This window comes from Wyeomyia smithii, chromosome 3 (genome assembly GCF_029784165.1).
Source record: "Wyeomyia smithii strain HCP4-BCI-WySm-NY-G18 chromosome 3, ASM2978416v1, whole genome shotgun sequence".
Lineage (NCBI taxonomy): Eukaryota > Metazoa > Arthropoda > Insecta > Diptera > Culicidae > Wyeomyia > Wyeomyia smithii.
The window spans coordinates 252,523,147-252,645,042 of NC_073696.1; the positions used below are offsets into that span (position 1 = coordinate 252,523,147).

At 39.6% G+C, this 121,896-nt stretch overlaps 6 protein-coding genes and 1 long non-coding RNA gene across 10 annotated transcripts; 4 read left to right on the forward strand and 3 right to left on the reverse strand.

Annotated features, from left to right (window-relative positions):
- The first annotated feature begins 4,127 nt into the window (after nucleotides 1-4,127).
- LOC129731759 (asparagine--tRNA ligase, cytoplasmic) lies at nucleotides 4,128-6,458 on the forward strand. Its single transcript, XM_055692005.1, has 3 exons — nucleotides 4,128-4,361; nucleotides 4,633-5,500; nucleotides 5,564-6,458. The coding sequence occupies exons 1-3, from the start codon at nucleotides 4,343-4,345 to the stop codon at nucleotides 6,336-6,338; spliced, it is 1,662 nt and encodes a 553-aa protein (XP_055547980.1). The 5' UTR covers nucleotides 4,128-4,342; the 3' UTR covers nucleotides 6,339-6,458.
- Nucleotides 6,459-6,789: 331 nt separating this feature from the next.
- LOC129731760 (serine/threonine-protein kinase pelle-like) lies at nucleotides 6,790-10,155 on the forward strand. The gene is made up of 5 exons (XM_055692006.1): nucleotides 6,790-7,098; nucleotides 7,154-7,263; nucleotides 7,320-7,882; nucleotides 7,942-8,071; nucleotides 9,235-10,155. The coding sequence occupies exons 1-5, from the start codon at nucleotides 6,892-6,894 to the stop codon at nucleotides 9,749-9,751; spliced, it is 1,527 nt and encodes a 508-aa protein (XP_055547981.1). The 5' UTR covers nucleotides 6,790-6,891; the 3' UTR covers nucleotides 9,752-10,155.
- Nucleotides 7,873-8,687, reverse strand: LOC129731765 (uncharacterized). Its single transcript, XM_055692014.1, has 2 exons — nucleotides 8,344-8,687; nucleotides 7,873-8,287 (listed from the first exon to the last, which is right to left on the reverse strand). Exons 1-2 carry the CDS (start codon nucleotides 8,623-8,625, stop codon nucleotides 8,081-8,083), a joined length of 489 nt encoding a protein of 162 aa, XP_055547989.1. The 5' UTR covers nucleotides 8,626-8,687; the 3' UTR covers nucleotides 7,873-8,080.
- A 15,085-nt stretch (nucleotides 10,156-25,240) lies between the features above and the next one.
- LOC129731762 (thiamin pyrophosphokinase 1-like) lies at nucleotides 25,241-29,775 on the forward strand. The gene is made up of 4 exons (XM_055692011.1): nucleotides 25,241-25,482; nucleotides 25,724-25,856; nucleotides 25,921-26,084; nucleotides 26,494-29,775. Exons 1-4 carry the CDS (start codon nucleotides 25,366-25,368, stop codon nucleotides 26,962-26,964), a joined length of 885 nt encoding a protein of 294 aa, XP_055547986.1. The 5' UTR covers nucleotides 25,241-25,365; the 3' UTR covers nucleotides 26,965-29,775.
- Nucleotides 29,776-29,878: 103 nt separating this feature from the next.
- On the reverse strand, nucleotides 29,879-35,167 carry LOC129731768 (uncharacterized). The gene is made up of 2 exons (XR_008729084.1): nucleotides 34,683-35,167; nucleotides 29,879-30,512 (listed from the first exon to the last, which is right to left on the reverse strand). It is a non-coding gene; the product is annotated as an uncharacterized LOC129731768 (long non-coding RNA).
- Nucleotides 35,168-35,484: 317 nt separating this feature from the next.
- On the forward strand, nucleotides 35,485-38,286 carry LOC129731763 (thiamin pyrophosphokinase 1-like). Its single transcript, XM_055692012.1, has 4 exons — nucleotides 35,485-35,725; nucleotides 35,964-36,096; nucleotides 36,161-36,324; nucleotides 36,734-38,286. The coding sequence occupies exons 1-4, from the start codon at nucleotides 35,705-35,707 to the stop codon at nucleotides 37,202-37,204; spliced, it is 789 nt and encodes a 262-aa protein (XP_055547987.1). The 5' UTR covers nucleotides 35,485-35,704; the 3' UTR covers nucleotides 37,205-38,286.
- Nucleotides 37,456-118,992, reverse strand: LOC129731757 (serine-rich adhesin for platelets-like). 4 transcript variants are annotated; one of them, XM_055692004.1, is made up of 12 exons: nucleotides 118,421-118,992; nucleotides 92,772-93,351; nucleotides 55,569-56,130; nucleotides 55,143-55,299; nucleotides 54,601-54,799; nucleotides 53,303-53,412; nucleotides 52,873-53,224; nucleotides 52,362-52,816; nucleotides 52,182-52,305; nucleotides 51,635-52,117; nucleotides 39,163-39,353; nucleotides 37,456-38,849 (listed from the first exon to the last, which is right to left on the reverse strand). In XM_055692004.1, exons 2-12 carry the CDS (start codon nucleotides 93,328-93,330, stop codon nucleotides 38,598-38,600), a joined length of 3,444 nt encoding a protein of 1,147 aa, XP_055547979.1. In that variant the 5' UTR covers nucleotides 93,331-93,351; nucleotides 118,421-118,992; the 3' UTR covers nucleotides 37,456-38,597. The 4 variants fall into 4 exon arrangements, with proteins under 4 accessions (XP_055547979.1, XP_055547978.1, XP_055547976.1 ...); XM_055692003.1 differs by lacking the exon at nucleotides 118,421-118,992 and adding an exon at nucleotides 95,218-95,338; XM_055692001.1 differs by lacking the exons at nucleotides 92,772-93,351; nucleotides 118,421-118,992 and adding an exon at nucleotides 79,986-81,482.
- Nucleotides 118,993-121,896: the final 2,904 nt, after the last annotated feature.

Genomic DNA, 121,896 nt, shown 5'->3' on the forward strand with positions numbered 1-121,896 from the left:
ACTTGCTCACACTTCTTTTGTTTTATATTCTATCGGAGCGATCACCAAACACGTCCGATACTAATGCGTGTTCGGCACAGAATGACACTAGTTATGTTCAAATAAGTCATGTAATCTTTGAGATAATAGACTTTCGTTGTTTAATAACAATTTAATACATAATGGTTGCTTAAGTTCGATTATAATCAAATGAAATGGGAACATGTAGGGCTGCCAAAATTTGAAACCACGTGTTCAATCATAATTCATCAGTTAACCCTTAACTAGCCCGCTCATCAGATAATGATAATCGAATCGGTTGTGTAGTTTCTGAGATAATGAAGTTTCGTGATTTTCACAAGTCGGCACGTTACAAATGAAGTTACAGTTCGATTACAGTAAAATTCAATAGGGTCTTCTGAGGCAGCTAGATCATTCATTTGACACCAATTTTGTAGAAATCGGGTCAGCCATCTCTGAGAAAAGTGAGTGAGTCCAAGTAGTCTTCGGAATATGTTCCTTTGCATAGCTGGATTTCACATTTTTAAACATAACAGGCAAAGTAATAGTCCGATTGCAAAACAAATCAATAGGGTCTCATGGGGCAACAAGACCTTCCGTTTGACATTGATTTTATGAACATCGGTTCAGCCATCTCTGAGAAACATGAGTGAGATTAAACAGTCTTCAGAACACGTTTCTCTTCATAACTTTTGAACCACAAGTTTAATCATTATGAAATTCAAAACTTAAGGGTTTTCTAGGTAGCCCGTTCTTTTGAGACCAATTTTGTTCAAATCGGTTGTGTAGTTTCTGAGATATTGATGTTTCATGATTTTCACATTTTTAAACATAACCTCTGAACTAAGAATCCGATTACAATAAAATTCAATAGGGTCTTATGAGGCAACTAGACCTTTCATTTGCAATTAATTTCATGAAAATCGGTCCAGCCATCTCTGAGAAAAGTGAGTGAGAATAAAAATCTGCACATACACACACACACATACACACACACATACAGAAAATGCTCAGCTCGTCGAGCTGAGTCGAGTGATATATGCCATGCGGCCCTTTGGAGCACTTTTATACTTTCGGTTTTGCAAGTGATTGCTATACCTTTCTAGGAGAAAGGCAATAAGGACTTAAGCATGGGTTTATTCTCAGGCTCCCCACCAGTTACCCTTCCTTTACGCTGAAATCTACAATACCTTTGCGTGACTTCCTCTTAACAAAAAAATAAGTCCCTCTTATCAATAAAACTGGCCAGAAGGACGCACGACGAAACTTCTCCAGGGAATTATAATTTGGCAAGAGGAACGAGTATCGGTATAGTAGAACAGTAAGCGTGTAAGGAAGAGTATCACATTACACACAAGCACTGATGAACAATAATAATAAGCATGCCTGGTATTGCTATTAACAGAAGTGCGGGATACAGCAGACACCCGTGCATATCTCACAATAGATCTACGATTCTGGTCGCAGTGAGGAAGTCCATACAGGAAAAAAAACAAAAAATGAAACAATTTTGCTGAAGACATTTAATATAAAATCAATTTTTCACAGACAAATATAAAACGACTACAATTTTCGAAATCTCGGTTAAATTATGTCAGCGTTCCGAGTTTCGGTATTTTAGTTTACTGAACTTGTTTTGCGGATTTTTTCGGTATACAAATTTACAGTATTCCGGTAAACACGTTCGGTTTCCGGTTACTCAGTATTTTTTTTACGAAACAACGGTAAACTAAAAAAATTTCAAGTAGTTCGGTATTTTACTTTACCGAGCAATCATTGTGCAGTTAAGTGTGTAAACCGTCAAATAGTGTACCGTAAACTGGGGTGACTTTGATCACTTTTTTTTGTATCTTAAATATTTTCAGAATATACTGAAAACAATATTGTTTGATATTTTTAAAATATGGCAAATATGGCATGCATTGAGAAAATTTAGTCACTAGCTCAAAAGTTTAGCAACAATTTTGCTGTTTTTATATATGCTCTAAAAATTTTACACCAATCATCATTCCGGGGTGACTTTGATCACTTCATTGTTTTGATGAATTTTGAGTAACACTTTGCTACTTTCACTAAATTGAACAGCCTAAAACGACTTAAACGAGTTTATAAATATGGAAAGCAATTTGGGGGCCATTCACATTTTACGTGAACAGTTTATGTTGGCGAATGTCCAAGATTCATACAAAATTTTTAGAATACATATGAATGATTATCTACTGAGAGGAAAGGTGGTCTAAAATCATCAAAAACTAGCCCACTGAGATTATGACTTATGAAATTGTCCAAAGTTGGATGTTACTTCACGTCTTGGGTTTTTTTTAATAAGAATATGTAATAATATGTAATACGCTGTGGAGAATATTGAGACCCAACATTGCCTTCGGGGAAAAACTTGCAAAACTAACAATAAAATGTATTGTTATAAAATTTGTTCATCTTCAGAACTAATCTGGGAACAAAATAAAAAAACTTTATATATTGCAGCTTGTTGTTTTGAATCTGCTTAAACCGATTGTTTGTATGCAACAAAAATCGCCAAAAATACACTTTATTTTCATTTATTATTTTAGCATGAAAAACACTTTTTAAATAGCAGGAAATGCATGAATAGTACACACTCAATCAGATAATAAATGTTCGGTAATTATTATTACAATTTCGATCGGTAAGTTTGAGAAAATACAGAGTAGTTTGTAAAATTGATATAACTCTACATATTTTCTGTATTCAGCAAATGATTTTACTGAATACTGCAATATTTTCTACTGAACTGTTCGGTAAAATAAACTTTTACCGAATATTGGTAAAAAACTACTGGACCAACTATAGTGCTGTCAATTTTTTTCTATTCGTTGTTCTCGTTCTGGTTGTCAAGTCACATTCTCGGTTCCGTTTGAAGACTAAGTTCCTACGAAAAAATGGAGGACTTTCTTCAACAACTTCGTAAGTATATAATAACAAAATTTGTAAATATTTTAGGCATCAAACCATCACATAATTTGCCCCTACTTCCAAGCATCTGTTGCATGCTATGTAAATAGTTTACACCGCCTTGTTAATGGACACACCCGGAAGATCTTCGGCGGCTTTGAGCACAACTGGCATGAAGGTTAATTGATTTTCACCTTGACAAATTCGGTGCGGCGAGCGTCGATTTTTGATTTTTTTTACATCATATTTCTGGTTCACTTAAAATAAAGTGAGCAAATAACAATTATCACAGATCTTTCGGTATTGTCTTACACAACTTACAGATTTGATCGGTGGTTTTGGCAACTAATTGCATTTGCAGTTTTCACAATTTAAGTCGGTAATAATGACAGAAAGCAACAAAAATTTGATTACTGATCGATCGGTAGTGGTTTATATTACCGAACGTTTTACCGAGCGCTCAGCTGTTGAAAAGTCGGTGAAAAAAAGGCGAATTCGGTGATTTAATATAAGTGTGTAGCAATGCAGACATATATCCACACAATCAGTGAAGATTACGACAAATCCCAAGCACTACGAGCGCTTTTTTACCACATTTTCAAAAAAGAGGTACAGTGATCAAAGTCACCCCGGTGATCAAAGTCACCCCAGTTTACGGTACTGATTTAAAACAGTCTACCACCGGCTTAGAATTTTTATATTTCACCAAAGAATTTTATGTTAAATATTTTATAAGTTTAATAAGTTTGTCAAATAATTATCTTTGTCCGAAATTTGTCAAAATTTATCTGTCTAAAAGTGACAAACATTTGACGATTGGTTAAAAAGTGTACTACAACCTTTAAATCATGACTTGTTAACATATTACAAATGGACTCTTTTCACATGTTTGGCGAGATAAGACATAATTTTAAATTCTGTTCAGCCAGATTAAGATCGCGATTCAGTATAATTGACCTTATTATCGTTTCAGTGTATACAGTTTACACAAAACATCATTGGCAACCCTGGCGACCACATCAATATTATAAAAATTGGCCCTGGCGACTCTGTTGATATTGGTTTGGTTTTTACTTGCGAAAGTGAAGGAAGGAAATATTTTTGCTTTTGTTTTCACACATAAATTGACAATTGCATATGAAAATTCGCGTATGTGCGAACAGCCTTAAAAATCTCTTTTACTTGTGTCAGGGCCAATTGCTGGTTCTCTTTCCTTTCGTCATTCGCCGGAGCACAAGTTTCGCATTGTGGCAAAAGTTTTTCATTCACCAGAATTGCTGCAAAAATAAATAGTTTTTTGGTCCGAAAACTAGAGTAATTGGTACTTAAAAGTGCTTCGTTCCTTAGAAATTAGTACAGAGACAGTAAAAATAACGCAAAGTGTGGAACCGTCCTGAAAACAAAAAACATGGAAAACCTAACCATTAGTGAGTATTATTCATCCTTTTAAGTAACTTTGGTTTTTTTAAACAAGGCGGCCCTCTAGATTTGTAATAAAGTAAACTCACAGTTGTGCGTAACTTTATCATATTACCGTACAACATAATTTCTCTTTTATATTTTCTGCTACGCTGCGAAATTCCATAAATGGATTGCGTCAGCCTAGCTATCACTGTTTATTGATCGAGGGACAATCACAATGAAACTATTCATTCTTAACATAAACACTCTTCAATACTTTCGTTTTATCTATGCCAGAGGAACTGTACACCTCGGAGAAGCGCGGCAACGACGAGAGCGGCGATGGAACCGCTGAGAAACCATTCAAAACGATCCTGCGAGCGATGAAGCACGCCGGTAAGGAACCCTTTCCAACGATCTACGTAGATGCAAAGGACGTCAAGGCGGAATCACCGTACGATGTGGCGGCAAAGTCACAGCTGAAAAAAATCCAGAAACAATGGGTCCGGGATGGATTCAAGAGCGCCGATAAGGAGAAGCGTGAGGAGGAAGATGCGAAAAAACGCGAGTCAAATCTTGAGGAAGCGAAGAAAGTTATCATCCAGGAGGATCCCAGCTGGCCAGCTGCGAAGGCAATTAAAATTATTCACGGACAAGAAAACCGAGGAGTTCGGGTGAAGATCTACGGTTGGGTTCATCGCTTGCGTCGGCAGGGAAAAGGTTTGATGTTTATCACGCTACGTGACGGAACTGGTTTTCTGCAGACCGTTCTGAGTGACGTTCTGTGTCAGACTTACAATGCACTGGTTCTTTCGACCGAATCGTCGGTTAGACTTTTCGGTGTGCTTAAAGAGGTTCCTAAGGGAAAAACAGCTCCTGGGGGACATGAGCTACATGTTGATTATTGGGAGCTGATAGGACTGGCCCCACCCGGCGGTGCGGATTCGATCTTGAACGAAGAGGCTCATCCGGATGTCCAGCTGGATAACAGACATATTATGATTCGAGGAGAAAACACTTCCAAAATTTTGAAGATGAGGGATGTCATTATGATGGCATTCCGTGCGCATTATCATGATAGGGGATACACTGAGGTGACACCGCCAACAATGGTGCAAACGCAGGTTGAGGGAGGTTCAACACTGTTCAAAATGGATTACTTTGGGTGAGTAGAAAAAGTGATTAGTTGTGATCATATGAGGTTTTATTCTAAAATATTTTTTTTTAGCCAGGAAGCATTTTTGACTCAAAGCTCTCAGCTTTACTTGGAAACTTGTATACCATCGCTGGGTGATGTTTATTGTATTGCGCAAAGTTATCGGGCTGAGCAAAGCCGAACCCGTCGTCATCTCGCAGAGTACAGCCACGTAGAGGCTGAATGTCCATTCATTACGTTTGACGAATTGCTGGACCGCTTGGAGGATCTAGTGGTGGATGTTGTCGATCGAGTCTTGAAATCACCGTGGGGTTACTTGGTAAAGGAACTCAACCCGAACTTCGTTCCTCCAAAGCGACCATTCCGTCGTATGAACTATGCTGATGCAATTGTTTGGTTGAAGGAAAACAACGTCACCAAGGACGACGGAAGTTTCTACGAGTTTGGAGAAGATATTCCGGAAGCGCCGGAGCGTAAAATGACGGACACTATTAATGAGCCAATAATGCTGTGTCGGTTCCCAGCGGAGATCAAATCATTCTACATGGCGAAATGCCCGGAGGATCGTCGGTTGACCGAAAGTGTTGACGTTTTGTTACCAAACGTGGGCGAAATTGTCGGCGGTTCGATGAGGTCCTGGGATCATGAAGAGCTGATGGAAGGCTACAAACGTGAGGGAATCGATCCGAAACCTTACTACTGGTACATCGATCAACGGGTGTATGGTTCCCAGCCTCACGGTGGATACGGTTTGGGGTTGGAACGGTTCATGTGCTGGCTGCTCAACCGTTATCATATTCGTGAAGTATGTCTCTATCCCAGATTCTTGGATAGATGCACCCCCTAAACACTCGTATTGTGTTGTTGGTATTTTAATCTCGTCAGCGTACAGAATTATTACATTTATCTATCGTAAATCGCATTTAAAGCATAATAAAGCTTCGCGCTATGCATAATAATGTAAAAAGGAGTATTATTTAAAATAGCGTTTATCTCTCACAGTTGCGATGTTTTTCCTATTTCAACTAATACATGAAAATCGACTGCTATGGGCCATTGCAAATTTGATTGAATAGTGCGAATTCAATGCAACTCCAAACAGATGTTTTTATAGCGTAACACACTAATCAATTTGAAGAATTGATTAAAATGTCCGCTTCAATTCTATTTCATTCAGAAACTGATCGAATTTCTGTTCAAATTTTAATCGAACATGTGCTTTTAGAAGGCGGGAGAATATCGATAATGTCAAAAATCGATATAATATAAACAACCCTAGTTCCATTTGTTTACCTCTGTTTACAGTCTGTTGCGAAAGAAAGTTGAACGCCGTGATATTTATTTATACATGATTTTTAAGTGTTTCCGCCCCGAAAGTTACAACAACGGTCTCTAAATCAATGGCAGCTTCGGGGAGTGATCCTGCAGGGAGAAATGTCGTGCGGGCGCCAAAACCCACTCCAACGATGGCCTTCAGTAGCAGTTTTGTGTTCATCTACGATATTCCATGGACGGAAAAGAAGCGACTTTCGCACCTATTGGACAAGGATGGAAAGTGGGTTGGATTAGCCCTAAGGCAAATGGGTTACGAAGCGCAAAACGTAGAGGTTAGTAAAGAAACGTACGGAACCATGAAGTTATGACTAATGCGCAAAATCCCAGGACATCAGACGATGCACGTCTCGTTCGGGGAAATCACCTTCCGAGCAGCTGCTTACTAAATGGGGCAACATGAATCACACGATTACGGAACTGTTCGTTGTGCTTGCGAGGTTGTTATTAAGTAAGATTTTTTTTCACAAACAAATCTAGAAATCTTTATTTCCAGGGAAAATCATTTCGCAGCAATGGAAACTATCAAACGATTCGTAGATCCAAAATATCACTTTTTAATTAAAAAAGTAGATGAAGATGATCTGCAAAAGCCAGTAAATGGTCCGCCAATTCAACAGAGTATACCGGCAGAGTACACGACCGACAGAAACGCAGAAAGTGCCCAACAGAGGGGTGGGTTTGCTCAACAACCAATCGTTACGCCTGAGCAACTTCCGCCGGTTGAACCGGTAGCAGCGCCCATTCCGCCGGTTGCTTTACCCGTTCGTTCACCCTCCGATAATCTAGCTGCTATCGTCGGAGGATTACCGCAGTTCAGCTATGAGGAACTTCGGGATGCTACCAGCAACTGGAGTCCGGCAAACGAGCTCGGCAAAGGAGGATTTGGAATTGTGTACAAGGGATACTTCAAGCACACGTTTGTGGCGATTAAGAAGATCAAAGGAATCAACACGGAATCTGCCCGGACGGAGTTACGACAAAGCTTTAACGAGCTGAAATATTTAAATTCATGCCGACATGAGAACGTGGTGCCATTGTTTGGGTGTAGTTTTGAGTGTAAAGTTTCGCATCAAATATATTTGGGATAGTTTAAATTAATAATCATAATTTTGCAGTTGGAGAGCCGTGCCTTGTGTATCAATACATGCCAGGGGGTTCCTTAGATAATCGGCTGTTCCCAAAGAGTAGCAGCATTAAACCTCTTTCTATATTGGACCGAGTGAAAATCGCTAAAGGAACCGCCAGGTAAGCCGATCAGTTCGTGGGAGGTTTACTAACTATGGCCAGATAGCAAAATGCTCCGCAGCGTGGTACCGGTTGCGATACCAGAAACGCTCCTCCATCCGGCGAGCGCTGGAATAGCTCGGCCCGTCTGCTTGCGCCTCCGGAGGGAGATCCCGTGAGGTTTTCATAAATCGGCTTGGCGGTTGCTTCTGCCGTCATCTCCGTTCCAAAGTGTGCCTGAGAAAGTTAGACTCTGAAGTGGTTGTTGGTTTTTAGTGAGGTGTGGTCATTACCATCAAATGGGAGGCATTCAAGACGTACCCGTCCTCTGGTCTTTGATCGAACGGTGGCAACAGCGTTCCGTCTTCGCAGTTTCGTGCGAGATAGAACAGAAAATCATTTCTTAGCCGGACTTCTTCGAGCGATTGGTTTGTTCGGTGCAGCTTATGGATCCAAGCTTCCACGATACGACGCTGCTCTGCAGAAAACTTGCGCATGGCAGTACGAGTTTCGTGCAGCTGATAATTGAAGTCATAGTTTAATTCTTTCAGTAATTCGTCCAACGATCCGGTCATTTTGCTAACTGTGATTGAAATCGACGTAACCTAAGGTTGCAGCGTTTACTTCGATCGTTGCAACTATTGTGGGGGTGAGCTTATGTAATTTACAAGTTTTCGGAGAAGTATTTTGAAATGTTCTTTGGCATATTTGAGTACCTATATTTGGTAAAATTATGTTTGAGAGTATCAAAGTAAGACTAACAACATTGATTCACAAGACAGCAAGCTCATGCCTTTGATAAATCATCAATATAAAGTACCACGCAGGGCAGGGAACTGTGATACCGTGTTTAAATTATTGAGAACAAGCGAAGGTTCAGGATCAGAAATTAAACTCCTCGGACTGAGTTATGCTCAGTCCTATTTATTATTCATTTTTTCAATATGTGTGCGTGTTACGAAAGTGTGTAATACAAACAGGTAATATTATTTGAGGGGGAGTTCGAAAGAGGTGTTGACTTTTGCTAAGCCTTTTTGATAGATATAACAATCAAGACTCCAACAATGGTCACCAAAATTCACAAAAATGGTTAAAAATCTATAATCTTTCAATTTTTCCACTTTTGAGCTCTAGGGAAAATCCTGTGTTTAGCAGTGTAATCAATTCGTCATTAAATGTTACAGAGGCCTTCAGTATCTGCACACATTCACCCAAAAACCGATCATTCACGGTGACATTAAACCAGGCAACATTCTGCTAGACAACGCAAACGAACCGAAGATCGGAGACTTCGGTCTAACGCGGGAGTTGGCCGTGAGTGATTCCAGCATGAAGGTGTCCCGCGTTTACGGCACACGACCGTACATTCCGCGCGAGTTCATCACCCAGCGGCAGCTCAGCACCAAGGTAGACAGCTTCAGCTACGGGTTGGTGCTGTACGAAATCATCACCGGACAGCGGGTGTACGATGACAAGCGGCCTCCGCCTAAGCATCTGAAGGATATCGTTCTGCAGGCGGCACAGTCTGGACAGGACATCCGTCAGCTGCTGGATCGATCCCTTTCGGTGGATGACGTGTTCACGCTAAAATGCTGCACCGTGTTGCTGAAGGCAGGCTTCTCCTGTACCGCCGATGATCCTGACAAACGGTTCGAGATGGTTGTAGTGTATAAGTATCTGGTGGAGCATCTGAGTGAATGAGCCGTGCAATCTACTTCGCCATTTCGATATTCTTAATGCTTAGGAAAGATATAAAACTCAGGGTAGGGTTTATTGACGTTTTTATCACATGTGTTAATGTTAGTCATAGTTTATATTGTTACCTGCTGAAAAATTTTGATATGTACAACGCTTTAGTAAATCGATTTATATAAGTTAACGTGATCAGAAAAAAAGTTTCAAATGTTCGGAAAAAACTGCCCGAAATCCTGAGCAGGAGCATTATTAGCCTTCATAGCAACTGATTTGTACTCAAAGATGGATTAGAACAAATTGAAGGATGCTGTTCTCGAACGAATGAACTAAATAAAGGTACATTCGATCATTCGTATTGACTCATAAGAAAATGGGAATGCTACTGCAATTCGTGTGAATATTTATAAGAAAAAGAGCTATTGATATCAGAGTAATTTTTCAAAACTGCACATTTAGAAATGACACCGAGTAGGGAACAAGGATAGTAGAAGAGAGTGAGAGAGATAAAGATAGACTACAAAAGAGAGAGCGAAGGAAAAGCAATAAAAGTCAACCATATGATAAATATTCAGTGAGAAGGGCGTTTGATAATGGTGGGCGAAAATCCAGAAAATGGATGAACAAGACACTATACCACGTGATGATTTTTTCGTTCAGAAAAATAACGGTTATTTTGAAAAATTTGTTTAGTATCCTGAACAGCTCCCGTAAAGGCTTCGTGCCGCAAGCCGATATGTGCAGGAGCTTGGACGGCAACCTCCTCACTGACGAGTGTGAGGTGATCGAAAGGTGGAGGCAGCACTTCGACGAGCATCTAAACGGCGATGCAGTAGAGCGCGAGGGCGGTATGGCAGAAGACATCAGAATTCCAGCCCCCGATCTTCTGGAGGTGGAGGAGGAGATTGGTCGGCTGAAAAACAAGAAAGCTGCTGGAGTGGACCAACTTCCCAGCGAGCTATTGAAATACGGTGGAGAAACACTGGCTAGAGCCGTGCACTGGGTCATTGTCAAGGTTTGGGAGGAAAAACGAGTACCGGAGGAGTGGATGGAGGGTATTGTGTGTCCCATCTACAAATAGGGCGACAAACTGGAGTGCTGCAATTATCGGGCAATCACTCTGTTGAACGCCGCCTACAAGGTACTCTTCCAAATACTTTGCCGTCGACTATCGCCATTTGCGAAGCAGTTCGTGGGGCATTACCAGGCGGGATTTATGGGTGCCCGCGCCACCACGGATCAGATATTCGCGGTTCGGCAGGTTATGCAGAAATGCCGCGAATGTAACGTGCCCACACATCATTTATTCATCGATTTCAAATCGGCGTACGACACAATCGATCGGGACAAGCTATGGAAAATTATGCACGACTACGGTTTTCCGGACAAACTGACGCGGTTGGTCAAAGCGACGATGGATCGAGTGATGTGTGTAGTTCGTGTTTCGGGGGCACTCTCGAGCCCCCTCGAAACCCGAAGAGGGCTGAGGCAAGGTGATGGTCTCTCGTGCCTACTGTTCAACATTGCCCTGGAAGGTGTCATTAGAAGAGCGGGGATTAACACGAGTGGTACGATTATCCAAAAGTCGGTCAACTGTTTGGTTTCGCCGACGATATCGACATTGTGGCTCGGACCTTTGTGAAGATGGCGGATACGTACTTCGGATTAAAGGCTGAAGCCAAAAAGATTGGACTGGTCATCAATGCATCGAAGACGAAGTACATGAAAGGAAGGGGTTCACGAGAAGACAGTAACAGTATCAGTAACCTCCCACCTCGAGTTCAAATTGGTGGTGATGAAATCGAGGTGGTCGATGAGTTCGTGTACCTGGGCTCACTGGTAACTGCCGACAACGATACCAGCAGAGAAATTCAACGGCGCATTATGGCAGGAAATCGTGCATACTTTGGTCTCCGGAGGACGCTTCGATCGAGTAGAATTCGCCGCCGCACCAAGTTAACCATCCACAAGACGCTGATCAGACCGGTAGTCCTCTACGGGCATGAGACATGGACTATGCTTGTGGAGGACCAACGCGCGCTTGCGGTGTTCGAGCGGAAGGTGCTGCGTACCATTTTCGGTGGACTGCAGATGGAAAACGGAGTGTGGAGAAGGCGAATGAACCACGAATTGCAGGAGCTGCTTGGGGAGCCATCTATCGTCCACACCGCTAAGATAGGCAGGCTGCGGTGGGCTGGGCATGTTGTAAGGATGTCAGACGACAGCCCGGTAGAGATGGTTCTTGAAACCAATCCGTCAGAGACGACACGGAGAGGTGCCCAGCGGGCAAGGTGGATCGATCAGGTGGAAGACGACCTGTGGACCCTACGCAGACTGCAGAGCTGGCGAACTGCAGCCATGGACCGAGTGAAATGGAGACGACTCTTACGTACAGCAAAGGCCACACCACGGCTTGGGACTGTTTGGTAAGGTAAGTTGTTTAGTATCCAGTAATGCCACTGATGTCGCTAAAACAAAGCCAAAAACAGTTTCTACGAAAATTATAACGAATTTCTTCATTCCAGCAGATCACCTCGTTTTGACCTAGATCCAACTGCTGTCAAAACCCTTCTTCATTCGCTTGATGTTGACCCAGTTTGACCTGGCGTGCTTCCCGAAGCGCGCCGTAAAATTTGTTATTTTCAATCCACCACCTCAGTGTCACAGAGAACAGACGTTTGGATCAAAACATTATCAACAAAAACACACAATGAAAGAAAAAAAAGGCTTCGAATGGTGAGGTTGACAACCTGAAAGGAGCGTAAAACATAGTTCCGGCCCTCACAAGTTTCTATCTCACACCTCCTCCAGTCATATGTTTACACTAGACTGCCGGTTCAAACATGGACACAACTGGTTGGTGTTGTCATCCGACAATAGCTGAGTAAGAAGGTGCGACGCGATTATTGGCGCGTAAACCATACTCCGGCGGTAGAGGAAATGCTTCGCCAACCCGAGTGTCTGTTTACCAAGTGGTGCGACTCAAAACAGCTCACGATCTCCATGTTAGGAGCGGCTGATCAACGTCCTGGTGTTAGCGTGGGACTCTAAAACGTGCACTGTGCAGATGAAGAAAGACCCTATGACGAGAAGGAAGTGTTCATGGTAGTCCGAAGTACCCTTTTTCCCCGCAAAGATATTCACGAATCCATCTGAAGATAACCCGAGCAACAAACAGAGAATCAAATCAACCATGTTCTAATAGACGGCAGGTTCTTTTCCGACATCAGCTGCATTCGCACTTACCGCAGTCTGAAAATAGATTCGGACTACTACCTAGTAGCTGTGTGCATGCGCTCAAAACTATCGACGGTGTATAACACCCGCCGAAGTCGAACGCCGCGACCAAACATTGAGCAACTGCGGGACGCCGAGGCTGCACAGGAACACGCGCAGCAGCTGGAGGCAGAGCTACCCACATAAGAGCAGCTTGGCGCAGCTACTCTTGAAGATGGCTGGGGGAGCATCCGATCAGCCATAGGTAGCACTGCTTTAGCGCTACTAGATACAAGGACTCCAAATCATAGAAATGACGCGAAAACAGTAATTTGAGGGGAAGAACGCAGCCAAATTTCAGTCCTTCGAAGGAAGAAGCGCCAGCAAGAAGACGGAAATGGCGTAGCAATGGAAGAGCTGTACCAAGCTAACGACACTCGAAAGTTCTACGGGAAGCTGAACTGCTCCCATAAAGGCTACGTGCCGCAAGCCGATATGTACAGGAGCTTGGACGGCTTGAATCCAAAGGTGGAAGCAGCATTCGGATGAGCATCTGAACGACGATGCAGTAGAGCGCGAGGACGATATGGCAACTGATCTTGGTGCACGAGCAGAAGACAAAAGGATACCAGCCCCCGATTTCCTGGAGGTGGAGGAGGAGATTGGCCGGCTGAAAAACGATAAAGCTGCTGGAGTTGACCAATTTCCTAGCGAGCTGTTAAAACACGGTGGAGAAACAGTGGCTACAGCCGTGCACTGGATCATTGTCAGGATTTGGGAGGAAAAACGAGTACCAGAGAAGTGGATGGAGGACAGTGTGCCCCATCTACAAAAAAAGTGCGACAAGTTGAATTGCTGCAACTACCGTGCAATCACTCTGCTGAGCGCCGCCTACAAGGTACTCTTTCAAATTCTGTGCCGTCGACTATCATCGTTTGCGAGGGAGTTCGTGGGACAATACCAAGCAGTATTTATGGGTGCCCGCGCCACCACGGACCAAATATTCGCGGTGCGGCCGGTCCTACAGAAGTGCCGTGAATATAATGTGCCCACACATCATTCGTTTATCGATTCTACGGCGACACAATCGATCGAGATCAGCTATGGCAGATAATGCATGATTACGGTTTCCCGAATAAACTGACACGGTTGGGTAAGTCGACGATGAATCGGGTGATGTGCGTAGTTCGAGTTTCGGGGACATAGCTCGTGGAGGACCAACGCGACCTTGGGGTTTTCGAACGGAAAGTGCTGCGTACCATCTGTGGTGGAGTGCAGATGGACTCATCGTTCATACGGCGATGATCGGGAGACTACGGTGGGCTGGGCATGTCGTAAGAATGTCGGACGAAAACCCGGTGAAAATGGTTCTTGAGAACGACACGACTGGAACGACGGGGCGCGCAGCGAGCAAGGTGGCACGATCAAGTAGAAGATGACCTGCGGGGCCTCTCCGTAAACGACTAGGCTGGCAAACTGCAGCCATGGACCGAATTGAATGAAGACGACTTTTTCGAACTGCAAGGGCAACTTCGGCCTGGAGCTGACTGGTACGTATGGGTCGTATTGAAACGTGTATGTCTTCTTAGATTGAGCTTAATTCTAATTAAAAGATTTAAATTCTTCACTTTTAACCGGGCTCAAGGGAGCACTGATTGATTCAGTTCCATTCTGTTCGGTTCGCAGTAACTTCTGTGGAACACAGGTGTCAAGTTTCATATTGACTTGGTTTGCAAGCAAATCTAGTTTCGCATTGACTTGAGAAAGAAGTGCAATAGATCTGTTACCAACAAGTTTACATTCTTCAATCTTATTACAGTTCCTTTCTTTGCATAGATCCGGCGTCATAGAAGATTCATCGTTAACTGGAGGCTGATTCAATAATAATGTATGTGGCAGACCAGAAAAATCATTTTCACTCATATTCGACTCCAACAGCGAAGAACTATTGTATCGCATATCAATCTTATGGTTAGGTTGCGCAAAATCTGGAGGCTCTGCGACTTCTGCGTATTTGTTCCAAGATTTGAGTTCCGGAGATGGTACAGGCTTTGTTTGCTGGATCTGGTTGAAAAGTTCAGTAGCTGTTAAAACTTTTCTCAGACTTTTCATGTTTGCATATTCGTCGGTATCCGAATTCGCCTCCATTATCATTAATTCCCGGAACACCCAAAGCAATTACAAATTGTATGTAGTAAGTGTGACACTTTTGAACTGATGTTTGCTTACCTCAAAATAGTTTTCATATTTTGTCCTCTATATTTTGCACCTAAAAGCACGCAGCACCTTTGTATCCGGTTTTATACTGGGATTTTTCTTGGTTTTCTCAAGTAGGTGATAACCCGCAACGCCTTGCGGCCAGTAATACAAATCATCACCATCAGTATTATGTGATTCCTTTTTTTCATTGGATTTCCATCCGTTTTTAACAATCCATAGAGAGATAACACAGATAAAAGAGTGTGTCATTTTCGGTCGTTTGAATAATGCAGTAGTTGTTCATTTTTTCTGTAACATATAAACGTAGAGACTATTGTAAGCGATATGATTACCTGCATCTGTACCTTTTTTTTCGATCGAATAAATTATCTGCCAAGAAACAAAACAAGCAACATCAACCGATCGACAACACAAACTAGAGGGGATTCAAAGAAAAAATGTCAACACTGTGTGCGGTGCGGAATAACGATCGATATCGAATAACCATCGATAACATTCAATGTTCTACAATGAAAGTCCGGAAAACGTATTGTGATGAAATCGTCGTAAAGAATATGAATACGATAAAACTGATTTATATTTTTCAAAGCTGCTTTTACATGGTGTTACTAAGAAGTTGAAACATACCCAGCAAACAATTTTATGGAATAACAGCTTATTAAGCTTTCTTTCAACCGAAATTAGTCTAATAGCAGCTTAACAAGCAATTAATCAACAAAATTGTTTGTTGGGATATGATACATGATTCTTTAAACACGGGTATTCTCATCTCATTCTCGTATTTCAGCAGCGGTTGAAATGGCAAAGGCGCAAGAAAAACAAATGTGAAACAAGGTGCTGCAGGCCCGGGCTCGAATTTTATTGAAGGTAATCTTCATCGTATAACATTAAGTTTTCACTGAGAGCAACATTTCGCTAATGTGAAAAACAAACAAACCTGTTGAATTCCAAACGATGTTGAGAAAGAACACTGGCACAAAATAAACCATATGTATTACTTATGAACATTTTTGCATTCGTTCCAGACACCAAATAATTCTAGGTTCTAATTTTTTTGAAGTAGAATACTTCTCTCAGGAAGTTCGGCTACATAGGGATGTAAAATGAAAATCTAAAACCGAAAAAAGTGAAAAAAATGTCCAATTTCAAATGCCAATAAATCGGTTAGCATCCGATGGATTTCCTTCGTTCTTGTAGCAATAGATTGGAAAACCTTCTAAGATTCTTCCCAAAAAAAGATAATTGTAGTTTTATTATTCGCACTATTGTACTATTGATAATAGTCAAGCCTTGTCAAAACGAAAAATTCAACCTCTGATTGGTCGTTATATGATTGCTTCCCAAGCACGGTCGACAGAATCATATACCTTGCAATTGAAAACATGATATTTGGCTTATATAAGAACCTGTTTCAGCCGAAGCCGCTCATAATAGCTCTAGACAGCGACAACAGCAGTCGTCCTTTCTTAGCAGCAGCACTAGCCCTGTGGTTGGTCACCACGTCTCAGGAGCTGCGCGGTTCTTTTCAGCGTGTGTCGCCAGACTGCCATTATTCCCCCCGTGTTGAGGCAGCATGAAGATTGCCATCAGAAAATCCAATTTTGAAAATCAAAATGCCTTTTTCATAGCATAGCATAGCATAGCATATTTGATCGCCCGTGTGTTGCCCGCGATTGACCAGAACCAGCTCAAATTGCACAAAGAACCGTCAAAATGGTGCCTAGGAGTAGCAAGCCATTTTCAGTGTACAATTCCTGGTGATTTTTCTTTTCACTGGTCAATAACGTAGCTGGCCACGCCCAATGCAGATCAATAGAGGAAGGGATATCGGGAGTGTTAGTTTAATACTTGTTGCTACTAGAGACCGAGGAATCCTCTGCATCATCCACAAGTATCAAAGGAAGGAATTAGTGTTAGTGGAAAGGAATTGATCTGGATCCATCGAGGTTGATGGTGCGATCTTTTCTACACAAATTCGCGCCCGATATGGATATTTCTCGGTCTCTGCGCAACCGGCCATCAGAAGACGATATAAATAGAACCGCATCACGATCGCTGTATCGGCATATAGGAGAATCGAAGTTTCTAGGTATCATCGGCAACCAATCGTTAACAGTCTGTATCACACCAAACTTCGCGTTTCATCCCGTGAACTATTAAAATTTACCTCGAAACGAATGAATTTCGTAGAACGCACCGCACGCCGAACGCAAACTACTGGTACCAGCTCAAAGAACCGTTAGAGCGAGTAAAAAAAAAACCCACAAGGCACACCCGAGCATTATACGATGTAATGGTCATTGAGCTCCGAAACCGCTGTATTAAGATAGTTACACTGAGCGCTGTCAAAATAACGTGCGCGAAACTGAGCTGACCCCCCCGAAGTAAACAATAGCGTGCCCACTGCACTCCGGAAACCCCTAGATAAACAAAACTCACCCGGGCCGATGATGCGTTTCACCGGGGCATTTTGGACGACCGCTCCATTTTCTCCTACCGACGCATACGCGACACGACGTTTCGCACAAAAGACACCTACTGAATATAAAAACTGACAAAGTTCCATGCATTCATAGCCCAAAAACTTAAAAAAATGCAAATAAGCATATTAAACAAAACAGAGTTCCAAGTTTATTATTAAAATGCCAAAATAATTGCAATCAAAGTTCAGTTGTCGTGAACTATTTTCACGCCCAAAACGATTTCAACATTATTAAATAAAAGTTACTTATGTATATCAACATTTGTCCAAAAGCTAGGAAAATCATAAAACAAGAACATAGAACTGAATAAAATGTCAACGCCCTGCCAGGACTCACAATTGTAGACGATGCATCAATCGCATGCCGCATTGTCATGCTCGAATGATAAATTTTGAAACTATATTGTAAAACTGCCAATTTTGACCTGTGAGAGTGCACCGTACAATCTGGTTTGTAAATATAAAAAAAAAACTCCACCCGCAACCGAAAAGCAACCACACTTTGTGCACCCAACAGATGACACATTTACACTTCTGGCAAAGTCCTAAACCCGCTAAAAACCACTACACACAGAGCCTATGCATTCTTAAAATGTTTGATACAAAAACTTATACTCATCTGTTTTATTTTGGTTATGCCTATGCCAGCGAAACAAACGCCGACAAGCACAGCGCAACACTAATCTCTTCGCTCTCTCGCCAGATATTATTGTTCTCTTCGCTCACACCGCCATGCATTCCATTTTCGCATGTTAATAACGAACCGCTAGTTAGCGCGACGCACAAAGTAGGCACTCACACTCACGCAACTTAGCTGGCCTTACAATTTTCAATTGCAATTCGAGGAAAAAATACTATTTTCACGCAAAGAACACTGTGTTTTTCAAAAAAACCTTCACTTTTCTCACTTAGACAAAGCATCACAGATCACAACTTGACACTTTTTAACAAGTTTGGCCACTTAATTATCTTATAAATTAATAACTTAAACGGATAGCTTTCGGGGCACGTATTATTAGTTGGCCGTGATGCCAGCCTCCTCGAAAATCAAAATGCCTTTTTCAAGGCAAAAAAACAAGTCATTGAAAGTTAATAATTTTTTGACAACGCAAGCAAGCATTCTGTGTTGGATCCTAGCAATTTAAATCTGTCGCGCCCGTCTAATTCACTGAATGTGGAATAGCTTCCACAGTGCATGTTGTCCGTGTATCTCAATTCCCCCACTGTTAGGGCAGCTCGAAGGTTGCGATCAGCAACCGATTTTGAACCGCAAAATGCCTTTTTCAAGGCAAATAAACAAATAATTGAAGGTTAATAATTTTCTGGCATCAGCACAAGCAGACATTCTGTGCGGGATGGAATCAAATTTTGTTGTAGTTGTCTAAATTTACTTTATTTAGTAAACCCCCCACGGCAGGGGCAGCGCAAAGGCTGCGATCAGCATTACCGACTTTGAACAATAAACTACCCTGTTAGGACGCTTTCACAAAAGCGGTTAGTTCGACTATGCAGAGCTAATATGAAGTCGATTCAATCAATCAGCATGAACAGAATTTCGTCGTCTCCCAGCTGCCAAGTTGCAACATGATGCAACACGCAACAGCGAGCAAACGAAATCGCTTGATGTTACAAACCGCAATAAGATACGGGTTAAAACCGTTGCGTGTGTGAGAGCACCATCGGTGTTTATTCGCTGGATACAAAAATCATATGCGAATTGTCGAATAATTTTTCTGAAGAACATTAGGGAATGGAACAACTGAACTGAAAGGTGTGGCCTATTTCGTAGTGCCCTTCGGCCATGAAAGAGTGTTTCTGGGAAAACTAGCTACATTCATTAGTCGGAAGGTAAGCTGGATGGACCGTCCGGGTTGTGCCTGTGCCTGCCTTCAAATTAAACAAATCACTTGCCCTGTGGTTGGTCACCACGTCTCAGGCCTCTGCCTGAGAACGAACGCCAACGCGAGCGATCGGGAGAGATTTTTGCCGTACATCAGCCGGCACTTCCTCTAATGGAAAAGTTGGATCATTTTGTTCAGAAGAATATTACTCTCGGTAATATTACAAAGATGCGATTGCATTTTATCCGATATGGGATTGAACAATTGTTCTTTTGAGAACAAATAAACCACTTAATTTGAAGAGTTAATCGTTTTGGGTACCAGTAGCAGTATGGTAACAGCCTCAGCGGTAGGTGCAGTCGGTACTTCCATGAGGCGGATGTTATAAGGAAGCAAATGGAAGCGGTACGGCAGCGGCACGGGAAACAGTTCGGGTGTGCTCAGACGAGCGTCATTTTTCGTTGTTGATATTATTCCCCACATGAAACGAAGCGCTTTCGTACGATAGCGGCGGTATTAGCGGTAGATGCATTTGCCAACACTTACTCCAGTAAAGCCGTGTCTAATTTTCAATGTGAAAACACCTTTCTATTGTGTTGGCCGTGCGCATTAGGCCTCTGCCGGGCTAAACGCGAAAAGCGGCGTGTACCGATTCGCCCGGCCGTAGGTTAATGTACAGCCGTAAGTAGAGCTGTGTAAAAGTATTCTACTTCAACCTTGCGGTCGTAGCTTTGCACACAACCCTCCTGTGATTTTTTTTCGTTTGTTTTCTTAACTCACATGTCAGAAAAGAGAAATCTCATGGCTGCTCCAAATCAGCATTAGTGATGCATATCAATGGTTGCCAACCTGCAGCACTTTATCAGCCCGCTATTTCGCCTTTTTAACATTATATCAGATATATACAAGCAATTAGGTCAGCATAAGTTCTTACCCAGAATTCTGTAATCGAATATAGTATTGTCGTAGGACAATGATTTAGTGCTTACTGGTTACTTGGATAGCTGCTTAGATATTTCGTGGTGTTTTTCTTAGGTACAGTAGCTGTTCGCTAACTGGGACGATTTCCAGTTGAAAAGACAACAAACGTCAATGATCAAAACGATCGGGGGGTACGGGATTGGGGAACATTAAAGGGTTATGCTTCTCCTTGTTGGTTTCGCGGTTATCTATCTAGTTTGGGATCTAATAGCAATATAAACAGTAACAACACGAATAGAACTTTCTGCCTGGCGATCGACTTGAAATTTTAAATCTTTTATGAAATTGTCGCGAAGCAGCACTAGCCTGCTGTTCATCGAAACTCCCCTCGTTGTTTACGTTTGAAATGACATCCCAGTTAGCGAGCCGATTTCGATAACTGGGAAGTATTCTTCGCTCAGTTAGCGAACAGTTATAGGGATGGGAAATATCGACTAAAATCGCTATCGATAGTTATCGATAATTTCACAATTCTATCGATAACTATCGATAATTATCGATAGGTTGACAGCTAGAAGCAGATGCAGAAAACAACAAAACGTTGCTTCCGTTGTGGACAGGAACAATATTTGATAGTTTATTCGCACACATCGTTCACACTTATGCAAAATTTCGCCGTTGTCCGTATGAGTTAAAGTGGGCGAAAATGATTATCTTTCAATTTTCTAACAATTTTAAAGAGGATTTCGTGTGAGAGCGAACAAGCATCAAAGTGTCTTTCAACACTAGCAAGGTCAATTTATTGTTTTCAGTTCTGGCATCATTGTGGAGTATGCATGCCACCGCGAGAGAATTATCAATAACTATCGATAACGCTGAAAGCTTAACGATTCTATCGATAGCCGGCAACTATCGATATTATCGATAATTATCGATAGGTTTCCCATCCCTAAACAGTTACTGTACTAGCACATTCGTACGTGAATAGGTCTACTGCCGTATCGATATTTCATCGATATCAGTGCTTAGTTTTTCAGTGATGTGAACACCACATAGCGAAAGCCTTACCACCTACGTTAATAATGACGGTTTCAAGTTTTTATACATCCTTTGAAAATAAGATGAACAGCTGTTCTCTGTGATTCTAGTCTGATGTTCTACAATAGAGTGTGCTCCCATAAGAAAAGAAATTACTGTACAATGCCTTGCTCTAACCGTTTCTATAGCTGTTATACCGGTAATCCCAATTCGACGTCTTTCGACAGTAATACTACCGCTTTCCTTTTACTTTCATTTATTTTCAAGTTCAACTTGCTGCTTGATGGTGAGAATCCATCCATCAATTGCCTCTTGCTCTTTCTTTTTCGCCTCCTTTAGATTTCTTCCTCGAATAATCTTTACAAAATCATCTGCAAATTGTAGTGTTACAGTGTCGTTTGTATCCGTGGTGTGAAGCTCCTTTGTGTAGATGTTGAACAAGGTCTAGGTTTTAATATTTGAATGCAGTTCGATACATTCAGAAACTCTGTAATGATATCGTCGGCTCATATTCCCGCCAAAACCGCAACATCAATTTTTCGTTCATGTAGTTCATGGTTCAATTCAGTTTTGTTTTTTCTTAAGCTTTGTACATTCTTTTGTAATAATTGAAAACTATCCCTGATTAGGTTTGAAATGATTGATCGAAACGTTCTGCATTGAAACCTAGCGATTGTCCAAGATAGTTGAGAATATCCTTTAGAGGTTTTCCCCATTTTGCGAGGAGATAGTCAAGTACAGTTTGTTATACGACACGTTAATTTTACTCTTCAGTTCTTCACGTTTTACTGCCAATTCTTTCATCTTGGCATCTCAATGGTTACGCTGCTCCGAATGCTTCTGCATCGAGATTTTTTCTCCTTCGTTGTTGTTAAAGGTTCTAACTAGATTTTAACGAAGAACAACTTCCGAAACTATATTCTCAGCCGGTAATAAATAAAACGCAGTCTCCGGTCATAAGCGAATATAATTTACTTAAAATATGTATCATGATGACAAATAATAATACTGTTAGATTTAGCTTAATATAGGTTAACTTTTAGATTTTTTCATTACTCACGTTTTGTGTTTTTTATATAAATTCTACGTGAATATTTGCCTCAATGATTACTATATAATAAGTGACTGTAAAGTATGGTAATTCAACTCATAAACGCTGAAGTAGAAAAGTAGAAAGCTGGATCGATGCGATGTTAACCTTGTTTTAACAATTATTATTAGAGATTATAACATTAAGTTTTCATTTAGATTTTAGCTTACTTATTTATTCAACTTTTAATTCTGGTACTCAAAAACAATTCTTCTTAACACTTCACTTAGCATTAGATGGTAATAATTTTAATAATATTTTAATACGAAATCAGCACTGTCATACGTCGCTCTGCTGTCAGGTCCAGCAGCATACTATAACCTATGTTCTTCATAGGAGGTGCGCACAGGCCGTCGTGGCCAACAGTTGTCCTTTTTTCTTTTCTCGTTTCGGACTAACTCTTACTTCCTCTCACATATAGCTTTTCTACTTCATCCTCTTTTATGTGACCTCGTTGCACATAACGACTCATGTTGACAAAACAGATTTTGACGTACTGATGTAGCTTATTACTACGGAAAACGACATCATCGAAACTTCTTACCATCTTTCGTTGTTTGCATCATACGAAAAACCTCGTCCACTTCTAGGTTTGTCTCCATTCCGTTGATCGTTTCTTCTACCTCGATGTCCAACGTAATATTGGAAATAACTCCCTTCACTGTTATGAAGCTTCTCTGGATAAATGCCACCTATCACTAAAATTTTTGGATTTTGAGTTTCAAATAGTTTGCTTCCTGCCACTCAGGTATGTATACCAATACTCTGGCACCGCCAACTTTCTTGATGTCGAGAACATATTTGGCGAATCCATTCTGTTTCAGTACTACTTCAATTGATATTTCGTTGATGCCCAGTTTCTCGTTATCTTCCACCATTTTCTCCACCATGACCTTGAAAGGTCCTCTATCGCTTTGATAATTTGCATATTCTAAACTCCTTCGTTTGCACATCAAGTCTGCGTGGCAAACTTGTTTTCATCAGCGTTCCACCATTTGGTGTTTCCATCGTTACGCCCAATGCAGTAGGACACCGTTAACCACACTCATATCCGCTCATCAACTGATTGATTTCGCGTTTTTTCGCCAACCAGGTAAAATTTTTCCAACTAGACACTGTTATTCTTCATCTGTTATTCTAATTTTCCACTCCAAAACAAAATATTTTATTTTCCACGTTCGTTACCAACTCGACGAAGAATGTGTTACGGCTTTGAGTGTCGAACACATCGATATTTTTTATGAACGTCAACCCTGATTCAACGAAACAAGCATTTTATCAAGTGTTGCCATTGCCACATTCGCTAGTACCATTCTAGAGAATCTTTTGCAGCGCAAGCACAAGCACAAATGGTTTAGATTTTCCGAATAGGCTGTAAGTTGTGCTACCACGATTTGTGCATGTGACAAATCAACCAATTAAATTTGTCGTTTTATTAAAGGAACGAGTTAAAAAAGTTCTACCTTCAAGTTTTATTGCAACTTATATAAAGGTATGGCAACACTAGCATAGCATCGATATGATCGATATTTAGAGCAGAGAGAAAGTCGAGGGAGAGTGAAATTTCATGGAAGGCTTTTAGCATGGTTCAAATTTTCCTATTAGATTCTTGTATGGATATAATAAGATACTCTAAACGGTATTATTTTTATGTACATTATTAACCAGATATATTATAAAATTTAAAGAGGCTGCTTGTTTCATTCAAGCCAAATTTTTATGATGCTGTATGTTTGTTGAATTCGTATGGTTTCTGTTTTCTGCTTGCTTGTAGCGCAATTTATGTCTCCTCAGTGGTTAAAGCTCACGCATTTCCTCTCTTTCTGTACTTGTTTTTTGAAGTAGAATACTTCTCTCAGGAAGTTCGGCTATATAGGGATGTGAAATGAAAATCTAAAACAGAAAAAAGTGAGAAATATGTCCAATTTCAAATGCTAATAAATCGGTTAATTTTCGATGGATTTCCTTCGTTTTTGCAGCAATCGATTAGAAAATCTTCTAAGATTCCTACCAAATGCATGGAATTGCAATTTTATTATTCGAACTATTGTACTATTGAAAATTCTTAAGCCTTGTCAAAACACAAATTTCGACCTCTGATTGGTCGTTATACGATTGCTTTACCAAGCACGGTCGGCAGAGTTATGGACCTAGTAAATTGGGAATGCATCATTTGGCCTATATAAGTGCTTCATCAGATAATAAACAGACATTTCATCGAATATTAAATTGAACTACTGAAATTTGAAGAACACAAATAAATATTTGAAGAGTTAATATTTTCTCGTTTTGCGCTATAATCCAAAGTTAATTATCTTCATCCACATGCATACTCTGACTATTATTACGTGTTTGCGACGCGTTTGCGTGTTTGCATCGCGCTGTTATTCGTGTTCTGCATAACCGTAGCCTTTGTTCCGTTTCTGTATTAAATGTACATATTACAATTCGGCAGCACTTCAACTTCTCATTTGCACAAAATTTGAAAATATTCAATGAACTTCATTCAAAATATCAAACAAAAAGAAATTACAATACTGCCAATGAACGGTCAACGTTTATTTACTAGAAAAAATGACTGACACGCAAGCAGCGGGGTTATCTTTCTTGTAAAAGTATTCTACTTCAACCTTGCGGTCGTGGCTTTGCATACAACCTTCCTGTGATTTTTTTCTCTCGATTTCTCACTCAAACTGTCATCCAGTTGCTGCTGTACTGTCTGTCGAGTATTATTTTCTTTTCACATTTCCACACTTTAGTGTCTCCTGCGGAAAGTACGTTTAGCTATTAGCTAAAGAATATTTGCAATAAACAAATGAACTCAAGGAAACGTATAATCAAATTCGTCCACACAATCCACCAAATCCAAAGTAGTAGTACACGTGTGCAGATTAGTCGGCGCAAAACCGCAATGATTTTTAATAACGATGACGTAAGTACGATAACAGTTTTACAATATCAGACCCCCTGCCACCGCCGGTGGGGTGTTTTTTTTTTGTTTGTTTGGCGTGTAGTTTCAAGGTTATCGGACGCGCCCTCCCCCGTTCTAATGCAATGCATTTCAATGACGCAAGAGATTTGCGTAAACAAAGTTAACCGAGTGCGAAAACGTCATCGTGTGCATCATGAATGGAATGGGAAGAATATTTATACGGCACTTCTGTACTTTTCAGCTACGCGCAGCTACCACGTGGTGTCCCGGCGATTTGATTGACGCAACCCTTGGCGACAATGGATTGGCGGTTATTTTACTAAATCGACCGATTCTGCTCCACAAGGATTACTTTCGATCAATTTGGAACAACGGTTGGCAAGCATTAGTAGTGCTTTTTTTGATTTTCGTTTAAAATATATGTTTTTATGATTTTAGCAAAGGTGCGCATCACCGTTGATGGTGGAACGAACCGCTGGGTGGACTTTGTTCGGCAAAATTTCCACGCAGACGAAGAACTCAAACCGCCCGATTTGGTAACGGGAGATTTTGATTCGCGCACCGATGAAGCGATGTCGTACGTCACGCGGTTGAACTGCAGGGTAAGTGTTATAATTAATATGTATTGCGGTCAATGTTGAGGGTCTCGATCATAGTTGAACCGGTACGAATCTGTGCAGCGCTGAAAATAGAAGGGCTGCACTATAATAGAGATTTTAGGTAAACCAGGCTAAAATCCTAATATCACCAAAGCAAAAATCAAAATTAATTTTTCATCGAAAAATGTTCATTCATTGAGCTCATTGATTTTAATGAAATAATTAAAACCAAAGGTATTCCAGCTATGAGACCAACACGCTCATAAACCGTGTAAATATAACAAAATTTTGAAATTTTATTCTACTTTCCAGTAGGTACAAAGATGTCACGCGAAATATAGTCATCTTATAATATCTGATTGGGTAAAATTTTTAAATAAATATTTAAATAAAATTTACCTGTTTTCCGCAGATCATCAAAACTCCAGACCAGAACGCCACAGATTTCACGAAATCGCTCCATGTACTGCAGAGCACTGGTTACGCTAGCGAGATCAGTCGGGTCCTGGTGCTATGCGAGAATTCCGGTAGACTTGATCAAATCATGGCCAACATCAACACACTGTTCCTAGCCCGTACCATCCTGCCCGACACGCCAGTGTTTCTACGCTCCAGTAATTCGCTAAGTTGGCTCTTGCCAGTGGGAAACCACCAAATCAAGATACCTTCCCGGCTGGTGAACGGACGCATCTGGTGCTCGCTGATTCCGATCGGGCAACGGGCCATCTGCAGTACCAGTGGGCTGCACTGGAACCTCGACAACCGAGTGTCGGAGTTCGGCACCATGGTAAGCACCTCCAACACCTATTCCGCCGAGGAGGTTCTCATTCGTACCGATAGTGCCGTTCTTTGGTCCATGGGGACAACCCCGAAAGATATGTGATAGTTGGCCGCTGCCCGGTTCGAAACCGATCAAGAGTATTGCCTGAGCTAGATGACTAAAACCAGTTTTTGCTTTATACGGGACTGCAGGGTGCGGTGCCAAGCAGTTCCTTTATCTCTATTATGTGTTAAATGTGTTTTTTTTGAAGTAGAATACTTCTCTCAGGAAGTTCGGTTGCATAGGGATGTAAAATGAAAATCTAAAACCGAAAAAAGTGAAAAATATGTCCAATTTCAAATGCTAATAAATCGGTTAGTATTCGATGGATTTCCTTCGTTCTTGCAGCAATAGATTGAAAAATCTTCTAAGATTCTTCCCAAATGCAGATATTTGTAACTTTATTATTCAAACTATCGTACTATTGAAAATAGTCAAGCCTTGTCAAAACTAAAAATTCGGCCTCTGACTGGTCGTTATATGATTGCTTCCCGAGCATGGTCGACAGAATCATAGACCTTGCCATTTGAAATGTGCAATTTGGCCTATAAAAGAGCTTGTTTCACTCGAAGCCGCTCATTATAATTCTAGACTGCAACAGAAGCAGCCCTCCCTTAGCAGCAACAGTGGATACAGCAGCAGTAGTAGTGCACCAGATAACGGGCGGAGCGCGTCTCAGCATCGATAGCAGGACCAGGGGATGCAGGGCAGCGGATACCAATGGCAATGGAAGCGTTCACTACTGTGGCAACGGGGATAGCGCAGCGGTTGACGTTGGTCTCAGCATCTATATAAGCAGGGCCAGCTGATGCAGTGTGGCTTTTTAGTGAAATGCTGTCTCTGAGCGATAGCAGGCACACTAGCAAATGCATCCAACGAAAAGAACGTTCTGGAAAGCTTTTCAGTGTTTATTTTCCCCCAAGGAATACTTTATTTGCACTGCCAGTGATAACGCAGAAATGTGATCGGCATCTTATCAGACATTGAATTAAACAACAAATTGTCCTTTTCAGGATGAAATAAAAACCTAATTGAAGAGTTAAAATTTTCTTTTAAATCAATTTACACTTTCAAGAAATTTGGAACAGATATATATTTAGTTTCATCTCGTGTCATGAGCACAACATCGAAAAGCTTTCATTATCAGCATAAACAATAATTTTTCGCATAATTAAAATTCAAAAATTACAAGTCCAAATCATGACAAGCAACTATATTATTGCGAATGGTCAATCCTTGTTGAAGCGCAAAATTCGACTGATCTGATAAGTCGTTAATATGATTGCTTCCCAAGCACGGTCGACAGAATCATATACCTTGCAATTTTAAACATGCTATTTGGCCTATATAAGAGCCTTTTTCACCCGAAACCGCTCATAATAGTTCTAGACAGCGACAACAGTAGTCTTCCCTTAGCAGCAGCAGTAGCAGTGCAGTGGATACCAGGCGGATAGCGGCCACAGCTGTGGCATGGCAATGGCATGGCAAAGCAGCTGGGCCAGCTGATGCAGGGACAGCGGATACCAATAGCAGCGTATAGCGGTCAAAACATTAGCATGGCTACGGATAGCGTAGCAGTTGCAGCGGGTTTAGCATCGATAGCAGCTGATGCATTGAAGCACTTTAGTGAAATGCAGTCTCTGTGCGATAGCGGGCACTAGTAAATGCATTCAATGAAAAGTTGACACATTTTGACAACACATGAGCCGTCTAGTTTTGAGTGTTAAATCAGCTTTTCACTGTTTATTTTATCACAAGGAATACTTTATTCGCACTGTCAGTGGTAACGCCAAATGTGATCGGTATCTTATCCGATATTGAATTGAACTACAAATTTAAAAATGACTGACACGCAAGCAGCCGGGTTTTCTTGTAAAAGTATTCTACTTAATCTTTGCGGTCGTGGCTTTGCATACAACCCTCCTGTGATTTTTTTTTAAATAAAATTTGAATGTTGCAAAGGGATTTATGATGAAATGTGTTGAATTGATTGTGAAAAATGTCTTTTTCGAAGCTAGTGAATACTCTGAGCCTAATCGAGCTGTGTGTTTTCTTCTCAAATAGGTACATTTTTATTTTTGTTCTCTTGTGATATCGAACATTTCCATTTATAAGTTATTTCTAGTGCTCACCATGCTTGCACACACTTCCTCCTTCTGTCTGCACAAGTGCGCAGTACACTTATGCATATCGATTTTTTTTTTGTTTTTTGACCTCTTATTTCTCGCGCATGCGCGCTGCATTTTTACTGTCTCCTCATTCACCTCGATTAATTTGTACCATGCACAAATGAGTAAACCGTATGTTTGTTTATTTTAGCTTTTTGTTTAGCTGTTTGTTTGTTTTTTGGTGTCGCCCATCAGCCGCAGCTTCGAGCCACAATTCGTATGCTGTGTTCCGTTAACAAATATTTTCTTTTTTCTTGTTTTCATCTGCTTCTTTTCATTATCAATTAAATACTGTACTTTATGTTTTACCATACGAAGAAGAGAACTTCAATACACCTTAACGCTTGTTTAAGCGTTTGCTTGTTCGTGTGTGTGTGTATGTATGTGTGCTCCTGTTTTTCGCGGCTTGGCTGTCTTAAATATTTACAATAAAATGTTAGGTTGGGTTTCGTTTCTACTTAGTTTCTGTGTTGCCTGCTTAATTTTATTATGTTTGTAAACTTGTGTGTTTGAGTGTCTTAAATTGATTTCGCGGTAGTTTTACAAACTATCGCCTTACTTCGGTACTTGCTAAGTGTGGTCTACACATCTCTACATACATTCTTCTCTTCTCTTCGTGGTTCCTCTTTTGATTTGTATCGTTTGCAGGATTTTAAAAAATTGGAATAAAAAATAAAATTGAGCTACAGTTAATTTTAGAAAAAAACAAATTATAAATTACACATGTTTGCTTGTTGCTCTTCTACGTGGTACTTGCAATCTGGGGTAATGATATCATATAGTACTAGTTTACAATGTTTTTTTGAATTTTTGTTTTTTTTCTTTTATTTCGCAAGAGGACTTTGTCCAGAAAGTCGGACGAATAGATTAATTGAATTCGTGGGTTCCTTTCACACCTCTGGAAGCGCACTGTATTCTTGATTCTTTTTCTCTCCTGCTGCTGCCGGACGCTGATACGCTTGTTCGCTGCCTGGCTCGAAACCGGTTGAGTGGCCTTCTCCTATCCCGCCGCTGGCACTAGTTGGCGTTTGCGGTGACCTCTGTGGTGGTTAACATCGCAATCGGCGGTGGTGGCGGAGTCGGCGGCGTTGCTGATAATAGCGATTGACCCTTATTGCTGTTCAGTAGAATGAGGTTGGCTGTGGTCGCTTCGCTATTGCCGGTGGTGGTGCTCGTGGACGGTTTGAGAACCGTATTCAGATACTGGGCATTCGGGGTGGCCGCAATCAGGGGCAGGCCACTTGCTGACTGTCCAACGGTTTTTACCACCTGAGCCCATTGGCATAGGACAGAGGTAGAGAAAACAGACAAACGGGAAAGAGAGCACTTCAGATTAGTCTTTGCACGATGTTGTACCACAAAAAAGCGTTGTAAAATAATTGATTCAAACTGCGTATCTGTTTGTGTTCGTGTTGGTATGTTTGGATGCGTGCTTACTATTCACTAGTAGAAAATGGGGTTTGTTGTTGTTGTTGTTGTTATTGGTGTGGATAGCATTGGGCGATACGACGGAGAGTATCGATACTTCAGTATCGATACCCGAAGAACCAAAAGTATCGAGATACTCAAAATATCGGTCAAAAAGTATCGATACCAGAAGTATCGATACTATAGTTGAGATCATTTTTTGAATTTACTCAGGGTGGCCACTCTACCGGGAAAAAGCCGGGAATTTCAAATCACCGGAAAAAAAAATACGGGAAAACCGGGAAATTAGGCTTCACGCCGGGAAAATCATCCTTCTTCATGTCTGCCGCTTTATTCGTTCAACAGTTTCTGAGGAAATGTCAACATGAGACCCTGTTTTTTTTTTCATGTTTACCTAACTGGCATGATTCTGCCGGCTAGGGGAAAGCTGGTTGTTGGTTTCAGTTAAAGTCGACAGCGGCTTCGCAGCAAGATCTGCGTCAAATAAAATCAGGCTTGATCAGGTGGATAAATTTACTGTTCCGTAACATATATTGTCAGATTTTAAAGAAGTCAAAAAGTTATCAGCGTCGCGGGAGGCGTATTGAAACTTCTTGTGAATAGTGTTCGACATCGCATCGGGGAGAATCCGGTCAAAAGTCAAATAGGACCGGAAACTTCGAGTCTCGATTTTATTTCGAACCGGACCGGAACGGAGCTACCCGGTTTGTACTTCCCGATTTTTGGTATGATTTTAACCACAAGCAGCAAAAAGCAGCAAAAAAAATTTTTTCATTCTGTGTTGGACCTTTTGACTACTTGATTTTGTTGGGGAAAGACGCCACCTTTAAGAGCTGTTTGTTAAAGATTTCTCAGTTTTTTTTTCTATATCATAAACAAACAGTAGCTAAATAATTTTTTTTTTCAAATTGTTTATTCAGAGTGTCAGTTGAATTTATTTTACGGACCATGAGAAAATTTCTTATACAATACATTGACCCCAGCTCGAAAATTTTAAAATCCCAGGATCGAAGTTTTTCGAAAAAAAAATTGTTTTGAAATAACAGATCGTGATTTTGCAAAATGCATCTTGACAGTTCATGTGCATTTTTTTCATTGGTCACTCTGAGGCTCTTCTTCCCAAAGTCCGCTTGAAGTTTTGCCTGAGGACATTTTTCTAGAAGACAAAAACTCTATGCCCCAACTCTTGAATTTATCCCACGCATTTCATTGGCACCCTGATACAGAAGCACTGCAAGCTCGAGAGAAGGTTGACAGAGAAAGATGCAGAAGGAAGCAAAAAAGCGCGAGAAGGCAAAGATTGTCAACGATTTGGAGATAAAGAGGGCGAAAATTGTGCAGCAGATCACCATGAAGGTACTTGCTAAAGTCGACAAACAGCTAAACACGATGAAGGAGGAATGTTTTTCATAGTTTTGTAACACTATTTTTGCAAGGCACAAATAAGCATGTGAAAATTGATTTTTTTCTCATATGTTTTAAAAATAAAACACCGGGAAATTTCACTAAATATCATCGGGAAAACCGGGAAAAACCGGGAAATTGAAAATTTATATTGAGTGGCCACCCTGAATTTACTGAAAACCAGTAATTGATTCAGTGATTCGCGAAAATACAGCAAAACTATTTGCTGAACAGAAAACAGTAAATGAATGTTTGCAGGAATCCAGCAAAAGAATTGATATGTCAAAAAATTTACGTCAAGCCGTCATTAGTAAAACACGCCAAATCGCTGTGCAGCTGGTACGGGATCATCGCTAAGCTCCTGATAGCGAATATGGGACCATAGCTAAGTCCTTGTTGGGCTAGATGAACTTAAAAGTTGAAATGATAATCATACATCTCTAGTTCAACAGTAATTTGCCTATGATCCGATTGGCGGATGGAATCTGGTGCCTGGCGGAAACATTGAATAAACGGGTAACCAGCAAATTGATTTATGCTTTGCTGAACGAACAGCAAATTTTCATAGCTGACAACCAGCAAGTTGTATTTTGTTTTACCGAACATACAGCAAACGACTTGTCACTTTTATGCAATTGAGCACTACTGAATAATCAGAAAATTTCATTTTGCTGAACAGATTGCTGGAAGCACAGCACACCAAAAATCAGCAAAATTTTGCTGGTTTCCAGCAATGAAAATTTGATGTGTCGACTTTTTGTTGTTTTTCTGGTATCTATCCGCATTCTCTAGAGCAGCATGAATCAAAAGACTTCACAAACAAATACATACAGGCAATGCAGAAATTCTGAGCTTTGGCAAACAAATGAATTAAACAACTTATATATTCAAGATTTGTATTCACTGGCCCAATGGGCTGTGAAGCTCCCGTTTTATTTGTATAAATTATTGACACTTCCATATTAATTTAAGAGGAAATTGATGACATAAAAAAGTTAGATATGTCAGCGAAAATAAGATAGTGAAGTCTACCGCTGAATTTTTCTAACTAATAAATATTGCAATTTTTTTTTCACTTGTACTCTAACTTGTGTTGACGGAAAGCATTCGCGTTGACGGTGTTGCTGATATTTGTTTGGTTTTTGCATGCGGAAAAGAAGGAAGGAAATATTTTTGCTTTTGTCATCACGCACATTTTGACAATTGCATATGAGAGTTCACGTAGGTGCGAACAGCCTTCGAAATCTCTTTCAACGCGAATAACCCGAGTGAGTTAGTTTCCGCTTGCAAATATTCGATCTGAACAGTGTAACCAGAAAACTTATATTTGTTTTTAAAATACAGTCAAGTTTCGTTCGTTGGGCTATGTTTAGTTGGGCTACGTTTAAGTTGGGCTCCCGCTCGTTGGGTTATGGCCCAACTAAATCGAAACCAAACATCATTTCTGATAACGTTGAATTTCGTTTGAGGGGTTTGTGGATGCATTTCAACGCAGAAATAGAGAAGTAGAATTAATTGAAATAAAAACAAATGAAGCTGAGTATAAATGTAAACAAACAATATTTTAATCAATTGTCAGAGAAACAATATAAGTTTTGTGGCTTAATAATGCAACGTAGAGCTATGCCTATTTTTGAAAGTATTTGAGAACACGTTATTATTGAGCACTCCTTTTTGGCTTTAAATGTGTGGCTTAAGTAAAACAAATTTCGAATTTGGCCCTATGCTGCGTTTGGCTCAGATTTTGACAGTTCGTTTGGCTCACAACATTCTCTCTATCTATTTCTCCATCTAAAGCCTGTAGTACACTCTTTGTCTAATGGTCAAATTTTTGACCTTCTGACATAATGGTCAAATTTATTTGACAACATGGTTGTTGTTTGCCCGTGTTTGCCTCATGTTAAAATTGGAGAGTGACAAATAATTATCTTCGACCAAATTTTTATCTGTCAAAAAGTGCCAAATATTAGACGCTTGGTCAAAGAGTGTTATACAGGCTTAAGTTTTGCTAGTGCAAATAGACTTGTGCAATACTTATACTGACAGTGGCAGCTTTTCAGTGGTTCCAGCTCGTATCAACTAGCTGGCATCTCTATCCGATTTGCTTTGCTTTATCGCAGCCAACATCGCAGCGGTTCTACGATGTGTGGGCTCCATTGACACTGACAGACAGCATAACATAGCGTATGAAAAGTGGCGGTGATCTCGTGTACACATTGAGATGTTAGCCCTTGTAACATGTCAGCTAGCTGGTCCGTATGCATAAAAGAATATCGATACAAATATCGCGGTTTTCAGTATCGATACGGTCGAGTATCGGACGCTTGTGTATCGATCCAAAAAATCGAAATATCGTCTCAAAAGTATCGATATTTTCGATACCGATACAATATCGCCCATTGCTAGGTGTGGATAGTCAGTTTGCTTCCTGCCACTCAGGTGTGTATACCAATACTCTGGCACCGCCAACTTTCTTGATGTCGAGAACATATTTGGCGAATCCATTCTGTTTCAGTACTACTTCAATTGATATTTTGTTGATGCCCAGTTTCTCGTTATCTTCCACCATTTTCTCCACCATGACCTCGAAAGGTCCTCTATCGCTTTGATAATTTGCATATTCTAAACTCCTTCGTTTGCACATCAAGTCTGCGTGGCAAACTTGTTTTCATCAGCGTTCCACCATTTGGTGTTTCCATCGTTACGCCCAATGCAGTAGGACACCGTTAACCACACTCATATCCGCTAATCAACTGATTGATTTCGCGTTTTTTCGCCAACCAGGTAAAATTTTTCCAACTAGACACTGTTATTCTTCATCTGCACACTTCACAACAGGATGTTCGTAATTTTCCACTCCAAAACAAAATATTTTATTTTCCTCGCAATTAAATAGACCACGTTCGTTACCAACTCGACGAAGAATGTGTTACGGCTTTGAGTGTCGAACACATCGATATTTTTATGAACGTCAACCCTGATTCAACGAAACAAGCATTTTATCAAGTGTTGCCATTGCCACATTCGCTAGTACCATTCTAGAGAATCTTTTGCAGCGCAAGCACAAGCACAAATGGTTTAGATTTTCCGAATAGGCTGTAAGTTGTGCTACCACGATTTGTGCATGCGACAAATCAACCAATTAAATTTGTCGTTTTATTAAAGGAACGAGTTAAAAAAGTTCTACCTTCAAGTTTTATTGCAACTTATATAAAGGTATGGGAACACTAGCATAGCATCGATATGATCGATATTTAGAGCAGAGAGAAAGTCGAGGGAGAGTGAAATTTCATGGAAGGCTTTTAGCATGGTTCAAATTTTCCTATTAGATTCTTGTATGGATATAATAAGATACTCTAAACGGTATTATTTTTATGTACATTATTAACCAGATATATTATAAAATTTAAAGAGGCTGCTTGTTTCATTCAAGCCAAATTTTTATGATGCTGTATGTTTGTTGAATTCGTATGGTTTCTGTTTTCTGCTTGCTTGTAGCGCAATTTATGTCTCCTCAGTGGTTAAAGCTCACGCATTTCCTCTCTTTCTGTACTTGTTTTTTTTTCTCTCGATTTCTCACTCAAACTGTCATCCAGTTGCTGCTGTACTGTCTGTCGAGTATTATTTTCGTTTCACATTTCCACACTTTAGTGTCTCCTGCGGAAAGTACGTTTAGCTATTAGCTAAAGAATATTTGCAATAAACAAATTAACTCAAGGAAACGTATAATCAAATTCGTCCACACAATCCACCAAATCCAAAGTAGTAGTACACGTGTGCAGATTAGTCGGCGCAAAACCGCAATGATTTTTAATAACGATGACGTAAGTACGATAACAGTTTTACAATATCAGACCCCCTGCCACCGCCGGTGGGGTGTTTTTTTGTTTGTTTGGCGTGTAGTTTCAAGGTTATCGGACGCGCCCTCCCCCGTTCTAATGCAATGCATTTCAATGACGCAAGAGATTTGCGTAAACAAAGTTAACCGAGTGCGAAAACGTCATCGTGTGCATCATGAATGGAATGGGAAGAATATTTATACGGCACTTCTGTACTTTTCAGCTACGCGCAGCTACCACGTGGTGTTCCGGCGATTTGATTGACGCAACCCTTGGCGACAATGGATTGGCGGTTATTTTACTAAATCGACCGATTCTGCTCCACAAGGATTACTTTCGATCAATTTGGAACAACGGTTGGCAAGCATTAGTAGTGCTTTTTTTGATTTTCGTTTAAAATATATGTTTTTATGATTTTAGCAAAGGTGCGCATCACCGTTGATGGTGGAACGAACCGCTGGGTGGACTTTGTTCGGCAAAATTTCCACGCAGACGAAGAACTCAAACCGCCCGATTTGGTAACGGGAGATTTTGATTCGTGCACCGATGAAGCGATGTCGTACGTCACGCGGTTGAACTGCAGGGTAAGTGTTATAATTAATATGTATTGCGGTCAATGTTGAGGGTCTCGATCATAGTTGAACCGGTACGAATCTGTGCAGCGCTGAAAATAGAAGGGCTGCACTATAATAGAGATTTTAGGTAAACCAGGCTAAAATCCTAATATCACCAAAGCAAAAATCAAAATTAATTTTTCATCGAAAAATGTTCATTCATTGAGCTCATTGATTTTAATGAAATAATTAAAACCAAAGGTATTCCAGCTATGAGACCAACACGCTCAAAAACCGTGTAAATATAACAAAATTTTGAAATTTTATTCTACTTTCCAGTAGGTACAAAGATGTCACGCGAAATTGAGTCATCTTATAATATCTGATTGGGTAAAATTTTTAAATAAATATTTAAATAAAATTTACCTGTTTTCCGCAGATCATCAAAACTCCAGACCAGAACGCCACAGATTTCACGAAATCGCTCCATGTACTGCAGAGCACTGGTTACGCTAGCGAGATCAGTCGGGTCCTGGTGCTATGCGAGAATTCCGGTAGACTTGATCAAATCATGGCCAACATCAACACACTGTTCCTAGCCCGTACCATCCTGCCCGACACGCCAGTGTTTCTACGCTCCAGTAATTCGCTAAGTTGGCTCTTGCCAGTGGGAAACCACCAAATCAAGATACCTTCCCGGCTGGTGAACGGACGCATCTGGTGCTCGCTGATTCCGATCGGGCAACGGGCCATCTGCAGTACCAGTGGGCTGCACTGGAACCTCGACAACCGAGTGTCGGAGTTCGGCACCATGGTAAGCACCTCCAACACCTATTCCGCCGAGGAGGTTCTCATTCGTACCGATAGTGCCGTTCTTTGGTCCATGGGGACAACCCCGAAAGATATGTGATAGTTGGCCGCTGCCCGGTTCGAAACCGATCAAGAGTATTGCCTGAGCTAGATGACTAAAACCAGTTTTTGCTTTATACGGGACTGCAGGGTGCGGTGCCAAGCAGTTCCTTTATCTCTATTATGTGTTAAATGTGTTTTTTTTTTTAAATAAAATTTGAATGTTGCAAAGGGATTTATGATGAAATGTGTTGAATTGATTGTGAAAAATGTCTTTTTCGAAGCTAGTGAATACTCTGAGCCTAATCGAGCTGTGTGTTTTCTTCTCAAATAGGTACATTTTTATTTTTGTTCTCTTGTGATATCGAACATTTCCATTTATAAGTTATTTCTAGTGCTCACCATGCTTGCACACACTTCCTCCTTCTGTCTCCACAAGTGCGCAGTACACTTATGCATATCGATTTTTTTTTGTTTTTTGACCTCTTATTTCTCGCGCATGCGCGCTGCATTTTTACTGTCTCCTCATTCACCTCGATTAATTTGTACCATGCACAAATGAGTAAACCGTATGTTTGTTTATTTTAGCTTTTTGTTTAGCTGTTTGTTTGTTTTTTGGTGTCGCCCATCAGCCGCAGCTTCGAGCCACAATTCGTATGCTGTGTTCCGTTAACAAATATTTTCTTTTTTCTTGTTTTCATCTGCTTCTTTTCATTATCAATTAAATACTGTACTTTATGTTTTACCATACAAAGAAGAGAACTTCAATACACCTTAACGCTTGTTTAAGCGTTTGCTTGTTCGTGTGTGTGTGTATGTATGTGTGCTCCTGTTTTTCGCGGCTTGGCTGTCTTAAATATTTACAATAAAATGTTAGGTTGGGTTTCGTTTCTACTTAGTTTCTGTGTTGCCTGCTTAATTTTATTATGTTTGTAAACTTGTGTGTTTGAGTGTCTTAAATTGATTTCGCGGTAGTTTTACAAACTATCGCCTTACTTCGGTACTTGCTAAGTGTGGTCTACACATCTCTACATACATTCTTCTCTTCTCTTCGTGGTTCCTCTTTTGATTTGTATCGTTTGCAGGATTTTAAAAAATTGGAATAAAAAATAAAATTGAGCTACAGTTAATTTTAGAAAAAAACAAATTATAAATTACACATGTTTGCTTGTTGCTCTTCTACGTGGTACTTGCAATCTGGGGTAATGATATCATATAGTACTAGTTTACAATGTTTTTTTGAATTTTTGTTTTTTTTCTTTTATTTCGCAAGAGGACTTTGTCCAGAAAGTCGGACGAATAGATTAATTGAATTCGTGGGTTCCTTTCACACCTCTGGAAGCGCACTGTATTCTTGATTCTTTTTCTCTCCTGCTGCTGCCGGACGCTGATACGCTTGTTCGCTGCCTGGCTCGAAACCGGTTGAGTGGCCTTCTCCTATCCCGCCGCTGGCACTAGTTGGCGTTTGCGGTGACCTCTGTGGTGGTTAACATCGCAATCGGCGGTGGTGGCGGAGTCGGCGGCGTTGCTGATAATAGCGATTGACCCTTATTGCTGTTCAGTAGAATGAGGTTGGCTGTGGTCGCTTCGCTATTGCCGGTGGTGGTGCTCGTGGACGGTTTGAGAACCGTATTCAGATACTGGGCATTCGGGGTGGCCGCAATCAGGGGCAGGCCACTTGCTGACTGTCCGACGGTTTTTACCACCTGAGCCCATTGGCATAGGACAGAGGTAGAGAAAACAGACAAACGGGAAAGAGAGCACTCCAGATTAGTCTTTGCACGATGTTGTACCACAAAAAAGCGTTGTAAAATAATTGATTCAAACTGCGTATCTGTTTGTGTTCGTGTTGGTATGTTTGGATGCGTGCTTACTATTCACTAGTAGAAAATGGGGTTTGTTGTTGCTGTTGTTGTTGTTGTTGTTGTTATTGGTGTGGAGGGTTGGGGCGCAAAGCGGTGGTATTCACGTATACTAAACAAGGAGAGTTCAGTTTCGGGAAAGCAGTGCCGAACCCACCTTGCCCAACTGAGTGGTTGCTTGCGGCCCGGTGGCAGTCGTGGTGAATAAAGCAGGCAGACTGCTGTCCGGATCGTAGCGGGAAACCATGACCGGTGTCAAGCCCGATAAATGACCGGCACTGGTCTGAATAGGTGTGACCACGTGTACAGCCGTTCGGTTACCGTTGCTGGATACTGTGGAATCGGTACCTGAAAATGAAAACATTATTAATTTTTTGCCACTGTTTTTTTATTATATGTATCTATTTTCTAACTATAGGTGTATATGAAAGCAAAGTTCTGTCTAATCCTTATAGACTTAGAAAAAACTGAATCAACCGGCATGAAAATTCGCATGTGGGAGTTTTTGGGGCCGATCAAGATTTTAGTAATGATTCTAGACCCCTCTCCCTTCTTAAGGCCTCCCATACAGATAAAACAAAAATATCTGCATAACTCGAGAACTAATCAAGCAAATAGGTAGGTATCAGAGGAAATTTTTCAATGGTGATTTAACATACCTCACTTATCTGAAAGGGTGAAGTTTGTGTTTGGTTTGTATGGTAGGGAAAAATAGGTAACGCAGAATATCACTAGTAATATTTCAGGGTTTAAAGCGTATTGTCGTATACCAACTCTTTTGTACGGGACCGTAAACCATTAACAAAACAAATTTCGATTCAAACCACTGACCCGCGCAAGTAAATTCCGTTACTTACTGAAAGCCTTATGCCTAAGCGTTACAGCACACTCGCTACCAGGCCTTGTAGCGAGTGTACCGCAACGTTTGGTGCCTGATTCATACAGCACGCAAAATGCAGCGTTGCAATTTTAATGCTCGACTCTCCAGCTGTTTCCAGCAGGGGGCCAAGCTGGCCACACATCTAACACATAGAATTAAATATTTTGGCAATTGAATTTGCCTATAAAAGCGAATGATTTTCAATAAAGCGATAGAATTAATCAATGAGCATTCCGCAGCGACTGGTCTACTCCAGTTCGTCTCACCGGAATAGCTTTAAGCATAAGAGGTTTCATCATTGCGAACGGTTTTGACTTTCGTCAACTCCGTCACCGCTAAGAAAAGAAAACCCTCGTTCCGCCGGATAAGTATTCGATTCAAATATTAAGGAGTTTACCAAAGTATTACAAGTACAAAATAAAGTTTAATGAAAAGAATATCCGGCCTAGTGCCCCTGCTACCTGATACGAAACGTCCTTCATAACAGAAGATTCATTGTCATCTTCGGGCTCGCATCTTTGGTAAGCTTCTCCCTGCTATTCACCAGCACCTTAACTGGTTTGCATCGACTCTTTGTAGGCTTCCTGGTCCAAATTGATGGAATCATTGGCTCTTCCGATTCGGATCCCGAAGCGGTGTTGCGATTGTTCTAGTTCTTTCATCAGGGAGCAGCTGAAGAGATGTTGCTGTAGTTTGTCCTTCCATGCTGGATCGTTTCAGAAGATCATCAGATCGTCGACGTATATCGCAACAATCATTATATTGCCTCCATTGCTACCGACGTACCCAATGTCACCGCCACAAAACCATTGTTGCTGCCTTCATCATCGCTGCCTTCAAAAATCAAAGGAGTTGCTCGAATCTCTATCAGAGATTGGCTGTGGAAGTGGGATACCAGGAAGGCCAGTGCTGTCAACACGAATGATACTGTACTTGCGTAGAAAAACGTGCACCCATCCGCTGCGCCTCGACACCTTCAACCTAAGTGGTTGTGTAGATTGTCGCGGAGGGAGTACAAGGGCAGTCCAGGTACATGTACTGCATTCGCTATCGCCTCTTGAATCATCTTCTTCATTTGTCTTCTGACTCCAATTCGCAGGGTGTTGCAGTCAGAAGTGCCCACAGTTTCAACCGGATTTTCGATATCCAGTCTAACGTAAGATGGCTCAATACACCTTCGTTTAGGAAAACGACTTCACGATTCTTGATTGTGGTCTTCTTTAGATCGTACAGACCATAGCTCTTAGTGTCTCCATCGAACCACGTGAGTACACTCTTACGTTGCTCTTGCTTTGGTATCTGGACCATGGCTTGGCTGGTCGTGACCACAGTTAGGCAATCGGTTTATAAAATAAATGCCTCGAGAGTTCATTTTCATCGGTCGGATACCTCCGACACACGAAATCCACCTTTCGGGAACGGCACCTTAGATTGCTTACCCATCGGGCAAACACGACAATCCGCAGCCTTGGATTCAGCATTCAGTGAAATTCCAGTGACCAACAAGTTTCTCCAAATTTCTGTTACCAAGAGCCCATCCGTTTGTTTGAGCTTCATGTCGTCAGCATATACAAGCACATGTATTGATTTAAGAAGACAGGAAATGTCATTCACGTATAATATGAAAAGAAGAGGGCCCAGGTGAAAACCTTGAGGAACCCCGGAAGTTACTTCTATTGGGTTTGAAAAGGAATTTTGAAAGCGGACTATTTAGGTTTGTTTTGTTAAGTATGACTGTAGCCATTCCAAAAACTTTGCTTCCAAAAGATTTGTGGTAGTTGATCGGCCTTTATAAAAACCGTGTTGTTGAGTTGTAATTAGGTTTTTTACCTGCTGAAAGATTTTTTCATTATTTATTTATTCAAATAATTTTGGCATGCATGAAATAAAGGCAATTCCACGATAATTACAAATGTCAGATTTAGCGCCAGATTTGAAAATCGGCACTAAATATGAGATTTTCCAAAGTCCTGGAAATATTCCATTCTTCAGAGACACATTAAAGAGGTAGAGTAGAGGTGTATATAGTTCTTCTGCCAAGTTTTTGAGAAAAATTGGAGCTATTCTGTCAGGTCCAGGACCTTCCATAGCGTCTAAATTTTTAAGTGCGTTCTGAATTTCGAATTCAGATATTTGATTGACAGATAAAGAATTCGAATATTCAGGAAAATACGAGAAATTCTCGCGGTCGCGGTCTGTTTCTTTAAATGTGGTGTATATTTCTTGAAAAAAAGCGGCAAAAAGACTACATATTTCATTACTAGTGTGTCCTACATTACTGTCAAGATGCATTCGTAATGGAAAGTTGTTATTGGTCCCAAGCTCGAAAAATCTCTAAGACCTAGAAAGTTGGATTTTTGAAAAAAAAAAATTTGTTTTGAGTTAACACCAAATCTCGACGCTTTATGCACTTCTAGGACATTTGGCATCTAAAAAAAATTTCGATTCCGACAATTTCATGTATCACCTCACCCCTGTGCTTTTTTTCATCGATATTTTTCGTGAAACTTCGACCGCTTGAGGCACGTGTTCCCAATGTCCGATCGAGCTGAAATTTAGCATGGGGACTTTTTTCGAGAAGACGAAACTTTTGAGCCCTGCCGCTAAACGATATTCGAAAAATGAATTTTTATTGGCACTCTAATATTTGTCCATCGAACCGAACCGCACGAATTCAAATCTGTCTTGGTGAGTCTTATGAACGAATCCAAATCTGTCTTGGTGCGTCTTATGAAGCAATCCGATCTACCGGGAGATTTCTTTGTCCTCGAATGCCGTTTCTTATTTGTCCCACGCCGCACGCGCTGACTCCTCGTCTTCGATGTGGGCGTAGATTGTGGGATCAAGGAGCAGGATTTAACGGTTCCGTTTTCTATTATCTTCGGCTTGATGGCTTCCCAGAGACCTTTGCAGCTAAAGAAAAGTTTTCGCAGCAAATTTCAATGACGGCCAGAGAGCACGTCCCCTTAAACAATCCGGAAACTTCATTTGAATTGATACAAAGTTGCCAAATTGTTTGAATGGACCAGAGGTTCTCATTCGGATTCCGGAGTTTCAGAGAACAGGCTAGCAACTCGCGAACTTCGACGTCTTTATCAGTAAACCCCTGTTTCGCGAGTTTTGAGTTGTGAATTGCTGTATCATCTCACTGAAAAACGAAGTCCGGACCCATCAGAACCGCGTTGTTTTCAATTGAACTTATTTCCAGCTTTTTTACATAATCCCCAGCCTTTATTCTTGTTATAATCCACGCCAACGAAAGCTTTCCTTAAGAGGAAAAACCTCCCTAGAACATGACTGTTCCCTCTCCAAAGTTCATGCTCAACTTTAGTATTCACTGGTACGTCGTCGAATAAATCGTGCAGACCACACTACACGGTTGAAGGCCCTCAGGCAAGAGTTAAGTGGATTGTTCTGGCCGTACGCAGTTCTATGTGAAGGAACAGCAAAAAGAAAAGATATTCGCAAGTGTCGGGGTGAAACATAGAGTCGAATTGCCCGGAGTAATTGAGGGCAATCAAAAATGAACATTATTTGGATCCTCTGTCGCTTTGCTCCTAACGTTTCCAAATTGATGAAGAAATGAAAAGGATCATGCCAAGATAAATTGCGTAGTGCAAACCTAATGAACAAATGGGAGCGTATTCCAGAAGGCCACGATCAAGAGTGCAGTACAGTGTCTTCAGAGCGTAGATGTCCGTGAAAGGCCTAATGTATCAAAGTACGATGATGTTTAGTATGTGGTCGTTGAACGCCAGTTTGGAGTCTAGCGTAACCCCTAGATTGGTGATGGAGAAAACACGTTTCAACGGAGTTGATTCCAGCATGTACTGGTGATTAACGGTGGTACAGCGACGAGAGGAGATTATTCTACACTTCTTGGTATCAACTCTCATTTCATTTTCTTTACACACTGTACTAGATAGTCTATGTCAGGTTGAAGAGCCAAACTATCGAGAATAAAAGTGACAATCCCATTAATCTTCAGGTCATCTGCAAACAATTGCTTGATAGATAATATACGAGGACACATATCATTAACGAACAATACGAAGATCAGCGGCTCCAGGAAACTGCTTTGTGGAACACCCGGGATGATTGAAAAAGACTCCGAGCAAGTTGAATGAAACTTCACGAAAGCGCATCGTTTGGTTAAGTAGAAACGGATCCATTCAACCAACCAATTCAACCAGCCAATCAGGTACCGTGTCGAATGCTTTGGAAAACTCAATATAGATGGAGTCAACTTGAATGCGTAGTTCCATCTCTCAAAACAGCATATTTGTGTGGTACATGAAGTTCGCGGCTGTAGTGCGATGTTGGACCAATCCGTGTTGAAATTCCGAGACCAAGGGTCGAACAGTATCATACAGTGCTCCATGAACCAGCGTTCTGAAGGTCTTACTGATGCAGCAAATAAGCGAAATCCCTCGGTAATTCTCGACGTAATTACGATTCTCGGACTTATAGGTGTACTAGATACTGTTTCCCGAAGGCTAAGAAACGCCCTCTCCAACAAAGAACGATTGAATAAACAGAATATCGGAAGCGCAAGTGTACACACGCAGAGTTCTTGACTTCCGGATCATTGCCATCCATCTGGTCCATCGAAGATGAACTTTTTTCATCAGAAAAAATCGGTCCAAGATACGCCTTCTCTACGAATTTGAAGCGATTCTGTTTATGTCGTTCCGTTAACTTAGGTTTCCAAAACCGTGCGACGTGTAGTGACCGAAAGTTCCATTTCTGCACGGATTTGTGACGCAGTTTTGAAGTAGAATACTTCTCTCAGGAAGTTCGGCTACATAGGGATGTGAAATGAAAATCTAAAACCGAAAAAAGTGAAAAATATGTCCAATTTCAAATGCTAATAAACCGATTAGTATTCGATGGATTTCCTTCATTCTTGCAGCAATAGATTGGAAAATCTTCTAAGATTCTTCCCAAAATAAGATAATTGTAATTTTATTATTCACACTATTGTACTATTGAAAATAGTCAAGCCTTGTCAAAACGAAAATTTCGACCCCTGATTGGTCGTTATATGCTTGCTTCCCAAGCACGGTCGACAGAATCATATACCTTGCAATTGAAAACATGCTATTTGGCCTATATAAGAGCCTGTTTCAGCCGGAGCCGCTCATAATAGTTCTGAACAGCGACGACAGCAGTCCTCCCTTAGCAGCAGCGGGAGCGAGCAGTGGGTACCATCGATAGCGGAAAGCGGCCACAACTGTGGCATGGCTGTGGATAGGCGCAGCAGTTCCAGCGGATCTCACCATCGATAGCAGCAGGGCCAGCAGATGCAGTTACAGTGGATACCAATGGCGGCCACAACTGTGGCATGGCTACGGATAGTGTTGCAGTTGCTCAGCAGTTAGGCCAGCGTATAGCGGCCACAACTGTGGCATGGCTATGCGCATAGCGTAGCATCAGACAGCGACAGCAGCAGTCGTCCTTCTTCAGCAGCAGCACTAGCCCTGTGGTTGGTCACCACGTCTCAGGAGCAGCGCGGTTTTTCTCAGCGTGTGTCGCCAGACAGCCATTATTCCCCCCGTGTTGGGGCAGTATGATGTTTGCCATCAGGAAATCCAGTTTCGGAAATCAAAATGCCTTTTTGAAGGCAAATAAACAAGTCATTGAAAGTTAATAATTTTTATCAACGCAAGCAAGCATTCTGTGTTGCATCCTAGCAATTTAAATTTGTCGCACCCGTCTAATTTACTGAATGTGAAATAGCTTCCACAGTGCATGTTGTCCGTGTATCTTATTTCCCCCAATGTTAGGGCAGCTCAAAGGTTGTAATTAGCAACCGATTTTGAACCACACCATGCTTTTTTCAAGGCAAATAAAAAATAATTGAAGGTTAATAATTTTTTGGCATCAACACAAGCAGACATTCTGTGCGGGATGCAATCAAATTCTGTTGTAGTTGTCTAATTTTTACTTTCACTTTATTTAGTAAACCCCCCACTGTAGGGGCAGCGCAAAGGCTGCGATCAGCATAACCGACATTGAATAATAAATTTCCCTGTTAGTACGCATTCACAAAAGCAGTTAGTCCGACTATGCAGAGCTAATATGAAGTCGATTCAATCAATCAGCATAAACAGAATTTCGTCGTCTCCCAGCTGCCAAGTTGCAACATGATGCAACACACAACAGCGAGCAAACGAAATCGCTTGATGTTACAAACCGCAATAAGATACGGGTTAAAACCGTTGCGTGTGTGAGAGCACCATCGGTGTTTATTCGCTGGATACACTATCTACTGTCTACTGAACGCAATAATCTGCTTACATGCGACACGGGGACGGGAACATTTTCTTCAACGAAGCTGCGCAACACGACACAAAACATGTTATTTTGTTGCTTCAATGAGAGTGCTATCGGTCCGGCTCGACAAGAAATCATTTTTGTGCATCCGTGCTACGAAACTGAGGAAAAACTTTAGAAACTGAAAAAAGAGGTGGAGCTTATCAAATGATCGCTATATCATTCCACCACGTACGTGAAATAATTCATTCCTATTTTCATCCCTATATAAGAGCCTGTTTTAGTCCAAGCCGCTCATAATAGTTCTGAACAGCGACGACAGCAGTCCTCCCTTAGCAGCAGCGGGAGCGAGCAGTGGGTACCATCGATAGCGGAAAGCGGCCACAACTGTGGCATGGCTGTGGATAGGCGCAGCAGTTCCAGCGGATCTCACCATCGATAGCAGCAGGGCCAGCAGATGCAGTTACAGTGGATATCAATGGCGGCCACAACTGTGGCATGGCTACGGATAGTGTTGCAGTTGCTCAGCAGTTAGGCCAGCGTATAGCGGCCACAACTGTGGCATAGCGTAGCATCAGACAGCGACAACAGCAGTCGTCCTTCCTTAGCAGCAGCACTAGCCCTGTGGTTGGTCACCACGTCTCAGGAGCAGCGCGGTTTTTCTCAGCGTGTGTCGCCAGACAGCCATTATTCCCCCCGTGTTGGGGCAGCATGATGATTGCCATCAGGAAATCCAGTTTCGGAAATCAAAATGCCTTTTTGAAGGCAAATAAACAAGTCATTGAAAGTTAATAATTTTTGTCAACGCAAGCAAGCATTCTGTGTTGCATCCTAGCAATTTAAATTTGTCGCACCCGTTTAATTTACTGAATGTGAAATAGCTTCCACAGTGCATGTTGTCCGTGTATCTTAATTCCCCCAATGTTAGGGCAGCTCAAAGGTTGTAATTAGCAACCGATTTTGAACCACACCATGCTTTTTTCAAGGCAAATAAAAAATAATTGAAGGTTAATAATTTTCTGGCATCAACACAAGCAGACATTCTGTGCGGGATGCAATCAAATTCTGTTGTAGTTGTCCAATTTTTACTTTATTTAGTAATCCCCCCACTGTAGGGGCAGCGCAAAGGCTGCAATCAGCATGACCAACTTTGAATAACAAACGGTTAACGTTTATTCACTAAAATTTCATCCAATTCAAAACAGGTTTTTGTCTGAGTACAATAATTTGCACAAAAAGACATTAAAAATTTTACCGCATTATTAGACGCGTTTCTCCAGTCATGCCTCGTGAACGAGAAGGTTCCCTATCACAGACATAGATTTCGTGCTCCAGCACATTACAACACGTGGAAATTGTCTTTTTGCTAGTGCAACATTTCTTGGAAGTGTTTTATTATTCTCGGGTAAGAGACTACGAGTGCATTTTTGAAGTAGAATACTTCTCTCAGGAAGTTCGGCTACATAGGGATGTGAAATGAAAATCTAAAACCGAAAAAAGTGAAAAATATGTCCAATTTCAAATGCTAATAAATCGGTTAGTATTCGATGGATTTCCTTCGTTCTTGCAGCAATAGATTGGAAAATCTTTTAAGATTCTTCCCAAAATAAGATAATTGTGATTTTATTATTCACACTATTGTACTATTGAAAATAGTCAAGCATTGTCAAAACGAAAAATTCGACCTCTGGTTGGTCGTTATATGCTTGCTTCCCAAGCACGGTCGACAGGATCATATACCTTGCAATTGAAAACATGCTATTTGGCCTATATAAGAGCCTGTTTCAGCCGGAGCCGCTCATAATAGTTCTAGACAGCGACAACAGCAGTCGTCCTTCCTTAGCAGCAGCACTAGCCCTGTGGTTGGTCACCACGTCTCAGGAGCAGCGCGGTTCTTCTCAGCGGGTGTCGTCAGACTGCCATAATCCCCCCCGTGTTGGGGCAGCATGATGATTGCCATCAGGAAATCCAATTTCGGAAATCAAAATGCCTTTTTCAAGGCAAATAAACAAGTCATTGAAAGTTAATAATTTTTGTCAACGCAAGCAAGCATTCTGTGTTGCATCCTAACAATTTAAATTTGTCGCACTCGTCTAATTTACTGAATGTGAAATAGCTTCCACAGTGCATGTTGTCCGTGTATCTTAGTTCCCCCAATGTTAGGGCAGCTCAAAGGTTGTAATTAGCAACCGATTTTGAACCGCAAAATGCTTTTTGAAGTAGAATACTTCTCTCAGGAAGTTCAGCTACATAGGGATGTGAAATGAAAATCTAAAACCGAAAAATGTGAAAAATATGTCCAATTTCAAATGCTAATAAATCGGTTAGTTTTCGATGGATTTCCTTCGTTCTTGCAGCAATAGATTGGAAAATCTTCTAAGATTCTTTTCAAATGAAGATAATTGTAATTTGATTATTCAAACTATTGTACTATTGACAATAGTAAAGCCTTGTCAAAACGAAGAATTCTACCTCTGATTGCACGGTCGACAGAATCATAGACCTTGCAATTTAAAATATGCTATTTGGCTTATATAAGAGCCTGTTTCAGCCGAAGCTGCTCATAATAGCTCTAGACAGCGACAACAGTAGTCCTCCCTTAGCAGCAGCAGTAGCAGTGCAGTGGATATCAGCGATAGCGGATAGCGGCCACAGCTGTGGCATAGCAATGGGTAGCGCACTAGTTGCAGCGGATCTCAGCATCGATAGCAGCTGGGCCAGCTGATGCAGGGACAGCGGATACCAATGGCAGCGTATAGCGGCCACAACTGTGGCATGGCTACGGATGGTGTAGCAGTTGCAGCGGGTATCAGCATCGATAGCAGCTGATGCAGTGAGACACTTTAGTGAAATGCAGTCTCTGTGCGATAGCGGGCACTAGTAAATCGACTCGTTTTGACAACACATGAGCCGTCTAGTTTTGAGTGTTAAATCAGTTGTTTATTTTATCACAAGGAATACTTTATTCGCACTGTCAGTGATAACGGTGACCGGTATCTTATCCGATATTCCGATATAAATTAATTTTTCGCGTAACCAAAATTTAAAAATTGTCAAGCCCCAATCATGACAAGCAACTTGCTATAATATTGAAAATGATCAATCCTTGTTGAAGCGCAAAATTCGATTGATCTGATTAGTCAACGTTTATTTACTAGAAATAATGACTGACAGGCAAGCAGCCGGGTTATCTTTCTTGTAAAAGTATTCTACTTCAACCTTGCGGTCGTGGCTTTGCACACAACCCTCCTGTGATTTTTTTTTCTGGTGCTCTATATTTCAACGAGTCCTCTGTATTTCATTTTGTAGAAAGCTTGCCTTTTCCATGTTTTTCGATGCGGTTAAATTTGTCAGCAGTTTCAGATGATTTCCAACAACCATGTGTGTTCGAGGAATTTTTCTTGAGGAAGTAGTTGCATTGAATTTCAACTATTTGTAAAAACGGATGTCTGATTCTTATAGACTACCAGCTGGCTCTTTCGCGTGACAGATGTACTTTGAGTGAGAAGAATCACCAGATATCATACATTTGGCTGCCATATGACAGTTACGAGATCTGTGACTATAGCTTGACTAATACACAGAGAATCCTGAGTGAGAATTCTCATGATACCAATAACTCGGTGACTGAATCGTTAGTGGAATTGTTTCTGTAATACGGAAAGAATCTGTTCGAATCTCATATGGAAAACCTTCTCATTGATTCCTCAAGAATCCGAATGCAGAAATCCTTAGGTTTCATTGTGGAAAATCTTTCGGATTCGCACACCCGCATCTGTAAACTACATGGTTTATGATTATTGCGGTTCTATACGTTGCGGGTTTGAAATTTAATCGTGGAACATTGATATTACCAAGTATGAGGCTTATTAAGGATGTCACCTCACGGTGAGAACGAAGTGAAAAAATCTCATGGTGAAAAAAGACGCGTGCAAATCAAATGGGAATCACTTTCATCATGCCTATTACGGTTGTCATCTCACCGTGAAGTGACTCCCGTAATAAGCTCCTTTTATTGGACACGTAATGTTATTATTAACAGGTTGAAACAAACCTTTCGCGTCTCTGCAAACAATTCACTTAAGTGGATTTCAATACATCCTACAATACAAGAAAAAAAAGCAAAGCCTTGGTGCTACATTCCGTATCGGAATTCGACCTTCTGTTTTACTATACACAGACTTCACAACCGACTGTTAAGTGTACAGGACATTTGCGGGGCTAGCTCTACGATCCTACTGACACTAACAGTCTCTCCCGAGCCGGGACTCGAACATACGACGACTGGCTTGTTAGGCCAGCATCTCATCTCGAGACCCGCTGGAAGAGCTGGTTCACAATACAAGAAAATTAACATTAAATTTTGAGTCAGTTGCGATCCCCCAAGACATGCCTGGAATCCGATAACTTTTGTCTGCAGAGCAACTGTATAAAATTCCTCAGTTTCGAAGCATAGGAACAGGATTACTTTTTCGGGATTCCTTATCAAAGACGCCCACGATTGCAGTGTGGAAAGCCGTAGAGAGTTTTATTATTTTCGCATTTGCCTTTCGTTTCGTCAAAATTACTTGGTTGGGGGCAGAACCAAGAAATTCCGTTAAACAATCTTTAATTTCATCAAAGATCTGATCATTCGAAAGCTCTTGCAAAACAAACGGTCTCCCGTGGTTGGCATTATAAGAATAAAATTTGTATATATTTTTAGTCAAATATTGCAATAGATGTTAATGGCCTTCAAAAGATTTTGCTAAAATACGAATTTCGCCTTGGCGGCCAAATTGAACATTAAATACCACATTTACAAGGATTACCACAACAGGTAGAATTTTAGCTTTCTTCATAGGTTTCATTTAGGCATTATGCTCAGAATGACTTGGTTTAATAATTTGTCATCGATGAAAAAGTGAATATATTGCCTATTACTGAAAAAAATTGTATTCAGGGTGGTGGAAAAGTTTTCAACATCAAGTTCCCTGACTTTCCCTGACATTTTTTAGCGGTCGGCACAAAAAAAATGCAACGTAGATGAACGCAAATTTGAAATCCCAGTGAAAAAAGTATTCAATCGGATATGAAATCAAATCGTAGAGGTCCCGAATTTGACTCGTATGCTACAGAAATTACAATTTTTCTGATATTCACTGATTTTTCTGATCGAAAAATTAATTACATGACATTTCCTGATTTTCCAAAATTTTTGCAGGTTTTCAGCAACCCTGGAATTACTTGGAGGAGAATCCTCATGTTTTCTTGAAGCCGCATTAGAACGAGCTTTTTTGTTACGTCCTGAAATTTCAGAAAAAACTTCACTTCACATTTACTTTAAAAAGATTTTCAGAAGTGAAAAATGCCGGTAGTCGAAGACTAAGCCTCGCGAAGAGCTGTTGATAAAATGAGCCGTACTGCAAAACAGTCTTTTCCCCCTTCCTTCAATAACCACGTAGTTCTAACAACGACACCCCTAACAACTTACCTTTCAACGTCAGTCCGGTACCGCCAACGGTGGAGATAGCATTCACGAAGGAAAGCTTTCCCTGTTGGCCCCCGGTGCTCCGATAGAGGGGCAGCGCCGTGGCACCGTTAGTGCCAGCCGGCAATATGTTCAGTTCGGCTCCGCCTGGTAATCGAGCCAGTTCCGGTGTGATGCTAGTCGTGTTCCCGTTGGAATAGGCTGCACTAGTTACGATACCGTTGCCACCATTGGTGAACCCGTTGAGTCCGTTGGTCCCAGTGGAACTTAGCAGAAGTTTGTGCAGCTGGGCACTGGTCATTTGTTGGATTTGATGTTGCGGCTGATGCTGCTGCGATTGGTGGGTTGATGTTTGGCTTGACTGAATAGTAGATGGCTGACTGGATAAATGCAATGAGCTGGTAGTATTAATGTTGTTGGCGGTGGTGCTGTGCATGCTTCCGCTACCACCGGTGGTTCGTTGGGCTGGATTTGACTGTGTTTGCACTGCAGGAGGAAAATAAACTGAGTTCAGAATTCGCAAACAGTATATTGTGATAAGGGACAGTACCATTAGCAGGTGTACTGAGTTCAATGGTGGCCAACCCATTGGGCGCTTGCTGAATAACACGGAGACCTTGGGCAGAGGCCAGCAGTTGAATTGGACTGACCATAAGTCCACCTTGCTGAACAACCTAAAATATGAATGAAATCAGTAATCCAATAAATATAGCAACTCGAAGCAGCTTACCTTATCGACCGCGGTCAACCCCACAATGGTGTTTCCGTTGACCAATTTAATCACCTTCGTGGCTGGTTGGTCAAGTGAGGAACCACCACTCGTGGGGGCTGTGATAATTTCAATTTTGTTGCCATCGGTGCGAAAACCATTCTTCGGGAGCCGGGTGCCATTGATCAGCTCCTTGCCGGTACTGGCACTGATAAGCCCCGCCGGGATTGTGGTACCGTTAGCGGTCTTACCAATGATCTGCAAACTGCTCGGAGTTGAACCGGTGAACCCATTAATACCGGAGGCGGCGGTTGGTGGTGCGGATGACACTACGTGACCGTGCTGGGAGCCCCCGTTGGACATGGTGGATGTTACGTTCAGATTTAACGGAAGCGTCTGGATGGAGGTACCGCCACCTGCTGTCAGAATGGTAGCCGTCACAGGTGTGAACAGCTGAGATTGATTGATGTTGTTTGCTGAAAGGATTTTTATGTTCAGATTTCGGAGTAAAAAAGTAGCTTTAAACACTCACCACCGACAAACAACGGCAGAGTGGTATTTGTACTGGTCCCGTTGAAACTGCCACTATTCGACATGCTGTTGTTACTAGCAGGCATTGCATTCAAGTTGAGTCCGTTCGGTATATTACCGGTTCCGCTGTTGACGGCAAGTTTCAAAGGCGACGGCGAGCCGCTGCCATTGTGCGTATCAGCGGATACGGCTACTGCGACCGGTATCGGACTCCCCTTGGTGGTGAGCGACAGCGGAATGGCGGCCGGGGAGTTGGTGCTTCGATTCACCGACAGCGACGTGGAGGTTGACGGTGGACTTGCACGTGTCGGCGATGAACCGGACATCATCACAGGTGAGATGGTGGTTTGGAGCTGATTAAAATGAAAGCAAAAATCCATATCGATTAGCGACGGCTCTTTAGCTGTGGATTGTAGGAGTGCAGTACTGACCGGTAAGTTGCTCAGGGAGGCCGTCGTTGCAACACTGGACAATGAACTGGATGAACTGTACCGCAGTCCATTGCGGCCTGGTGCAACGCCCGGAGCGTCGTTCAGTAGATCTGTGGATAGAATAGTGAAGAAACATTTGGCATTAAAATTATCTTGGCTGGGTTATAGGTACGCAAAAGAGGGATTACTCGCTCTACTCGGCATCAACCTGGGTTGATCTTCAACAAAAGCCACAATTCATATGAAAATAACCTGCACAGTGCAATGAACGATTACTCAACATCCATTGAAGTTCGTAGTCCTTTGCCAATTTGTTTGCACTTTGTGCGCAATTTTTAGAATAACAACAACTGGAACGGAAACGCAGGAATGAAAGGAAAGAGTTGAATTTTTCTAACTTTGTTTCAAATGGTTTTTGTTTGAAAAACACACACGGCACATAACCAAGCAAAAAGTTTATCCGCCTACTATGACGTTTTCTTAAATCGGTCATAATCTGTCATTAAATATTTCTATGGTTTAAGGTGAAACTCCGTGCTTAAAATTTGCCCGAATTTTACAAGATAATTTTCTCAAAAACCATTAGAACTACGTGTGTGAAACTTTGATAGATTGTTTGCACCGCTGACGCGTGCATAGAGTAACAATTCGAGCGCTTTTAATTTGTAACAATTCGAGCGTTATTTATTGGCTGGAAGCTGAGATTTTTACGATCAAAATCGTTAAGTAAAATGAAACCTAACCTCAAAATTGTATGGAAAAAGCCACCATCCAGTTTCACTTTAATGAATCAAAACTCGATAGTTGTCAATCAAAAGTTAAGTAATAATTTCATCAGTTTGACATCCTGATATTTGCGTCCATTTGAATAATCATACTTTTTAAACTGGAAAAACTGTTAACTAATCAAAAATTCTTTAAAGAAAGATTCGAACTAAACAAGCTGAAATGTACCGAATGTCAACTAAAATTACACGTAATTGGGCTGCTACAATATTTAGTTTCCAGGGCTCTATTCCACAAATGGTCCAGTGCTGAACGCATTTGCAATTTTTATAAGAAACACCAAGTAAGTTTTCACCAAATCAAACATTTCAATCCATATTAAACAAAAACGCCACTTATCATCATGCAAAAGCAGTTATTTTTCTTCTGAATAGATTAATAGCATATCAACACTTTTTCCGGCCCCACTCATTTGTGATTGAATGAGGACTTGTTTTTTACCTCTCTCTCTGATCATGTCTGAATTGTCCCCGACGGATTACACGGATGAATACCGTCCTCTAGACACTTACCTCTGTCTGACAGCACAGTGCCGCCGCTGGCCCCGCTCGGGACCGGCTCGGCGGTGTCCGTTGCGAGTCGGGAAAAGTCCACATCACCCCACTGGGACAGCTCCCGCTTGAGCACCAGTATCCGATTTTGGGCGGCAATTTTCTCCTTCGCCAGCCGTTCCATCTCGTGCTCGTACTCACGCTCCCGGCGTTTCAGCATCTGCGGACGGGATGAGCGGTGTTATTATATCGAGGATTTGACAATGATTTATTAGGTGGAATAGACTGCGGGGAGGCGAATCTGCCACTTTTAGTATCGCTTAGTGGATTATGCTGTGGACTTTAGGGGGAACTACTCTAATCAAAAACGAGTTACAAGCTGTTAAAGGTTCATGTTAGACAACCGCGAAACTTTTCTATTCAAGAAACCTTTTGAAACAGCTTTTGTCATTGCAGAAAGCGTTTTGCATAAAAAAAACTTCTGACTTTATACCGAAGATCTAGGGGCTGTGCTCAGTGACACCTAAGCGCTTTTCGCCGGGTGAAAGAGCTGGGAAACTCACCGTAATATACCGTATTGCGGCGTGCAGTATCGACAGGTTGGAGGTTTTCTTCTCGTCCGGTTGCATCGTGAGCTGCTTCTTCAGCTGCTCGAAGCACTCCTTCAGGTGGGCCCGGCGGTTCTTCTCCAGCTTGTTGTGCACTTCCCGGGTACCGACGCTGTGAACGAATAATGTCAACATTAGTTGCGTGAGATGGAAAAATGTATAAAAGTAAGAAAGAATTCAACATTTCGCTCGGATTGATTAGAGATACTTAATCTTTTATCTCCATTCAGCGATTAAATCAACCTCCAACTTTTTTTAACATGAAAGGTTCTATTTGCTCTGATTTAATGTCACTCCGAGCGTGGAAATAACAATTAAATTCATCCTTGTTTTATGCTCTTTTTGTCGATTGTACCGTCGGGAGCGGAACTTAGTACTCACCCATTGCTGTTGGAACTGGTGGTCCTCCGTCGGCCGCCGGTCGGTATGTGACTGAGTGTTTGGCCAACCAGATGACTAAGTTGCTGTTGTTGTTGCTGTTGCTGCTGTTGTTGTTGCTGCTGTACGATAACGAGATCATGGGGCAGCGAGGGAGAATTGGAACCGTGGACGACAACACCGTTAATGGTCGCACCGGCCAGGGGAAGCGGGGAGGATCCGCTGTTGCTGCCGCTGAGATTCAGCGAGCTGGAACTGTTGGCACTGTTGCTGGTGATGTAGCCACTGGAGCCGCTGCTCAGATTCAGCGACGATTGCGAATCATCCACTGGCGAGATGGTAAGCGTAGAGGATGACGACGAACAGCCGGACGATGGTGGCGTGCTGGACAGATGCGAATGACCGTTGCCGGTGCTGCTCTTGGTAGAGAGATCAATCGTAAGGGAAGAGGCGGGATGGTGTTTCTGGTGGCTGATGATGGTGCTGCTGTTGCTACTGCTGCTACCATTGGTCGATATCACAACGAGCGGTGGTGCTGTGGAATGTCCGTTTACGAGAGGTTCATCTAGAATAGGAAGAGACAAAAGTAGAAGAAGAATGAGAAATAATCACAACCCGATGACAAGTGGCGAGTGTTTCGTAATGTAATTGTATATTGTAACGGACGAAAGAAATCGCCGACAGATTGTTTGTCAGCAAGGTTAGAGGTGATTAAAATCCGTTTCCAATGCCGAGCAATCGTTTGTATAATGCGCTGTGAGCGTTTTTTTTTTGTGTTGCAAAATTGCGCCTGTAACTTCGGGTGTTGGATAACCGATACTTTTGAGCTTGCAGTAACTGATTCAACTGAGGCATAATTTTTTGCGCAATTATTCAGAACCACATGTTCCTGCCCGCTATTCCGGACTCGAAACAATTCAAAAAAGAACAATGAAACGGTTAAAGGGGAGGAAGCCAATCAAGAGGAAAAACTGTCAAAGCTTAAACCGACGCGTGGGCAGATAAACCCACCAGGAAGCCAGCTGTTCTGAAGTAAAAACTGCAAAAGAAGCTTTTATATAATGCCGGCAATTCCTGCTACATGCCCGAGTGAATCGCGGTATGTTTATAACAGCCTGTCGCAAGCCACCCCTGCAAGTGTATCACAGTGTTGCGGTTGTGGAGGGGAAAACCGGCCGGCTGGAGGATGTGAAGTGGGTGCGCAAGTTCAGCCCGGCCGCGTGCTCGGCGAAAACGTGCATTTCGACGCTGTCTATAAAAACACCCGAAACCCTACACCCTTCAGTGCTTTTTCACCCAACAGAGCTGTCAACTTTGTAGTGACGCCGACAAAACATCGAAGTAAGCAGTGGCAGTCTGCTACCACTACCATACACACGAACGAGAATAGCGACGAAAGAGAGAAACAGGCTGGAAGTGAGCGAGAACTTGCACAGAAGAGCAAAAAAAAAATGAGCGCGCGTTTATCACATGATGGAGAGAGAATCGCACAACGTGTTGCTTTTGCAGGCGAATGGGCGGTGGGTGGCAACGTGCTTACAGCCGGCGTACAGACTTGAGCACCCAACCATGCGACTCCTGTGTTATTTTTTGCTATCGTCTTTCACCATCCGCCCCCATACCTCCTTCTACTCACAAACGGTTGGTGTGAGAGCTTTTATGGCACTATGATGGCGCAACAGAGTCCACACAACTAAATGTGTGAAGGAGTGAGTGAGAAGAAAATGGATGGCGAAAGGATGAGCGTGAAAAAGAAACCTGAGGGCAACATGCCCGACCTATTTAATAACGGCAGGGTGTTGCATTATACAAAAGTACGCACACAGATTGGCGAATCACGTGGCGCCGATTTCGATCTGTGGTTTACATTACGAAACCGGACGCTGCGGGAAATCGCATGCCAGCCAGCCTAGATGCCAGGGACACTCCACACCACAGGGGTGCCACCTCTTGGCTGTAGCTTACGCGCGAGCCTTCTCCGGTGCCACCTTAGGACGGTATGGTTTAATTATCATTTTAATGTGCACTAAAAATCAAACGACAAATTAAATTGACTAGATCAGCATTTTCCTTGTTGTGCGAGTGACGTAAATTGCTGATGTTAAAAAAAGTTCAACCCAAGCGCAGCAGCAGCAGTTTATTGTTGGATTGTCAAGTTTACTAAGTTTCTTCACTGTTAAAAGTAACATTTTGACTACCGTGTTTGTTTTAGTTTGGATGTAAACTGGTTCATAGCCGTGTTGGTACTTTTGTATGTGGGAACTTTCGGAACGACGATAAAGGAAAATATACTGTCGCGTGTCAAGCAAAGTGCGAATAGAGTTTATTTCTACTTGTAGTCTAGTAGTCGATTTCTAAGATGTTAACTACAATAAGCATCTACCCTAGATTGTTGCCTTGCGGAACACTCGTTTTGTTGAAGGAATAGAAAACTACAATCTGAATCAATCATTGTAGCATTGAATCTACTTTGGTTTTATTTGTTTATTTATTTTATCTATAATTTGCAATTGAACACTTAACAATTGCATATAATTAAAGTACCAAACTTGTAGCAGCTACACCCACGAATGGGTTTTAATGTATGCCTCATTCTTCATCGGTCTCGTGACACGTACATCTCTTGTCACTCAGCGCACAATTTACGTAAGTTGGAAGTTGTACTCGCTGGAAACGACAGCGAATCAATCTGTATACCAACCCGATTAGTGATGGAATTGAATAATTACATTACGGATCAACGTTGAGCAACCGTGTGCTGGAAACATCGACAGTGCGAACCTTGAAATATGCAGCTAGAAGCCGAAGAACAAGAAGGAGCTGCAGAAGCGCATCGATTTCCATTAACATCGAATCCCACAGCACGTTTAGAGCAAAAGTATAAAACCCAAGAGTGGGTGATGTGCGCGCAGCATCGTGTGCATGCGTGAGTGCGGGCCAAGGTAACATGCAGTAAATCAGTACGGGTGTCGGACCAAGCACATGTCCGTTACCGAGAGTAAAGAGCATGTAAATGGGTTGACACCTACCCACGATCGTTTTGTCCCCAGAGGAATGGGAGTTTTGTTTCGAATTTGAGATATCGATCAATTCCAAAGTATGGAGACGCTTTGTCATCTATCAATTATTCTTCTCCATTCGTCACTGAGTGTAGAAGCAAATAAATTCTTTGCTTAGCATGACATCCTAGGTCAGCATTTTGTCAACAATGTGTAAAAATATCCACAACACCTAGCCTGCTCCTAAGCTCCACCTAATGTAATTAGACACCCCTGCTATTGGCAGGCGTCATGAATTACGTGTCATCTAAATCGATGCAATGCAAACCTCCGAGCTACGTGTACAAAAATAAGAAGAGTCAACTATTAGGAACGCTTGACTTGAAATATAATAAAGGAGCTACATAATATATGCCGACTGCGAGCGGCAGAAAAGCGAGTAGATAAGTTTCCACGCATCATTGAGGAAATGAGCTGGTCTGAACGTGTTTCCTTCGGTAGGTCCAGCAGTCTGTCACGTCCAGCGCTCCCAGCAGAAATGCGACATCGAACGTGACGCGTAGCATGAAGTTGTGATAAGAATAAAACACTTATATAGGGCCAGGCTGCGGTTATGGTTCATTCGCAACGAGGGAAAGCTTAGCGTAGAAAAATACCACTAATTGGGCTATTTTTATTCTGCGAGAACGACCCGAGCAACAAAATAAAAAAATGTAAGGCATTTCAGCGAGAGAGAGGTCCCACTTTAAATGACAATTGTATTATAGCGGCTCAATCTATATGCGGCCATGAGCCGGTAGTAGATTTCGCAATATCCTTCCCTGTTCGGTTAGCTGACTGACGGTTGCTGTTAGCGGTGATGGTCAGATATTTTTTATGAAAATCTCTGGACTGTTTCAGGAACAGTTAATGTATTCTAGCATGATGTCACGTGAAAGTAAAACGTGCTCGAAATTGATATTCAAGCAGTTGAAATCAGTCAAACGTTAGAAATCATTCGCTAAAGGAATCGTCATGAAGATACTGAATCCATAAGGAGTGTGGACAACGTGTTATTCGAGCCTTCTACTGAGAATCGTTGGATGGTGGAAATCTACGTGCCAATTGGACGAAGTGTTTCTATTGGCTATCTAGAGTGCGGTGAGTTATTGTGGTTTTTATTACCTAGTTGTAAAGTGTCACGATAATGACTGATTTCACCACGTTCTGTATACAAACAATACTGTTGGACTATTGGCTTCATATTGCAATTTTTCAGCAAAACAAGTGTTCCACAAGGAAGTAATGTGGGATTAATGTTTATTGTACTTTTCTACAACTTAAGCTGAATTTTTATTCACGCCAAGGATTCAAAACGTGAATTTATACACAGACTTCACAGCCGACTGATAAGTGTACAGGACAATTGCAGGGCTAGCGCTACGATGTCATATTAATTTTGGCGTGAAAAATGATTTTGGGCGATTCGGAGAAACAAGGTAAAAAATCACAAATTTTGCTTAAAATCAAATGAAACATTCCCAAAGGTTAAAAGAATTTGTAATGGATTCGCATTGAATTCCATTGCTCCTAAAAATCAGAGGAAACTGCTTGTAAATGTCGATAAGATTGAGTAGGAAAACAGTTCATAAATCCTCGTCAGAACCGATGGGAAAGCCTCAAAAATTTAATAAGGCCATCAATACATACGATCTTGAATTAATTATAATAATTGCTAAGAAACGACTGTCAAGATAAAAAATCCTGCCAAAAAAGTGATCTGAAATCAAAACTAAAATCGTCGAAAATTCCAAAAAGGAAATGATTCCAAACTGAATTCAATATCACCTAAAACCAACTAATTTCTTATTAAAAGTCTTGAATGGAATAGAATATTGAGAATAGGTTATGTGTCCATTCAATTCTACTACGAAAAACGAATACCTTTTATATCGTCCGCAACCCCAAATCACTTCAAAATCCTCCCCCTAAAACACTTCACCTTAATCACCTCTTGAAGGTATAGGAGAGTTAGAATTCAATTTTCTATTCATTTCATGATTTAAATAAATTTAATTGAATGACAGATAAATTACATATTTCTGTAACTAGAAACATTACCAGATTGTTTTTTAACAGTAGCATGTGCAAGAGTTTTTTGTTTTAATTCATACATCTTCTGAAGTGGTCCATGATTAGAGGAAACAGTATATCAAGTTATGTTGCATCGAGATCACTTTTATCAAGGTACAACTGTAAACTAATTTTGTTTGTTTGTTCCCTGATATTCTCTAATCAACAAATAAATACCCTAACATTTCCTGATTGTCCAGGTTTTTCCAGGTTTTCGCCACTCTCACTTAAAATTGCTTAACTTAATATATCTCTGAACGCAGCTGGGCTTATTTCAATCTTTTTTGGTAAATCAGAAAACTGAAATCAATTGGATAGAGCACGCGCTTTTTTAGCAATGCAATCGTCGAATATCGACCATTTTTGATTTCAATTAAACTTTGCACACGCATGAGCAACTCCACAAAAAAACGGATAACTATTTCATTTAGGGTTTGCAATATTCCCGGGAATTGGCTTTCCGGGAAACGATAATGAAAAACCTCGCTCTCCGGGAGTTCGCAGGACCCGGGAATAGAAAAAAAAATCTTAGCAATAGAAGTCTTAACAAAATATTCATAACTGTTGGTTGCTTAATTCAGAGATAAATTGGTTATAAGCGAATAAAATCAATATGGGACTGGTATGCATTTATTTTTCATATGGGACAGTTCAGGTGTGATACTTTTCGGAAAGTTTCCGAATAAAGTTCATCCGAATTTCAGTTTTCCGGATGAATTAACTTAGAAATAAGCTATTTTTGTACTTAACTCAAAATCGATAAAAATCCATATGGGACAGTTATGCTTTTATGGGCAGTAATGCTCTCTTTAGTGCTGCTATATACTTCGACGTGATCCGAGAATCCCGGTAAAAGGTATTTCCCAGGAAATCGTTCCCGCGACGACCGCAAATCAAATAATTCCAATCGACGATTTTTAATTTGGTTGAAACTTTGCATAGATGGGTCTATGGACAAAAGCTACCATTTTGTGGTATTGGTTAATTTTTTGAATCACAACTAGCTTTTGAGAAGGCATGCGGAAAAAAATATTGATGATTACAAATATTTTTAGAATCAAAACCGGTTTGATTGATGTAACGTCTCTGGCAAAGTTGTAGATAATAATTTTGTTTCTCTGGAAATAGTGTATACACGCAAAAGTTGGACTGTGCGTAACCACATCAATATTGCGTTTTTTAGAGCAATTTCTGTACTGTTTCGGAACAAGTACAACGCAAGTGTGTTGTTCATAACGCATTTGGTGCTCTAGCGAATGTTCAATGTATTGGACGGCTCAAAATCAAAACACTTTTGAAGTATTAACCGGTGCTAGTATAGTATTGCCATGATGATTCGTACTGGTATTTGTAATATTTTGCAGAATGCTGCTATCGTTAAAGCAGTGCAAGCAGTTATCAATACTAATGGTTTTGGTACTTACTAGGTTAACGCAAATATGAACTGATCGATTCACTATCATGAATCCGGCCATTCAAAAACATCATCGAATCAATATTAATTGAAAAGACATTGGATTTGTTCAAAACATTTTGCATTCAACGACGATTCTGGTTTTATTCATATGCATTCGGTTCCACGTTACTGGCACCAGCGTCAATAAATTCTGTTGTAACGAGGCTCGCTGTTGGCTGTTTCGGTTGCTGATGGTGATTAGGGATGCACGAGCTTTTGATACGCACCGACTCACGAAAATAACCAGCGGTTTTTTGAGCGCCCCAAAACTGATCGTTTGCCCAAAACCGAAGTCTACCGAAACACTACGGTTTTGTGTGTATTATACATATTTTGATTTCAATCTTTGTCAATGTATTCATTACGCAATTGTTGCGTTATCCTTCAGACACGTTTGTTGTGTAAAAGCCAGAGCATTTGATGTGCGTTTTGAGAGGACACGTCGGATGATGTAAGCATGAACTTTTCCGTGTACACTCTAAAAAATTGTTTGTTTGGAAAAGTTTAAAAATTGAAAATAATTATCTAAACAAGCCCCTTTTTTAAAAATCTGTTTTTTTTTTCATAAAAACTATAAAAGATTAGCAGAAAACTGATGGCTGTTTGATCATGGAGAAATAAGAAATCATATCTTGTGCATGAAGAATTGTTTGTACGTATTGTAAACAGTAATTCTGCCATATTTTTGAATTATTCAGGAGTACCGCAAGGTAGTAATTTTGGGCCACTGTTATTTTCCATCTTTATTAATAATGCGGCACTGCCACTAAATTCTGGAGGGAAAATATTTTTTGCCGACGACTTAAAAATATTCTTAGTTGTCAGATGCCATAAGGACTTGTTGTTTTTCATCATTAATAAGCACTGGGCGCGGGAATTAATCCCAAAACTTGATGTTTTGGATTTTCTGCTGACATACCGTTTTGATTCAAACTTCGAATAGTTTAAAACTTCGAACACTTCACAATTAAAATCGAATTGTTAGAGTAAGTTTAATAAATAACATGAGTATTATACACCGTTTTGTTCCTTGGAATGTACTTCAATCAGTGATGTATGGTTCTTCACTGTAGGGCCATCAGCAGGCGTTGAAAATAGTTACAGTCAGTATTCAGACGGTTATCTATCTCTTAGCGATTACGTTGAAGTGTTCGGGGTTTGAATCAAAGTCGATTTCTAAATTCTCCTTGATTTCGCGTACAAAATGTGTTTAAATCTGTATAAGTAGCACTTAATTGCAACAACAATAAAATAATCAACATGCTAAACCTTCAAGATCGATGAGAAAGTTCATTTTTATTGATTTTTTAGTGCAAGAAGCTACATCATAGCTTAAGTGTTCGAAATTTGATGCATTACGGTACATCAAATGACGAAACTATTTACTATCATGAATACTTTTACTACATAGCATTTTCACATAGCTTTTCAAAAACGAGTCGTACTTCAAAAAAAAACTTAACAGAAGCACAAAGTGGCGTCTTTCGTCCATAGAAACACCTATGCAAAGTTCCAGCCTAATCAAAAATGACAATTGAAGAAAAAAATTAAAACTGAGTATTTTGCACTGGTGGAAGAACCTTTAGACTCAAAATTATTTTTTTCAGGACGTACGCATTTTAGTACAGATTTTATTCAAAGCATTGCAGCTCAGAAACCTTTGGTTGTACAAGAAAAATGTCTGGAAAGGAATTGTAGAGATCTAATGATGTCTTGTGGAAAAATGTAAGCGTGGAAAACTTTTTTTTTTGACTACGAAAAAGTTGAAATTCTTTTGACCTATTTGTAAAATAGTCAATTTCAACATTGTTGGCAATTTCTATAATCCTTTAATTTTAGACGACTTAAATAGTCTTGTTTAATCAAAAAGGTTATGATAGTTAACTTCTAAGATGCAACCGTTTTCAAGGTATTTTGAATTAAAATTTAGAAAATTGGGAAATAAACACTACATTTTATACTAATAAATAGAAGAGGTAAATATACCCTTAAGATTTACTTTTTATTAACATTTTACATTACATTAAAAGTTTTATTTGGTAAGAAGTTTAAGAGAAATTAAGGGCAAATTTTTACTTGACATTCATGTTAAACTTCGAGGGTTTTTTCAAATTTTACCATTTTTTAAAATAACTGCAATGGTGCAATTTGATTCTATAAATACTCTTAAGGGGTTATACAACTTTTTGCTCGAGAAAAACTAGGGAAGTTTGAATTTATTTTTAAGCGCATAGCACCATTTTCATTTCATCAAAGTGGTATTTTTCTGAAAGTACAGTTTATCAACAACGAAAAAATACGTTTGATTTCAAGATACCAATACCAATTATTACTGGAGTAATGGCCGTTTCCCCGAAACGCAGAGGCTTGCGGTGATCTTGATAGAGACTCAGCGAGTCAACCGAAATAAAAAAAACTCATAATATTTCATTAGCTTAGAAGTGTGCCGTGTCCTTGAGCGATCGCTTTTATGAGTATTTTGTTTTCAGTGCAAACGGGAACATTTTTCCCAAAAAATGCACGTTTTGAGCGCTAAAAATTACATTAAAAATTTTTTTTGCTGCAAAATGTAACTGTATGTTTCAAAAAGCGATCGTTCAAGGATCGGCGAATTTAATAACGAAAATAAAAAAAAAAAAAGAAAGAAAATCGGTTCAGTAGTTTTCCCGCAATCAGGATCACGGCAAAGTCATTTTTCGGAAAAAAACTATTCCGAGATAATCGCGTGTAAAGTTTCAAGTTTAGCTTATGCGGCCGTGGCGATGCGCGCTGCAAATCGCTATAACTTTCTTCCTATTGCTCAGATCTTTTCAAAAATTTGTGAACATGTTCTCCAGATGTTGTATATGAAGATAATGCAATAAAAAACTTTTCGGTTTTTCAGTTTTCGAAAAAGGTATATAACCCCTTAAATCATAATGCTCTTGGCGACTAACTTTCTGAATGCATCCGTGCTTTGGGACGTTTCAAAATTAAGTATAGCGAATAAGTTTTGAAGTAGAATACTTCTCTCAGGAAGTTCGGCTACATAGGGATGTGAAATGAAAATCTAAAACCGAATTAAATGATAAATATGTCCAATTTCAAATGCTAATAAATCGGTCAGTATTCGATGAATTTCCTTCGTTCTAGCAGCAATAGATTGGAAAATCTTCTAAGATTCTTCCCGAATGCAGATAATTGTAATTTTATTATTCCAACTATTGTACTATTGAAAATAGTCAAGCCTTGTCAAAACGAAATATTCGGCCTCTGATTGGTCGTTATATGATTGCTTCCCAAGCGCGGTCGACAGAATTATAGACCTTGCCATTTGAAATGTGCAATTTGGCCTATATAAGAGCCTGTTTCACTCGAAGCCGCTCATTATAACTCTAGACAGCTACAACAGCACTGCCGTAATCTCGCAGACTGACGTAGTTTAGTAAAATGCTGTCTCTGTGCGATAGTGGGCACTAGTAAATGCCTTCAATGAAAAGTTGACTCATTTCGACAACACATGAGCTTTTCAGCTTTTCACTGTTTATTTCATCACAAGGCATATTTTATTTGCACTGTCAGTGGTAACGCCAAGATGTGATCGGTATCTTATTCGATATTGAACAACAAGTAAAAAAATGACTGATACGCAAGGTTATCTTTGTTGTAAAAGTATTCTACTTCATGCTTGCGGTCGTGGCTTTGCACACAACCCTCCTGTTTTTTTATGGAAAAAACGCTTTTTCGTAATTTATTTGTGAGTCCTCAGTAACAAGCATAGGTTCATTGAAATATATGATCAATAAAAACTTCATTGTTATTGCTCTAATCGGGAGCTGCGTAGTAGAGATGGTCGGGTTTGATGTTTTTCAAACCCGTACCCGACCCGAACCCGATTTTTTTTTCGGTCAAAACCCGAACCCGACCCGAACCCGAAACTTTTTTATTCGTTCAAACCCGAACCCGACCCGAACCCGAAAATTTTATTTCATTGAAACCCGAACCCAACCCGAACCCGAAATTGTGAAACCCAAACCCAACCTGAACCCGACATTTTCAAACCCGAACCCGACACGAACCCGAAAATATTTTTTTCACAAAACCCGAACCCGACACTTTTAAAAATTTTCAAACCCGAACCCGACCCGAACCCGTCGGATACGGGTCGGGTTCGGGTTTCGGGTTTGAAAACCCGAAAGCCGACCATCTCTACTGCGTAGTCGCAAGGTTACAGAGTCCGCTTTGTCGAGCGAATGGTCGTAGGTTGGAATCTTAGTAGAATCAGGCCAAAACTGGACTTTAATGGGTTCATTCTCAGGCTCATTACCACTTACCCTTCCTGCTGAAATCTATAACACCTTTACTTGACTTCCTCTTAACAAAACCATAAGTCCCTCTTATGAATATAACTGGCCAAAAGGACGCACGACGAAACTTCTCCAGGGAATTATAATTGGATTTTTGGCAAGAGAAATGAGCATCGGTATAGTAGCACAGACAGCGTGTAAAAGGAAAAGTATCACATTACATACAAGCACTGATAAACAATAATAATAAGCATGCCACTTCTCAATAGCGGTACAGGTCGGACTCGATTATATAGAGACTCGACTATATATTGACTCGATTATATACGATTCGATTATATATAATTTTAGACTCGATTATATATAGTAGCAAAAAAAAATTTTTTTTTTCCATTTTCAAATATGACTTGAATTAAAAAATTTTCAAAATTTAGAAAATTCAATAAAAATTTAAAAATAAAATAAATAATAATACTTATACAAATATAATTTCAAAACTGAAAATATTTAAAAAAAATTATAAAAAATATTTAAAAAAAAATTAGAAAAAATATTACAAAAAAATTTGAAAAAAATAGAATTTTCAAAAATTTGAGAAATGAAATACAAACGAGTTGACAAATCAATATACACTGATCAAAATTTTTCTCTACATTTGCTGCAATTACATCAGGAACAACTACAAAATATATGTTTTTTTTGTAAGAAATATGTTTTCTGACTTTCAGGGGGATGAGTCAAAAACAGAATTTTTCTTATTTATCTGAAAACAACATATCATTTATGTAAAACAGATAAAAAATATTTTTTTTCTTTGATTCGATTATATATAAAATTCGATTATATCTAGCGAAAAAAGGAGACTATATATAATCGAGTCCGACTTGTAATAGAAGTGCGGGATACATCAGACACAGGAGCGTATCTCACAATAGATCTGCGATTCTGGTCGCAGTGAGGAAGTCCATACAAGATAAAAATTGCTCTAGTTTCCGTATAATGTGTAAAAATCTGGCAGCCTGACACGTACGGTTGCTTACGTCTTTGGCAGCAATTTTATTTACCATTCTGTGTACTAAAGAGTTAATTTGCCTTCAATATAAATTGCCTTGATGTTCTGCAAATTTTCGGTACATCGCTTTTAGTCCTTGACACGCAAAGTTTTGGACGGTTTTGGTAGCAATCATATCCTCTACTGTGCTCTACTGAGATTCACAGAGCAAAAGTTAGAAAAAGTTGAAATTCCAAACCAATTTGCTATAGCATTCGTAGTCCTACGACAAGCATCGGTTATTGTCCCCTCAAGTCAAGTTCGTTTATGTGCACTCAGATCCTTCTCCTTTTTCTTCTACGCTATGCGCTATTTCGTAACAAATTCAATTTTCTTGAACAACATCACTTGTTTCGATGGCCTAAACAAGTCCACAGACCATTCAGTACTTTAATTATACATGTTGAGAGTATACTAGGTATTCAAAATGTTAACAATCGAAACAGTGAACAATCGGAATAGTGAACAAAAAACAGAGGCGGACGTTACGGAGGCTTTATCCTGCTATACACAGTAATTCATTCGGAATGCTAAAATTTTACAGCAAAGAGCGTATCGAATAAAAAAACACTGAATATTTATTGCTCATTGATTGACTATATTGATAACGCAGATTCTGATGATCTCTTTACAGTACGCGTCTGTTATTGTGTTTTCGTTCAATGAAAGACGATGTAAAAGTTACAGTTTCTGGATAGTACTGGAATAACGATGACATATTATTACCGTCATATTTGTCGTCATTCTTCGCTGACCACACCTGTTATTCATCGGTGTGATAAGACGCACACCTTAAAAATCGGTCCCGTATTACAACCTTGAGGTACATCAGAAGCACTGACAAAAGATTGGATACCTCCTGAAACGTTCAATTTTCTAAATGTCAAATCTGGTGAAATAGATAGATGACGTAAACCTATCTCCAGGACGAACAATGCCAAGCACTGCAGTTGTTGTATGAGCTACTTCCCACGCTGTATCTCATCATTCGCTTGTGAGCTTATATCATAATCATTCCGGTAGTGGGCAATCTAATAACACCACGCAGTTATAAAACCGTGGAAAACAATCCACTTTGTAGAATAAGAGAAGGAGGGCGGACATCTTTGGGGTGGCAACTTATTACCACCAACTAGCAGCCGCAGCAGGACTTTTTCCCTTTCCATTCGTGAAGTTCTCGGCACTGCACTGCAAATGGGAGAATGCACTTGAGACCTGTTCCGCTCGCTCAACCACACTTCCCTGGGAGGGAGGTTGGCAAAGAAAAGGTCGTAAGGTAAACAAGTACCTTCTTGTACGAAACGTCCCCCCACCGCGTGCGCCCATCAAGCGACAGTTGCAAAGCGAGCACTCGCGTGTTTACTTGACGCACGTGGCAGCCGGAGCGTGATAGTTATCGCGTTATTCTCTGTGCACTTAGTGGCAACCATTTAGACGGTGGAGAAGAGGGAGCTATGAAAACAGTTAAACTTAAGCTTGAGGAAGAAGGGGGTTAGACAGACCGGTTGCAGCAGCAAGCAAACAACTAACCGGGGGATTTTCAGTTTTACAATGTACACCCGATGGAAATGTGCTGCTCTGGTTAGTGTTAGCATTCGTGTTTGTGTGTGTGTTTGTTGTTTTGTCCTTAGAGTACGGAGGAATCAAAACCTTATCGCACAGCAGTCATCGCTGTGGCAGCGCCTCTGACGTCAATTGCTGTATGATTAAGGCGCAATTGAGAAAAATGTCATAAGTAACTTGTTTAATACATGGGGCTAACAATTCAGTTTTGACTAATACAAAAATTTTTTGCAGAGCTCTATTCATGCTTCAGTGATATATAGAATTGAAATATTTTTTTTTGCTCTGTCATGGCAAGTATTCAAATGCCGTACGAACGTACATTCTATCAATTGATTTTGCGATGGTAAGCAACGCCTCCGCGTCTGTCCGATCCGTTCTTCGTACCCCACAAACAGAGCCCCCAGAGTCTTTATATAACACTGTTCAAGTGCACGCAACCAACAGGTGGCTTGTGAAGCTATTCTGCCTGGAATGGAATGCTATTCGATACCTGTGACAGTTTTTGCTATTTTATTTTATTCCAGTGGTTATGTATAGCTGAAACCTTGTTATCGCTTGCCATGTGAGTTGCAGTCACACTGCACGGAATCTTTTTGGAAAGGTATCCAGCTGAGCGCTTTGCGGAAGCATTTCGCACGTACACCTTTCAAACTCGATTCTTGCAACTTTATGGTAGGAGTTCGAAGCTCGCAAAACTATTCTTGCGTGGAGTACAATTAACATCAATAGACAAAAATTATGAAATTACAAATAGTTCTAGAAGTTATCGTTCCACCGGCATATTGCTTCTTTATCAGTTACGAATCAGCTGAGCGTCTCAATAGCCGTAGCCCTCATCGTTATCTATCTAACTGGACATATTAATTGCCGTAACCTGACTCCTGCCGCTGCACCGGCCGCCGGAATATTTGCCAGTCGAGAGGAGATATCACATGTCGGTGCACATGGCGCTCGATGGGACGGAGATGGGAGCGAGCAGCGCACTACTGCTAGTGTATACACAGTTCACTATCACTCCATTCTATTACAAACATCGTTAATTGCATAACTCAGAGCGTGGCTGGAAGTGCATGTTCTAGCGTCGTGACCCGTGCGGTTCAAATCCATACTACCAAGCCAAACCGTTCCCCATTAACACTTAATAGTACATGGGAGCCGTTTTTATTTCATCTGATTTGCATCAGATGTGCCTTGTTGAACCATCCAGACGATCATCTTGAAAGATTTTATTAGAGCAGTGCAAAAGCAAGAGCTCATGGCATTTGTTCACATTTTACTCTTATTAGACTTCTATTTTCTTCCAAAGATGTCGAAGAAAGTTAATCAACTGACAATGCGTTCGATACGAGGCAACAACCAATTAGGTATCTCCTCGTTGATTTATTGGCATACGTAGGTACGGGAATTGTGTCTACAATGGTAACTTTTAATGAATCTAACATGTACAATTGTCCAGTTTATTCCCATGCTTTAGTTTGTGATAATTTTAGTAAGAACATTTTGTCCCTGCATTTTTGCACAGTTCGCATGTTGATAGTAGAGTGTATTAATTTTTCTGCGAGCGACAGAAGCACAGCACAAAGCAGAATAAAGAAGTTTGGTGCAAAAAAATACTACACGCAGCGCTCATACTGAGCTAGAAGTGAGCGCTAAATATTCAATCTACCCTTGACATATCATGGAGAATAACAAGCCTGGTTAACCACATTAAGTGCATTTTCACTAAAATATGTAATCCTATGCTCAATTAGAAAAAAAATCTCATATTTTATGCCGATATTACATCAAGAAAGCTAGAAGTACAAAATCAGCAGAACAAATAGTTTATAGCATGAAAATTTACCGCTCATTTGACGCTCCATAAAAGTTTAAACACCGAATTTAAAGCTTCGCCATTTCTTCGAAAAATGCTCTGTTCTGCTAGCTTAAGAAAAAGGTTAACCGAAAAAATATTGTTCTGCTAGCTTAAGAAAAAAGGTAGCAGAGCCAAGGGAATGACATCATACTATCTCTTTCTAACGTGAGAGTGAAGAGTTATTCCTGCAACCATTTCAAGTTAAACGAAATTTCTGCTGGATTTTTTCCATATCTGTCAGGGGCAGGGTAGGGAAATGTACTGGTACGCTACAGTATTCACACGACAGTAGCAAGATTTTTGTGATTACTTCTGTGGAATAAAACACTACGCGACAGTAGCCGCTACCGAAGTTTCATACAATCTGCTTTATTTCTTGCTTTTTGTCACGAATTCAATATGAACAACAATTCTCTCGCTCACTTATTTTTATATTGTTGTCATTGTATAGACAATCTCTGGCTCGTGTGTTATTGACTGTAGCTGTCTGTGGTATTTAATGCATTTATTACGAATTGAAGTGAATCAATTCACTTAGCGTCAATTTTTATTTGGGCACGAGAACGTTAATTGAATTTATAAGATTCATGCTTTTATTGTTCTGTTTTTGATTTAATATGCTAAATTTGGATTAGACTTTTGCAACAGCGAACTTTTTTCGAATGAAAAAGTTTAGAAGTTGGGATTCAAATTTTCTGGTGTACACAATTGATGATATTTTTCGGCAGTACATACATAGTAATTATTGATTTTCCATCTTATTACTGTACTAAACTGTCGCATGATTGCCAATTATTGTCATTCGCACAATGCGACAGTCGAGATATCGAAGCGGCTAGAGATCGGCACAAAAGAGAATCGTAAACCATCCGTGTTGGCTTTAAGTCACACGATTCTCTCAAATAGAGAAGCGTACAGTTGAACGCTGCTGTCGCGGTCTGCAAGAGAAGCAACAGTATTTTTTGATACGGTGTCATGCAAAAATGTCAACTGTTCGACACACTGGTCAGGGGAACCACGGACCATTGGGATGTTGGGTACGAAGCAAATATATGTGATTTGATAGCGATAGAATAGTCCTGAGCAGAACAAAACTCAACTGGTTGGGAGTACTACCAATAAACTGCTGTATAATCGTCAAAATAATTTAATTGTGCATTAAATTAAAATCAATAGAATGATCATGCATCGGAAAAAAACCTGGTGTGCATGATAATTTTTTTGATTTTTTTTTATTTTCAAAAATATACACAATGAAAATTCTGAATTTCACACGCCACGTACATTATTTTCTCGTTTAAATTTCAGTTGCTTCTGACGGATATGATAACGATCACAAACCTTTCGATACAATTAGATGACAATTGAATGGTTTCATACGCATGTAGTTTTGATGAATTACGTGCATTTTCCATTTTTTTTTTCGAAAATAATGTCCTTTTAACTGAAGAAAGCAAACGGCCTGTTCAAAAAATCTCTCCTGGAGCCAAATTTTTCCTCGGTGGTTTTTTCAGGGTGGCCACTCAATATCAATTTTCGATTTCCCGGTTTTCCCGATGATATTTAATAAAATTTCCCGGTGTTTTATTTTTATAACATGAGAAAAAAATCAATTTTCACATGCTTATTTATGCCTTGCAAAACTAGTGTTACAAAATTATGAAAAACATTTCTCATTCATCGTTTTTAGCTGATCGTCGACGTTAGCAAGTACCTTCATAGTGATCTGCTGCATAATTTCCGCCCTCTTTATCTCCAAATCGTTGACAATCGCCTTCTCGCGGTTTCTTGCTTCCTTCTGATTCTTTCTCTGTCAAGCTACTCTCGAGCTTGCAGTGCTTATGTATTAGGATGCCAATTAAATGCATGGGATAAATTTAAGAGTTGAGGCATTGAGGCTTTGTTTTTCGAAAAATGTCCTTAGGCAAATTTTCAAGCGGACTTCGGGAAGAAGAGCCTTAGAGTGAGCAATGAAAAATGCACATAACACTGTCAAGATGCATTTTGCAAAATGCATGAAACGATGAGATCTGTTCTTTTAAAACAATTTTTTTTTCGAAAAACTTCGATCCTGGGACTTACAAAATTTTCGAGCTGGGGCCAATGGAATGTATAAGAAATTTTATCATGGTCCTTAAAATAAATTCAACTGACACTCTGAATAAACAATTTGATAAAAATATTATTAGCTACTGTTTGTTTTTGATATAGAAAAAATCTTTAACAAATAGCTCCTAAAGGTGACGTCTTTTCCCAACCAAATCCAGTAGTCAAAAGGTCGGACACAGAATAAAAAAACTTTTTTTTTTCTGCCAAACACTTAATGTAGAGAATGTTGAAAATAACAGTCTTGATTCTTTATAATATCACCGAAATTTCAGCAGATATTGACCTAGTTTCCGCAACATGACAGACGAACACAGTTTGTTAAAAATATTTATATACATTCTCTTTTAATTTCAATTATTTAAAAATTTAAAATTTTTTAATTATGTCACTTGCAAATGCAATTAAAATGATCCGCAATATAAATGTGCTGCTTGTGATTAAAATCATATCAAACATCGAGAAGTACAAACCGGGTAGCTCCGTTCAGGTCCGGTTCGAAATAAAATCGTGACTCGAAGTTTCCGGTCCTATCTGACTTTTAACCGAATTCTACCCGAGGCGATGTCGAACACTATTCACAAGAAGTTTCAATGAGCCTCCCGCGACGCTGATTACTTTTTGACTTCTTTAAAAACTGAGCTGGTATTGCAGATTTCTGACTCCCTGTCTTTTGTTTGGATTCACAATTGTTTCGATTTTTTATCATTAGGTAAAAAGATTTTGAGACTTTTTCATGTCTATGAAACATAGAAAAACAGTGTAGGACACGAAAAATTTGTGGTAAAAAAACTTTTTTTCCTTGAGACTACACACTTTGATTTGTTTTTCGTTTTGATAGTTGCTCAAAATTGAAAAATAACTTTTTGTTTTTAAAATGATTTTTTCTTTCAGTGTAAGATCTCAAATTCCATTTTATTTACTACATTAAAGTCGCTTTTTACGCGGGGGATACGTGCCGCGTAAAAAAAACCGCGTAAACTCCGGAATCCGCGCAAAAAAAAATACCGCGTGAATTCCGGAATCCGCGTAAAAAAACGCGTAAAAAGCGACATTAGTGTATTTTTAAATGAAAGCTCAGACACCTGCCTAGAAGTTATCTGTTGACAACTTTGCTCTATCTTTTGTAAATATTTGTATATATCGATTCATATATAATTACACTGAATTCAGAGGGTACTGCCAAAGCCTGATCAAGTTGGCGCAAAATGCGTCGTACGTATTCTGTTTCATTGTTTGACGTAGGACCGTAAGGGGTCCATTTTGACCCTTCTCTCCCGTGTTGTGAAACATTTTATATGTGACATTTCAATCATTTTAGCGATGTAAAAATCGACACATCGCATCTTCATCGCTACCACGTGATTGGTCGCTTCATCAAACTGTTTCCGTGGAAAAGATGGTCTCATTTTCATTCATAAAAGCAGCACATGATTGCGGTTCGCGTTCATTTCCAATCTGGCAATGAAAACGACCAACTTCGTAAACGCAGAAGCGAGAATGACGGAACTTGAAAAAGTTGCATACAGTTAGGTTATTTACACTAAGGATATACGTTCCAAATTTGTAAGGAACGACGTAAAAAGAGACTGAAATGAGTTGAAAAATTAACATAGAAAACCGTCCTAAATCGTTTGAACTTTGACTTAATATGATAGTGGTCATTCTAAAGGCCAAAATACAATGTTATCAATTTTCAGTATTTACACCAAAAGTTGTGTTGTTTTAAACTGATATGATTACTCGAGTTCTTAAATGGAAAACGTAATAGGAATGGGGTCGATATTTTGTACCGTTTTTGTGTTATTAAAAAAGCAACCCGCGTGAAAAAACCTGACTGTAGTTGTATGTGCTTGGTATGCATCCTCTTGGAAGATACTTAAGAACTGCTGCTGGTGCTTTTGCTTTAGAAGCAGAGATGCCAGAACCGTAGATCTGGCAAGCCTGTTCAGAAGCCAGATTAGAAATAAGCGCGCGCCGCATGTCTGTGCTCCTTTTACGCATGAAAACAATCTTGAGACTATGTTTTCCAACCAACATTTGATTTGAGAAAAGAAAAAAGTGAGCGTCAGATTTCAATTGCAATGTTGCTTACAAGCTTGAAGAAAAGTGCTCTAACAAATGGTGGTAATAGCTCGAGTATTGACACACTGACTGTTCTCGAGTCATGAACGATGCCAACATTTCTGTTCGCCGTGAGGGAGTAAGGGGAAGTTATGTTCTGAATATTTCGTTACAATGAGACGGAATAATATTGAAGCGATGAAGAAGTTGAAACCAATGACTTTGGCAAGTAACATTTAAGGACGTGGTTTTCTACCCTCTTGCTCACTGTGCGGTGTGTTATTACGGTGAGATTTTCTTAAATCCCTCCTCCCCCTTCGTAAGAATTCGTAAGAAATTTGGATACCCCTTTCCCTTCTTCCCCTGAGCCCTTACATAATTTGTGAAATGAAATATTGAATGATAGCTCCTCGTTATCCTACGTCAATAATGCGGTTGTGTGTCAGATATAGCATTCCAATTTTTTTGAAGTAGAATTACGTCTCAAGGCAACATTGTGGGATAGGGGTGCAAATTGAAACACCGACACCGGTTCCGGGGTGGTGACTTTAGGTTTCTGGAAAACAGCCTAAAATGGCCGAAAATCAAAGCAAAGCAAAGCCTTGGTGTTAAATACCGATTCGGAAATCAACCTTCTGTTTATTATACACAACAAGTTTCGCAGTCAACTATTTACTGTATAGGAAAATTGCGGGGCTAGCGCTACGATCCTGCTGACACTAACAGTCTCCTCCCGAGCCGAGACTCAAACCTACGACGGCTAGCTTGTTAGGATAACATCGTATCTCGGGACCAGCTAAGATGAATATTAGGGTGGAACAAAAAATAAAAATCGGGTTCGTCACAGAAGGCAGAATCACAAAAGGCAGAAGCACGAAAGGCAGAACCATGAAAGGCAGAACTCTATGACCGTACACACCAGGCAGAATATTTCAAAAGGCAGAATTTCGAAGGGCACGAAAGGCAGAATCACTGGTAGCAAAAGCTGACTCACGATAGTATCAAACCTGCTACTCTACATTTATTATTTAATATTATTTGGTAACCAGACATAATAACTGGTCACAAGCAATGATCAGTTTTGATGGGAGGCGCAAATCAAGCCTAATTATTAGATCCAAAACGCGCAAACTGGTTTGGCTCAGGTCCTCAATAATCTCACAGCATCGCGGAGAGCACTTTCTCGATGTCAGGTATAACTTACACTAGTCTCAGCGGCTTGTTGGTTATAATTAACAAAAAACAATTCATGCGGCGAAGACGCATAATCGAGGGCACGGAACCGAGGCGGCACAAAGCCGCCGTGGTTTTCGCAGTCCGAGCCGGCCGCCGACCCGCCGTCGGAAGCGGCGGCCTCTCGCATACAAACAACTGATCTACTGTTTTCTAGGGTTATTCAAACAGGTTTTCTTTCCCTTATTAAGTGCGAACGAGCGGTAGCGAGTAAGGACAGCATACATTTGGACAATAGAGTCGGCCAAAGGCCGCGAGTGTGTGTTGTTAAAAAGAAAATAGACCATTTTTTGATTCTGCCATTCGTTATTCTGCCTTATGAAATATTTTGCCTTTCGTAATTCTGCTTTTCGTAATTCTGCTTTTCGTGATTCTGCCTTTTGATTTTCTGCCTTTCGTAGGAGACCCTAAAAATCAGCTCCAATGCACTTGCCAAGTTTTCATGGTACATAACAACTACGTGAATTTTCATATCGATAGAATCTGATAGATTCCATAGAATTTGATATGAGAAAACCATTTTTCTGCAAAACCTATCCTTCAGAGATGTCCAGAGTTGGCTCTATAAAATATATTGATAAACAATTTTTGCAGGAAATTTTCCTGGAAAAAAAACTTCTGAAGCCGTAAGGCGCCACGATGCTTGTAGAAAAGTTATTTACCACAAACTGATTGAATATCTGGCGAACGGCTCAGCATTATTTTTTAGCAAGACTAGTGCAGCATGCTGTTGTTGCAAACTAACAATGCAATTTTGATGAGAAGCAATTTTGCGTGAAATTAGGTTCGCTGTTGTTTTTTACTTTCTTATTTTATTTAGTCAGGTTTTCTATACTGTCTTTTTAACGTTATTTTTGTAACGACGCAAACACGAATTCGACATTATATACACTAGGATCTGCTGTTGAACAGATCAAATTCGTGTAATTGTACTCACGAAATCTCAATGCATTAATTTCACGACGATAATTTCAAAAATAACGGTTGCAAGTTGATTTCAAGACTGGTTTCGTCCCACATAGATATTTTTCAAAATGTATAAAAAATCTAGAGTTATAAATATCGTACAGATTTTGAATTGTACTCACTTACACTGCGGAATGATTACCACACTATTCACGATAGGTAAAAAAGCAAACAGAAGACGGCACAAAACGGAGAAAGGCAAACAAACAATAGTCCAGAGCCACTCTTCGCACTATGGAACCGTAGAAAAGGTAGAAAAATGTATATATTATTGCTGTCTGATGCTGTTCTTCATTCTTTCTGTGCCGATTCACAGACGAGCACCGAGTGTATGCTAGATAGGAAGCAAGAGTCACAGTTTGGCTCCCCCCACAGTGCTAGAACGAAGAGATTCGGTCAAAAAATATATCACGGCATACATTTGGTGTCTATAAATGAAGTTTGTGCCAGGCGCGATCGTGCATGATTGGGTCATTGTTCGAGAAAATTCGACCTTGAAACTTTTCATTGATTTGCATTTCTGTGCAATACAGTAACTAACACGTCACAAAATTGCCCAATTTAATCTATGCAACAACACATTGATTATTATAGTCCATCGTGTGGTTATACAGTAATTATTGTTTGAAATTTTTCATTCCGACGTTACACGTCGGTTTTAGTTTCTGCAGAATGTATCACCATATAGTATGGTAAGACGAAGTCCTACGTCAGAAATGTGTAATATGAGCGTATGAGCGTGAGAATTGCCATAAATTCTCGCTCATATGTAACAAAGTAAAGTGCCGAACTGTGCGTATTTTGGGATATACTTTTACCTTTCAGTCTGTCACAACGTCATTTGACTGCAGTGTAACGCTTAGATTCAAAACCTTGCTTCAACGTACCTGAAAATAAAAAAGAAACAAAGAAAAAATTAATAAACAAGAAGTTTTACGGAGCAAATCTAGAAGCAACTTTTTAGCTGCAAATGATCACGTTCTAATCGTACATTCTCGCCAACGAACTGTCTGGAAGAACACGCCAGAACGGTGTTAGCTTTAGTCCCGCCCGTCCGTCTCCGTCTGGATAAACTCACACACGGCTCTCGCCATGTGCACCCGTAATGATAATTACCCCTACTTTGAACAATTACCGTTGGAGTATAGGGGAGAACCGTACAAGACGCACCAGTTGGGTAAGATGGCCCATGCTATTAATTCTCCAAAATACTTACACATGTGGCTTCTTATGACGAAATTCTTCACTTTTCTCATAAAAACCCAGCTTCTCTACAGTTCTCATATAAAAAAGTGTGCCATAATGACTAAAATACTCGAAAAACTGTGCAATTGGCTATGGCTCTGCCCAACATGTAATTATTCATGAATTTTATTTAAGCTTCTATGATTACCTGACTAGTAAATAATACAAAAACTATGGTTCCCCTAACCTTTACACTTTTGAAGTTTATAATACTATGAGTATTTCAAACTATTTCACTAACTTTCGTCAACTTTTACCTAAAAATAATCCAAATTGAAACTGGGGCAGAATGCACTATGAAAAGCTTGCAGGAGATTGCTTGACAACTTAGAGCATGTTCCATTATTTTTGATTTTACTTTCGAGACTTCAAGCGCTTCTCACTTCGCGTGCTGATTTCTGCTAGTGGCATATTAGCCTGCTGCTTTGGAGCATACTGACCTTTGTTGTGGTGCGTTTTGGTCACGGGCTGATTTTTACCAAAAAAGACATTGAAATCGAGTATTTTATAATAAACTTCGTCACAAACATACAATAAATAGATCCTACAATCATCCTACACATTCAATATCGCTTTGAAATGATTTGAAGCGCTGTAAATCGCGAAAATGCTCAACTGGTGCGTTTTGTACAATCCTCCCCTACTGTGAGAACCGGTTGAACCGGCACCGTGAAATAATTACGTCTACAACAGGTTTCCTCTTCCTTCCTTGGTCACAGAATCTTCGAGGCTAAGGGTGAAATGTACCTATCATTATCAAGAGTCGATCCAGCAGCCAACACAATAAATTTTACAGTTGTGAAAACAAACGATTGAAGAATCACGCGAATTCGCTATGGTAATTTGCCTCCACAATATGACCAACCAGATACCATGCGCTTCCATGGCAAAACAAATAAATGAGTCCACACGATGATTTATTGTGATTTCGGTTTTAAAACTTGTTTCATCATTGTTGTAATCAATAGATGCATGCAAATTGATAGAGAGGAAAAGAAAAAAAGACAGCTGCGAGCTAGGATTCCTGCTGATATCGCATTATACATACTTGAATGAATTTACGTCAATCTGGTGTTCCGGTTATGCAACCACCTTTTATTAGCAGGATTAAGTTGCACAGAGCGAAGAACATGTCTCAGCAGGTACCACAACGATGATTCACCATTAACCCTTTGCTCCGACGGGGGCAGGGTGATATAGGGTAGAGTGAGATTTGATTCCTACGCATCGCGGGGCTAGCGCTACGATCCTACTGACACCAACAATCTCTCCCGAGCCGAGACTCGAACCCACGACGACTGGCTTGTTAGGTCAGCATCGTACCTCGAGACCATCTGGGAGATGTGAGCTTGCTAAAGGCATCAAAATTCACAGGAACGATTAAAAAGTTATATTTTTTCAATATCGTGGAGCTCCAGAAGGAACAAACGATTTGATAGAACTCAAAAACGTTAACTTCTCTAATCAATTTCAACACATACCCTTCAAATGCTGCCGTATCCACTTCTTCTTGGGTGCCGCCGTACGTCGGCTGCACTCTTCATCGGCCGGCAGCACGTCGTCCATCGGTTGAGTTGCGTTATTACTGAGCCAGTTTCCGTCGGAGGTTGGTCCCTTGAGGCTAAAATCCTGCGGTTCTTCTTGCTGATCTAGCAGCGTGGATTCACCGTCACTTCCGTCACTCACCGCCGGTTCATCACCACCATCAACTACGTTAATCGGAGGGCTATCCGCCGGAAGTGCGTCACGTGAACCTAGTGAGTCCACCATGGTTTCCATTTCGCCGCTAGCTTTGTTCATGCAGATATCGTAGCAGTGATTGTTTAGGTATGTATGGTGGGCATTTCGATGCGATTCGTCCAGTAGATATTTATTCGGTTCGGCGGTCTGAGAGTCCGTAATCGTATATCCGTAGTAGTTGTTTAACTCATGACCGTAAACTGCTTCCGTTGGATCATCCGTCGACCGACCGGCGTTTGAAGGATACAAATGATTACGATTGTTGTAGATCTTGATAGGAATTTTCGGGTGAGCAAAATAATAAGGACTATAGGAAGCCGCATAGGGAGCGCTTGACGGTGGCGAATGGGAAGAGGAAACATGGTTAGGTGGAGTACGGTTTCGCGGTTTGAACGCTGGGGTTGTCGACCGGTATTTGGCAAGTGCGGAAGCAGCAGCAGAACCATTTGCCGGTGCCCAGACTTCGTTGGCATAGCCTTTCCCGAGGACGGACAGCGACGGATGGCCAAGGTACGGTGGACAGTCACTGTTCAAATTGACGTTGCTCATGCTAAAGCATATGCCCACATCGGTCACCATAGTTTTCGTGTAGAAAGCAGATCCAGGCGAAACCGAATGTGCAAGGCATTCATTGATAAGCGGATTTATGGGAGCCTGCTGGAATGGAGCCATCTGCTGAGACTGTTGTTGTTTTTGCTGCTGTTGCTGTTGTTGCTGCTGATGTCTCCAAAGAATAGAATATGGGAAACATTTGTCCTTATCACCGCTACTTTCAACGTAAACACTGCGCCTCTTATCACTGTACATCGCCGTCCGAAACGCGAATCCTAGATTGGTCGCTTTGAACTAATCTTGCGTGTGATTATCACTTGAAAGAAAAAGTGTTCACGATAAGGCTCCGTCCGTTTTTTTGTTTGGCGCTAACACTATTATATCACAGACGCTCATTGAGCGACATTTTCAGCTTCTAATATCACACTGATTTCACTGCCAGCACTTGTTCTAACTTTCATCTAATAAGCTGACTACAGGAACTAGCATATCACAGTCGTTTTTCCAACGGAATCCAGGAGCTTGAAATGGCGACCGTAGACAAATTTAAGACACACCGAACACAACGATTTATCTTTTAAACTTCTTGAGCAATTTGCTACGAATCCGAACCTCTGTCAGTCCACTGTAAGTGTGCTGGTGGAACAGTGCAGAATAAATCCGACCAAGCGCGACGAAGTACAACAGACGACTGACGATTGGCGAAAGTCCGGAGCTTTTCAGTAAACTTCGCTCGTTTTCACTCGGTGCCGGGGCGTGAAAGAGAACGCACGGTTCGTTCTTTTTCCTGCCTGCCTGAATAGAAGCGTGTAAAAAAATGGGAGACTATGGGAGACAACCGCCTAATACATAGTTGACGTTGCACAGGGAATTGCATATTCATTGCCGTGGGCGCTGCATGGAGCGGGAGAGAGAATAAACGTACTCCTTAAAAATCCCATCAATGTGAATGGAACAGAGAATTTTGCACGTAGTCTGCCACTAGCATTGCTACTATCAGCAACGCAAACCGTTTCTCAAGTGCATAAACTCAAAATTTTAGTACTTGAACAGTCCTCCCAGCTTGCCACGACTGGCAAGGCAACAAATCCAAAATTCAAGTTCATCGCTCATGGCAGGGCAAAAACAAATTGGACATGATGTGGCCCCGATGAACCGATTCGCAATTTAAATCAAAAGTCGCGACTGCTAGACGTCGTCGTTTTGAATGTGAAATACCTACAAAGAAATTGCCTAGGATTTTTGGCTGGCCAGGCGCTGCCTGTTTCGTTCGAAGCTCGGACACAAAAGAGACGAGACTCGAGTCTCGATCGCTCCTGCGCTGCGATGGCTCATGCGTTCGATGTTGACCGGTCAGTTTTCGTTTTTGGAATGATTAAATTCTAGCTGCGCTCTCTCGGTTGTACGCAGCGTTGCCAGGTATCCAGATTTAGCTGGATTATCCAGATTTTTGAACATGTATCCAGGTAGACAGCTTTGATGTCCAATTATCCAGTTTTTTTCATATATGATCCAGATTTTATTTTCTCTGTTCCGCAAAAAGGTCATCACTTTGATTTTAGCGCGAAATTTTGCAATTTTGTCACCTCAAATTTTGCGTACCCCAAGACTTTTATCCGAAAAATTAACCTTTCACCCCACGAAATGACTGCCAGATTTTTTCCAGATTTTCATTTTGCCTTTTCCAGATTTTTGGAAAAATGACCTGGCAATGCTGGTTGTACGTGTTGTTTGGCTTGTGGACTCTAAATCATTTTTTTTTTCAGTCTAAGTGATCTCTATCTAATTTTATTCTGGCGAATCATAATTAATACTAATGTTAAACAAATACTTTACTGGATAACAACAGTTAGAAGTAGTGACAATTGAAAAATCTAAACATCATTGATATTCTGTTATGTTCCAATAAGAAGGTTCTCTTATGAAATTGAACTTTTCAAACGTATCAAAAATAAAACTTGTAATGATGAGGTTTTTATGAGGGTGACAAAAAAATTTTCAATCCCTGATTTTCCCTGAAATATAATATTAATTTCCCTGATATTTTTCATCATTCATCACAAAAAAGTGCAACGTAGATGAACGCAAATTTGAAATCCCAGTGAAAAAGTCTAATTGAATATGAAACCGAACATTAGGTGTCCCGAATTAGTCTTTTGTGCTGGAAAATCAGTTTTTGCGCTGAAACGCGTCTCAGTTAAAAAAATTTCCCAGAATATGTTTCAGATTTCTCTGATATTCCTTGATTACGCTGATCGAGAAAAGGAATTCCCTGACATTCCCTGATTTTCACCACTCTGTTCATTGGCAGACCATTGACCGAATTGTAAGAATTAACATTTTCAATACTGTTTAACGTTTCCAACAATTTTAACTTTTTTTTTACATTTTTACGTTTGTTCAATAATTTTATTTTTTTCAACATTTTTACTTTTTTAAATTTAATTTAACATGTTTTAACATTCTCAACATTTTTCTATATTTTTAACATTTTGAAAATTTAACATTCGTAATATTGAATATTTTTGGTATTTTTATATTTTTTTTTATTTTCAAAATTTTATCGTACTTTTGATAATTTTGTCATTTTTAACATTTTTATTAGCTCTGTAACTTTTTCTTGATTTTATGAGTTTTTGATATTCTGAACAATTTTCTTTCTTTGATTTTGTTACATTGCTTTCATAGTGATTCATTTATATTTGTCATTTCCGATACTTTTGTTGCTTTCAATTTTTTGACATTTTGACAGTGTTGTGATATTTTTTATTTTACAAATTTGTTGACAATCTTAATATTTCAAGCAATAATATTTCAAGTTCAGTCAAAACGTGAGTCTCAAATAAAGACTTTTATATAATAGAGAAAAACTAACAGGTGATTGCAAACTTAGTTGCACTTCGTGATTGATCCGAATCAGTAAAATTGCACAGTGAATCAACTGAATGGGGTTGGGAGAACATTCTCATTGTACAAGTTTTAGTGACTCAATACTTTGAAGGATCAATAACGACGCCGGCCACGTCCTTGCAATCAGATGGGAAAAGGAAAGGAATGTTAGTGTGACCTTTGCTATTTGGAGACCGTGTTAACCTCTGCATCTCCACAAAGGTCACAGGAAGGAGGTTTTTGTTAGTAGGGGAGGGGTCATTGGATCAGAATTCACTTTGATAAGTGATGCGATCATACAAATAACTCCTACCCTTCTCTGTTTAGCTATTTTCGGTTTATTCTATATTCAGCCGGCTGACTAGAGAAGCACAGTTAGCTTATTTAAACCAATAGGTGAGTGCAAACTGTATAAAAACTCGCTAACAAAATATAACAATAAAATATGAGAATCTAGAAGAAACAGTTGGAAGCTAATGTGTGAACGTATCGAAAATACTTCCACTACAACCAGGTTGCAAAAAGTAATGTCTAAAAAACATTCCAACGGTTTGGCTAGGCTGAGAATGAATGACGGTACTGACACCACAGATTTTCGGGAAAATGCGTTTTGGTCTGAATTCCAGGAACTTGGCTGCTCCATATTCTGTAAATCGAAGGTAGAATAAGCAATAGACGCCTTCCAACCATACCATACAAATCTCCGGGAATAGATGGTATCTGTTATGCTTCAGAGAAGCAGAAAACTCTTTATTCCAATTATTATAGAGAGGTGTAAGGGGCTGTTCACATTCCATATGGACACGAAAATCATCATTTTAGACGAGCGTGAGTATTGACCCAATTCCCTCCTCCCCTTTTTTGTCAACGTGGACATGTTTTACAAAGAAAAGTTGGAAAATGTTTAGTTATTAAAGAAATAAAAATGTCAGTAAAAGGATAAAAAAACAGCCTAAAACCACTTAGACCAGTGAAGCCATACATGAAAAGAATCCCATCAAAAATCAGCCTAAGAATGCTCAGAAATGCACCAAATAACCAGAAAAGGGCGAATTCGAACGGGTAAAGCAAACGCCTTAATAATTCGGAATAAACCGAATGAAATATAATCACAAATTATGCTTTGAATGATTTAAAACACTTATAAATGCCAGCAAATAAACAGCACAATAGACGCAAAAATCAACTCTAAAAAGATTTTGATTTCTAAAATAGTCGTAAATGCTCAAAAAAAAAAACAAATAAGTGGCCAAAAACAAAGAGGTTGCAAGCTGAAAAGATAAAATCTTTTATACAAGCTGGAAGCAGGCTTTCGAACACACCGACTCTTCTATCATTTCCCCCTGATAAAATAATATGCCGGAGCGGTCAAGTTAGCTGATGAAAATATCGCAATCGTTCGTTGGGGAATCTTGTTTTGTGCTCAATGTCCTACTGTTAGACATGATCAAATTAGTATCTAATAACTTAAAAAAGCAACTATAAACCAGAAAAAATATCCAAGGAAAAGTTTAAATTGAAATGCATAAAAACTCTAGTATATGTAGCTTGACATCATTTCTTTCAAACTGAATAAAAAGATTACTGAATTCTGTTCAAAATGGTTACTGAACACACATTACTGAAAGCTAGGAAAAAGCTTACAATGGAAATAATGGTTTAAGACGCTTTAATTTAACAGAAAAGATTTGAATAAAATATGATCATAAATATTACATAAATTAGCCGAAAAAGCTGATTTGATTCCAAGTTTAGCTAAAAGTGGACTGATAGATGGATGCGACTGAAGACTAAACTGATTCTTTTCTTTAGTTGAAAGGCTCCAACGAGTTAAATCAAAGTTTATCAAAAATGTTTTTGAAGAAGCTTGAAAAGAACTCGAAAGTACCCCTGCTAACGAAAGAAAATGATTAAAAGAGAAATATATTTAAGAAGCCATATTTATCACAAATAAGGCTGACATCGACTCTAAAACCAGAACGGCTGAAGATTTTTTTACTGCCGACCAAATAATTTTTGTGGCAGATCTAAACTTTTTGGAAAGAATATTGTATTCACGTACCATACCGTGGACTACCGCGGAAAATCCATATAAGCCAAGGAAAATTTCCTGACCGATTTCTCGATATCTAGGAAGCATTGTATAGTGCACCATAGGATGCCCTCAAGGCGGAATTTTATCATCCTTGTTGTGGTCACTAGTCGTCGACGATCTTCTCCGAAGCCTATCATACTGGTCTTTTTAACATACTATTTTAAGAAGAAATTTAGTATAAAAATAGCCTCCAAGAATGGCAACAAGTTTCAATTCGGATCTACATTTGTCGCTTCCAGTATCTTCAATGCCTGATATGCAATCAAAAAAAAAATACTTTTGTACATTTTTTGGCAATAACTCGTGCGTGGCCTTTCCTGCGACAAAATAAAACCATTTGTGCACAAATAGGGCACCGTGAGTGGTATTTCGACCGGGAATTTAGCCAAAAAGAAAGGTGTGAGTGTCAGAGCAGTTCAAACTACATTATGGATGCAATAAAAGAATGGGCTAGACTCGTCTGTAGCAGAAGCAGTTAACAGGTTGAAACTGTGAAACAGAGGGCTAGGAAGCTCTATGACAAACTTCTGACCAAGAAATCGGGATGTGTTGTTATGGATGACAACAACAACAACAATATCGCACGCTTAGCCTTGGGGCTAATAGCGGTCTCGATCAACTAGATTAGTTGAAAGAATTCGTTACCGATATTGTTTTTGGCACATTTTGCATGTGAAGGATAAGTACAACGATACACCGTGCCCCAGTGCTGAGTCGAGAAAATTTCCAGCTCGAAAAGATCCTCGACTCGATCGGGAATCGAACCCGATATCACAACCGTGTGGGAGAGCTAGCCGACCGACATCGCTAACCACAGAGGCACGAAGACAAATCCTACATAAAATTAGACTCTACGACTCTACCAGGAACAAAATTTTATACAACACCGAAAGAAATAGATGTCCCTGAATCAGTGAAAGCCATTAACACCGAAAATTCGGCATGAAGGTTATGGTTTGGCAGTCGATTTGCAAATGTCTCGTCCATTTATTACGACTGACAAAATGAATAGTAAAAAATACGTGGAAAAGTGTTTGCCAAACAGATGGTTACAACAGTTAGGCCCAATTTTACCAATATCAGGTTTCAAAAGAGGATTTGCCCTAGAGCTAAAACTGAAAAAAAAACATTTGTGGCTGTTTAACCATTCCTGTAAAACTAAAAAAAAAAATATTGCTTTTTAAACACTTCTGTGATTTTTTATGCTGCTAGTTAAGTCGCCAAGAGCAAAAGGTGTAACTCCGTGCCGAAATATTGCCCGAAATTTGCATGATAATTTTCTCGAAAATCATAAAGCTTACGTGTGTGAAACTTTGATCGATTATTTGCACCGCTGATGCGTGCATATGATAGCAATTTCTTAGCTGGGAGCTGGAATTTTTACGCACAAAATTGGCTAACCTCAAAACTGTATGGAAAAAAGCCACCGTCCAGTTTCTCCTTAAAGTCCACAGAGACTTTAATAAAGTTTCCCCGTAAGCAAACGTAGCAGCGACGAACCCGACGAGCAATTACTCTGAGATCTTTTGACGCTTCTATATTTGCTAGGCTCACCACAAATCACAGGAATAAACAGCTACAATCCTTCACTTTCTCCAGCTTAAGCCCTAAGAAAAATTTTGGCGCTTTTGTCAACCAGTGTAATCTAATAGAAAACAACAAAAATTGGGAAAATTCCGTACAGACAATAAGTGACAGAACGAGAAAGTTGGGAACAAGGTTGACTCAGCATTCTGGGAGGCTCACTTTCTTTCTACACAGAAGGTTCTAAAATAAAAGATTCTGCGGGAGCGGGATTTATAGGTCCAGGATTTTTTTTTTCATGGGATCTGGTCAAGAGTATTACAGGCAAAAATATACGCGATAATAGAATGCGCGAATACGTTATTGTTATTAATTGTTTCGGTTTCGAATAAATCGTACCTATTCTCAATTCTATTTTTAAAAACATTCATAGAAATAGTATTGTCATAGTAAATACCAACGTCGTTGAAGGCTTCCAGGTAAGAGCGGATTGTTCTGGCCGCACGCAGTTCCATTTAAAGAAACAGCAAAAAGAGGCGATGTTTGTAGTTGTCGGGGTATAACATAGAGTGGTGTTTCCTGAAGTAATTGAAGGCACTCGATGCTTCCGCCGAGTATGTCGAAAATAAACATCATTTGGATCCTTTGTCGCCTTGCTTCTAACGTATCCCAATCGATCAATGCACAGTGATCTGATTTTTTTGGAAGATGAAGAGGATCATGCCAAGGTAAACTGCGTAGTGAAAAACTAATTAACAGCCTCTGTATCCGTTCAATTCTGATGGCGAGCGAAGTATGAAACGAAGCCCAAATGGGAGCAATGTATTCCAGATGGCTATGTGCAGGAGTACAAAACAGAATCTTCAGAGCATAGATATCTGTGAAATACGAGGCACAGCGACTAGAGGAGGAGATTATTCTACATTTCTTGATATTCATTCTCATTCTATTTTCCTTACACCACAGTAGTGGATAGTATATATCAGACTGGAAAACTAAACGATTGAGAATGAAAGTAAGGATCCTGTGAATCTTCAGGTTATCTGCTTGAAAGGTGACATACGAGGACACAAATCATTAACAAATAATACGTAGATCATCGGCCCCAGGACACTACCTTGTGGAACACTAGAGGTGATTGGTACAGTCTCCGAAGAAAGCGTCGATTGGTTAACCAGCCAACCAGGGAGATCCAACGCTCTTAGGTTGTCGGAAGCACGCACGTGTGGTATCGTGTCGAATGCTTTGGCAAAGTCAATGTAGATGGACTCAACCTTAGTACTTAGTTCCACCACTCGAAACATCATATTGGTGTAGCAAATAAAGTTCGTGGTTGTGGAGCGACGTTGGACAAATCCGTGTTTAGTTTCGAGATCAAAGGTCGAACAACATTATACAGTGCTCCATGAACCAGCGTTTCGAAGGTCTTACTGATGCAGCTAAGAAGCGAATTCCCTCGGTAATTCTCGCCGTTATTACAATTGCCGGACTTATGGATAGATGTAATAGACGACATTTTCCAAAGACTAGAAAACGACCTCTCCAACATATCCGATTTTAAATATGCTGGATATCGGAAGCGAGAGTGAGTGCGCACAGTGTTTTAAGAAAAGTGGAGGGATACCATCTGGTCCAGGGCTCTTGGACGCATCGAGACAGGTTAATGCTTTCTGAACGTCATCAGGTGTAGAGGGAAATTCAAGTCGTGTCAGGAGAGAAGGTACCGACACGTAAATATTTGCATTTTCGGCGGTAGTCAGGTAGCACCTGAAGCCCTGAATTCTTTTTTCTGCCTTTCTAAATAAGTGTGGGGTTGCACTTTATCGCTCCGACAGCTGGCTAACGCTAACCAGATTGATTTCTACTCGGTTCCCGGTCACTGTGTCATCGAAGGAAATGAGAAAGCTGACTAACTAGCTAGGCAAGGGTCATTCTTTTAATTTGCTGGTCCAGAATCTTTTTGAGGAGTCTTACCGATCGCTTTAAACCTAAACTTGGTGAATAAAAAAAGCGACGATCAAAGCAAATTGAGATGTTATAAGCGGATTACGACAATCGAAAAGATTCATAGAGCCAAATCGCCAGAATACCTTTACGCTTCTTAAGCACAATAAAAAATACCTGAGACCATTCACAGGCCTACTCACAGGGCGCTGTCCAAGTGAGACCATCTCAAAAAAGAAGTTAAATTTGATTATGACACATGTCGCCCTAGCGGCATCGAAAGCCAAACCTTGGAACACCTACTCTGCCAATGGCGAGTATTCATACAACACAAATTGCGTATCTGCGTTAAGGGACATGTAGCAATTGCTGACATTTTGAGTGAAAGTGCTGTTAATCAACTTCATACGGAATGCGTTGCCTAACTGAAATAAATGTGCAATGTAGCAAGGACATCAACTCGCCGGCTTGTACGTAGTAAGTTGGGGCACAATAGACCACAATAAATCAAATAATGGTCGCAGTGGTTCAGTTTTTTGCTCTCTTATCTTTTTTTGAGATTTTTTAAATGTTTAACATTTTATATCAATTTTAAAATTCAAATTTTCCTCTATTTTTAATATTTATATTGTATTTCACATTGTAGGCTTTGAACATTTTTCAAGGTTGTAATAAAATGTATCACAACAACCACCGAGTTCCCTCCAGAAAACCCCCAGCCTTCAAAGAGCATTGGCAGCTCAAAGCGACACCGACTATATGATGGGCCAATTTGGAAGTCAAATCGGTACAAACAAATCACCCTCAATGGACAGAAAGGAGTAGCTGAATATTTCAATGTTGGCTAAGTTGTGAATAAAGACATGCAGTTGCGCAACTGGCGTAAACTCAATTTGTGCGATGATCAGATTTCCATCGCCGCGCTGGCACGGCGGTAAACTGCGAAAGAACGGATTCTGCGCTTGAGTTCCCTTGGAGGGTCATCTATCTATTCAGAAATATATATACCCATTGTTCTCACGATAAAATGTAAGATTGCACCGCAAGACCAGGAGCAAAAAGCGGATATCTTTTCGGTTTATCGTTCGTCGCGAAAGGCTAGAAAAGCAAGACCCAAACCGTAAGCAGGAGGCACACACTTAATCACATTCTATTACGTTCCAGAACCAATGGTGTCGTTAGTATGCAGTGTTCAATATGTACACTTGAATTAGCGGAGAGTGTTGAATGGAAAAACCGAGTCCCTAACGAAAATTCCGCCTCCTGGCCGACAGTTTTGTAAGCTAAACCGACCCCGTTGTATCCAAAATTACATTGAAATTCAAGAAGCAAAAAATATATATATTTCTCAGATAGATAAACAGCGACGGATGGGAGGTACGTTTTGAGCCTCGTGTTCAAGACGTCCACTGTTGTCTTAGAGAAACTCTGGCGATTGCTGACTGCACGTGACTGTCCTTATTGGAGCGTTCTAGCAAAGAAGAGACGCATACCGTGTCCACGCATTATGACGCACGTATGTGCTTATTTTGGGTCAGCCGGATATCACACATTCGGGAGGGCCACAACGCGACCGAGAGTGCTGAACCAGAATTTAATTTGCACGGAAGCAAGGACACAACACAGGAGCTTTTCGAGAATATAATTTCGAAGTTTTCAAGAGTTATTTCGGTTTGCGGTGATACAACAAATCCACGCAAAAAACTGCACTTCATTCTAGCTTTTCTAAGATAAACATTATTTTGATTTCGGAAATTTGAAATAAAGTTAGGGTTCTTTTTTTTACTGTATGGACTGATCATTTCGACCAGGAACATTGATCTGTTGTGATATCGCCCGGAAGTTAGCTGTATTTCGCACTCCTATTATTTGGAATATCATTTCATGTTGACAGTAAGCGACATCAATTTATAATTCGTGCTCGTGTCGTGCTTTTGTCAAGTGTTATTTGTCGAGGCTTCGTAGAATTCAACGTGTCGGAAGCGTTAGTGGAAGCCTAAGAATAAATCCATGCTTAAGTCCACTAACATCGAGTGACCGATTCAACTAAGTCCAAGTGGACTCTGTATCCTTGGAGTTACGAAGCTACCCAAAGAATCTACATAGCCTGTTATCAGCTCATTAAAGCTGTTCAACTAATAACATTTGAATGTTAATAGAACTATGTAAATTTGGTTCCTTTCTTCACAACACTGTCGAACGGAACCCATTTTATCGAATCAATCAATCACGTAGATCATCAGAGTATCATCAGAAGCGTATGATTCATCCTTCTATTAGCATTGCTCGATTATCTAAAAAAGATAAAAACCACTATAAAACCACCTAAAAGTGAGTTGTATGAGCAAATTTTCGAATTTTTCAGCAGATTGCTGTAACTGATACAAGTTTATTTTTGTGGTGAACGCACAACCTCATCCCAGTGACTAAAATGATCCATCAATTCATATTCACCACACACTCACCCACTCTAGCGTGGTTCCAAGTATAGATAACAGTTCTAAAAGGTATGCTATTCACGTCGATGCATTAGTATTAGTGATCGTTATGAACTTTTTCAAATTTTGTATGAAATTTGAAATGATTTTGCATTTTAAACTAAACTTATAAAACATACTTTCCTGAAAAGTTATAGAAATGATGTTGAACATGTTTTATTTGTGGGGAATACATAAACATACTGCGGTTTAGGTAAAATATGCGGTTTTTCATCAATTTGCCAGTAACCTTTTTGCACTTTTCGTTTTTTTCTTGTACTCTAATAGCGCTTCTAAATAGAGTCGCTTATGTTTCATACAGTAACAAAAGTCATGAGCTATGACAATGACCAAGATTATGCTCCAACTATTAGAAATATAGCATTTTTATATATTTTATTTCGACATATTGTCGCAATTTTTCACACTAAATCTAAATTAATATCAATTTCTAGTGTGTTTCAACTGAAGATTCACTCTCCAACCAAAAAAGTCAAATATAAAACAACATAAAACGAGAAATTTCCAAAAATGTTCCGAGTTCCATACAACACGCGAAATTTTTCATAACGAGATTTGTTTGTGTGCGTGGATTGACAAAAATGTAGCATACCTTGTAGAACTGTCATCATACTTGGAGCGTGGTTCGCTGCGGTTACTACTACACGCTGACTGAACCCTTTTAAATTATGTATAATTAAATAGCAAAGTTTGAATGTATAACCTAACACGTGCCGAAATAAATTGTTTTGGTTTGCTTCCAGGAAGACAGTGGAGAAAAAAAACCGGTGATTTTTTTTCAGAGAGATTTTGTCTGTTTAGTAGAGCGATCTGCTCAACCAACAAAAGAGTAAAAGAGAGTCTCTTTTTTCAAGCACTAACACATTAATACACGCATTTGTTGACCGCAATGTTACCAGTTAAACGGGTTTATCAGTGAGAACAAAATTTTGGACTGGAAATAATTCATTAGGCCGTCTTTAAAAATAGGAAATAGTTATCACATTTCAAAATTTTCAGCATTTTAACGCGAGATGTAAACTTACCTTTGCCGTATCCTCCGGAGCTGCTATGGCTGCTGGCGTTGCTGATGGTGCGCTTGCGTGAGCCGCTCACCAGCGATACGATGGCTGCGGCGCCCGAACCAGGATGGCGCGGCGAAGACAGTGACACCGAATGCTGGGAACTGGCGGTGGTCAGATAGGCGGTCGTACCCTGCGGTACCAGCCCGGTTACGACGGCCGTTGTGGTTCCAGTTCCAGCTGCTGTCGTGCCGCCACCCGCACCGTTAAGGGGTGAAATAAGGCGATCTGACGATACGCCACTGGCCGAGCTTCCATTCTGACCGACACCGGCTGCCGTCAGGATCACCGTACCGTTGCTGATCTTGCCGATCGGCGGCAAAAATCGACTCTCACTTATACTGGTACTGTTGCTCGGAATAAAGCTAATGGAACTATTGCTATTACTAGTATGTACACTACTGTTGCAGCTGTTGGTCGGTATAATCGTGACATCTCTGCTTAATCTGTGTGGAAGCTGGTGTTGTTCCTGCTGCTCTAGAAACTGAGCCGCCTGCAGTAAAGTATCCAAACCGGACAGCATGTTTCACTGGAGTTCACAGTTCTGCAATAAAAAAGAAGTGGAAATTAAAATTTATGAAAAAATAACGGTTTAAGCTTTAAGCTTAAAGTCATCTCAGAGCGACACAAATTCCAATCCCACGCCACACCTGCTTGCTACTCAGTTTTACTACACAGGAGAAAGTAGTTGTTTTTTAAGCTTGGTGGATAAACTGTCTCCCAATATTCGCGAGGGATCACGCATCGATCGCCAACTTTTGTGATGGTATCTATCCGACCTTGTATTGGTTTGATAACTAAAGCGCAAATACTGCCAAAGCGTTCTTCAAAACTTTTTCACGATAGATGTGAGTGAAGACAAGTCAACCGGTGGGAACGGTTTCCACAAATCTGAAGTGGAGGTTACCCTTCGAGCAGGAAACATGCATGATTGTATGTATGTTTATCGAAACACAATCGGCTGCATTGTGTAAGCGCAAGCATCTATCAACTACCCGGGTTGCCAAGAAGCTTAACACGTTGGAACAGTTGGCAGCTGTTCTGCACAATTTTTTTTTATTCAACATAGAAGATATCATTACTTTAATGTTATCTTACGGGGTGAGCTGTGCAAAAATGATTACAATACTCTTGACTTTGTACACATCACACAACCATTGACACTATGAATGTTTGAGTGTAACGTTTTTGGCAGAGAATATTTTCTCTCGCGCGAGAGAGATTTATGCTCTGTAAAGAGCAGAATCCACGCCGCGCACGTGAGAGAGGAAATGTTTACTGTACAACTACAGCCAAAGTTAACACATGACACGGTCGATCTACTTGATGGTTTTATTTTCTTCTCCTTGGGTGTTGTTCATTGACAGTATCTGCATAAAAAACTCGGCATTTAGTGAAAAAAGTATTCATTTTTGGGTGAAACCGTTTTTTTTTTTTTTTCAAACATATGATGAAAAAACCTTTCCATTTTTTCGTACACATCTTCATAGTGGTGACAATTAAAATAAAATAGAAATTGTAATTACCTGCGTAATGAATTTACGAATGTGTATTTTGTCTATGGCATGTAAAGAAAAGGACAAAACTAAACAATTCCTACAGAAACCCAATCAATGCTAACTTATATTATTTATTACTATCTATTCTAATCCATGTGGAAAATACCAACCGTAAAATTCAGTACAGACGCAATAATGTACTCCTACCACTCACACACACGCATGTACGCACATATGTATCGTGAAATGTGCGAGCAGCACGCGTGATGCGAAACGCTCTCTCGCACCGGAACGAATGACCTTATTGTCATCACTTTGCGTGTACGCACGATTCTTTGAGTGATTTTCTTTTTTTTTTGCAAAATTGTTCGAAGCTTATTTCCGAAAACAAAATCCCCAATATTTCCATGATATTTGCAGAAATCTGTACACGTGAAAAAGGTTTTTTCTAGCATTAAACTGTTGTAAGGAATAAACTTAAAATTACAAAGCTATCATCTTCGGGGTTGTGTTAGGGCAAAACATAAGATCAATCAAACATTAAACAGTTCCATTTTTTCTTTATATCTCAAAATTAATATACTCCTGCTGAGCATTTCTTCTGTTATTTTGTGAAATTCAGATCAAAACATTGGAGTTGTGAGAAGAGATCAAACTTTAATTTTTTTCTAAAAAACGTAAAATCCTTGATTTCTTTAAAAAAAAATTGACTCTTCCAGACAATATAAATAAAACGGAACCTCTCGCGAAACCAAATCACGATATTCCATAAACGATGGTCATTCTACCAGGCACATGTCCCCGAACAAGAAAAGTAAAAATTAAACTGGCGACAAAAACGAGGGAAAACCTATTAGTAAACCAAATACTACTGAAGCTTTAAGAACACAAATGTACTGTTTACTACATACTCCATTCAGTCGCTAAAACTTAACAGTAACAACCGTGCGTTGAACAAAGAACAGAAAAGAACTAAACAGTATTAAGCCCAGCGAAATCACAAATAGTGGGGTAGAAGCGAAGTATATTGCACAAGTTATTTTTTCCAGTGACCGCACAATAAAATACACAGGAAAAGTATGAAAACTCATACAATATTGGTCCGTAGACAACACACACACAAACGAGAAAAAAACTTTAGCAGCAAAAGGTGAAAGAAAAACAAACAATGACGCACACACTTCGCAAGCGAGAGATTATCGCGCGCGTCATTTTCACGCTCTGCAGAGAGTCAACCGAATGAGAGAAAGTCATTTGCACCATTCAATACCACACGCACACAAATAAACAACCAATTGTAAATAAAGAATAAGAGAGCGGTCAACGTGAGTAAACGGGCAAGTTTCGAAACTTTTGAATGGCAAGGTCACCGATGGAAAACATATAATACACTGACGCGCGTCACAACACCCGTTGCGGTATACGATTTCCATTTTTCTGCTGTGATTGTGTGAGTGCGGTCGTGATGGTTCACCGCGGCGGCTTATCAGCCTGCCAGAATGCAGCGGATTTCTATTTACTTCTACATGCATAACAATATAATATGAAGCTGGAAGATGGAGCTTTCCACATTCTAACGGGGTCGGGCCTTGCGATAATGGACGCTGCTGAACACTAAACCAGCTGCTGGTACGGAGGAGAATGTTTCCCAAAATATACAAACGAGTTCCCGAGTTTCTATTGCTATTTTTTCGTATATAAATTGAGCTAACGCTAAGCTGAAGAGCAACTAACACATTGTATTGTGCCGTGTCAAATAAATGTTTTGTGAGAAAAAAAACTAACACATTAAATTCAAGTCCGTCGTATATAGCGCAATCAAACACGAAACATTCAAAGGAAATGATCCACAAAATTTACGTGTGTAATTTATTTTGTTATTCAGCAAATCAAAACCAGTTTTGCTTCTCAGTTTTCTTGCTCTCAATGTTGTCTCTTCTTGAACACTGACAGCTAGTGCCTGCTGTGTTCAACTGTATTGTATCGTTGTTCGGTTTCGAAACATGGGTACGTGAGTGAGTGTTCTTTTTCAATTATGGAATCTAAGGCAGACGACGACGTTCGAAACCGTCTGAGTCATACCTGGAAAGCCAATCACATCAGTATTGCACAAACAGAAGACTGTCAATCAAGTTTACCCTGGCTTCTGTGAAGAACATGCCAGGGTCTTGTTGTAACCATATCTATCGTAAACGAACTTCGACTGGCCGCCCCAAAGAACTTGCAAACGGCAGACGACAACGTGTAATTGACGCATGATCGGAAAAGCATTTCTTTGTTCGCCAACTGACACATGCGCGCGTCCTCCGACGACAAAAACCGTCCTCCAGCCGTTCTCACCATAGTGAAAACGCTAACTTTACTTGTTGTTGTTTTCATTCGACGTACGACGATTTCATCTACATTGTAGGCTGCTACAACAGCCCTACACTACTGTCGTGCGTTGCAAGAATGTAAACATTTCTGAGGCTATGCAGTGCAATTGCAGCGTTTGGAAGTGTGCATGAAATCCAGCGATGCGTTGTATGATTGAGGATATCATGCTCAAATTTGTCTTAGGTGACATTAGCTAGATTTACACTGATAAACACCTTCTCTGAAAGCTTTTATGACAGCAAATTTAATGCTGCTAATATTCTCGCCCCTATCCATAAGGCCTGAAACATAGTGAACGCCAACGCGAGCGATCGGGCGAGATTCTTGCCGTAAGGTGACGAATAGTTCTACTTACGGCTGTTCATTACGCGATCATTTCCGAGCTATCGCTGTTTTTTTTTTTTTTTCAAAAAAAATCTGCCTAAGGTAATGTATCATGATCAGAACAGTCTGAAAATGTACCAAAATCGAAACATTGTTTTTATATGCGAAATTTTCTCCACTTTTTAAGAGAAAAATATACCAAACACTCTGCAAAAACATCAGAAAACTTCGGCTGATGCTGTTCAGGAAGTTTCATTAAGATTGTTTAGTATTACTATTAGTAGAAAAGTTTTAAAAAGTATCCATTTTCGAACACAATTTGCCATTACAATAGAATCATATATTCAAAGATTGCAGTATATTTCTTCGTAAAATGCTTCTATTACATTCAAATTTAATGTAAAATCACTTTTTGTACGAAATATTTGCTTTAAAGTGACAATTATAGGTGAAATTCGAAGAACTGTTCTGTATCATGATCGCAATGAATCATAATCGGAACAGCTTACTTCTGAGACTTCACCGCTTCACTTTGCCTGTACTTGATAAATAATTTATTCATTTATCAATTATTGATGGATTTCATGTAGGTAAAACTGATGGGAAAGTTTTTATTAGAAAAACATTTTTCCTTGAGAGTGTCAATTTTGGAATGCTAAAAATAGAAATACCTCTAGCTAGTGTAGAAATGCATCATCTTACGTGAGAGTGTCGCATAGTAATTCCTCGCGGGGTTCGTCACGTCAACGTTATGTTTACGAGAAAACTCATTGAAGTCACTGAAAAAATGTTGGTGGCTAGAAACAGCCATGGTATAAACACTGAACCGTGCTGCACTGGTGCGGTTTTTGCATAGCAACACGATACGACGTGTCTTGCTACCACCACTCAGTGTTAGTGTTAGACAGACGACACCGAAGCCAGTGTCAGTGTAATATGATCGCCACTGGTGCCTTAAGCTGCGGCAAACACCGGCGCCGGTGGATCTAGCTTCAGAAAACACTGGTCTCACGTAAAGAATAATATCAAAAAACAATGTGAGTATATTTGGGAACGTTTTCCTTCGCATCATGCCTAGCAGAGCCATATGGCAGTGACCGTGGTGTTTCTACGAAGTTCAAACATTCGGCTACGGTGCATCACGAAAGTAAAGCCCTCGTATCCGGTGCCGAAGCTTGAGGCACCAGTGGCGATCGTATAACACTGCCACAGGCTTCGGTGTTTCAAGTTTCGCCCTTTGTGCCGTCTGTCTTACACCAACACTGAGTGGCAATTGCTAAGCACGCCGTTTCGTGTTTTACATATATCCCTCAGTGCAGAGCGTGTTCTGGACATGGCTGGCTGGGAGCACCGAAAATTCACAGGAATGGCTAAGAACCTATAATCACAGACAACCAGACGTGCCACTTTGTGACGATTTCATCGACCAGAAAAATAACGATTATTTTGAAATTTTGCTTAGTCGGTCATTATCAAAGACAAAAACCGCCAGTAATGCCGCTGGTGTTGATTGAAGCACCCATTAGCAAAAGGCAAGAACCGTTTTACGAAAATAAGATAGTAGGCAATAAGCTCACATGGTGGCGCATAAGTGTACCGTTTTTAATAAGGACGAAGATTTTTCCGGACCCAAGTTTATTATTTAGAAAATTCGGAAAAATTATCCACAGGATGAAATATAGTTGCTGATCAGTTAAAACATGTGCTATCGAACGGGAAGTCATGATAATCGGACGTAGGAAGAAATTTCTATGTTTCTATGTAAACTTACAACGACTTCAACAGAATGAGGCCGAGCGTTGTCATGCAGGCGTATCACTTTTTTTGAGGTCACAATTCATTTCGACAATTTAAGTCGACGCCGTTCCTCGGCATGAATGGACAATCTCATAACTTTGTTCTCTTTGGGTTGCTTTAGAAAAAAATATTTATCATCGCCCGTCAAAAAGCGATGCATGATGAAAACTTGTCTTTTTGCCTCTGGAGCAATTGTTTATAGGGGAAAAACAACTTTCAACGGCTTCAAATCATAAGAAACCCAAGTTTACTTGAAAATGACCTGACGGGTAACTCCTATTACCGAAGCAAGCTGTTACTGTGTTTGGCGAGAATTCTTATTGAGCAATTACTCCAATTCAGTATTTTAAAATAGTTTTAGCTTTCATTCACTTGTATGTTTGTCTACATCGAAACTATCGTCTTCAAAGCGACGGAATCATTCACGGAAAATGACGGACAACTCCGAATACCGAAGCAAGCTGTTCCTGCGTTAAGCATGGATCTTCATTGAGTAATTCGTCCAATTCAGCGTTTGAAATGGTTTCGGCTTTCCTTCACTTGTATGCTCGTCTACATCAAAATTATGGTCTCCAATCACGGCACGCTACTTCACTCAAAGCAGCATTTCCGTAAACTTTTTTTCAGCTCTCGATGCGCTTCAGCTACCGTTTTCTTCAAAAGAAATTAGAAAAGTAATTGACAAACAGTGAGATCTATTGACAAACAGTGAGAACTTAGTCGTCACGAAGCAGCATTGGTCAGACGGTACATTTTAAGTTTATCCCGGAAGGAAGTAAGCCTCCTGCTGAATTTTATGAAAACAGGTAGTACAGTCATACCTCGATATAAGGCAACTATATTTTTATTTTCGTTACGTTATATCGAAGCAAAAAAAAATTTTTTTAATTTATGCAAGAATGTTAATGGTTACTCAAAAATGCACGAAAATCCATTTTCCATCACCTATCAGTATTTTTAAACCTTTCTTATGTCCATTTTGAAATATTTTCAGAAGCAAAAAAAAATTAATATTAATTTTAAACCATTCTTATGCCCATTTAGGACAGTTTTCAACAAGCAAAAAAAATTTTTTAATTGATGCAAGACTGTTGACGGTTACTCAAAGATGCGCGGAAACCTATTTCCCATCACCTATCAGTATTTTTTAACTTTTCTTATGCCCATTTAGAGAAAATTTAAACAAGCAAAAAAAATATTTTTTTTAATTGATGCAAGACTGTAAATTGTTAGTGATGGATGCGAGAAAACCTATTTTCCGTCACCTGTTAGTATTTTTAAACCTTTCTTATGCCCATTTAGGACAATTTTCGCATTAGTTTTATGAAATTTAAAACTTATTACAAACATTTTTTTAAGCAATTTATACCTCAAAAACAGTTGTTGTATCATTTATTTTCAATTTCAATACATTTTCAAAGTTACGTTATATCGAGGTAAAAGTTACTTTATATCGAGTTACGTTATATCGAGGTTGCCTTATATCGAGGTTGCCTTATATCGAGGTATGACTGTATGTAAAATGGGACACGGCCTTCAGCCGTCGTCCACGAAAACAAGAACATTAGTAGAGAAAGTAGGAAAGATCTTTAAAGACCGTGAACGGTTCTGATATGGAAACGTTGGCAAAGCACTCTGCCTTCCACGATGCCTCGCTAAAAAGCCACCGAGACATTGCATCGGTAATAAACAAACGAGCTCGACAAAGCTAGCGTCATCATACTCACGCGCGGGTCTTAGCGTTCATGCTGACGCACGTATCTTAGAACACATTTTTAGGCGCTCTCAGTAAGAATAACCAACGCACTAGATTTCAGGTTCGAAGAATGAAAGGTATAGGTTCATATTTAAGCTAAACTAATGTATAATAACGTTCATGACTATCCCCATCTTCTCGTGAGGCGATTTCGTGTCGGTGGAAGCGACGTATACAAAACTTGTTGTATTCCTCTTGAACTTATAGATATCACATGTTCTGGAAGTGGAAGTTCCGCTTCATCGTGGTGACAGCGGTGGGATACACGCGTACAGGACTTGTGTTGTTTCCCTCTTAAAATTAAAGGTATCACATGTCCACACATGGAAGTGGAAGTTACGCTTCAGCGCATTTAATATTAAAAGTGTCCGGTATGTTTTTATCTCTTGGCTTCTTGAATTTTTGACTTATCAACTCTTCTGACATTTTAGTCTATTTTTCTGACTTTTTGATCTTTTCCTATTACTCGATCAAAAGTTTTGGTCCTAGAACATGACTATTTTTCACCTTTCTAAAACGGCCAGAATATAAGAAACCGGTTGAAAAATGACCGTATCAAAAATAAAAATGTGAGCTAAGGTCGGGGTTTTGACGACCAGAACTCAAAATGTTGGGGATAGATTTGGGGAATAATTGTGCAATCGAAGCCAAAAAGTCTGTTTTTCTCAAAAAATATATAAGTCAGCCAAATATCAGTCGATTTTCACATAATCACTTCTCTTTAATTCGTTATTGAACATACTTCAAATTCTGGGGGTGTTCGGAAAATTTCTAGTGTGAGCGAATGTTACACACAACAAGACCTACGTTCTACACTAGGTCACTTCAGGAGTTCTTGCATTCTTTTTTTCATTTGTAGCACAATGTTATTTTATAATTTGTTTATAAATGTTCTAAGTGATATAAATAAATATAAGAATCAAATATTTGTTTTCGAGTTTTATTATCTTAGGAACATATTTTTTTATGACAGATACTTTACAGAACTAGTTTCACCTTATATTTTATATACATCATAAGTAAATCATCTTTTGAAAACAGCTTCGTTTGTATCTTATTTTCTGAAATCGGAACAAAAGAGTAATACTTTTGTGTGGCAGCTATTATTATAGATTTTTTGAAAATATTGCTCCATTCTGTTACTCCTTGTTCATGTTCTTCATATGATACCCAACTAAATGACATTTTTGATGAATTTTTATTACAATCATACAATTTTTTTGCGCTTGTAATGGGATGTTCATGTTCTTTAGCTAAACTTGCATTTCCTGCCATTCGTTTAAATATGCCACTAATTGCATCGCATGGGCCTTCACCATGAGAAGTCGCAAAAAATGCCACTCTGCATCGACGTTATATTTTGTTGCAAAGTTTTTTCTATTTTTATATTGTGAGGCACGAGCGGGGGCCTAGTGTGGTTGGTAACGTCTCCGCCAACCACGCTCGACGCCTGGGTTCGTATCCCATTGCCGACATAGGTGTCGATGGTTGTGAGGTGGCGTGATCCACTCACAACCAACCCAACTGGTCTAGATTAAATCCTAGCCGACACCGGGAGATTTTCTGAGGCGAAAAATCTCTGGGATCACGCCTTTAATAAACGGGTCGTGAGTTAGGGTCCTGGGTGTGGAGTCGCCTCCCTGGGCGTCGGTGATTGGCCACAACAGTGGCGGAACTAGACCGACGGAAAATAAGCGAGAAAAAAAAATTTTGTGAGGCAGCTCCATCAGACATTAATATCGCTTTTTTCAGCTCTATTGTTGTTTTCAAAAAACTCATTAATTTGGCAATGAACACCTGAACCGCAACAGTATCATGATGGAGTACTTCCGATATTATGGTGAAGCTGATATTCTTAAGTGTTCCATATTCTGAATAGTAAACAACGAAGGGATGAATGGTGACTTGACTATCATTCCAATAACTACACGAATCACAAATTGATAAAGACGTATCAAAATGAGCTTGACTGTTCAATATTTTTAATTTTGCAATAACGTTTTCGTTTAATTTGCGTAAGCTTGATGAGCACCATGATCAGGATTTTTTAAGGATTTACAGCATTTGGGCTTGATGTACTCCATTTTCACTTTATTCATCTTCACAAAATGCAAACTGTTACTAACACATCTGGAATAGTGCAATCGTATTTATATCCGAAAACAAATATTATAGGTGACCCAGTAGTTATTGGTTGCGTATTTCACAAACAGTTATTATTAGTAAACAAGTAGGTAGTGTTGCACGACAAACATATTATTTTATAAAACATTTCTATAAAACATTCGAACAAACTTATGATGTATATAAAATATAAGGTGAAACTAGTTCTGTAAAGTATCTATGTCATAAAAAATATGTTCCTAAGATGATAAAACTCGAAAACAAATATTTGATTCTTATATATATATATATATATATATATATATATATATATATATATATATATATATATATATATATATATATATATATATATATATATATATATATATATATATATATATATATATATATATATATATATATATATATATATATATATATATATATATATATATATATATATATATATATATATATATATATATATATATATATATATATATATATATATATATATATATATATCACTTATAACATTTAACTCTTTTCTTGAGAACCGTTCGCCCAATCGTTTTGTTGTCAAAGAATGAATTGTTTATTTTTGATGAGGCATTCCAATGAACGTATGGTTTTTGCTGGAGAAAAAAAACGTGTATTTTCCGAAATATTAATAACTTATTGAGCTTAAATTTAAAATAACTCGAAAACCGATGCCTTTAGAATGTTTACTACCAAGAGCTTTTTGATTCAAAATGACTCTCTGCATCTTCTAAGGTCATCAGAATACAAATATTTTGAAAAATTATTAAATTAGAATTTTTATAAAAAAATTAATCTACCATAAAAAAAATATTTTTCATTTCTCTATCCTGGACTTTTTTTTCAAAAGTTGCGTATTAACGTCAAGTTTCTTTAAAAAATAAATAAAAAAAAATTCAACTCTTTTTTTTAAATTGAAATTTAATGTTTATTTTTAATTTTTTTGGTCAAAAAAAATTTTTTTGTACAGTGTATATTTTTTTTATGGTGCATTTTTAATTCCCTACAACTCATTCTCGGACAGTTTTTTTATACAACCAACGGTTTCTGGGCTACAATGCTTCGAATGAAACCTATGCCAAAAGGCATACGCCCTTTTAGAATGTAACTCATGGGTGTGAAAAATCGCTCCATCTGTGGAAAATGCTAAGTTTGCTAAGCCAAATACGTGTGCAAAGTTTCATTCAAATCAAAAATGGTCGATATTCGACCATCGGTGATTTGGCGCGATCTTGCTCTACTACATCACTTCATGAACTAATTACATTTTTTGTCCTATGACTTACATTTTAAGTTATGAAGTAGGCAATGTATGTGATTTTTTCGGGGATGCTAATAATGAACACAGGCTGAGGATGTGATTAGGACTTAGAAAAAAAAAGTTTCTGTATCAATTGACCTGGAGTTTACGAATCGGAAGAACTCAAAAACGATTTGTCCGAATTGCTCTGAGAAACTTGCCAGAACGTTGCCCACAGAGCATGCCTTAATACGGTGACCAACGCAAGCTTATCAATCTTGAATTCCAAGCTCGACGAAGGAAGATTCAGCCGGCAATATTAGTGGCTCAGCTTCTGAGCAATGAAATTGACTGTCCCGAGCTACTGTCATTACCTTCTTAACATTTGAATTCCATCGCGTGCTCTACGGACTTCCACGCTTTTCCAAACAGGGTTTCAATACATAACGTTTGGATTTAATGATGGATTTAATCTTCGATGATACGTGCCTTCACTTAACTTCTGCTGAGGATTTCTTAGATTTTGGTGAAAGATCCGTTTATTTTGCAATGTGACGTTGACGATATTTATTAAAATGTTGTGTTGGATGGTTAAAATAAACTAATAACTATTATACGTGGAAAGACGAAGAAACAATTTAGAAAATGTTTTATCATCCCAGGAAAAGTTGGCCAGACTTTTCTAAATTTCATTTCGAATAATGTCGTAATATTTTTCAGGTTATATTTTTTTTAGAACAGCAGATAACATTGTAGAACAAATTCATGTAGGTATTAACGCGATGAAGTAAGTAGGAAAAAATCTTCAGCTGTTAGCTGTTTCTACGTTTTGAGCTGGAATTAAATACTTCTTTTCTAAATAAGACTTACCCATTCTGTTTGCACGTACCCAAGTCAAGAAAATAAATGTTGCATTTTTATCGCAAATTCTTTGGTTTAGGGTTTAACCAAAAGAAATTTTGAAAGTTTTTTTTAGATATTTCAAAACTAAATTTATTGGTGATTATAGGATTCATTTAAGACGTATAAGATTGGACTAAAGCATGATCGATTCTGTGAGAAGTCGTCCAACACAAATACCTACCAGAATTCTGAAAATAAAAGAGAGAAATAAAACCATTAGTCATATCATAAATATATAACAATCATAACAAAGTTCAAATTTAAGACCTCAAATCACATCTGGAATATATATGTCATATCATAAATATATAACGATAACAAAGTAACAAATTTAAGACCTCAAATCACATCTGGAATGTATACCGATCATTACAAAATTCAATAGCGAATAAGAAGCACCAGTCGCAGGTTGAAGGCCTCAGAAATAAAGACAAAAATATAACGAGTAAATTTTCCAAACTTCTAACGGCTACTTTCCTATACACATTTGTTTTATCTGAACAAAACTTCATATATGTTAGTTGGACACTGTAGATGCAGATAACAGAATTGAATTTTCAAAGTTTGTATTATTTCCTTCAATAAAATCTATTAAGCTCGTGTGTACGTAAGCGGTTTGTGAATACAATAAAATTAGCAGACATTTTTTTTAAATAAATTAACATACCCACAAATCATGCTAACCATCCAACAAAAAATGATGAAAAACTGACAGGAAAAAAAGCAGGAAATTCGATTTACAAAGTACAAATTGTTTATTTTTAACATAAAACAACTCAACCGTTAGAACACCCACCTCCAACAGAGCGAATATAACCGCCGAAACATTTAGCGTGCATCATTGACGCAAACACAGAGCAAAAAAAAAACAACACACCATTTTCGGGTGACGCTTTACCCCCACCTCCCGCGACCCTGCACACACGCACTCAACAGAGCCGGTTTTCCGTTGAAAGAGCCATCAAAATTGAGTACACATAGGCCCACATGCTCTTGGTGGGATTGGGAAACAAAAACAGCTTATACCAAGCGCATTTTCCACACACACACACACAGACAGCAAGTCCACAAGTCACATGGTCCGTAATAATCGCGAAGTCGGTGGCAACGGTGTTGACGACGGTCGGTTGGTGGTTCCCAGGGACCGCACGGTGAACCGGTAACAATCGCATCCGCCCCTGTGTGCGCGTGTCCGCTCTCTCTTTCTTCTAATTGCTCTGCCTTGTGACGGTTTGTTTTTCTCTCGGCAATATCGTCGACGCAGGCGCTGCTGCGGTCACACCGGTCGCATCGTTTTCGGGCATCGCAACGCGGCAACAAACCACGATGGACGCGTGTTTGTTGTGTCTTGTGTTGTAATTTGTATTTTGCTGCAATACACTTGAAAAAGCATGAAACAACGCGTAGAGGCGCTATCACCACATTGTTATTATTTTGGTACGATGTCAGCCCTGGTTATCATGGTCGATCCTCCTCCTATCCTTGAAAATGTCTAAAGGGAGGAGGTCAGCTGTATTTAGTTGGTTTCAAAAGCGACAAAATAATTTATCGATATTGCTGTCATTTTAACAGCGAAATTAAAAGTGCGGTGTAAAAAGTCGTTAAATAGAATTTGAGCAACAAATAAACACTCTTTTTACACGGGTTCCTGGCCGCATCAAACATATCTAAAAGCCTTGCGGGTATCAGGTGAAACACATCTCTTCAGGAATATTATTCATGGCACTTGAACTACGCCACGACACTCTCCAGTGCCGGAATAACCGGGCAAAAAGTTCTGAGATATCACTTTCTCAGCCTCATTCAAGCACCCTCTAGGGAATCTACGTCATCATCAGGCTGCTGACGCTGGTACCAAAAGACCACTTCACTCACAGGAGACGGCCCCAAACCGGCCGCCCGAGAGTCACATTTACACAAAGGCCATATCTATGCATAGCCCTTTGCCCAGAGCACGGTTTCCGAAAACTAACACCACTATATGTATGTGCAGCAACGAGGAACAGGAAACGCGGTATGATTATACGCAAACATTCGCCGTTGCAGCAGCGGGCGCGCAAAAGTTCCTACCCCTGCAGCACCTTTCACCTCTCACTCGCTGACGCACCCTTCGCTGATGCCAACGACCCCATTTCCACCCCCACTCCGGGGCCCAAACGGATCCGGGCGCGTGCTCTTGGCTCCCGGCAGCCGGTGTTTTCCATTTTACTGTTACGATCTCTTCCCTTCAGTTTTTTTTTTCTTTCGGAAAACGCTAGCAACCGCAAGCAACTGGTGTCGCGAATGCCACCCTACCTAACGCCCGTCGGCCACCCTGCTGCTGGGTGGGTGGGACAGAAGTGAAGAAAATATATTTATTCTCCTTCTCCGCCGGGTGCAAGATACGAGAGGATGGTCATGATTTCGCGTTAATGACAGTAATCAAAGTGGTCCTACTAGCGCTTCGACAGGGATACTTGTTTGCTACAACATTACACCTCCCATTTTACTGTCGTGCTTGATAAGTAAGCAGCAGCAGTAGAGCGCGAGGGTGCTTACTGTTTTTTTTTTTTGCACGAGCACAAGAAAATATTCTATACAATGCAGAAAATTGCTGTGCATCATTCGCATAGGTATATGAGATTGCATATTTTTGCCAGACCAAAGAGCAAGAAAAAGAAAAGCGAAGGATGAGGATCCTCGAACAAAAATACCTGCCTTTAGAATTTCCGTACCTTTTTCCACTTGGTGGAAAAATGTTGGGTTGTAATGGTTTTTTTTTCGCACGACAGTAAATTGAAATAAGTTTGATGTTACGGTACAACTTATTAATGTGTAAAACGCACGTATTATGTGCTTATAAATTATTTCTTGCTTTCCCCTGAAGCGCAGCACGTTTCTTAGGCTACGAATGACGCAACTGCGTTGAACGGATGGGCATAGTTAGAAGCACTCGATGCATTTCCCGTTTTTTTTCCTTCTATTGTTGAGAGCCACGCAGTACTTCATAATTTTAGTTACGAGGCTGCGTGTTCTCTTGTTAACTGGAAATACGTATGTATAATGAACTTTGCTGGGCTTAGAATGTCTTGCGAATGTCAAATCCTAAAACTAGAAGCTGTTTAAGATGGTTGGCAGAAATAAAAATAGAAACGAACTTGAAAGTAGAAACTCAACAACCAAGAAAATTCCGAGAACTTAACACATTTGTTGATTGTATTAACCGTTAAGAAGCTGAAGCCCTTCAGTTTAGCATTCACCTAAATAGGCAGCTCTGGTCAGTTCTGTCTCGTGATTCCAACACTCTAGAGCGTTGTGGTCTTCAGCAAAGTTGTTCAGGAGGCTTGTAGTTGGCGGACAGAATGGTTCGGAATTCAACCGTAACGCGTTTGACTTCCTCATAGTTTGGAGTATTTTGAACTTAGTGTATCCCGTGAATCCGATGATTTAAAAATTGTCTTCTTCAACAAAATTGTTAAAGAGCTCTTATATTGGGCACAGTTTGTTTCAATACTCAGTCGCTATTCGGAGCTGGTTTTCAGTATTTTAAACATACTTTATCTCGTGAAACCAACTATTTAGAAAGCTGCGGTCTTCTGGAAAATTGTTCAGAAGGTCAATGGCGACTGGTTGACCAAGCGACAATCATTTATGATCTGGCTGGAAATTTGCGCAGATGTTTCTATGAGCTAAAGATGTTTTTTTTTGCTATGAGTAATTACAAATTTGGGTAAAAGGGTAATGATATATTGACGGTTTTTTACTCATAAAAAATAAGAAAAGAAAATTTAAAAAATAATGTTGAATGGTTTGTTTGATTTTTTTATATGCAAAGTTATGGACAGTAGTTTGTCCTTCCAGAAAAAATATAAAACCGTGTGGCAAAAAAATGTAGGGAAAAATGAACAAAAATATTGTTATAAATTAAAATTTTCGAAATCAGTAATCGTGGGTTCGAATCTTAGTAAAATTCAGGTCATTTGAGATCAATGGACTAGTGACTATGGACTTTTCATAGTCCGATTTTTTTTCGGACCCGACCTGAACGAAGCCATCCGGATCGGGTAATGCTTTCGGGGTCCTGAGAGATTCGCGGAAATGATTTTTTTTTCAATCAACGTGATTTAAATCACTAGCACAAAATTCATGTATAAGCGCTTGTTGTTTTTTGAGAAAAAAAATTGGTTAGTCAAACATCGATGGTTGTCTGATCATAGTGAAATGAGAAAAAAAAGGTAGTATTTTCCAAAAAGAAACAAAAAAATCTTGAGCCACAACGGTTTGTTCGATTGGTATGATGTTTTCAGCAAAGTAATTTTGTCCTTTTAAAAAAAATATGTACCGTATGACAAAAAAAGACAATATGAGTAAAAAAAACAAAGCTATTTTTGTAAATTCAATGTCTCAAAAAATTCCGCTCATTAAAAATCAGAACTTTTCCCTACGAAAACAAAACAATGTTAGCTGAATATTGATAGGTGATAGAATATAACAAAATGCAAGAGTTGAAATTTTCCTAGGCAAATATTTTTTTTTGCTTGGTATATTATTTTAGATGGACAAAAATATTGTCTAAAATATTGCCGAAGGGCGAGCAGATTACCTGTGAGCTAGTTTTTTTGAAAGTGATCAAAAGATTTGGTTCTTTTAAACAACTGATTCTTCTGGTCAGCTCGCCAGTTGATTGCATCTATAAAGATTCAGAAGAACAAGTTCTTTCGCTCTTTTCGTTCCACTTTTGCTATCCATTCGTGTGCGTACTCGGCGTTAACCAGCCCTTGTGGCTGTGGGTGAACTATGGTAAGTTTATTTTTGCTTGCTCTCGCGGCTGGTGGATGGGTTATGCATAGCAAAGTAGACAGCCGATAGCAGCTGGATGCAGGGAGTTCTAATACAGCTTTACGCGCGGCTTTGCGCTCGGTAAGAGGAGTGTAAAGCTTTTACACGGCTTTAGCTGGCGATGTCTAATCAACAAAGTGAGTTATCAGCTCTTTTCCTGAAGTAAGGGTGAGTTACCGCTCTTTAAAAAGTGCGGTAGATCATTCACTCAATTAAAAAAATAGCTTTCTAGGTCAGTTCACGAGTGGATTGTCCCCCTCTAGTGCAAAATTTCAACTAAATCAAAAATGACAATTTAAATCCCAAGCAATAATTTAAACATTTGTACACAAATATGCATGATTGTCAAGTTGAAAGGTGCCAATGGAATGTATAGACAATTTCGAATTCCAAAAAGTTTCGTCTTCTCGGAAAAAGTACCCATGCAAAATTTTAGCTCAATCATAGTTTGGAAAGTGGTGCTTCAAAGCGGTTAAAAGTTTCACTTTCAAACCGATGAAAAAAGGCACTACCCTTTTTATGTTAAATGTCTCAGAAATGTATGAAATGTTGAGATCTAGTGTAATAGAAAAAAAAATTAGGTCTCAAAATTTTTACTGTAATTTATAAATTTCTTTCTCAGTTTTTTTTTTTTTCGAAGTAAACATGTAATTGAGTAACAATTAGTGATATTTGTAGAATTTTACACAAAAACTTTTTTTGGTGATTGGTGATACTATTGGCCGGATGCAGCAAGGCTCGGAGTCGTTAGCATAAAAAGGAAGGTTGAAAAAGCATACACAAAAACACGAATTGAAATAATCATGTCACATACTTCAAGTAGTGATGATGATAATAATAGAAGTGCGGAATACAGCAAACACCCGAGCGATATAACAAAAGATCAGTGAGTCCATAAAGGAATAATTATATCCAAAAAAAATACAACTTTTTACATGATTTTTTTTACAAAAACTGAACGATGTTTATCAAACATTGATAGTTGTTAGAACTTTTTTTAGAAGGACAATAAATTTTTTTGGAAGGACAAGTTATTTGATCTATTATGATATTAATAAAATCACAATAGATTAAATACAGGAGGTAGACAAAATGATTGAGACAGGCAAAATTTTGTCTATCTTTAAATATTCAGAACTTCACGAAAAAGGAATCAATTTTTATGAAACCGGTTTCATTTTACTGTAAAATATTCTAGTTTCCAAAAATTATTAGGGAATTTGACAGAACCAATCGACACCGGAAATATTCCGGATTTTAAGAGTCTGTCGAAATGTGCATTCTTGCAACGCTTATAACTTTTTGTGACATCTTGTTTCTTTTAGGTTTATATGTTTACAATAAACTAGAATTCATTCCAAGTTCATTGGTACCCAAAAGTTGAGAATCCTTCGAGAAATCATCGAGATATGAATAATTTAAGTATGTTTTTTGCAGTTTTCTGCTGTTGGGTACATAGTACACGAAAGAGTTTTTGTTAGAAAAACTTTTTTTCTTCAAGAGTTTGCACTGTGGTTTGTTCTGAAGAGTTTTAGGCATCTAAATTGTCTATCTAAAAACCTTCATTTTAAAAAAAATCCCAAATACAGTGATCACCCGATTATATCTCTCCCTGATGATTTTTGGCGTGATAAAATAGGGAAGGTGATAAAATCGGGAAATTTTTGAAATTTTATTTTTTTTATTGAAGATGTTAAATCAATAACTAAATACGTAAAATCAGCGATTTTTTTTTTTAATTTATCTGTACAAACATATGAAAAAACCTGCAGTTGTTTTTTCATAAATCGATATATCTGACAAAAGATAAAGAAAATCTGTCAAGGATGAATTTGAGAAAACTGTCTGAGCTTTTATAAAAAATATTTAAAAAATTCAATTTGAGATCCTGTACTGAATAAAAAAATTCAAAAACAAAAAGTGACTATAAAAAATCGATCATCACTATTTTTTTAAAACATTTTTTTAGGTAGATAATTCAGTTGCCTAAAACATTTCTGAACAAACCTAAAAAAATCGATGTAAAGTTGCAAATAAATTACAATTAAGTTTTTTATTCGTTCATGTTTTTGTTTGAATTGGTAAAATTAATTACTTGCTTTTTTGTAGCGCAGTACCATAAGCAAAATATTAGATGTTCTCACAACACTAAACTTTGCCGAAGACAGCATGCTGATATCTCTCACATATTGCAACCAGAAAAATCTTAAAATGTAAATAACGATTTTTAATGCCTTCTCATAGAAAACTTTATGTTGCTTGCAATATGTAAGAGATAGAAACATGATGTCTTCTGTAAAGTTTCTTGTTTTGAGATCACCTAATACTTTGCCTAAGACACCAAGCGTTTATCATTATCTAATGAAAAAGTAAATATTCTATCTCACTTTTAGGAGGATTGATCACCCAGTTTTCTACATCAAAAGATGCGTTTTCAAATATTTTGAAACTTCTCCGAACATTTTATACGGTTATAATAAATATTTGTATCACTAATCAATGATTCGCACGATAACAGCAAAATGTAACATTGTGCATCGGTTGAATTTTTAATGTAAACTGCATCCAGAATGATACACAGAAATATGAAAAATATCTTAAATATTGAAGCTTAATAGAAAATCAGTTCATCCTGACATTTTTTTAATGATATGTTTTATGATGATAAAATCGGGTGAAAAATGTGATAAAATCGGGGGCAGATAAAATCGGGTACAGATATAATCGGGTGATTACTGTAACTGATATTTTTAAAATCAATTTGTTGTTTTTTAAAACTGATATTTTTTCAGTGTAGGATCGGAAATTCAATTTTTAAATATTTTTAAATATAAGTTCAGATAATTTACTAGAAGTAATCCATTGACAATCATTCTCTATCTCTCGGCATTATTTACATATGTTGATTTATAAGAAAGGGGCTCAATTAATTCGAACCTTTTCAAATGTTAGTCCAGATAAATTTTCAAAAAAAAAGGTTTGCAAAGTTGCTTCGTACACTAAGACGTACACAACTACAAAGTTTCATTGAGTTCTGCTAGGGTGCCCAAGGAAAATGGTACGTAACAAGGAAAAAAACTGATAAAAACAACACCAATACTTAATTAATTCATATCTCGATAGTTCTTCAACAGATTTTCAACCTTTGGATACCAATGAACTCGGAATGAATTCTAGTTTGGTTGGTCCCGTCTAATTCCCTAATAATTTTTGGAAACTAGAATAGTTTTCCAGTAAAATGAAACCGGTTTCATCAGAATTGATTCATTTTTCGTGAAGTTCTGGCTATTTAAAAATTGACAAAATTTTGCCTGTCTCAATCATTTTGTCTACCCCCTGTATCTCTGGTTTCAGTGATGAGTCTACACAGAGGAAATAGCTTTTTTGTGCTGAGCTGTTGATATATAATTGGAGATAAGAACAAATCCCATGCACTACCAGCACTGTGAAAAGTGTTGAAATGTTATCCAGAAAATTCCAGAAAAAAAAATCTTGGAGTTTTTGCACCGTAACAGAAATTAACTTGGTTACTTTTATCAGCATAATAAATAGTTCTTGGAAATATTTCAATTTCACTTTATAAAAAAATATGTCACATGAATTGAGATTACGCACTTTATGTGAAATGCACATAAAAGAGTCTGCAGTGTAAATGTAATGCAAATGATTAAAATAACATTGATTTTTCAATTTTTTTTCATAAAATTCTTCCGGAGCTCGGAAGCACTACGCAGTCCGGTCCGAAAAAAAAACGGAGTTAGAACGTGTTCTGATCGGATTTCAGACCAATGTCGAACATTGATACTGTACAATGCACTTGCGCAATGCTTCTTGTTTTGATGCCATTTCGAAAAAAATCGAGCAAGACAAAACAACTACAGCAAAAATACTGACATAAAGAGAAGAGAGGTCACATATGAACATAACAGTGGGCGTCGTTATATGGAAAAAAATGAAACTTGTTAACACAAACCTAGGACCAAGTTTTCGCCAACACTACCAGTGTACCGACATTAGTCAGATTTCCGTTAGAAATTACCTCTGCAACATGTTATAGATCCTATTTGCGCCTAGAAGAATTACGATACGACTCGATACGGTTACTTCTGATGGAAATCCTGCTGACACCGGTAGTGTTTGCAGAAAAAAAGATTTTCAGCATTTAATTCAACATACTTAACTTTGAACAGTCATAACTTTTTTAGGGACATCCTAGCTCTTCAGTGTCTTCGGCAAAGTTGTTAAACATCTGAACAGCTAAATCCTAAAGCAATGTCAATCGATAAAGCACTGCTGAGTTCTATAGAAAGGAAATATAGAAAGGTTTTTCCATACAAATTTGAAATGCAATGCGCTACCAAGCGGAGATAAAACTAATTGACTTCCGGTAAGTTTAGGGTTGTTTGGAAAATCGAACATTTTGCCTCACCACCAAGTTCCTGGGCTGTGCTGAAACTTTGCAAAATCAAAAATAACAATTGAAAACCAATATTAAAATTGGGAATTTTTAATGGAATTGCTATTGCTTTATCTCGTATATTCAACCACTAAGAAAGTTGCGGTCTTCAGCAATGTTTTTCTGGTTTGTGGGCAGTTTGGTTGAAAAAAAAAAGACCACTGCGTGTCAGTAATCTCTAGCACTCGCGAAATAAGCTAAGATCAGAATTGTAAGAATTGTGTGCACACTAGCACCACGTAGTGGTGGAATTCCGTACTGAACTTTTCACAATCCAAACGCTCTTGATCTTCAGAACAAGTTTGCTGAAGACCGCATTTTTCTAGAAGGTCGGATTCGTGAGATCAGTTAGGTTCAAAATACGACGAATTTCGTGCTCCCCGTGGCACTGTGGTTACCTTAGAAACAATTTCGGTTTTATCGATGTTTTATAGCGCTTAATACAGCCAAAACAGCGCTATAAAACTTTGATAAAACCAGTTTTGTTGCTTGGGTAGCGATGTCGATCGGCTAGCTCTCCCACACGGTTATGATATCGGGTTCGATTCCCGATCAGGTCGAAGATCTTTTCGAGCTGGAAATTTTCTCGACTCAGCACTGGGGCACGGGGTATCGTTGCACTTATCCTACACATGCAAAATGTGACAAAAACAATATCGATAACGAATTCTTGCAATAGATTCACAGGCTAGCGTGCGATATTGTTTGTTGTTCGTGCTCATTAGCGCCATGTAGCGATGGAGCATCGCACTAAACTGTCTTCCATCCATAAGCCTTTTAAGCAAATTGATTGGGGACCGCAGATGATGAACTTATGTCGGGTATGACGGGCCTTGTCTAGAACATTGAGTCGTCCTTGAGTCCTGCACACAGTTTTGACTTAATCTTCTCATTTTTCTTGGTCTTGATCTTGGATTCTGATTAAATTTGCAGGGATTTCAATGTGGACTTTATGTCTAAAGTGATATTTTTTTCTCAGGAATGTTGGTCTGAATTAAGGTTCAAGGCTAATAAAGATTTGTATTCGTATTTGTATTCCGTTTATGCTTAGGATTCAGATTCAGAGTGGAATTTAGCTTCAAATTCATATTAAAATCTAGAACTAATTCCCGATCAGTTACAGACTTCGGTTTAACAGTTTTGTTTGTCTAAAATAATCTTCTAATCGTAGTACGACTATCGTTCTAGATTTGAATTTTATTTTAGATTTTTCTCCGTTTGTGAATCTACATTGGAACCAAAATTTGAATCAGAATCACAAGGTTCCAGTTTGGGACTTTCGAACATAACCGAGGATTGATTTGCTTAAATTGGAATATCTTTCAAGACCACACGAAAAACTATAAACTAAGTTGTGATTCGTAGATCGGAATCCAAATTCCGTTGCAATCGAAGTCTTTAAATTGTAATTTGTTCGTCTGTAATTGGAATTCGATTTGAATAACAAGGATGTGGAATGTCATCCAACTGAGGCGAGGATCAATATGGATAGGAATGTGAAGCTTTGATTCAAATTCGATTTTAGATTGTATTCCATAATTACGCTTCTGAACATAGATTGACGTATGAACCTTGTACTCCAATCTAAACTTTGACTGGAATTTGGACTTGAAAATTGGAACCTTAATATCAATCTAAACTTGGATTGATTTGCAGACGTCTACCAATAATTTAATCAATTCCGTAAACCAGAGTACGAAATAGGCTTTCCGGTATCGACTTCCGCTGAAGTATATCCCCCAAGTCGTGACGTTTCGTGAAACCGATCTGTTTGAAAAAAAAAAAACTATTAAAATTTGATGGGAAATGAACGTTACGATTCCAGTAGTCTAGGAAATCGAAACAAATCTTCCATGTTAGAATAAAAAACCACTTAGAGCTTTATAATCCATACTGAGAAACTTAAAATGACTAGAAATTGTAATAAGCCCCACTTGTGAATGTGTACTGTTTTGAAAATAAAATTTAACAATTTGCCTTCTAGAGCGGCTATAAAATCTGTGATATCATAAAAACTTTCCGGTACATAAAACAAGGGCCGAACGATTTTACCTGGTGATGGAATGATTCCCCAGAACAAAAAGAGTACTATTGAAGGTACTGTAACATTGAATAAAGAAAAAAAAAACCCAGCGGGGCAGCAGCTCAACAAGCTCCATAATCCAATTCAATTAGGTGTAACATTGAAGAGAAAGTAAGTATATATCACATTGTCCTTCCGAAAGGACGCATCGAAACACAGCGCTCCAGCGAAACGTGCATAAATGAAAGGAAAAATCCTTCACTTTTCCGGATTTATTTTTTGTTCTACAGTGGTCCCCCGTAGGAAGCCGTTTTGAAACCTTGTTTTGTGGGAGCTTCGACGGCGACCGAAACAACGGAAGGCCAGAACTGATTCCAACTCGACTCACGTACACATGCGAACGACAGGACAGGACGCTTCGTGTTGCTGCTCACTTGCGCTGTAGCCAGTATGTAGGTATGTGCCTTTATGTTTATGCTCCAACTTGTTCAATTTTGGTGCGGCCTGTCGCGGCTGTTAGCGCAGCAGGAACATGCGCACACAGGGTCCCGGTCTGATCGTGTGTACAAACAAAAACATGCTGGATGACATGAGCATAACACTCTCGGCAGAACGGAACGTGCGGGAGAACGGCTGGAAGCCGGCATAGTGCCGAAGTGGTGATTCGTTTGGTTGGTCGTTCGAACATCAGCTTATTGTTGATATCCGGGACGCTTTTGGGGCGACCGCGCCGCCCGTTGGTGCTGCAGGACGAGCAGAAGATGAAAGAGCAAGCGAAAGGGGAAAATTTATGATTTCTGGCAATGTCGTGGTAGTACTACACGTTGTTGAGCATGCCGATAGTAGTAATGGTAGTAGCAGCTGCTAGTAGTAGTATCGTAACTAATGTTGTGATGTGGTTCTTGCTTCCGGACTGGGGTTCGCAAGCAAGCATCGGGACCGATCGGGACAAAGTTGAGTAAAAGGAGTGACATGCAAAAAAGGGATTTCATAGCCTTCCAAATTTAAGTGAAACTTTGTAAGTCTAGAAATAAGTCTCGAAAAAATCTAGTTCGAAAAAGTCTCTGTTTTAATTTTTTTTCGAATTTTCGAAATTTAGTCTTCTTTTCAATAACTGATCTAGTACTTCACAACTAGCAAAGACGAGATTGCGTGAAGTTCCTCCAAGAGAAAATATCTTCGAATGAATTACCGCAATGAAGTATTTCAACAACGAATCACAATTAGGTTTAGTTAAGGCTCGACTAGACTGCAATTTTTTTCCGAATATGTTTGTTTTTATGGAAATAAACCCAAAATGTCTACTTGAGGAGCACAAAGCCTTTTTCGCCAGACAATTCTATAGAGTACGGTTATAGGAGACAGTGGTCGACATAGGCCTATACCAACACAATTACTCGCACACACACTCAAAAAAAAAAAAATAAACGTGGACGAAGCACGACCGTGTGGCACGAGAATTCCCGTGAGAGCGTGTCTGGCAAGAAGGGCATGGCAACGTGATAAAGAAAACGATTCGAATACCACCACTACCAGCGCCAGAGCATGTGAGCGTCGTCGTACATACAGTAAACAACACCCCGACCGACCGTCCGACTGAGAAAGCCCTATCCCGCGGTCGTTGATCTTGTTTTTCTGGAAAGGTAGCATTCTGCACACAGACCCCATGCAATGACGTCCGCCTGAGGTAGAGAGCAGCAGTCCGCCTGAAACGTAAATGATAGAGGGTGCCTCCTTTGGGACCTTAGCCAGGACTACGGAATTTGTGACATGACATCTATCAAGGAGATAAAGAGTAGTACTGCTATCTATGGGGAGTCACGTTTCTTCACGCTTTGTGCTACATTTAGCAGCGGCGAATAGAAGCTCTTTGAGGAACCACTTTTCCAGTCTCACCAACAGCCACCCACACGCCCCACCCTCGACAGTCTGGCTTTCTTTTTATGGCGACCGTTGATAGAAGAGCTGCTTTTTCTAGTGACGCGGTGGTTCCTGAGAAGGGGTCGCGTAAAGTAGAACGCAGTATACTTTGTGAAGTGGTTACATAAAAAACCCGTTAGATTTGTTTTTTTTCTCCTTCACCATCTGACGCGCGATAATACTTTTTCTCCTGGACACGAAAATCAAGCCACGACTTTCTAATGAGAAAAACAATAGACAATTTGGATGCTGTCAATTTCGGTCGGTTAACTTTAGTCGGACGTCACAAAGAACATATTTTCACGCCGAGAAGGCCATCATTTTCCTGATCATTGTGTGTATGAGCAATAAGTTACCGTTTGATGTTCGCTGCTGTTCCCTTCTCCAGACGATGTCCGCCTGTGTTTATGTGTTGGTAGCTCCAGTTGTTGCTAATATGCGTATTGGAGAGAGAGAAAGACCCAACTGAAGATTCCGAAGAAAATATAATACAAGTACGACGCTTCGCCCGTTTTATTTTCACCCCGGATTAACGACAGATTTCCTCACTCTATCGATTGTTGTTTCATTAATGAATAGCACTTAGATAAATTTTCACAAATTTTTACACGACTAACATCTATCTCTATGTACACGCAAGAAAACACTTCCCTCACACACGCAACTGGCGCATTATTTTAAACTCGGCTAAACGCGTACCAACCTATTGGAAACCGCACTTCGACCTGACTTGCTTTTATCCATCACTATCAGTTCAAAGAGGCTAGAACACGGATAACTTGAGATTGCTTTGCAGAGGGCACCCCAGCAAAACCCTGAACCTTTATGACGACGTGTAACCAACGCCACTTCCCGAAGCGCTTTGTGAACGAACGACGACGTTTCTGAATGACTGACTGCCAGCCTGAGCTCCACGGTTGGCTGGTTGCCTCTTCCGTCTGCTGCTGGGCATCACACCGATTCACATCAGGGCTGGCTGGCTTGTATAGCTTTTATTTGCAAAACAAACGCGCGCACACTAGCACTACTAGCTAGCTAGCCCACACACACACAGAAAAAACACCAGCGCACATATATTCAAGCCCAGCTGCAACCAGTTTCCTTGCTCTCGCTTGCTCGCATCTACACAACAATTCGCTCTGCACCCCTCTGATAATTGCATCGTTTGATGTTTCTTCTAGCGGGAAGAGGAACGCGCCGGGTAATCGGCCAACAACAGTGGTGAACCAGCACCCCTTAGAGCTGGCCAAATATGGCGCTGTGAGATCACTATCGCAGCTTGAGTCTTTTATCACTGGAACTAAATCAATAAGTTACTGGCAACTGATTTTATGAGACTGACAGTTTGCACTTTTCGGTTGATTTGGCCCCTAAATCGGAATTTGAACCTTCTACAACCATTCCTTATGCAAAATCATCCATTGACTTAGAACAGGAATTCCCAATATTTGAAAGTCGAAAAACTGTACAGTCACTCTACAATTATGGGTCAGACAACGTGTTGTCTGAATGTTCAAAAATAAATATAAAATTGGAAAAATAACACTGCACTACAAAAACTAAAAATGCTTCTCTAAAATTCAAAATAGTTGCCCTAGAATTTGGAGTCATTAGCCAGTGCACAATGGTCCAGAAACCGAATTTAGGGGGAAATTTGGGTCTAGAGCTCTATAGCCACACTTTAGAGAAAAACTTTCTTCTACAAAGTTGTTACATATGATAAAGCGCTCATTGAAAAATTATCAAAAATTAGGGTGACCAACATTTTCGATGCAATCAAGTATCTAACTTTTTTATCTTTGTAGATAGAAGAAAAATTTGTTCTACGATGTTATAGCTCCATTAATTTCAAGTAACTTCGTAAAATAAAGTTTTTCTCTATCTTTGAAAACAACCGATTTATATTGAAAAAACATATTTTACGCTCTAACATAGACCAATTGGCCATTCTGTTTCGGACGCAATTTCAACATGGTATAAATCACCTTTAAAGTTTGATTTTTTGAAACATTTTTGATCTCCCAAGTACAGTTTTTTGTGTAGATGAGGAATATGCGAAAAACTCATTTTCGAAAAAAATGGTCTTTAGACCACTCTGGTTCGCAACGGCTCATATGTAACAACTTTGTAGAAAAAAGTTTTTCTCTAAAATGTTGCCATAGAGCTCTAGACTCGAATATCCCCCGAAATTCGGTTTCTGGACCATTGTGCAGTGTAAAATGCGTCAACATATTAATTGCTCGCCGGGTTCATCGCTTCAACGTTATGTTTACGGGAAACTCATTTAAGTCTCTGAAATATTGTTGGTGGCTAGGGGCACCAAAATTCACAGGAATGGTTAACCCTTTATAAGGCAGTGGCAGCTGTATTGCCACCAACAGCTTCCGTTTTTTTCTGCTTCATAATTACGAGCTATGATCAGTGATGAGAATGATAAAAAGAATGATGATAAACAATAAAATTGTTTATCAAGAATGATAAAGAATGATGATAAACAATAAAATTTAATCACATTTTTTTAGCCTCGGTCCGTTAAAGGGTTAAAAAGCTATAATCTTCCATTTACTTTTCAGTTTGAGCTTTACCATCGAGACATCAAAATAGTGTAGGGTCAAGTAGACGAGTATTGGGACGGGATAGTGGGGGTCTTTCGAGGCGAATGACTAACATCTGGTTAAAGCCTCGCTAAAATAAATAAATAAATAAATAAATAAATAAATAAATTTGTTCAAACCTGCTCTCAAAACATGACTGTAGCAATCAAACAAACCGTAGTTCAATTTTAGACTACCACAACATGATCTACCACTACTCTCTTCCACTCTGCGAAAACATTCCAAGTCAGGGGGTACATTTGATGTGGAAAATATCGCCAAAGGGTACGCGAACAGAAAAAGGTTGAGAACCGCTGATCTGAATCATTGAAGTAAAAAAAAACATATCTACTGCGATGAAATGACTAATTCATAGAGCCATGCCGACTTCACAATAACGGTTGAAAAGCTCATTCATTTTTCCCATTTGCGCTGTCGAGTGAATTTTTTCCGCTTTTGTTGACCAGTTCTCAACACAGGTTTCCCTAGACTTAAAACTGAAAAAAAAAATCGAAAATTAAAGCTTTTTAATCGTTTCTACGAATTTAGGTGCCCTTAGAAAACTCGGGAGTGCGTGAAGTTTTCGAAGACCTAAATGAATATGCGGCCTTGTGACGCATTTCTGAGCTGGCTAGGAGCACCAAAATTCACAGTAATTGTTTAAAAGCTATTATCTTTCTTTTTTCCAGTTTAAGATCTCGAGCGAAACCTGTGTTGACCAGTGTCAATGTAATCTATCACGAGGTTACACAAGTATAACCGTGTTAAATATTTCGTTCAGCTTAATTTTATTTTCCGCAGGATGTACCCCAATATAGTACGGTAGGACATAGTCCTACGTCAAAAAAGAATATCGACATCTGTTTTTACCAGCAGAGATGAATCTTTTTACGCGGGGGAAACGTAGCGCGCTAAAATAACGCGTAAATTTCGAAATCCGCGTAGAAAAGCACCTAATTTGTTGAATGTTTGAATCATCTCTGCCAATTTCTTTCGAAAAAGAATCAATATCAGTGTGCAGGCGAATCTAACTGAAAACTAGGTTAGGGAACACACCCCCTTTGACACCCCATTCCTCATTGTAGCATTTCGTCACAAAGTCAGGACCTCCTCTAGATAGTTGCATAGCGTTATATCCCTTTATTTTTTTTTATTTTATTATCATAAACATACCTTGTACCATTAATGAACAACAGAGAAGACAAGAAAAATAATAAAAATGACCTCAAACAGACGAA

Bases quoted from the DNA above. Each gene is read 5' to 3' on its own strand.
- LOC129731759 (XM_055692005.1), top strand. The intron at 5,501-5,563 runs GTGAGTAGAAAA...ATTTTTTTTTAG, and splicing joins TTCAAAATGGATTACTTTGG to CCAGGAAGCATTTTTGACTC.
- LOC129731760 (XM_055692006.1), top strand. From the start codon at position 6,892: ATGGCAGCTTCGGGGAGTGATCCTGCAGGGAGAAATGTCGTGCGGGCG. The intron at 7,264-7,319 runs GTTGTTATTAAG...CTTTATTTCCAG, and splicing joins CTGTTCGTTGTGCTTGCGAG to GGAAAATCATTTCGCAGCAA. The intron at 7,883-7,941 runs GTAAAGTTTCGC...ATAATTTTGCAG, and splicing joins GTTTGGGTGTAGTTTTGAGT to TTGGAGAGCCGTGCCTTGTG.
- LOC129731765 (XM_055692014.1), bottom strand. From the start codon at position 8,625: ATGACCGGATCGTTGGACGAATTACTGAAAGAATTAAACTATGACTTC. The intron at 8,288-8,343 runs GTAATGACCACA...TAACTTTCTCAG, and splicing joins TGAATGCCTCCCATTTGATG to GCACACTTTGGAACGGAGAT.
- LOC129731762 (XM_055692011.1), top strand. From the start codon at position 25,366: ATGAACTCAAGGAAACGTATAATCAAATTCGTCCACACAATCCACCAA. The intron at 25,857-25,920 runs GTTGGCAAGCAT...TTATGATTTTAG, and splicing joins TCGATCAATTTGGAACAACG to CAAAGGTGCGCATCACCGTT. The intron at 26,085-26,493 runs GTAAGTGTTATA...TGTTTTCCGCAG, and splicing joins TCACGCGGTTGAACTGCAGG to ATCATCAAAACTCCAGACCA.
- LOC129731763 (XM_055692012.1), top strand. From the start codon at position 35,705: ATGATTTTTAATAACGATGAC. The intron at 35,726-35,963 runs GTAAGTACGATA...TGTACTTTTCAG, and splicing joins TGATTTTTAATAACGATGAC to CTACGCGCAGCTACCACGTG. The intron at 36,325-36,733 runs GTAAGTGTTATA...TGTTTTCCGCAG, and splicing joins TCACGCGGTTGAACTGCAGG to ATCATCAAAACTCCAGACCA.
- LOC129731757 (XM_055692001.1), bottom strand. From the start codon at position 81,051: ATGTACAGTGATAAGAGGCGCAGTGTTTACGTTGAAAGTAGCGGTGAT. The intron at 53,413-54,600 runs GTAAGTGTCTAG...TTCTATCCACAG, and splicing joins CACTGTGCTGTCAGACAGAG to ATCTACTGAACGACGCTCCG. The intron at 38,850-39,162 runs GTGGGTTCGGCA...CAATGGGCTCAG, and splicing joins CAACCACTCAGTTGGGCAAG to GTGGTAAAAACCGTCGGACA.